The 144,179-nt window shown below is 37.9% G+C and overlaps 2 protein-coding genes across 4 annotated transcripts in view; both read right to left on the bottom strand.

The window, feature by feature from the left end:
• The window catches only part of LOC128866005 (D-aspartate oxidase), a 10,170-nt gene extending 3,476 nt beyond the window's left edge, over positions 1-6,694 (bottom strand). Inside the window, exons 1-3 of the mRNA XM_054106457.1 lie at positions 6,369-6,694; positions 5,902-6,111; positions 3,456-3,752 (exon numbers count right to left, since the gene is read on the bottom strand). Coding sequence (XP_053962432.1) covers positions 3,456-3,752; positions 5,902-6,111; positions 6,369-6,565 — 704 coding nt within the window. The 5' untranslated portion in view covers positions 6,566-6,694. The remainder of the gene's footprint in view (positions 1-3,455; positions 3,753-5,901; positions 6,112-6,368) is intronic.
• A 26,397-nt stretch (positions 6,695-33,091) lies between these two features.
• Positions 33,092-90,094, bottom strand: LOC128868502 (protein jim lovell). Of its 3 annotated transcripts, none has more exons than XM_054110664.1 (4): positions 89,595-90,094; positions 74,044-76,727; positions 51,830-51,967; positions 33,092-33,939 (listed from the first exon to the last, which is right to left on the bottom strand). In XM_054110664.1, the coding sequence occupies exons 2-4, from the start codon at positions 76,421-76,423 to the stop codon at positions 33,092-33,094; spliced, it is 3,366 nt and encodes a 1,121-aa protein (XP_053966639.1). In that variant the 5' UTR covers positions 76,424-76,727; positions 89,595-90,094. The 3 variants fall into 3 exon arrangements, with proteins under 3 accessions (XP_053966639.1, XP_053966641.1, XP_053966640.1); XM_054110666.1 differs by having other exon boundaries at positions 74,080-76,727; positions 89,595-90,088; XM_054110665.1 differs by lacking the exon at positions 89,595-90,094 and adding an exon at positions 85,548-86,158.
• Between the last annotated feature and the right edge of the window lie 54,085 nt (positions 90,095-144,179).

Below are 144,179 nucleotides of genomic sequence, written 5' to 3'. Positions count from 1 at the left end.
ACGTAGTATTTCCAACATGAATCTGAAACTACGCGACAAAGTGCCGAATGGATGGTCCCAGACGAGCCACCACCCAAAAAAAACCGCGTTTGGAGAAGTCAACACTCAAGTCGATGCTCATTTGTTTTTACGATTCCAAGGGAATTAATTGTCTACAAGGAGTTCGGGTCAACGGGCCAAACCGTCAATGCAATTTTCTATCTTGGCGTTTTGAAGCGTTTGTTGCATCGCATTCGTCGAATTCGCCCTGAATACCGCGAAGGAGGAAGCTGGCGCTTCCACTCTTGAGACTAACCTTTTTGGGTAGAAATCGCATTTTATCCATCAATCACTAACCGTATTCACCTGATATGGCTTCCTGTGACTTCTACCTATTCGGAAAATTGCACTCGGTTATGAAAGGAAAACGTTTTGCGTCCGAGGCTTGCATCGACATCTTGAAGGACATTCTGGTCAATGACCTGAAACACTATTTCGAAAAGCTTTTAGATCGTGCAAAACAGTGTATCGAGGCCATAAAGGACTATTTTGAATAAATAAACTCGAAGTTATCAGAACAAAGCACCTGCTGTTTCTATTTTAGCTCAGTCTTGTTTATTTTGGACTTTACCTTGTAGTTGTACCTCCAATATTAATCGAGCTACACAAAAGAATGGCCGCCATAATTGTTGTTGTTGCAGCAGTTTACTAATCCCTATAAGTGTAATGTAGTTACTGGTCGTCTTCGTCTAGCTCATCTATCGGTAGGCCCAAGAAACGTGCCGTCTCGATAGGTTGGGTCCAGAGTGAAAGGGGTGTTAGGTTTGATCAGGCATGTGCATTCATATGCTGGACATATGTTTGGTATGTCCGGGTCAATTCTGGAAAGGTAGGAGTTTAGCCTGCTACAATATCCAGAACGTAATTGTGCCCAGGTTATGCGGGTCTCTCGGAGTAGCTGGAGCTCTTCATCTGCCGTGAGTGGTGGTTGGACTCCGATTACGGCATACGGGGGCTGGTAGTTTAGGAAGGGGGTAAATATCTCCCGATTAATGTCGTTAAGTGTATGTCTAAACACTGTTCGTTCCCGTAGTTGTCGGTAAGTTTTGTCCTGGATCTCGTCGGAGTAGGTGAAGAGGTGCCGCCTGACGTACCTGGCAGGCGGCTCTGGTTCAAGCAGGTGTCTACAGGAATGAAACCTAGGGTAACACACGAGTGAGTAGTTTGTTGAGCTCTTTGACAGGGAGCGGCCGCCGCAGCCGAATGGGTTGGTTCGTGATTATCATTCGGTAGTGCCCCGGGTTCAAAACCTCGGTCACGAAACACCAATTGATGGAAAAAATTGTTTTCTAATAGCGGTCGCAACTCGGCAGTCAATGTGAAACTCTTGAGTGTATTTCTGCAATGAAAAATCTCCTCATAAAAACCATATGCCGTTCGGAGGCGGAGGTCGTGTTTAGTTAGTACCACCTCTTCGAAGAACACACAGCAAGCTTCAGCCAGATCGGATTCTTTCTTTGTATTTGGCATTCGTTTGAATCGAGGAAGTCGAGTGATTAAAAAAAAATGGTTCTTTTCCATTACGACAACGCACCAGCGCATGCTTCAGATTTGGCTCCCTCGGGCTATTATTTGTTCCCCAATTTGAAGAAATGGCTGGCGGGAAATGATTTCAGTCAACCAAGGAGGCGATTGCAGAAACGAATGGCTATTTTTCAGACTTGAACAAATCCTAGTATTCGACAGCGATCAACAAATTAGAACAGCGATGTATGAAGTGTATGACCAACACAAAGGAAGACTATGTCGAAAAATAAAAAAGGCTTTACCCTAAACAAATAAGTAGTTTTTGTTTTGCACGGACTTTTCAAATGTCCATCGTATACTATATACAAAAAAAGATCTTTGCGGCGTTTCTCCCTATTAGCTAAGCATTTTCCGGACTCAATTTCCAGTCAAATTATTAGGAGAATCCTCACAGGTGGCTTGGTGAAAATTTTAAGATTATATGAGTGGTCGCCATTTGAATTCTTTATCTTTATTTATTCCAAGAGCCGACATATCATTTAAACCTCTGGGAATGACCAGAACCAATTATTTCAACTGACAACAGTTGGCATTAGTTATCCTCTAGCTAGTAATCAAATAACCACAAGGAGTGAGTTCATTAGCTCAGATGAGGCCCCACCGACGTGCTTTACAACGTCTGCCAAGTAGTGGGTGCAGCTACAGGAGGTCTCCTGTCTCAAGTCTTCTCCAACGCATTCTTCGACAAGGCATTAGATAAGAATCCCATTTATGATGATTAGCCTCCGCAATGAAATCCACGTTAACGGATTGATGGAATTTCGTTGGAATTTGAAACACAATAGGCTGTTCCACTAAATTTTGGGATTAAAGTGCTCACCAAATTTTGATGTTGTATTTGAATCGAAAAACCTAAAGGCAACATTCGTCCACACCAGTGCAGCAAGGAAAATACAACTAACAAGGCAAAGAAAGCTCTCACGTGTCCACGACAGTCAGCACTGCGTTTCCGGAACGGATTTATATCCGGCCAAGAACTGTCACTTCAGCAATATTCCACGTACCTGCATGGAGAATATTTATGCTGCTACAACATCAACTACAAGGAAAGCTCGAATGCCAAAAGGCAGATCCAATTGTGTCACTCTCGACTTCTGCTTGCCCGAAGAAATGTATTCACATATCCTCCCGTCTATAGAGCGCCGACGAAGAAGTGATTGGATCTCAGCGCACTCGAAGGTATGCAATCTCATTGGGTACACCAAACTAAACAAGGTTAGATCGCTGAGGTGACAGCTCTTGGACGAAGAAAAAGCTAGTCATTCCCATATGTAGACCGACTGCCATGGGAATGGGAAAGAACCTCGAATGACACAAACCATATCTTTAAATATCCACTTAAACCCACTCATCTAACATTTCGCTCGCTCTGGTATCGACCGGTCGAGACTGCTTGTTTGCTGGGCCTACGGTGAGATCACCTCGTAGGGTTTCATAAGCATCTGCTTATGGTCAATGGAAGCGTCTGCTTATGAATTGAAGAATGAGTAAGATGAAAGGCTGCCTTCACACGGTTTATGCTGTAGCTGCCGCGTTGAAGACGCAAGTGGAAAGTGTTGAACAATACCTCCCTGCCAGGCCATACTCATTTCTTTGTAATTAGAAGTGCCGAAGAAGGTTTGCCGCTCCATTAAACATGCTCAGTAGCTCGACCTCACAGGAAGTTAAATAAAGAGCGAAGTTAGACATCAAAGTTGGTCACCTTAACCTAATCTGAGATTCAATTTTTTTTTATTTTACTGGAACTTAAGTGTTACTAGAGCTTCCTAAACACCGATTTCATCTTTCTCTTAAGCTGCGCTCTCCTAACTTGAATCTTAAGTTCTAACAGATATTTATGTATGTAAAACAGCACTCTATGCCTCGAGTGACATCCAATTTCTACTCACTTGGGTATAATATAATTGCCATGATCACTCTCATCCAAAAACGCATAGTATAACCAATTTGCCTTGACACGTGACACCTGCCCGCGCACTGGAAACATACCACCATCTTTCACACATTCACGTGAACCCAAGCCAGTGCAATTGATAATTACGTCGTAGTTGGAATTCGATATGAACTCCTCCAGATTAGCGATTTTTTGCTGCACAATTTTGCCACCATTCGCTTGGAATCGCTTCATCAGATACGGCAGCAGCTTGACTGGCTCGGAGGTGTAAGTGATGAAGTGCATGCCAGCACTGGAAGAGAAATGCAGAAACAGGAGTGGCAATGAGAAAAAAATGTAAAGCTTGAAAAACAAAAAATTAATTACAAAATTTGAATTACAGTTTATCAGTTTTGTTATCTCTACTGGTAGTGGTCCTCAAAGAACATAATTTACGTCTTTAAAATCATTGCAGAGCTTGTTTTGTAACTCATTTTTGCGACCTGGTCCAACATTCTACGTTCTTCTGTACCTTTATGAACGTCAAAGTGTTGGGTACCTGAAAGTTAGTAACTCTTTGAGAAAAATTATTTAACCCTTTGACGATTCTGGAATAACTATATCCCCCTAACTAAAATAATCATAATTTATATTAATGAAATCAGGGTGTAATATTTTCTAATTTGATTTATATTTTTGTAAGAGGATGTAGAAACTATGAAAAATTATATAAATTGCCAATTTTTATATATTGTAATTTTTGGTATGGGAATAAGTCTCCACCCTCGTAAAGGAGGTGTCGCTGCTGATACTATTTTTGTGTACGCTCTGGTAATATTCTGGTGATTTGAAGGTGTATATGTGAGGCCTAGATCGCAGTAGCTGACATTCGTTTCAGCGTAAAGTTCATTTTTTATCTCACGTCAAAAATGTCTACGTTCGTCCCGCGGCATTTGCGGAAGTCCTGCTTCATTATTACCTTTTAAAGAAAAGTGGAGCTGAAGCGTGTCGTATATTGACCAATATTTGCGGTAATCACGCTCCACTAAATACAACTTGTAAAGAGTGGTTTCGACGCTTCCAAAGTGGCAATTTTGGCATCAGTGATAAAGATCGCGAAGAGTAGGACGTTGACAGATCAACTGTCGGCAAACGTTTACACGCGATGGGAATGGTCCAGAAAACAGCTAACTGCAACTGGGTGCCACATCAATTGAAGGAGAGGGATATCGAGAGATATGTCGTGACGTGTGGAATGTTTCTTCAACAGCGGAAAATAAAAGGCTTTCTGCATCGCATCGTCACTGGCGATGAAAAATTGCTTTATGGTATTAAGAAAACCCTGAGCATCGAAAATGTTGGAGCCTGCCAGGGGAACCAGATCCACCTACAGCGAAAAATAAATGTTCATGCTTCAAAGGTTATGTTGTGCATCTGGTGGGATCAGAAGGGTGTCATCTATTATGAACTCCTTAAACCATCTGAAACCGTCACTGGCGATCGTTACCGACTGCAGCTAATGAGTTTGAATCGAGCTCTCAAAGAAACTCAGTCGGAATGGGACGGTAGACATGACAAACTAATTTTTCTGCATGCCAACACCTGTCCATACGTTGCTAAATCGGTCCAGAATTATTTAGAAGGACTGAAGTGGGAAATCTAGCCCCACTCGCCGTATTCGCCAGATATTGCACCTTCGGATTATCACCTCTTCTGATCAATGCAGTCAGCCCTTATTGGAGAGCGGTTCACATCTTACGAGAGCATCGCAAACTGGCCCAACGAATGGATCAAGTCAAAAGAACTCGAATTTTTCATCAGAAGAATCCGTATCCTGCTTGAAAGATGGAGTGAAGTTGTAGCTTCCAATGGCACATACTTCACATAATATCCTGTATTATTTAATTGTTTAAATAATTCGTAACTTTGGCTACGAAAGGACGGAAACTTATAATTGCGTAATGGAGGTGGCGTCTTCCTAAAACAGTTACCTTATTTTTAGCGATTTTGACCAATCTGACGTTAGATTTAACTAATCAAACTAATGCAAACGAAGTAATGCCTCCGAATGCAGTGTTTTTGCATTTTTATGCGGAAGACGCCGTAGCAAGAAAATGTGTGTGTGTATGTATATAATTTCTCTTCCTCTTCACAAACAAATAGGTTAAATAGCTGCCCTTGCTTGGCGCCCACTTGGACAAATATTCAAAAATTCGCAAGTAATTTCCCTCCATTTTGTTTGTTTATTCATGGACTCTGACGACACAGCGAATTCGGAAGGCGCGACCTGGTATTCTATCACTCTTTGTTGGTGATGGCTAATTTTGTTATACAACTATAATCTAAATTGTTCCCATTCACTGCATTACCGGCCCTATCCAGTGGCTTAGAATTTTCTCTATTTAGTTAAAAGATTTCGCTAACTCGCACGTCTCTTCAAATTTGATTTTTCTTTTACTTACGTATACTTCTTTGTTCTTCCTACGTTCAACTCATCCAATTGCTTCTGTGTTAGCTGCCGACAACCATAAACAATATCCTTCCAGAATACATCATTGTCCATTGTGGTCGTTGTCAATCTTATGCAGGGTAAAAGGCAAACGCCTGCCTCACAAGCATCCTCAGTCAACCAGATTTGCTGGAGAAAGTCATGCATCTGCTTTGACCAGCCACTGAAATTAGGAATATATAAAACAAAAAAATATAAAGTACAAAATGCTTTATAATAAGGCTACACCTGTAAAACCTTATCAAGTCTACACAGCGTATACCAGCTGCTCTTATTTCACAACGAAAGAGCTTGTAAGAAATTGGAAAAAAACCCAAATTACACGTGCCCCCTTAGTATCTTATCAATTTCATGTGCATATGTACTTGTGTGTGTATTTATATGTGTTGTATGTGTAGTTATAAATAATTCAGCACTCACTGCACTCTTGCGGTGGGAGTGCCACCCAACAGATAAGGACCCCACAGACCAGCTGAGCCATCGCCTGTGGTGTTTGGTGAGAAGGCTTCAGAGATCACTGTTACTTCCACTGGTGAACCGGCAGACTTCAAATGCTCCAGAATCTGTATAGCACTAGAAATGCCACTAACGCCACCACCAATAACAGCAACACGCATTTCTACTCTGTTTGGGTGTTTTTCAAGCGTTTTAAACTGTTTACTGCTCTTCGGATTTCAAGCTACTAAATTGATGAAATTTTTGTGGCAAACTTTTTGCGCTCAATTGCTGGCTGTTTATAATCTTAATTCGATTAATATACAAAAATGTATGCATTTGTAGAAATACTAATTTCGTATTTACTCACATCTATACTTTCGATTCCTTATCAGTTGTTTGATAAAAAGTCACTGGTGCGAGAGTTGATTTCTTATGATGCAATTTTTGAGTGTACCTTTACATGATCAGTGAGAGAGTAGGCAGAATGTTAAAGAAATTCCTAAATTGAATACCAGATTGCGCCTTCTCAGTTCGCTGTGACGACAGGCTATGAGAAATTACAAACAAAAGGAAGGGGAATTCCTTGTATATGAAGAGGAAGAGCTGACGAAAGCAATAGAAACTACTAAAAACGCAAGACGTTCCCACGACAGTCAGTTTACGTTACCGGAACGATCCGGACTTACGAAGTGTGTTCAAAAAGTATCGCGAATCTTGAATTTTCGCAGGTTAAGTATATTCGAATTTCGATTTTTTGGTGGTCATATGTTGGTACTCATGCCGACGGATTCGCCCATTTTGAATGTTCAGTTAATTGTTGACAGCTGCTTTGCTTGCACGCGTTTCGGCTCGTCTTCGATGTTTACCTATTCAAAAAGATGGATCAAAGAACCTGTATCAAAGTTTGTGTGAAAAACGAAATTAAGTGCGCGGATGCATTTCGAATGTTGACTGTGTCATACGGAGAAGCTACTTTGGACCAAAGCAACGTTTATCGGTGGTAAAAAATGTTCTCAGAAGGTCGAGAAGATGTGAACGACGAAAAGCGTGCCGGACGCCCGAACACTTCAGCAACAGACGAAAAAATTGATGAAGTGAAGAAAATGGTATTGGCCAATCGTCGAATCACCGTTAGAGAAGTTGCTGAGACCCTAGGCATATCGATTGGCACGTGCCATTCGATTTTTTTAATGATTTGGGCATGAGATGGGTCGCCGCAAAATTCGTACCAAAACTGCTCAATTTCGACCAAAAGCCTCATCGCATGAGCATTGTTAAAGAGATGTTGGACTCTGTCCGCAACAACCCAAATTTACTCCCGAGGGTCATAACTGGTGACGAATCGTGGGTTTATGGTTATGACGTGGAAACCAAAGCTCAATCATCGCAATGGAAGCTGCCGCACGAACCAATACCGAAAAAAGCGCGCCAAGTTGGGTCGAATGTAAACGTTTTGCTTATCGTTTTCTTCGATTGCAGAGACGTTGTGCATCAAGAGTTCTTGCCACAGGGTAAAACGGTCAATAAGTATTACTACCTGCAAGTTATGCGCAATTTGCGCGAAGTAAACCGCCAGAAACGCCCGGATTTGTGGAAGAACAAAAATTGGCCCTTGCATCAAGGTAACGCCCCTGCTCACACACCGTTGCTCGTGCGCGACTTTTTGGTCAAAAACAACACACTTATGATACCACAGCCACCGAATTCCCCAGATCTGGTCCCCTGTGACTTTTTCTTGTTCCCAAAACTGAAGAGGCCCATGAAAGGACGACGCTGCGCTACGGTTGACGAGATAAAGACGGCATCGAAAGAGGAGCTGAACAAGATAAAAAAAATGAGTTTTTGAAGTGCTTCGAAGATTGGAAAAAACGTTCGCATAATATCTCATGGGGATTGCTTTGAAGGGGACAAAATAGATATTAATGAATAAATAATTTTTGAAAAAAACACAAAATTCGCGATACTTTTTGAACACACCTCGTATATCTGACCAAGGAGAGTCACTTTAACGGCATTTCCCGTATATATATGGGGAATGTTTTGGTGACAACAGCAACAACAACCTAACTCTAGGAATAATAAACACTTTCTTGCCACGGCGCCATACGCATAAAAATGCAAAACATGCTTTCACAATTTAACGCGCGGCACTTCATTTTCATTATTTTGGTTAATTTAAATCTTCAAATCGCAATATTAACAAGCCATTCACTGAATATTTTCAAAGAAATCATTTCTCTTCTTCTGGTTTCTTTATTTGTTTTGTTGTTTTAGGATTTTGCGTAATCAAAATCTTTATTTGCATATTGGAGTCGTCTAAGTCACAAGTGTAAAATATGATTGATTTGCGACAAGAAATTACAAAACAAAAAATTAAATTACAAGAGTCTAACATTCTCCCACTTTTCAACGGAATACCCCAAGGGTCTCTTCTTTCTGTAATCTTGTTCATAATAGCGTTCAAAGAAGTCAGCTCTATCATATCCTTAAAAGCAAATATTAAACACTTTGCTTATGCAGATGAAGTGCTGATTTTCTCTAAAACTACCGATTTAACAACTGTCAAAAACTCATTCACTGACCTCCTCTCTAAACTCGAACTTTGGTCGAAATCATCAGGAGCAAATATGTCTATTAACAAAAGCTCCACTTTTCACATTTGTCGTAAACATAAGTGTACATTCCCCTCAATTTCCTTTTCTAACGTCACTCTTCCCCACACTAACACCCTAAAAGTACTCGGAATTATATTTGATAAAAAATTAACTTATCAGCATCATTGTGAACATATTAGAATAAGCTTATTATCAAGACTAAATGTAATTAAGTACTTGTCTTCAAAGCACTGTCTAGTCCATACACAAACGCTGGTGAATATAACTAGAGCTTTGATGTTATCTAAGATAGACTTCGGATTAGCCATTTACGGACATTGCGCATACACCCATCTGAAACGCCTAGAAGCGCCTTATCACGCAGCAGCTAGAAGGAGCATTAAAGCCTTTCCTACCTCTCCCATTTATGCCATCTTAACGGAAGCTGGTCTACCTAACCTTTTGGAAAGGGTATCAAATAACACGCTGATGTGTATCCCTAGAGTTTTATATTGCAGAAACAAGATTTTGTTTGAATGCGTTTCTTCATGTCAACACAAGATAAGTAAAAATGGCCGAAAATCAACGATTTCAGAAATTTTAAATCAAGCCAAAGAACTAAACATACTAATATCATCTATTCTCGCAGAAAAACCGTCTCATCCAGAATGGGTCGTACCAAGCTATTTAGCCATAAATAATTTACTGCATCATCAAAAAAATACTACTGTCCTCGATGAATTCATGCAATTATATCTTGAAACTGTTTCGCCTTTGAAATCAGACTGGTAACTGTTATTTACTGACGGATCTAAAACCGATACCTGTACTTCATTTGCCGTAACAAACGAAATAGGTACCGCTATAACCGTTGGAGTTTTACCAAGTTAATGCTCAATTTTCACAGCCGAAGCTGCTGCGTTACTTAAGGCGGTACACTTTGTGTCCCAAAAAAACCATCAATATATAATATGCCGTGACAGCAAATCAAGGCTATTCTGAACCCATCTAATAACTCTCCAGTAATCACAGAAATGCGCAACATGCTCGCACAAAAAAAAACTTATGTGGGTCCCTGGTCACAGTGGCATCAAAGGTAACGAACAGGCCGATAGTAGAGCTAAGGAGGCAACCAAAGAGCCATTGTACATGTTCCAATACAGTCTTCCAGAAGATATAAAAAAAAACTGGTAAGGCGTACCAATTATGAAAGTTCCCTGAACAAATGGAACCAGTACCTACATCACTACAAATCCTTCAATCTCTCGAGATCGAAAAACCAGTACCCGTCAAAATCATCATGTCGAAATATTAAGACCGTTGTTTGTCTGAGAATTGGCCATACAATTTCAACCCACTCGTATTTGCTAAATGGTTTGCCAAAACCCCCGTGCCCGTTTTGTGCATTCAGCGAGTTCACCGTATCTCACTTCATGGATATATATTCAGGAATCCAAAGTATTAGATCATCGGTGTTTAAAAATATCAAACCCTCTGAACTTCTGAAGGAGACAACGGACTATAATACGAGTATTAGTATCATAAACCAATTTGTTTCTTGCTGTAAATTAAAAATTTAGTTTCATAGGCTTCTAGTTATCTGGTATATATGTATAATAGTGGTTACTTCCACTTCCTATATTATAATCTTGCAGCTAGCATCTAGTAAACTTAGTATAATATTTCCTTTTTTTTCTTCTTTATCTATATTATTAACCATTTAAAACAATAGCCGAAGGCCTTAGCAGCCAGTGCTTGTTTCTTTTTTTTTCTTACCATTTAAGTGGAATAATTATTTATAATTATTACTCTTTTCAATAAATAAATAAAAAATTACAAGAAAAAATATAAAAAAAATTTCAAATCTTCCAATAGATTGATTAATTCAGCGCCACTTTTTTTGAAAACTATACTCTTATGATTGATCGAACGCACTTTGGGCCTTTATTTTTAAATCGCCACTAGTGTAGGAATTATCTCATTTCAAATGAACACCAAATGACTCGGATATTTTTAGCACGAAATTTTTCCGATAGAGGACGCCGAAATCCACCGAATTTTAAGGTATCTTCGCATACTTCCTTTAGCACAGCTACACACCCGAGCAGGGTGACTCAAAAGAACAAGAATTGGACAAACATTAGCCAGCGTGATAAAATTTATTTTAATAAATTTTGAAGTTTCTGAAATGAAACCATTTGCGTTCGGAATGGGCATAAAACTTTAGGTCTCTCCATTTGCAGAACAACATCAAGACGCATTTCATAGATTGGAGGAGAAGCTGCGCAAAACAATTAATAAAGGAAGTACGCGCCAATTACGGGCTTATATTAACCTTCCCGATTTAGTGAAGTACATAAAAAGTTAAGAATGTTTTCCTCTAGATGCCTTCAGCGATGTGAATATATTGTATACGGTGATTCAAAGGTGACACTAACTTTCAAAGAATGCTCTTTGATTGTTTCATGTTTGGTGAACCGAGTTGTGCATTACAGCGTTCCAATGTACAGATAAAAATGGTAAAATTCCATACACCAGTACTACTATGACTAATATAACCTTTTTACCGCTGCTTATTTGTGGGTTTGCTGCCGCTTGTGTGTGTTCAAGCGCAAACATCCGCCAAAACACTTTTCAAATCCCATACAAATATCACAACCCAGACCCATTCCAAACTCATCTTTCACAGCGTTTTTGCGTTGAGTTTGCATGCATTTTAATATTGAACGGTGGCAATAGGGTGCATTTACATGAATTTTTCTCTTGTTTTTGCATGCTTATGGAAACATTGCAGCTTGTCAATATCGAGACAATTCGATTTACTAGCGACCGCCAAAATTTGGATACACATTTGTACATACAGATACACAGACATACATATATGTAAGTACGTAAACAATGAAATTACTTCTTTCGAACACGCAGTGGAAACTTTCAAATCCGGGTTAGGCTTTGTTGGAAACGTATTATAAATAGAAAAGTCGGAGCAGGCCGCCCAAAACAATGATTGTTGCTTATAGATCCAATACAGCATCGATTGCAATATTAAAGCGGAAGTTGAATTGATGCCATTCTGGAAATATAGACTTCGAAGCTGAAACATACTTTAGTAGGCCAAATGTCGGAAATGTCGACAACATCATGAAAATCGTGAAAACGGAGTGGCATGTGAGCACTTATTCGGTTAAGGCTGGTACTAACTTCACAGCCGTGAAATTTCGCGACATGCATTTGGCTTGCCGCGAAATGCTGCTCACAACGTCAAATTTATGAGCATCGCCCCAGAACCAATTGGCCACTTTTGTTAAGAAAAGTGTTTTTACTCATAATAATAAAACTAATTGTCTCTTTGCTATTCTGATGACACGAGGCCACATGCCACTCGAGGTCAGCATGCAACTAGAGGACACATCCATAGTAACTCAAAAATCGGTGAAATACCTGGGCATTCAACTAGATTGCAGGCTTACGTTTTGGATCCAGATACGGCACGCGGCTGCTAAAACAGCGAATATCACGGGAATGCTGAGCAGGCTAATGCCGAGCATCGGTGGACCAATGCAGAGTAAAAGAAGGTTAATCGTGGCCACCACAAACGCAATACTCCTCTACGGTAGCGAAATATGGGGAGATTCGTTAAACTGTAAAATCAAGCTCAAAGCAGTGGAGAGTGTACTACGGCACTCAGAGTTGCTTCAGCCTACCGTACTGCCTCAGGCGCAGCAGTTTTCGAGACCAGCGGGGAGATACCTTTTAACCTCATGGTCCGGAAACGAGAGGATGCGTGGAAGTCTAAGAAAAAAAACACGCCACCACTAACGCCGCGGAAAGACGAAGCCAAATCATGCAGCGGCGGCAAAGCCGATGGGACACTGAATCAAGTGGCAGATGGACGGTGAAGCTGATTCTTACAATAGGTAAATGGTAAACGGGTTCGAAGGGACTTCGAGGAAGCGGTCTATTTAATGACTCAGTTCCTCTCGGGCCACGGACAGTTAAGAGACCCAAGGTGCACATACCGCGAAGCACAGAACGATGACGCCGAAACCACGTTCTTTAATTGCGATAGGTGGCTTGTGGAAAGAGATGCTCTGAGGGAGCAGAATGGCGACATCGCCCCGATCAATGCGGTTAAAAGATATGTTGAAGACGTATTACCGAGACAAGAAGATAGACCTCGACGCAGTACAACAAAGCGAAATCTCAGACAGAGACATAAGAACACGAGTTCATAGCATGAAGCTGACTACAACCATGGTGGACCCAGCCGTCGGCGAATAGAAATGGTCTGTTTCATGGTTCTCATCCTGGGCCCTCCCGAAGAAATTTAGAAAGTGGTTCCGGGAAGGGAGTCCCCTCAGAAGAGGGAGAGGGTTTGTTTTAGTAGCCACACCGCCCGACCAGTTGGATGCCAGTTGGTAATCTCGAATGAAGCCAGGTCCTGCAGCACTTGATCTTTCCAACGGAGATGTGGTCTTCCTCTTCCACGCTTTCCTTTTTGGGGTACCGCGTCGTAAATTGTGTGACATGGCCAAGCCAGCGTAGCCGCTGTACAGGGTGCGCCATCTTTTATGTCGGTATGTAAACGCTGAATACTTTTGTTATTTACCACACAGTTGACTGCAACATACATGTTTTCGATGCGTCAATTCAGTACAATTTCAACAATGGGTCGCTTTACACCGAAACAACCGAAATCGACACTTTAAAACCCGAAATGCTTGACAAGATGATGACAGACGCAAAAAAAAAGATCGCAGCTTGTGATTGCTAATAAAGGTGTCCACTTGATTGATATTTTATTCAAAAAATACTTTTAATAAATTGTAAATAACCAAACCAAATAAAAATAGCTCACTTGTACAAATCAGTTTTTTTTTCAGAGTTATTCAATGTTTTCATACCGACATAAAAGATGGCGCACCCTGTATTTTTACACGCTAAACTATGTTCATGCCCCTATATAGCTCATACAACTCGCTGTTCCACCGTACGCGGTACTCCTCACTAACGCGGAGGAGGCCAAAGATCTTACATAGAATTTTTCTCTCGAAGGCTCCCAAAACTTTTCCACCCGCTGTTCATATCGTCCATGCTTCTGCGCCATATATTGGGGTTGCATGAGCGTTTGTAGAGTGTCAGTTAAGTCCATCGAGAGAGAGCTCTACTTCTCAGTTGCCTACTGAGCCCGAAGTAACAGCTGTTGGCAAGAGTTATTCTCCGTTTGATCTCCAGGCTGACGTCATTTCTGTTTTTAAACACTGATCCCAAGGTAGACAAAGTCCTTTGCAACTTCGAATAGTTGGTTGTCAACACTGACATATTGTCCAAGACGCGAAGACTCCCTGTGCGTTGACAGCAGATACTTTGGTTTGCCCTCATTTATAGCAAGACCAACATTGCTCGCCTCTCTCTTTAAGATAGCGTATGCCAAGCATAGAGAGTCCAGGGCCCAACCAGTTTGTTGACGTTGAGCTTCAGCGCATGTATTTCTTTGTTTTTAAAATAAAATCAAGCAAAATAAAATAAAAGAACAGATTAAAACTATATTTCATTAATACTTCTTTGGCACTTTTCAACCTCCTCGTAGGCCATTTGTGGGAATTGCGCCCCCAACATATTCGTCGGGCTTTGCGACAACTGCTCCAGAAATAGCTCCAAGTGCCGTGAAAGCGGCGTAAACTGGGAATTCTAAGCCAGCCCTGCTTGTCATAAGTCCGCAATACTAAATATTTTCTCTGCTAAAGTTATTCGAGCGCTTTGCCGGTACCAGGCGTCGACGTCTTGCCATAGAACAGGAAAAACGTTCATAAAGTTGTCGAAGGTTATACCAAGTCTTACATAATTACAGCCAGGGTGATCAAAACTTTTGTGACTGCTTCTAGACTGTCTATACTCGTACATGAAAATGTTATGGTGTGCAACTAAGTTTTAAAGGACTTAAAACATATACTAATACTAGTGTCAAATTGTACTGAGTATTTGTGGAACGAGTTTCATGTGAAAGCGTCATCATTAAGTGTCGTTTCTTAGTTTGCGTCATTTCGTCGAAGTGTAAACAAAAAAAATTTTTATACAAAGACTATGCCAGCTTTTGTGCCTACAAAACTTCATTCGCGGGAAGCATTGCTATTTTGCTTCCATCTGAAGAAAAGTGCAGCGGAAAGTTATCGGATGCTGTGTGAGGCTTACGGTGAGAATGCTCCATCAATTTCAATCTGCGAGTACTGGTTCCGACGATTCAAAAGTGGTGACTTTGACACAGCCACAGTGGTGACTTTGGCAGCAAGGTAATGCTCTGCGTTTGGTGGGACCAGAAGGGAATCGTTTACCACGAACTACTGAAAAGTGGTCAGACGATAAACGGAGCACTCTACAGACAACAACTTATGCGATTGAAGCGAGCAATTGCGGAAAAACGTCCGGAATGGGAAACCAGACATGAGACATTGATCTTTCATCATGACAATGCTCGGCCGCATGTCGCACAAGTGGTCAAAACCTATCTCGATGGTAGCGGATGGGAAGTTCTACCCCCCCCCGCCTTATAGCCCAGATCTTGCACCATCAGATTACCATTTGTTCCGGTCGATGCAGAATGCCCTTACGGGAGTGCGTTTCACTTCGGTTGAAGGTATCCAAAATTAGCTTGATGAGTTCTTCGCCTCCAAAAGCGAGCAGTTTTATTGGGACGGAATCCATGCATTACCAGAGAAGTGGGAAAAAGTTATAGCTAGTGATGGACAGTATTTTGGATAAAATAGGTTGTACCAATTTTTAACAATACATTTTTGAAATCGAAAAAAAAACCTTTAAAACTTAGTTTGCACACCATATATATAATATTCAAATTAAAAATGTATATGCAAATTTGTACACACACTAAAAATATTAACACTAAACCTACCGGTATTTTATGTATTCCTATTCTTACCAATGTGGGTCAAATGACCCGTCTTTAAAATATTATATTATATATATTATTAAGATCACATATATTTCTCGGTAAAACAATTAGCAAGAGAAGAATAAATCTTGAAAAATACATTCGCTTAATAAAAGTCGTGAAGGCAAATGACGATTTAATAATGCTATTTCTAAGAACTTCTGACAAAAAGTTTAAAATGGGTCATTTGACCCGTCCATGGTAGATTTAGTGTTAAGAAGATTTACATATGTACACTCTTAAAAATGCTAAGTCTTCGGAACTCACGCACTTCACTCCCAAACGTACTGGTAGTTTTTGCTCAATTTTGAGTGCTATGTACATTTTAAACAGATTTGAAAAAATGTTGCTGGCATGTTGCGCGGTGTTTTTACGGCGTGAACTGAATACTACTTTGCCATATGAGATTTTACGCATATTTCATGGCAATGCAGTTTCTATATATTTCGACAACCATTTCATGTGTGACGCGAGCTTTATGCAAGAACTGAAGAAAAGTTAAACCAACAAAATTCATCTAATTCCGATAAAACTGACTAGATGTATATCATCCTCGGAATATAGCATATAAACATAGAGAACTTTTTACAACAATTAATATAAAAGGTGGCGCAAAATTAGTCATCCTATCGGAAAACTTGTGAACGTATGTCCAATCATATTTGACAATTGCCAACTGACAGTTGTAACATACAAACAGACAAGCAATGGAGATTAAATGAAGATTTTCATCACTCAAAATCTTTTTTCTTAACCAATAAGGTTGGGGAATAAGTTCATAGCGTTTTGATATTTTCTTTTATTCTACAACGATTCGTTTGCAGTTGGGCAAAGCGTAAAAATTCATTCGATAGAATTCTTTCTGCTCTACAAAACTATGTTAATTGTAGTTTTGAGTTATTTAATTTTTTATTAGCTTTGAGGTTTAGAAATGGAATACCCAGGAGACAAAAATCAACATTTTCGAAACTTGCTTTTCTTTGCTTTCCATAGAGGTCGAAAAGCTGCCGCAGCAGCCCGGGACACTTGCGACATGTATGGAAAAGGTGTCATAGGCGAGTCTACAGCATGAAAATTGTTTGAAAAGTTCACAAATTACGACTTTGACGTCGATGACATGTCCCGTAGCGGAAGGTCTTTTTAATACGATGAAAGACGTCTCAAATCACTTTTGAATGAGAACAGTCGCCGAACGAGTCGCGAATTGGCGGAAAAAATGAACTGGGATCATAAAACAATTCTCAATCGTCTTCATTCAATGGGATTTACCGAAAAATGGCGAGCCTGAGTGCCGCACGAGCTCAACGAAAAAAAATCATCAAATTGCTTCTCAACAACATGCGGTCATAAACAGCGCTTTTTGTACCGAATCGCCACAGAAGATGAGAAATGGTGCCTATACCTTCTGCTCAAATATGAACGAGACGTTATCAATAAAACGGTCCGCGGATGGCATATGGCAAAAATAAATTTTTTGTTTTTTGGTAGGACTGTTATAAGCTTACATGGCAAATTTCAGCGTGATATGTCACATAGTTTGTTTTCTGTGCTACTGTTAACAAGTCAAGCTCGAGTGTGTTCTTCGAATTTAACGATGGAAATTCAAGTTGAACAAAGAATTTGTTTGAAATTTTGTTATACCAACAAAATTTCGGCTTCAGACGCCTTAAAAATGTTGCAGACTACCTATGGGGACTCTGCTCTATCGCGTGCACGTGTTTTCCAGTGGTACAAATCGTTCATATTTGAGCAGAAGGTATATCAATATGAAGCAAAGAAAGGTGTGAGTGCCTCCAGGAGATACGCCAAAGCCAAGAGTCCAGCCGGATCTTCATTCGAAGAAGATCAGGATATGTGCTTGGTGGGACATTCTCCTAGTGGTACACCGACCGATTACCATCTCTTCCGCTCCCTGTCAAACAACACGAGGGGCGTTACCTTCGATTACAAAGAGGTACTTAAAAACTGGCTCAAGCAACTTCTTTGACACCAAACCAGACGATTTTTGGAGGAACGGCATCAATGAATTGGTCGAGAGGTGGGAAGATGTTGTAAACAGCAACGGCGAATATATTTGGTTGGCAACCAAGTAATTGCGGGCGTTTTTAGAAAATCAAAGACAATTTTTTCATGGAACTAAATAACTTTATTCTGTAATGTATTGTCCATTCATTTTGATCAATGACCTTTTGCCATCTTTTAGGCAGCATAATAACCCCACGTTTATAAAACTTCCGCTTTTTATTAGCAGAAAACTGAATCAGGTACGATTAGACATCATCATCATCATTATTGAAATTTTTACCATTCAAGGAGTATTATTATGTAACAAAAAGTAATCAGATGGTGCAAGGTCAGGGATATATGGGGAGTGTGGCAAAACATCCCAACCAAGCTCCAATAATTTTTGCCGAGCGGCCAAAGATGTGTGTGAACTTGCATTGTCATGATGGAGTACAATACCTTTTCGATTTGTCAATTTTCTTCAACTGCATTGTTTAATTTCGTTAGTTGTTCAGCGTAGACATCAGAATTGATCGTTCGGTTGGATGGTAAGAGTTCAAAGTAGGCAATTCCTTTGTAGTCCCACCAAACTGATAACAAAACCTTCCTTTAATGAATTTCAGCTTTTGATGTTGTTTGAGTTGGTTCACCTGGCCTGCTCCACGATCTTTTCCGCTTGATATTATTGTAAACAACCCATTTTTTATCGCCAGTTATCAGTCGTTTTAAAAATGTATTATTTTCATTACGTTTCTTTAGCAAATCGCAGCTGTTAAGGCGTTGCGTTAAATGCGTTTCTTTCAGTTCGTGAGGAACCCATGTATCGAGTTTTTGAAAATAGCCAAGTTGTTTTAAGTGACTTTCAATGCATGCATGTGGTACATGAAGCTTCTCTGTAATCTCACTCGTTGTACTGTGACGATCTGAATCGATTATTGCTTTGATTAGGGCGTCATCAACTTCAACTGGACGACCAGAGCGTTTTTCATATTTGAGTGAAAAATCTCTAGAACGAAATTTGGTAAACCAATTTTGACTCTGCCGTTCTTTTAAGGCTTCGTCACCATAAATTGCACATTACTTTTTATGAGCTTGCGATGCGGTTTTCCCTTTGCGTAAATAAAAAAGCAAAATTTGACAAAAATGTTCCCTTTGATTTTCCATTTATCAACGAACGCCAAACGAAAACTACGCAACCGATCGAAAAACTTTTTTCACTGATTGACAGCTAAATTGCCAATAATCAAATAACAAAATGTGTGTGTACATTTGTACTACGTCTGCAAACCTAAAAATTCAACTGAAGCCATCTATGAGTGAAATCCTAATATTAGAAGTTATTCAAAAACAAAATGGATTCATTTTGTGCCCCTTTATATAAATTTCTTCTATAAAATCTGCCAAAAGTGGTGTCATAAAGTGTGACAGCTGGCACTTTGCTAAAAATGCAGATCGCACTCGGAAATGTATACAGATTTTTTTTAACCGGATTTTCTTTTGTTAGGAATAGTAAAAGTTTTACCTGTATTCGCATTATCTTTTGTTGCCTGCTATTGCCGTCCTTATTAACGCTCGCATAACTGTGTGTGTGTCTAGGCAACTGAAACATTTGTAGGCCTATAACAATTAAGTCAAAATTTCAGTTAAACTATTGGTTTTTTGTTGTTGTTTATTTAATTAAATTTATTTAAATCACTTATGCAATTGTTCGTTTCATCCCACTACATGTACATGGATACATATTTATGCACTACAAGTTTCTCTTTATAAATACGCGTGCATGCACTTTTGTAACTACATAAGTATGCGTGCGTTTGTATATGTCAGCACACTGGTAGATGCACTTACATAATAACTAATACTACAAACATACATTCTATATATTCTATATATTTGTTTTCAATTTATGTTATTTTACAATTCGAGTAGTTGTAATTTTATTCATCTAATTAACAGTAGTTATAATTATTATACATATATGTACATACAATTGCCTGTGTGTGTTTCTCCATATAAGTTTCCAAAATAATTCGTGTTTTAATTTTATGGAAAGTAATGGGTTCTGCAACTAGTTGCACTGGATGAGTATTTTTAGAGCATTTAAAATTAGTAAAAACTCATTTGATAAAAAATTTCAAATTTTACATATTGAACTTTTATTTGGCTACGCTTACTACTTGATTTCTTTGACTTTCATATTTATAATGCATTATTCTTATTCTTGTTATTGGTAAAAAATTTGTATAATAAACATTGTATTGTATTTGTTTTTTATTTTAATTTTTATTTTTTTGTTTGTTATTATTTTGTTGTTGTTTACCCTGTTTGAATTACTAATCGTTATTTTGTAACATCTGCATTTCAGCTGTTTTTTAATATTTTTTCTGCTTGTATCTGACTGTAGAATCCATTTCAAAGCTACTAATTCTTAATGGTTTACGGTGTCTATGTAATTTTTTTTTACATTTTTTCTACTCTAATGAACCTGTTTCAAATTTTTTTTCATAAATTCTGTTCTTCTTTGTATTTTTTGTTGTTGTCGACTTTTTCCCAGTTCGTTTTCAATATCTTAAAATCATTAATTTTGTTTTTGTACATTTGGGATTTTATTTTGAGCGTATACAAAAATTTTACTTAAACGATTTTATTTGTTTTATATTTTTAGCATCCAGTAAAATGTAAAAAAAATAAAAATTTGTGAATATGTGGAATTTGTGATGTGAAAAAAATTAGAAAATAATATTGAAAAAAAATTGTACATGCAAAAAATAAATATTTTAACTACATAAAGTTTGCGTTAATATTTTTAGTATCCAGCAAAATTAAGAAAAAAAAAAATAAAAAAATTATCAACATACAGAATTTGTGATTTAAAAAAAAATATGGAATAAATAATACAAAAAAAATTGATTTGCAAACAAATTAATTTTTTATCTACAAAAAGTTTGCGTTATTATTTTTAACATCCAGCAAAATTAAAAAAAAAAATTGTGATTTAAAAAAAAGTTTAATAAATAATACAAAAAAAAATTACTTGCAAGCAAATTTGTTTTTTAACTACATAAAGTTTGCGTAAATATTTTTAACATCCAAAAAAATTAAAAAAATAAATTTAAAAAATTTGTGATTTAAAAAAAAATTCAATAAATAATACCAAAAAAAATGTACTTGCAAACAAATTTATTTTTTTACTACATAAATGTTTGCGTAAATATTTTTAACATCCAGAAAAATTAAAAAAAGTCAAAAAAATTGTCAACATACAGAATTTGTGGATTGATTAAAATTAAAAATTATAAAAAAAAAAAATAAAAAAATTATAAAAAAATGTACATGCAAAAAAATTCACAATTTATAAAAAAAATGTATTTGCAAAAAAAATGATTTTTTTAATTTCACAAATGTTTGCATTAAGCCAAACAGGGGAAAAAAAGTTATGTTTTTATTATTTGAAAATAATAATGCGCGTTTTTGTGCGAGTATTAAGTTCCTAGTTCCTACATTCATTTGCAATCAGCAACAAATACTGAAACAGTGCAAGTATATATACTAAATATTAACTATTGTGAATATGCAAGAAAATTATGTTTGCCAGAAAAATAATATTGGATAATATAATAATAATTGGAAGAGTAAAGTCTATAAACATTTTCATTAAAAATCTGCAGTTAGAAAAATAAAAGTAAAAATTTAAAAAGCTTAACGACGAACTTATTTAATAGTTAGTGAGTGGCGCCCAAGAATCGTAGAATACAAAATTACGCAGATTGACAGTGGAAAAATACATATCCTTGCCGTGGCGTGAATGTAGACGGGGTGTGAGAGAGAACTAAATAATAGGACTATGAATAAGTTCGTGCGGTTTTACAACAGATGGCGTAACTTGATTATTATTCCATCGATCCACATTTCCAAACATTCATTGGAGAGCTACTGTCGTAAGGCACAAACGTCAGTATAAGTTTTTTATTTGAAGCGTAAACAACAATATTTTTACCACACTTGAAAATGTCGAATTTCGTGCCAAATAATGTGTTTTTGCGGGGAATTCTTCTTCATTATTTTAATATGAAGAAAAAAGCAGCCGAAAGTCATCGTATCTTGGTGGAAGTTTATGGTGAGCATGCTCTATCTGAGCGAACGTGCCAGAAGTGGTTTGCACGCTTTAAAAGTGGTGATTTTGGCTTGGAAGACGAAGAACGCGAGGGTGCGCCGCCAAAGTTCATGGATACCGAATTGGAGGAATTGCTCGATCAAGATCCGGCTCAAACGCAAGAAGAGGTTGCAAAAACTTTGGGAGTTGATCAATCAACCATTTCCAAACGTTTAAAAGCCATGGGAATGATCCGAAAGGTAGGCCATTGGGTGCCGTATGAATTGAAGCCAAGAGACGTTGAACGCCGTTTTATGGCATGCGAACAACTGCTTCAACGGCACAAAAGAAAGGGTTTTTTGCATCGAATTGTGACTGGCGATGAAAAGTGGGTCCATTACGACAATCCAAAACGTCGGGCAACGTATGGATACCCTGGCCATGCTTCAACATCGACGTCGGCGCAGAATATTCATGGCCTGAAGGTTATGCTGTGTATCTGGTGGGACCAGCTGGGTGTTGTGTATTATGAGCTACTGAAACCGAATGAAACGATTACGGGGGATGTCTACCGACGACAATTGATGCGTTTGAGCCGAGCACTGCGAGAAAAACGGCCGCAATACGCCGATAGACACGACAAAGTTATTTTGCAACATGACAATGCTCGGCCACATGTTGCACAAGTGGTCAAAACATACTTAGAAACGCTCAAATGGGATGTCCTACCCCACCCGCCGTATAGTCCAGACCTTGCGCCATCCGATTACTATCTCTTCCGATCGATGCAACATGGCCTGGCTGACCAGCACTTCCGTAATTACGATGAAGTCAAAAAATGGATCGATTCGTGGATTGCGGCAAAACCGACCGAATTTTTCACAAAGGGAATCCGTGAATTGCCAGAAAGATGGGAAAAAGTAGTAGTAAGCGATGGACAATATTTTGAATATTAAATTTGTAACCATTTTACGTCAATAAAGTTTCAAATTTCGAAAAAAAACCGCACGAACTTATTCATAGTCCATTAGTAAAATAAAATTGTCAAAAAATAAAAATAAAGAATAGTCAAAATAGCGAAGATTTTTAAACAAAAATGAAAAGTTAGTTTAAGTTAATGTAAACAAAGAAATTAAAAGAAGATAATAATAAATGAATAAAAGATAAAAAATAAAAATGTAAACAAAAGATACAAACAAAAAAATATAGAAATGAAAGGAAAAAGTTGTTGACGAACTAAAATTGTATGGAAACTAAAAAAGTGAACAAAAATCTAAAACTAAGTTAGCTGAAAAGCTGCTTCTATCAAATTCGCTGAGAGCTAAGTAGGGGTGCAAGGAATCTGTAACCTTCTCTTTACTCTAAATTGTGGGTTGCATCTTGATTTTTGGCGCGTCTTCTACTATTAAAAATCGTTATGCACCTAATTCTCGTTTTACACTCCTAAACACATTTAATTTAACAAAAAAAAAAAAAAAATTAAGAAGAAAAAAAAAAGAAATAGTTTAATTTAAACACGATTTTCAATATTTAATGAGTGAGTGAGTTTTTGCGACGATGTATGAAGCGTTCAAATAAGTCACAGGAAAAGTCTCTAAGACTCGGTAGATTTTGCACTTTATTTGGACTTTTAAGTGATTTATGTTCGCATGTAGCGATGATTCAACTTCTGCAGTCAGGGATCGCATAAACGCCGCCAACAAAGCGTATTACGTCCACCTTACCTTGTCCAAGTCCCGACTTTTGTCTAAAGCTACAAAGTTAACTATGTACTAGACCCTTATTCGACCAATCTTAACGTATGGTTGTGAAGGATGTACTCTTAAGGTTGATTACTCCAGGCAGATTGCTAGCATGGGAAGAAAAATTTTAAGAAAGATCTTTGGCCCAATAAGAATGGATGATGGCCCATCATTGATGGGATCTACAGAACTCTGAACTGAACGATCTCACTCAGAACAAGACAGCTGTACGTTTTATTAAAGCACAGGGCATAAGATGGCAAGGTCATGTGATCCGTATGCCTGCTGACTGTACCGTGAAAAAGCCTTGACAGGAAAGCTTATGGGGGTGAAAGCCAAAGGCAGACCGAGGAACCCGTTGGATAGACACAGTAGAACACTTAAGAAGTTGGGAATAGGTAACTACGAAGCAACATCTCACGATAGATCACTTTGGAGGAACATTTTGAAGGAAGCTTTGACGCATCCCGCGTTGTAACGCCATGAAAGAAGAAGTGATTTAAAAATTGTCTCTATCGTTGACTTTATTTATCTCCTGTCTCAAATCTCGTTTTGTACGAATGCATTTTTACATGAATTTTTGAGGAACGCATCTATCGTGTAAAAAGAGAATTAGGTGTATAAATTAGGAAGTTAATTGAGTGAGAGAAAATTATTTGCTAATTTTAATAATTCGGTAACCACAGCAGTTGGGTTCAAAATCCCGTCCATGGAACACCAAATAACAGAAATAACTTTTTCTAATAGCGGTCGTCCCTCGACGGATAATGGTAAACTTCCGTTTGTACTACTTCTGCCATGAATAAGGTCTTTAAAAACAACAGAGGCGCCATAAAGTTGTAGGTCTCTCCATTTATGGACAAACTTGAAGACGCACGCGACAAATAGGAGGAGGAGCTCGGCCGAACAATCAACGAAAGAATGTAAGTGCCAATTTTAATTTATCTCATTTTTTTTTTTTAATAAAAAGTAAAGCAGAAAAACTGACAGGCTTTGGGAAAAGCAATTGCAGTATTTGTTATTTGCTAAGAGTTTGACTGTTTCTACCAAAAATTAACTCTTCACTAACAGATAACGGGCCGCAGCATAAAAAACTCAATTAAATTTTTTTAGGCATTTTTGTGTGCATGGAGATCGCCTATAGCTCTTATTCATGCTGCGTAGTTGATTTAAAATGTGGAGCATGAACTCACATAGAGAGCGAGTTAAGCAATTTTTATGCTTACAAAACGCACTTTTTACTCAAAAAATTGCGGCTGAGATGAAGCAAACTTCTCTACAAAAGTGTTAATTGGCTTAAAATAGGCCCATCCCCGTTTCAGCTAAAGGTCTGCTTCGTCGCAATCTGTAACGAACTCCAAAACTCGCACCCTCCTTGGTTTTTCACATGCGCGAATTTATATTTACTAAATAAATTAATACCGAAGTTATTAATTTTCCTTGTTTAATAATTTTTTCTGAATATAAGAAAACGAGATTTCGGGTTTGTACAACATATTTTTCGGGATTATGGCTATATACAAAAGATGCAAGTACCAAAATTATTAATTTTCGCTGTTTAATAAGTTTTTTCTGAATATAAGAAAACGGGATTTCGGGATTGTACGACATACCTTTCGGGAATTTGGCTATGTACAAGAGATGCAAGTACCGAAGTTATTAATTTTCCCTGTTTAATGATTTTGTTTTTTGAATATAAGAAAACGGGATTTCGGGATTTTGTGACATATTTTCCGTCAGGATTAGAAAGCAGATCGAAGATATTGTTAAAAGTATTGCAGAAAGTTGATAGATATTTAAACTGGTACAAATAATGGTATAAAAACCGACTCAAAGTACAGTGAATAATTAAAAATCAAAAACAAATTTATAATTTTTCTTGAAAATTGTGTGTGTTGTTCTCAAAGCTTTCAAGAGACCGGTGAATAAATAAAGTTTTTAATTCATTAAATTTGTATTTTTAGTCTCCATTATAAATCGCGACAAGTCAATCAGTGTGAGAGGGAGAGAATTAGGGAGGGAAATTAGTAGAGATGACAGTGTGTCAGCGGGAGTAAAAATTATTATCTAAATAAGCAAGATATACCAAGCTTGTCTACATTTCATAACAAATTCAACAAAAACATTTCGCTACGCAAGAGTAAACGAAAAGTTAAATTCGCAAGCACAAATACAGTGAAACTTCGCTTGGGCGGACTGACTCAATGTCAGTCAGCTTTTGTCCGTCTAAGAGAGGTGTCCGAAGATGTCGAAAGGGAGTAAGTTTTTCCCATCGATAAGATTTGATATCGAAAAAACTGTCCGCTCAAGGGAGGCGTCCGGCCAATCGAGGTGACCGTTAGGAGAGGTTACATTGTTTTTGTCATGTTCATATTTTAGTTCTTCAATATTCCAGTTGCAATTATGTGGCTTAGCGAATTACGGTCGCAACTGTCGCAGAAGCATATTTTTGGGATAATTTAGCCCTGATGCATGGAGAGAAGATTTTTTGAGAGGTGTACTACCTAGCAGACCGTTAATCGGTTCTGAGTGAATTTGACAGATATGCCGACTAAATTTTGTGAAACACAAAACGAATGACGTAGAATCTAAAGTTCCCCTAATTTTTTTTCACCATACCTAACGAGCAAACCTGGTATCTATCATCCTTGATCCTGATGTAACAGCTGTGTTGGAGAACTAAGAAGAGAGTGGCAAAATAGTGAAGACTTGTAAACTGAAATGAAAATTAAGATTAATGTAAAAATGGGAAATATTAGCAAAGCGAATTAAAAGAAAAGTGTTGATTTTAGAACAAAAAATTTAAACAAAGTTCTACAATTACGTCACCTCAACACCGAACTCTGTCATATGCGCTGAAAGCCTAGCAGAGCAGCGTTATCACGATATGTCCAAATTTTCAAGTTTGCGACATTCGTGAGAGTATCTGCGGATGTGATGTAGCGACTGGGGAAACAAGAAAGAGAAATACGATAAATCGCTTGTTAATAGCAATTAGAAACTTATTACGCGAGCAAATTCACTGAGAGTGGAATAGCGGTTGGGGGTTGACGCTTCTGCATTCTCTCTACCGTGACAAATTTCTGTATTCTTTCTTCCATGAATGCATACTAGGCTCGGCAAAGATAGTTAAGGATGATAGAATTCAAGGATTGCTTGATAGCAAGGGTAAAAAAAAATTTGAGAGGAACTTTCACTGCCACATCACTTGAGATATGTTTAACAAACTTTAGTTTGTGTTAGTGATATATGAAAAAATCCAATACAGCCCTCGCTCACATTGCTTCGTTGCTATCTGCTGATTGGTCGAGTGCATGAATACATGTGAAATGATCGTGCAGAGTTCGGCTGGTGAATCACTCCCGTGACGTGGCAGCCGAAGTTCCCTTCACAATTTTGTTTTCACTATAGTTATTGGCCAAACTTAGTAATCTATCATTCTTGGCTCTGCTACATAGACCACCTCTAAAAATCTTTTCACCATGAAAAGTAGTCGAGTATGTGAAGATAATCTCTACTTACAGTGACCGTATGCCAACAAAACTGAGTACAGACACAGCATGGTGAAACGATTTTTAGAGGTGCACTACCTAGCAGACCGTTACTCGGCTCTGAGCGATAGATATGCCGACGTCATTCGTTTTGTGTTTCACTAAACTAAATTTTGTGAAACACAACGCGTATCGAGGTTATGTTTAGTTGGTAGCAACTCTTGGAAAAACACATACCAAGTTTCAGCCAGATCGGTATATTTCTTTGTCCTCGACATTCATATAAACCGAGAAAGTAGAATGATTTTCAAAAAAGTCCTTTTTCACAACGATAATGCACCAGCTCACGCCTTAGCAGTTGTGGTCGCAAAATTAATGGAAATAGGGTTCCAACTCGTTCACATCGCCCCCATTCTCCAGACTTGGCTTCCTCGAATCATTTGGACTACTATTTGTTCCTTAATCTGTAGAAATAGCTGGCGGGAAAAATATTATGTATATTCAAACGAGAAGGAGATTGCTGAAACGAAAGGTTATTTTTCAGATTCTTACAAATCCTATTATTCGGAAGGGATCAACAAAGCCTTGAATGAAGTGTATTAGCTTAAAAGTAGACTATGTCGAAAAACAAAAAAAGTTTACCTCAAACAATTAAGTACTTTTACTTTTGCACTAACTTTTCAAACGACTCTCGTATACTGCAGCTGTCTAGCTCACGAGGGTCAAATATGAATGGCATATGACAACATTTGCAGGAATTATAAATTTTCTATTGGATGATTAATTTTGCGCCACCTTGCATGTGTACCAAGTTTCATTGAAATATCTCAATATTTAAGACAAGCTAAGGTGTGCCCTCTGCTCATCAAAGCACCTCATCCCGACCCAGTTTTCTTATTAAACTTAAGATAGAGCTGGGTTGGTCTGAACGTATTTGCTTTTCTTCTGGCTGCAGTTGACCAAGATGTCTCAGGCTTCTCCGTGCTATCGCGCTACATTGCTGGACAAGATGCATTGGAGTATCCTGGGACTAGTCGTAAAAATAACAGAAGAAGGTGCATTGGAGTTTGCCAGGATTAGTCGCAAAGGCGACAGAAGAAGGTGCAATGGAATCTCCTAGGATTGGTCGCAAAAACGACAGAAGAAAGTGTCTTGGAGTCTCCGGGGATTGGTCGCAAAAATGACACGAGTCAGTAGACCAAAAAATTCCGATCATGTGCAGATGACTACGCAGTCCGTCCTTGAGAAGGGTTATGCGTTTTTTAAACCTCTTACCTCAATTTTTGCTCGAGTTATCGTGTGCACGGATAGACGGACGGACGGACAGACATGGCTAGATTGATTTCTCGCATTATTCCGCGCATTTTTCACGCATTTTTTTTATTTTTTTTATATATTTTTTTAATGCATTTTCCACTGTTTTTCTCTATTTTCCATTCAGTCATTGAATAGTTCATAATTTCCATGCGTTTTTGTGGTTATTTCAAATTGCATATTCCGTTAAAAACAACTTCTGCATTATTGCAGCAGATAGGAGTAAGAAATCAGTTTGTTCATTTTTTTATGGCTCAAACACACCCCTACTCTTTGCCTATTTTGCTGGCATAACTTCAGTAATCCTTTATCCACTGCTTTTGTCTTTACAAAAAACTTATAAGAAATTGTGTGCGTTTTTAATTTTTATTAGAGTTTATTTACTCAAATTATGATAATGTTTCATTAGCTTACTCAATAATATATTTTAGTTTTTGTTTTTGTTTAAAAATTTTGGTACAATCATAATACTATAGCTTTTACAATAATCTCCATCGGCCACTTACACAAAATTTTTTATAACTTTTGCTGACAATCAACTGTCAAATACAATTTTTTATACATTCTTTTACATTTTTTGTTTATTGTTTGAATTTTAAATATTATTTTTCCATTTATTTTTGTGTTAATACTAATGTTGGTATATAAATATTACTTAGTATTTACAAATATTGCCATAAAAAATTATTAAATTATTTTGATTATTTGTGATGAAGCAGTTGAAAACAATGAATTGTAAGTTTATAATTAATAACTAATTATTTGATTTAATGAAAAATTAACTTATTAGGAATATTTATAACTCACAAAGAACGAAAACTTCTTTTTGTAAAAAATTGTGTAACATAGAATTTTTGCTTTAGAAGCTTTTCAAAATTTGATTGTTTAAATTTATTTAATAGTTTACAGTGTATAAAACATAAAAACATACTAAATACTAGCATACGCAAATTTTTGGGAATGTTTTTACATCGCCTCAACAAAAAATAGGAACTAAAAGCACCAAAAACTAAAATTGTTCATACTTATAAGGTTACAGTGGAGCGAAATAGCACGCAAAGTGAAAGTGGTTTACGGTACAATTAATTAGTGGGCTTCACACAAATGAGTAGGTTGAGAAATACTTATTAATATTGGTTTGAAATAAAAGTGTGCACTTCTTGGTAGTAAATTTGGCTTTAGACAAATGTTTGGAGAGTTTTTTAAAAATAAAATTTTATTTCCATTCACAATTTAGCAAATAAAATTTAATTTCAAAGTTGAAGTTATATAGCGATAACTGTACTTACTACTGTTTTTCATTTTTGAATGAAATGTGAGTCTTTAATTTTTTTTTATTTGCTGCCGAGCAGTCCAAAATTAAGCGCAAGCAATTTGGCAACATAGCATTGGCAAATTACCATGACAGCACAGCAACAAAATGCCTAGAGTATGCGAAAAACGGTGGACCCTCAACATTTTGAGCAGATTTGAGGTATGAGGTATGATTTGGTAGTATGGTATTTTTTTTTTTTTTTAATTTTTTTTTTTTTTTTTAAATTATTCTATAACATCTTAAGATTATTGTGTGAAAGTTTGAAGTGCATTAGAGTAAAATTGACAAAGACACAAAGGATTAAGTATCTACCTCTCCAACCGGATTTCACGCTTCTTTCTTCACAAATCTTTAAACGCGTTTTTCTCACATTTGCCTTTTTTACGGTCGGTGTCCACTGTAGATTCATATCTACTGCACCGATTCTTTTCAAATTTGGTTTTTTTGTTTCTTTACTTTATTCACGAGGTAATGACGTCGAGTTTTTTTTTTTTTTAAATTTTGTCATATTTTAAAACAACAAAGTTTTCAAGTTTTTTTTATGAAAAATCGGTGTTTTGACTTCAAAGCGCTTTAAAAAATTAAAAAAAAAAAAAAAAAAAAAAATTCGACGTTGTTACCTGCGAAACTTTATTAGCTGATGAAATCAATTTGGTTTTTTGATTTTAGTTGATCCAGTAATGAGTTCTGAGGGACACCGCAATAAAACTTTTTTATGAGACGTCCGCGAAGATTCGCTGCCACCAACTCATTTCTTCATAAAAATCAATGAAAATTTCACACAATATTCTTTAAATATGACTTTATAATGAAGTAATTTTAAAATTTTGAATAAATCAACTGTGTCGACAAAAAAAATTTCGAAAAATATGCTTGTTTTACACCGAATTAACCATACTACCCCCTTAATAGAAGTATAAGTATATAATTGGCGGGCGCCGTAGGCGAATGGGTTGGTGCGTGACTACCATTCGGAATTCAGAGAGAGAACGGAGGTTCGAATCTCGGTGAAAGACCAAAATGAAGAAAGTTTTCTCTAATAGCGGTCGCCCATCAGCAGGCAATGGCAAACCTCCGAGTGTATTTCTGTCATGAAAAAGCTCCTCATAAAAAATATCTGCCGATCGGAGTCGGTTTGAAATTGTAGGTCCCTGCATTTGTGGAACGACATCAAGACGCACGCGGCAAATAGGAGGAGGAGCTCGGCCAATCGCCCAAAAAGGGTGTAAGCGCCATACAAGTACAAGTTATAGCCCATTATCTAACAAAAACCACATAAACCCAAATTGCAAACTTTCTGCAAAAATTATAAAAATTTAAAAAACTTTATAATTTAATTTTTTTTTATAAAAATATGGCTTATTGCCTAACAAAAACCACATAAACCCAAATTTCAAACTTAACGCAAAAACAAAAAAAAAAAAGTTAAAAAAATTGAAAAATTTAGTTTTAAGCTTTTTATTTAGAATTAAAAAAAAAAGTTGGCCCTGCAGTTTTATAGCTAAATTTAAATACTACATAGACTGAAAAAGTGCAAGTTTGAAGTTGCTAAAAATATCATCGTTTTTTTATAACTTTCTTCCATGACGGTGTAGCGCATTTTCCCCATATAACAAATGCACGACATTTTGTGGGGAGAAAAAATTATCAAAAATCGGCCAAATTTCTGAGCGACTTCAAACTTGCACTTTATTGTATTGAAGTTTAATGGGCTATAAAATTGCCTACTTGAATTTTGTTTTTAAGTAACTTTTTTTATGACACATTAAAAAATGATTTTGAAAGCTGAAAATCTTTATTTTGGCCTTTACGCGTTTCATTACTTGACTATCTGTACGAGGGTCGTTTGAAAAGTCCATGTAAAGTCAGAGAGATGGTAGTACTGGCGATGTGCTGAATAAAAAGCTTGAATTAGTACGAAAAATTTCGTGTATTTTTATAATTTTTGTATAAAATTGGAAATTTATAAAGTTTTATATAGTTTCATATATATATTAGCATAGACCTTTATTTATACTATAGATTTATGTTGTTTTTGTAAGCCAATGCGCTATATTTTTATAAAACCAAAAATTATGAAAATTAAAAAAAAGGAAACAGGTCCAAATATTGTGGTGCTATCGCTTTTTCGCGCGATCTAGACACTTTGTTGTTGTCTTGTTGTGGCAATTTGCCAATGCTGTGTTGCCAAATTGCTTGCGCTTAATGGTGAATTGCCATTAGAAAACTTTTGTTAATTTTTTTGGAAACATAATGCTTTAGATGTGCACTATTTGCAACCACTGTACAAATTTATACATTCACTTTTATTTTGTATAAAAATCAGCTAAACAAATTTTAAGTAAAATGGAAGAATACATGTTTTGTACATAATTAATAAATACAAAATAGAGAAAATATCGTTGTTTTCGTTTTGTTGGTGTGTAAAGCAAAAATACTATACCTCAAACCAAAAACCAAAAAAAATTGTATTTTTTTTTAATTTCCATACAAAGTCTGTATTTTTAAAATATATGTAGGTAAATAAAACCGAAACAAAATATTGCATACTCATTACATATTCACATCGATTCACAGTTATACAAGTAATAATTTAATTATGCAACATTTCTAGCTCAACTTCCTTGCCTTCCTCCCCCAAATTTTCACTAATTATTTTAGTTAATTTATGTATAATTTATTTTCTAGATCGCCTGCGCTCTTTGCGCCTCTTCATCTCTTCACTTACACTTTACAGTAATTGAACATAATTTAGATTACAACATTACAATAAAATTAAACTAAGTGCGTATAACCGCTGGCGGCAAGGGCAACGTCAACGCCGACGGCGGCGGTCCCATTTGCAGCGCCATAAAGCCACTACCACCGCCACCGCCACCGCTCGTCGCACCATTGACGTTCTCCGCTGCACGGCTATTCAACGTGAAACGTCGCTGGCGCAGCCGTTTCAGTTTACGTCTGGTCATGTAAAGATTTTGATTGAATTCACGAAATTGATGTGCCGCACGTGCGACATTAGCCATGGCGCCTCCACCACCACTGCTGCCACAGTTGGCGTTGCGCTCTGTAGACGTCACATCGTTATGTTGCTGCTGGTGCTGGTGATGGCCACCGAAACCAATGCCGCCATTCATAGCCTCTTCCACATCGTATGTGTCATTTGGCGGGAAAAACATGGGGTTGGCGGCCCAATCCCGCCAGAAATTTCAATCTTGCATACCGCCATTCGGCTGCGCACCGCCACCGACGGCAGCGCTCATTGGAGGTGGTGGCGGTGGCGGCGCACCTATCGAACCTGCACTCGCTAGCATTTCACCACCACCACCAACAGAGCGGCGTTCGTTATCGTTGCGGTTGAGCGCGAGCGGTTGTACGCCAGCAGCTAAAGCGGCACCGGCTGCGAAATCATCATCTCCTAGCGAAGACGATTGCTTCGAACGATCCGATTTGCAATCCTCATCCATGCCTAGATGGTGCAAAGGCGTCAGACCGGCGCCGGGCGGTTGGTGTCGATCCGTTGGTGGTAGCAGATTGAGCATACTCAGTGGCAGACCGGCGAAACCGCCTGGGAAGTCGGGATAGAAAGAGCCGGAGAAGGGACCGAATAGCGAGTTGGGACAGCCAATTAAGTCCGGTTCTGAGCTGGCGCTGCGTAGACCGCTTGGCCCGTTGCTGCCGGTCACCATGCCGGGCAGTGGTATGCCCAAGTCTAATTCGGCATTATTTTTCGCAGCGTTCTCTGCATTTCTATTAGCTGATTTGTCTTTACGTGATTCATCTTTGTTTTTGCCACCGCCGAGACCGATTTGTAGCATTTCAACTGGTGGACCGCTGATGCAGTCTTTGCGTAGTTGTTCCAGCTTCAGGCTTTTGCCATACTTACCACGCACATACATCAGCAATGAGTTGTAGGGAATGCCGAAGACGCGTGATGCCTGCGAGGTGGTCATCTTCTTGTTCCATACATGCTGCAGTGCATCGGTGAGCTCATTGTTGGTCCAAGAGCGTGGTGGACCGCCACGTGGCGCCGAGTGTTGGCCCTTAGGACGTGGTACTACAAATGGAAAGACAGAGAGAGAGAGAGAGAGAGAAAATATTAGTTTTAAGTTAAGTTTAGTTTTTTTTAGTTTTTTTTTGTTTTTTTTGAATGAATATTTAAGAAATGTGAAATGGTGATATTTCTAAATTGCCGACTGCCAAAAACAAAAAAAAAAATACCAAAATTCTTTATGAATACTTCAAAGGCTTGCAACACTGACATCGAGCTCCACCTGCCTCCCAGTGTGCCGCACACAAAGAGGTTATCACCTGCCAACGATCTGATAATGTTTTAATTTTGTCCTATCCTACATACACACACACATTTTCACAAGCACTTAATCTTGGCGCAATAATTTATGTGTGTATGTGTTGATGTGTGTCACTCCAAGCGCCAATGGCATTGTATTGTCATTGCCTTTCACATATCCCCAACACTCATCCACACCCTGCTGCGCTTATTGTGAGGTGTGCGCATTGTTTCTGCTCCTCTGTGGCGCAGCTTTGCTTCCTGCATATGCAAATTACAACATTTGCATTGAGTATATTTTCATAAAATGTACTATGCGCGCGCCACATGCGCCTCAAAGGCTCCTGCGTATCAGTTGCAACAATCTCTGGCACAGGTATGCACTTACACATGTACCTATGTATGTGTGTATGTGTGGATGAAAGGAGATTTCGAGATGTGAGCCATTGTGATCTGGCGAAAATTTGTAGGGAGAAAAAATTCAGATTGATTTTAAGCACCTCTTGTAGGTTTAAAGATATAAGCACACATACATGTCTGTGTGTAGGTATGTATGTAATATGATTATATGGATATGTCTGAATAAGTATGTATAAATAGTGTTTACTTAGCAATAAGCCAAGTCAAGGTGCGACCGCTCTTAGAAAACACTTATTTTTATCATTTGATTTTTAATGTAGAATTCGGCGGGTATAGAATTCGGGACCACCGAATTATAGTCAAGCACCAATCGACTTGCTTATGACGGCCACCTGTCACATACATATGTCAGCTGTCACAATAAACAAGGAATGTCGCACTTAATGTTGGGAAGAAGGAAGCTTTAAAGGAAGACTGTGAAACAGATTTCATCAGCCAACAGACGAAGACTAGCGGAAGACCTCGTGAGTTTTTCAGGAAAACGATGAACCACAAGCGGCCGCTCAGTTCGCCGTAGACAAGACGGATATAAAATTAGTTTAAAAAAAAAGTATATCAAAAGAAAATTATAGCTCAGCAGTAATAGGTCTCCATAGACACCTCCAAACTTCAAAGGACTTAGGCTGAAGTGCAAGTGCAAAATGGCAGTTCTGGAAATTCTGGAAATTCATACCCTATCGATCGACATAAAGCAATTGGAAAGAATTCAGAGAAAAGAGTCCAGATAGCTATGCGATTCATCCTGATACATTTGACTCTCTTCGCCTTAGTCACAGCAATACCGCGTAAGTTGGCCTATGGCCTAAGTTGTTGAATGAATTGTTCCACCATATACATAAATAAAAAAAATACAGCTATCACATATACACACATTTACTCAAGTATATATGTATTAACATACATATATCCACTCATTTGTATATTCAATAGAGAAGTGTATCACGCACGTGTAAGTAGATTTTCGTACCTTTTAAGCTGAACATATCAATTAGTGGTAAAAGCCATCAGGGCACGAGCATAGGTGTACTCGTATAAGCACTTAAAGGCATTGAAGGAGAAAGCTTGACAGCTACAAACAGGGATTACATGGAAATATGATACTAAGCTGAAGAAAAATGCGCTGTAGCGCCAAGCTAATTTGTACTTACACTCAGCCATCAGCGAGAAGATCAGGCGCTAGTGATAATGGAAAAGTTTTTTGTTGATTATAAGACTGGACTGATTAGTAAAATTGGGAAGTGGGTAGAAAAAAGATGCATTAATTCTTAATAAAGAGTCATTATGAGCATAAATACGTGATTGGAAAGAAAAGATACCTTACATATTCTGTCAAAAAAATGCCAGAAATTGAAAGCATTGTAGAACAAATTCAAGGCTGTTGGTTAGTTTTTACCAATAAAATTTTTGAAATTAGCGCAAGTTCAAATAGGAAAAATGCTGTGATCATTGCAACTTTGTAACACATGGGATGAAAAATATCGTGCCTAACACATAGATGACATTAGTTTTATTATCTTATAATCTTGAAAAGACAGCTGTAAAAATTTCACGATATTCCATTCATTAGTTCGTGAGTTGTTGTGCTAAGAAATACGATACTTTTGTTATTTTCAAAACAATGGATTAACAAGAATTTCGTGTTTTAATTTTATACCATTCAAGTGAAGCAGTGATTTGAAAAGTGTTATGGGGACTCCATTCCATCAGAAACAACAATAAAATGATGGTTTTCTAACTTTAAATGAGGTCGTAGAGACACCGATAATGCACAACGCAGTGGACGTCCAAATGAGGCGGTAACACCAGAGAACATCAAAGAAATCCACAAAATCGTTTTGAATGCTCGAAAAGTGAAGTTGCGTGAGTTCGCTGACATCATAAAGATATCAAAAGAACGGGTTGGCTTTATATTGCATCACCATTTGACTATGAGAAAGCTCTGTTCAAAGTGGGTGCGGCGTTTGCTCCCTTCATTTTCACTTCACCTTCACTTCCATCAAGACACCGCACCGTGCTTCAAATCAATCAAAACAAAGGCAAAGAACCCCAAAGGCATGAATTGCACCTCGAATTGCTCCTACATCCTGCGTCACTCGCCAGAAATGGCTTCTAGCAACTACTGCCTGTTCGCAGACCTTAAAAAAGCTCGCCGGTAAGAAATTTCGTCCGAATGAAACAGAGACCTATTTTGAGGCAAAATATAAATCGTTCTACAAAAGTGTATATCTATACAACTCCAAATGAAACCTTTTACCTTTGGTTATCACCGGCCAAATTTCCTGCTTAAAATTTTTGCATAACATTTTAACCCTCTAACTGCCTTTTTAATAACCTTTTGAGAAACTTTTTTTTTAAGAGGGTCGACAAGACTCAGTCAGATGAGAGTTGAGGGGCTAAAACATTTTCCACCAGAAAATGTCTCATTTAATTTTTTTAATATCGTGTTTTTTATATGTTTCTAAAGACAGGAATTATGTTTGAAGTCAATTTATACAGAGTTTAATTGTTTTCATGCCTGAACATACTTGAGATTATAAAACAATTTCAAAGGTTTTAGAAATAAAATATAAGTGACAACGCTATACCCGAAATATTTTTAATTGATTCAAGGTGGCGCAAAATTAATCACCCTATCAGAAGATTTCTAATTTTTGCAAATGGCATCGTACGCCAAGCATATTTGGCACTTGTGGACTAGGCAACTGCAGTATACAAATAGACATGCAATGGAGCGTGTGTTTCCCACACTCAAACGCACTAATTACTAAAAAATGTTTCAAAAACAAAATTGGATGATCGAATTTGCGGCACCTTAAATGTTTCCAATTATAATTTACTAGCGTACCCTCGCCCACTTCGCTAGGCGATAAATTCAATGATTTGCTGAAAGAGAATAAAATTAATACGAAACAAAACAAAATCTTTGATACAATTTCATTCGAACTTTATTGTAACACTTTTTGGTAAACAACGTTTTTGGGTTTTCCATCTTTCGCGTAAATGAATAATGACGATGGTTTGCCTACTCGTGAGCAAGCTGCATACAATTGTCCATGAGAAAAAATTGGGTTACCTAAATTAATGCCGCACATTTGTAGAGACTGCCCTTGCGCCTATTAATTGTCATAGCGAAGGCAAGGTGAATAGGGAACTGCAAACGTTTGAAATCGAATGGTAAATCCGTTGGAATCAGTGGAATTCTGGGTATCAAAACGTCTTCTCCTTCTTTGTACTTCCCTTTCAAAGTCTGGTACCGTTGCAAAGTCGTGGCACATTAATGTTGCGCAGCATAATAATCGGTGCTCCAATTTTTAATCGTAAATTATGAGGTGGTAGGCCTGGCAAATCGAGTGAGTTTAAGAATTCAGTTGCATAATTTACGACATCATCTTGATCAGTAAATAATGGCCATTGACTTACTTATATGCAACTATGTCACCAGGTATTTGATCCAAAATAGCTACATTTATATCATTTACGTCCTTATTTTTCCCAGCTAAAATTGCTCTTTCGCTGAGCCAAGCATTGTTTTTGTAGTGTTGAACTATGTTTGGAAATACACTCTGTATCAATGCCTCTTTAGACTGTGCAAAAGTGCAGAAATTGTTAGGCAATGAAATCATTCCTGTTGGATCGACAGACATTTGGCCATTTCCGATTTTCAGTAATTGGTGTGAAAATTCAGCTGCCGACGGATCGTTCTGTAGTTGAACACGTACGTTTGTAGCAAGTGTAAGCGTGTTTACATGTCTCCATAAATACGATGATTTTAAACATGCATTGATTTCATCTGCGGCCGTAGATTTTGGGATCACAGGTAACGTTTGCCTGAAATCATGGCCATACGATGAGCTTACATACTTTAAGAACTTTTGCCATTCCAGAAGTTTTCGAAATATTGCATGTTGGTGTTTCATTTACCTGCATATTCAAAGGCAACTTTAATGCAGAATGTGTTGTGCGACCGCCTTCCAGTAATGTAGCCGCAATTCCGGAAGAAGCGAGTGCCAATGCAACGTTATTATTTGATCGAATTGTTGCTAATAGCAATGAAATCAAAAAGGTCTTTCCTGTTCCCCCAGGAGCATCCAAGAAAAACAATCCACCAGTTCCATGGCTAACATTATTCATGATTGTATCATAAACATGTTGCTGTTGTTGTGTTTAGTTCATTACAATCATAATGGTATTCACGCTCCAGTTCTCAATTTTCATTTCATTTCATTTATTGCCCAAAATCATTTTAACATAGGAGTTTACAAAGTTATGATAAAATTAGATTATTTAGCATTATCCTATCATACATTTGTATTTATCTAGGAGTTTAAAACTTATTTTTCTTTTGATATATGTATACAATAGGTTATGATTATTATTTTGTATGTCTTTGGCATAATTTTAAAACTTATTTATATTCTCCCAAAAAGGGCTTAAAAAGGAGATAACGTATAATAAACTTCTATAATTTATTTGGCTATAAATTGATCAATGTTATAAACTAAATTTTCATCGTTGAAATTGTTCATCACGAAACGAAAACACAATCCGAAGTTCTCAATCGAGTTGTTGTAATGAATTAAACACATTTGTAATATCAAATTTAACGAAAATGACCCATGTTGCTGTTGGTGATACAATTATGAATAATGTTAGCCATGGAACTGGTGGATTGTTTTTCTTCGATCCTCCTGGGGGAACAGAAAAGACCTTTTTGATTTCATTGATATTAGCAACATTGCATTGGCACTCGCTATTTCCGGAATTGCGGCTACATTACTTGAAGGCGGTCGCACAGCACATTCTGCATTAAAGTTGCCTTTGAATATGCAGGTAAATGAAACACCAACATGTAATATTTCGAAAACATCTGGAATGGCAAAAGTTCTTAAAGTATGTAAGCTCATCGTATGGGACGAGTGTACTATGGCACACAAGAAACTATTGGAAGCACTTGATAGAACTTTGAAAGATCTACGAGGAAGCCAAACAGTCTTTGGAGGTGCCATGATTTTATTGGCTGGAGATTTCAGGCAAACCTTACCTGTGATCCCAAAATCTACGGCTGCAGATGAAATCAATGCATGTTTAAAATCATCGTATTTATGGAGACATGTAAACACGCTTACACTTGCTACAAACGTACGTGTTCAACTACAGAACGATCCGTCGGCAGCTGAATTTTCACACCAATTACTGAAAATCGGAAATGGCCAAATGTCTGTCGATCCAACAGGAATGATTTCATTGCCTAACAATTTCTGCACTTTTGCACAGTCTAAAGAGGCATTGATACAGAGTGTATTTCCAAACATAGTTCAACACTACAAAAACAATGCTTGGCTCAGCGAAAGAGCAATTTTAGCTGGGAAAAATAAGGACGTAAATGATATAAATGTAGCTATTTTGGATCAAATACCTGGTGACATAGTTGCATATAAGTAAGTCAATGGCCACTATTTACTGATCAAGATGATGTCGTAAATTATGCAACTGAATTCTTAAACTGGCCTGAATTCTTAAACTGGCCGATTTGTCAGGCCTACTACCTCATAATTTATGATTAAAAATTGGAGCACCGATTATTATGCTGCGCAACATTAATGTGCCACGTCTTTCCAACGGTACCAGACTCGCTGTGAAGAAGCTAATGGGTAACGTTATCGAAGCAACAATTTTGAAATGGAAGTACAAAGGAGAAGACGTTTTGATACCCAGAATTCCACTGATTCCAACGGATTTACCATTCGATTTCAAACGTTTGCAGTTCCCATTCGCCTTGCCTTCGCTATTTTTCGTCCTTATTTTTCCCAGCTAAAATTGCTCTTTCGCTGAGTCAATCATGGTTTTTGTAATGTTGAACTATGTTTGGAAATACACTCTGTATCAATGCCTCTTTAGACTGTGCAAAAGTGCAGAAATTGTTAGGCAATGTTATCATTCCTGTTGTTTTTGAAAAAAGGTTTATTTTTTTTGGTTAAAAAGTGTTTTTTGAAGTTTTGAAAAACACTTCGCTCTAACAAATTTCATCTCAGTTAATTGCTGAAAATTAAATATTTTGAAAAAACAATTTTTTTTTAATTTAACGTTTTTGAGAAAATTTTGTTCTTGAAAAAATTTCATACTTTTGTAAAAGTTTAAATTGATTTGTTAAAAAAGATTTTTGTCCGCTTTGAAAAACACCCCCTCGAAAAAATGTATTCTCTATTAATAGTGGAATATGAAATGCTTTGAAAACACCATTTTTTTTTTTAAATTTTGTTTGGTTTTCAGAAAATTTTGTTTTGACAAAATTTCATACCCTTGAAAAAGTTTTATTTTATTTTATTTGTTTAAAATTTTTGAAATTTTTTTTTTTGTAATTTTAGAAAAACACCTCTTCGAAGAAATTTCTCTTATCTTTTTGAGGAAAATTTGGTTTTGAAAAAATTTCATGCTTTCGAAATTTTTTTATTTTACTTTATTTCTTCAAAATTTTTTAAAACAATTTTTTTTATAATTTTCGAAAAACACCCCTTTGAAAAAATGTTTTCTATGTGTCATAGTGGTATTCCATTAACTTTTAGGATTATAGTCAAATACTTACAAATATCTACGCTTTCACAAATAGCAACAATAAACAAATTTCCTCAAAACCAAAAAATTTACTTTTTTTCTAAAAAAATTCTAAACAAACAACGTAATAAATTTAGAATTTTGTGTTCACGAAAAAACAGTATTGTTTTTATTGTATTAACTGAAAACCAAAATGTTGCAAAAAATCAAAACAAAACTAAATTATTTTTTTGTGTTCATTTGGTCCATATGTTCCATAAAAAGTTGATATGGTAAATAATATGCAGGGTCTGATACACGCAAATTTCCATTGACCATTATAGTGACAAAATTATCGATCACCAATTCCAACAGGATTTCAAAATCAGAGTTGGAATGAGTTGTTGTGTGGTGTACTTCTGAAAAAAATGAGAAATAAACAAAATAAATCTAAAAATTCGAATTCTAACTTTATCTTGTGTATGTTCTTATTACCTTTGAATTTTTCCAATGAAGCACCATTCATTTTAAATTTTCCAAGAATTTTTTTTATCATTTCGCGTTTCTTTCCTTTTTCATTCGATTCCAACATTTGTTCATAGCCGAAAACATCGTTTGCAAACACATTCATTTCCATATAGAATTGGTCAAAGAAAGCATTGCTCAATTGAATTGAAACATTATTTTCATAAATACTTAGGACCTTAACTAATGCACCTTGGTACATACCTAACGCAGATATTCATCGCGACCTTGACATCGATACTATTGATGAAACAATACAAAGCGCTAGCAGAAGACACATAAATAGACTATTAACGCATACAAATCCTATGATGAGAAGACTACCAAATAAAGAAAAATCTACCCAAAGTCGGCTTAACCGTCAAACACCAACAGATCTTGCAAAATCCTTGTAATCAATTGTCAACTAATCGTATATATCATTGTTTGTTAACCACTTGTTTTTAAATAATATGTATATATTTCTTCTAAATGAGCTTGGGGGCATTGGCCCTTCAATATCACTCTCATTCCATCTTTTTGTAAATCAAATTACTTATTGTCTAACGACAGGTGTAATATTTTATGGAAGAAATAAAAAAAAAAAAAAATTTTTTCATTCGAATCATTTGAAATTTCTGTATACAATACATTTCTGTATCACAATACAAATACAAAAAATTCAAAAAAAGTTGTACACATAAAATGAATGTCGATTCGAAACTTACTTTAATCTAACAATCGAGCAAGTTTTGTTTTGGACAATATTTTGATTTTTTCTTTTTTTTATATGAAGAAAAATATTTAAAAGAAATTTTTTTGCTAAAAACCTTCCCATAGTGGATCCCTATAATATGAAAAAAGAACGAATAAAATTGGCCTCGTATCGGCCCAAAAAAATGCGGACAAACGAACATCATTTCATTTTTATATATATAGATATATATAGATGTGCTATAAACAGCCTTGTATTTACTTCATTTGTTTTATTATTTATTATTTGTGCCTTAAGAGTTAAGTGGCAACGCCAAAAACAAATAATTTTAATTTTAAGATTTGTGCATACTTTTGAACGTATTTCGTTTGATAGCAATGCACGTACCTCAAATGAAATGTTGTTATTAATCTTTTTTTAAATAAGGTGGCAACCTTTTTAAAACTATTATTATATTAAAAATGTTATATAGTATTTTTATATGTGTATATAACCTTTTACAATTACAATATTTTTGTAATTAAATTGTTAATTTCCAAAAGAAAACTAGGTGGCAACACCGGGTAAAGATATTTTTTATTAAAGCTTGCTTATACAAATTTCATTAAAAACTCTATTTAAATATTGAACGGAAATGTGTTACGCAAATGCTATTTATGCAAAACAAAGCCAAGTGGCAACGTAAGCAGACAAAAATTGAATATATTTTGCTTAAAAGTATTTGCTTTGATATCGGTGCTATAATACTTATGTATTTTTTAATAATTTTTTTTAAATTTAAATATAAAAAGGTGGCAACACTCAACTAAAATGGGTGTTATACTCGTACACATCTACGAAAAATAGGCTAGCCGACGGTGGAAAAAATGTTAAAATCGAGGCAGTAGTTTTTGAGCGACGCTTTTGAGAAGAACTTCCCACGTTTTTACGAGGCTACCTAGAAAGTCGGCGTAGATACTTCAGGTAATTTCTGTTTAATTTGGTTATGTCACATGATGAAATTTGACAATTTTCGAGATATTTCATTTTAAAGATTATTAAATTCTCTTTTTAATTTTTGTTGAGGGTCTGAAAGGGTTAAGGAATGCCGTAACATCGCTGAGACTAAAGACAGTGTGGTTAAAAAACATTTGTCTCCATTCTTCGCTTCTGCACTTGCTCGATATCTCCAGCACACACATTTCACACCTCCCCACCCACCTGGCCAACATTGAGTTTGAGATTCGTTGACTTTGCAAATGCGCATGTCATCGCGTCACATTTAATTTCTTCATTTTCGTTCGCATATAACAACTATAACAACAATAATAACTTTTAGAAACACAAATAAATAACTGTTGAAGAAAAATCGTGATCCGAACTCAACGATTGTTGAGGTTTTTGTTGCGATTTTGGTTTTTGTTTTTTGCAAAAAAAATATGTCTTGTAAAAATTGAGTATCCTCAGAATTCAAAACAAAAGCCATCATCAAGTTTATTTTTCTAAAAAAAATCGTTTTTTTTTTGTCTATTTTTCTGCACATTTGCAACAATTGCTTTGAAGCTTATCGGATATGCAAGATCTATGGTTTCATTTTCGTAAGCTTGCCGGCGGTATTACAACAATACATACATACATACACGGCGCAAGATCTCCAAATAAGAAAATATAATATAGTATTGAAATGTACGAAAAAACTGAAAATAAATAAATAAAAGTAAACAATTCGCAAGAGTAAAGCCAAAGGCACTGCGCCGCCATATGGCCACGATATTTGCAAAATGATAAGAATCTCTGACGATTTCGACGAGTCGAGTAACCGCCGCCAATGCCATCGCTACCATCATCGCTATCGTCATCGTCATTATCAGCAACATTTGGCTCATGATGTCGATGTATGCACAAGTATGATACAAGTACCAACTGGCAAATGCTGGAAGAAGTAGTTACTCATAGGAGCTGTTCCTAGGAGAACAAGAAAGTAGCAAAATTTTGGTAGTTTGCTGTAGTTCAATACTAAGTAGTTTGCCCTAAATTGATTTCTCTAAATGCGCATATGATTTTATGTAGGGTACATATGCATGTATGTATGTATATGTGTGTGTATGTGTGTATGTATGTGCATTATTGTGCGCCAGTGTGATTAACTGATTTGTTCACATTTTAAACGTGATTTGCGATTTACAATGTAGTCACAGTAAACAGTGTTTTTTTTTCTTTTGAAATCAGAAAAATCCTGCAATCGATTTCGGGCAAATGCAATTCGTTGTGGTCGAGTGACCAGCAAAAAGCAAAAGAGCAATAAGGCTTGCAAATAATGGCAACAATATGTAGCCATGCATTTTACTACAACAATACTACGAGTATACTGCTTTATTGCCCTTTGTTTATGTCATAAAAATTAAAAAAATAAAAATATTTCTAATAATTTACTTATACCCCTACATATTTGGCAAAACACGACGTCTACAAGTCTACCAGCTATGCAGTTAGCAAAGTTGGTGTATGAGTACGAGTATATTGGGTTTTCTCTTTATTGTTGTTATTTCCAGTGTAGGTATGCTTTTTGCTTTTGTTATTGCTTTTACTTGCTATCTGCCATCAGTGGCCTATTCCTGTTGAATGCTATCTTCTTTTATTGAGCTCAATATAGTCAATGTGTTGAGTTTCTATTTTGTGTTTCTATTTTGGCCAGTTTTATCGGTCCCCAACGGCGTTGACCTTAATACAAAAATGTTGCTTCAATTGTCTAAGACAAGTCAATATTTGCGAGTGCATAACCATAATAGACTAATTTCACATAAGTGGGATATTTACTCAACCAAAACACGGGCGAGATGACACTTAGCAGATGGGGGACTATAAGAAGGCGCCTTCATTAAAGGTGGTGGTGGCACTAGTCCAGCAACAACGCTTTGTACATTAGAATATTCCGACAGAAGAAGAAGAGTGAAAAGAAATAGAAAAGGACGAACTGCGTTGAACAGCCGACATGCGTTTGAAGCTCGAAGCATACGACGATGGTGCGAATGGAACGGCGCTTCGTCATTTCATTTTGTGCTGGCATCCGAATGTACACGGCGAAGGGAAAAAATCAGCTGCTCCACTGATATTACCTTTAATATAAGAAGTTGGTTTTTGGAGTACTAGGACGTTTGGTTATAGTGTTATCTTAAACAGCCAAAGGCTTACAAGCATCCCATCACATTTTACTTCCACTACTCTAGACTTCAGAATAGAGTTTAAGGTAAAGTTCCTCACGCGAAAGGAATGGGATTTGAATTCAGTAGTCAAAGAGAACACAAGTGCACTGTACACTAACGCATCCAAGATGGATTGCGGTGTCGACGCTGGTGTATATTCGAAAGATCTCGAAACCTCCAAGCCCTTTCGGCTGGAGAATTGCAATAGTATTTTTCAAGCAGAAGTTCTTGGGATACGAGAAGTTTGCAGTATAATTAAAAACCATCCGCAACAACTATCGGAAGCATGCATTTTTGCAGATAGTCAAGCGGCTATCTTAGCTTTAAAGTCAGCTACCACCAATTCAAAAATCGTCAGACAATGCAAAGAAGAACTTAATACTTTGGCGTATGCGACAGACATCGCACTCATCTAGGTACCTGTCCATAGCAAATGAGAAAAATGTGATGAGTTGGCAAGGCAGGGGCCATCCTCTAGAGTATCCGAAGTGGTAGAAGTGGGCTGCCGCCGAAGCGTCTACAAAAGGGAGATATTTTTGCAATTCGAAGAGCAGGCTGTGGATAGTTGAGCCAACACCGATAACTGCAAAATAGCGAAGGAAACGTGGCCAGAGTACAATAAGTTGAGAACTGACGAGCTACTACGGGAGCCAGGAACATACATCTTTAGAATTGCGTCAGCAATAACCGGCCGTTGGCCTATCGGAGGCCATGCTAGGAAGATGCGGCGGCCGTACTATAATAGACGTAGAAGCTGTAATAAAGAGGATTCTAGGGAGACAGCCTTCCACTATCTGTGTAAGTGCCCAAGTCTGAGTGCTCTACGACATAGAATGCTTGGGGAATTCTCGATGGTCAACTTGAATGAAATTGCTGACGGCATAGGCAGATTCTTAGTCAAATCAAGATGGTGCTACTAAAAAAAGTAATGATTCTACAAGTAGTGTATCAAAGTGGCATCTTTTGTGGTGATTCGGTCTGGGCGGTGTTACTCAGACCACTTCTCGACCACCACCTCCACCATCACCTTTAATAGCTTCGTCTTGGACTATAATCAAAGTAGTGAAAACAATTGAAGAGAGCTCTGATGGCTATACCAAAAATAGAGTTCCAGAAATGTTTCGAGAGCCGGATCAAACGATAGTATCACTTTTGAGGATTAAATTTGTATTTTGCATTTTCTGAATGTATTCTGGGAATTTTTCGATCAAGCTGGTATTATTATTGTTTATGTGGGAATTGCTCAGAAATTTTTAGTTGACCTAGTATTAATTCCATATAACATTCAATTTCACATCAAGCAGCGAAGTCCTGTCAACTAGCATTAGACATCTTTTGGTCAAATAGGGAAGTATTTTTACTAAATTCATTGCCTGCTCATCTTGCTACTCGCCTGCGTGATTGTCATGTCAGTTGTCATATTATCGCCGCTAAGTGTGAAGCTGATTTGTCGATACTGGAATGAGCTTGTCAAAAATCGCTGATGTGACTTATCAACATCGGGTCCATTTGCATCACTAATCCTAACAAGTTTGCCACGCATTTATTATAGACAAAGTGTCTGTATGTAAATGAGAAAAAGTAATGCAAAGCGCCGTGTAAAAAGCATAATTGCTTGTGAAGCGTGTAAGTGTCTAATTCATAAAAAAAGAAACGATGCGATGTTTTTCACGGCTATTCAGTGCTGTCAATCATATGACTAAGCAATTTTTTCTCAAATTTTAATGAATATTTGTTGCTGTTTATTGTTTGTTTTTAACTACCCGCTTGTTGTTGGCTGATACGTTTTGTGTGTATCAATTGTTGTAATTGGTTTTCATGCATAGTGCAAACGTTTATAACACATACATACATACATACACTTGTAAATGAATGTAAGCCTGACTGTGCTACAGTTTCCATTTTTCTATTGTTCATGCGGCTAGTTGTACTGACTTTTATTGTTTTTTTGTTTTTTTTTTTTTTGCTGCTTGTTGTTATTGATCTTGTTTATGGATAAATGTTAAAGGTGCATAACCAAACAATGAGACTTACATATAAATATTATCTGAAATAAGAAACAAAAACAACAAAAAAAGGCACAATAAAAAATTGAGTTGTAATGCGGTTGATATGCAGAAAAAAACTCATTAACTATTTGAGGTTTTTTCGTTTGCTGCCCATAGACGTATTTCTCATCATAGCTCACAATATGATATATTGCCATCTCACTCGCACATGCGGTGATTGATTGTGCAATGAATGCAAAACGTCAATCTCAATAATTGAAAAATTGCACACTTTTTATGGCAAATGATGCGTTCACTTGACTGCGAAAAATCCATGCACACATACATTCATACATACATGAGCACATGAATTGCAAGTGCACACACATTACACTTTTTACTGCACCATCTGACATGCCTAGGCGCACATGCGCACTCAGCTGAGCGATGCAGGAAAACCACAAAATTGAATTTACCGCCTCATGTGATATCGAACGGCGTCAACGACAATGACGCTAATAATGGCAAGTCCATTGAACGATTGAGTGCATGACATGCATTCAAAATCATGCCTAGGTAGGAAGACGATAAAAGTGTCAGTACATGGTTTTGTTGCTGCCAATAAATTTGTTAGAAGTTGGCAAGACAGCAAGGAATAGGGGCGGGAAAAGCTGAAAGCTTTGAACTGATTCGAAAAATATTGAAGTGAAAGCTCAAATATGGTGTTGTCGGAGTGAAAGCTTTTGTTAGTTTTGGTTTTTTATACCTTTTTTGTAAAATATTTTGCTAATTTTTTTAATAATAAATTTAATTTTTTCAATTTTTTTATTTTAAAAATTTTATTTTCAATTTTTTTAACTTTTTTTAATTTAATTTTTTATAAGCTTTGAACGGATGCGAAAAATATTGAAGTGAAAGTTCAAATAAAGTCGGCGTGGAAGCTTTTCTTGGTTTCGGTTTTTCTGTATTCTATATTTTTTATAATTTTGTTAATTTTTTTATTCAAAAGTTGTTTTTTTAATTAAAATGCTTTTTTCAATTTAAAAATTTGATTTTCTTTTTTTAGTTTGATTATATTTAAAAATTTTTCAAATTTAATTTAATTTAAATTTTAGTTCCTGTTTTAATTAAAGTCGTACAGCCGTTTCGCTTAGAAAGCCAAAATCGCGTAAGTGGTTATCGCGCCTATCAAGGAGAATAAGAAACCTTTAAAGTGCACACTAAGCTGAGTCAAAGTTGTCCTTATTTCCCGTTTTCTTAAGGTAAACAACTACTTTTCATTTTTTGAAAAGAATTTTTGAATTGTCTTAGAAGAAATTCGGAAAACATTGAAGTGAAAGCTCCAATAAAATATAGTCTGAGTAAAAGCGTTTCTTTGTTTGAGTATCATTATGTTAAATAACATTTGATAGTTGCTTTTTTTCATTAAAATAATAAATTCTGTTTGAAGTGAGTCAAAGCTCTCCTTATTTTCTGTTTTATTAAGTCGAGCAACTTTTTTTCCTTTTTTACCAGATTTGTGAATTGATTGTCAACAAGTTTGAAAAAAAATTGAAGTGAAAGCTCAAATAAAGTGAGGTCGTAGTGAAAGCTTTTATATGGTTGGGTTATTTAAATATTAATTTCTTGTACCTCGTTTTGGATAAAATAGTGAATTCTGTCTCAAGTGAAAACTTTAAAGGGCACGCTTAATTGAGTCAAAGCCTAGTTGAGTCAAAGCTCTCCTTATGTCTATTTTATTATTCCAACGAACTATTTTTGTATTATAATTGAGAACTGTTCTCGAGTTAGTTGAAAAAACATTGAAGTGAAGCGTAATTAAAGTACAGTCTGAGTGAAAGCTTTTCAAAGGTGGGTTTCAGTAAGTTAATTATATTACAATAATAATTTCTAGTTCTTTCTCTTGAATAAACTAGTGAATTCTGTCTGAAGTGAATGCATTTTAATAAATAATGGTCCAGGAACTTCTGTTTTAAGTGAAAGCTCTTTTTATTCAATTTAAAAAAAAATTGAAAAATATGTAGGCTGACTATTTGGAATCTGCATAAATCAATGTACCCTTTTTTAGATGAGAATGTGAAAAATGAAAGCTTTTGCGAGAAAGATTAATGAGTTCAAAAATTAAAAAAAAAAAACCTTTAAACAAAAGCGCAAAGAGCTTTCATTGAATGAAAATACATGTGGAAAGACAAAATATGGCATACAACTGTCTAAAGTCGCGCAGCTATTAATAATTAATAGAAATAGTTATTTTGATTATTTTACAGGTGACAATAATTAAAAATGAAGTAAATTTATTTCTGTTAATAATTTTTGATTTTGAGATTTTTCACCTTAGGGGTGAGAGTGCAGTACATATTTTGGGTTAAGTAAATTTTGTGTCTGAGTAAGTATGTTTTAGTTGAGAAAGGCAACTGAGCATTCGTTTTTTTTTGTTGTGTGAATAAAGAATTTACTAAGGTTTCAGGTCTTTGAATGATTTCTTAGTCAATGTGAAAGCTCAAATTTACAAATTTATTTATTATTGAACCATGAAGGGGGAAGCAGTTTTATAGAGCCTCTTTAGGGCAAAAATCGTTGAGAAAGGCAACTGGTGGCATTCTTTGTTCTGTTTTTCGTGAAATAAATAATTTACAAAATTTTCAGGGCTTTGAATTTTCGTTTCGTAGTCAATGTGCCTGAAAGCTGTAATTGTGAAAGCTCAAAAATATAGACAATAAATTCAGAAAACTTTATTAGAGCCTTTTTAGGGCAAGAATCGTTGAGAAAGCTAACTGGTGGAATTCCTTGTTGTTGTTGTTTTTTTTTTTTTTTTTTTTTTTTTTTGAGAGTAAAAAAATTCCAAAATTTCCAGGGTTTTGAATAGTTTCATAGTCTATTAGTTCAAAGATTGTTAATGGAAACAATTTCTAAAAGTTTGTGTTGTATGTAAGAAGTGCAGATCTTTGAGGACGTTTCTAGTAGGAAAAGGTCTCGCATAAAATCCATCTGCCATCAGCCTGCCAAAGTCGCTACAAAATTGTTGAGCTTTCCATTTGAAAGTATAAATGTTGGACTAAAATTGGGGGAAGAGTTCGATTTTAGCACTAACATAGAAGGTGGCGCAAAATTAATCATCCTATTGGAAGATTTATAATTTGGCAAATGGCATCGTACGCCAATCATATTTGACACTTACGGACTAGGCAGGTGCAGTATACAAACAGACAAGAAGCGGGAGCGTGTAAAGGACAAAAGACAAATTTCCATCAGGCAAAATCACTTTTTCTTTATTTAGTAAAAAAATTATTCAAAAATAAAATTGGATGATTAATTTTGCGTTTTAGATAATTAGTTCAAAAAAATTTTTTTTAAATGCAAAAGCGTACTTCGACTTACAATAAAATGAAATAATTCACCTTAAAGTTTGTCTAATAGTTTTGTGTTGGGACTATTAAAAACTATAATTGATTTGATTTAAAATTTAATCAAAATTGTTTAAACCAAACTCATTAAAAATTGAAAACCTTGTACTTAGTTTCATGATTAGTGAAAGCTTCTCCTTGGCCTTACTTATCAAAAAGCTTTCACTTATATTGCCCCTAATGCTTTTTTAATCGGCTAAAATTAATTTACTCCGGCTCTATTTAAGTGCAGTCAACAGCGCAAATACTACTCTAACTACTTTTAAATCGATCATCAAATAACGAGTGCAATCGATCGCAGATTGCATTGCAAAAAGCATGGCAATCCAAAGAGACCTCAACAGTAAAGCAATTGAAATCATTAAAGTGGAAACACTTGAAGAGAGAATGGCAATGCGCCTGTCCCTACGCCGGCGTTCACTAATCGCCGGTAGCTCAACGAGCGCGTACGTGAGCAAAAGTACCAGACGAGTGCAGTCAAGTGGGTGCGCATGCGCAAAGTGTGTAAACATGCAGTGGCAAGAGGGCAGTTACATTGTAACAACAACTGTGCACAATAGTAGGCGCTACTCAGGTGTGAAAATTTGTTTTTTACTGAATTTTTTTGCCCTGTGCCGTTGACGAGTGTTGGCGCATTGACCCACACGTCTTTTGTGGATAAATATTTTATTTTTTGCCTTTTCAATTTTATTGATTTCTCATTTTTTGTTTTTGTTTTTTGCAAAATCTACTCTTTTACGTTCAAGTAAACTGTTTTGTTTTTCTTTTTCTGATTTTGAAAAATACTTGAAGCGTGTTGTGCGTTGCGTTTCAGGTTCAATTGCGAGGTTAATTAGTTGCTTTTACTTGGAGACTGTTTTAATTTAAATTGCAAGGTACTGTTAGTTGTCGTTGTTAAAGAAATTCACTTACTTTTTTTGCCTTTCAGAAAGGGCGGTGGATGGTCGCCAGGCATGACACGCGGATCGGACATTTCCATTAGCGGATTGTAGAGTTTGCCAGGGTCAATGCCGGGCGGAAAGAGACCGAGCGGTGAATCCAAGCTAAACACTGTAAAGAGTAGAAAGAAATTAAAAGGAGTTATTTTTTAATTGACGAAAGTGAATAGAAATGGTTTTTAATATTAATTACAATAATATTTATTAATAAAATTGACTTTTCTAACGAAGCCAAGCGAAGTCAAGCCAAGTCAGCCAGCGTTGTCACGTATGATGATGAACTTCTGCAGGCTAAATACGCTACAGACCTAAATACAGGGGGGGCCATATAGCGTTTGCTTTTTGAACCATCTATTTTTTTGAGAATGGTAACACAAATGACATGTCAAATATGTTCATAATTTACTTGAAGGTTTAGCATTTACGAAATGGGATGCTATACGCTTGAACAAAATTGGGAAATATTGAAAACCTATTTCCAAAGTGGTGAGTCCTTTTCTTCTGGCTACGTCAATAAACAAAATTGTCGGATTTGGGGCTCAGAAAATCCACAAGTTACTGTAGAGAAGCAAATGCATCCACAACGAGTCACTGTTTTGTGCGGTTCTTTGTCTGGCGGCATCATCGAGCCATTTTTTTCGAAAATGAGCGCTCCCCCCGCTTATAGTAAATGACGAGCGTTACCGTGACATGCTCAACGAGTTGTTTCCAAAAATTGAAGAGGATGACATGGACGACATTTGTTTTCTACAGGACGGTGCAACTTGTCACACTGCCAAAGTTACACTCGAACTTTTGGCTACCGTTTTTGAAAACCGAATAATCAGCCAAAATTCCGATATCAATTGGCCGCCTCGGAGCTGTGATTTAAGCACGTTGAACTATTTTTTGTGGGAAGCCGTGAAGGACAAATGCTGTGCGAACCATCCAGAGACGATTGATGCTTTAAAATACGAAATCGAAGTTGCCATTCATGAAATTGGAGCCCAAAGAATCAAAAATGTCCTTAAAAATTGGGTTGACCGAATGGCCTACTGTAAAGCCAGTCGTGGCAGTCGTTTGAACGATATTATTTTTCATCCATAAATGACAATGTTCAATCTTCAAAATAAAATAAAAAGTTTGAAAAAATATTGATTCGCTTTTTTATAGCCGATTCAAAAAGCAAACTTTACATGGCCCACCCTATACATATGAACGTAATTCAAAACACTGGAATATGAGACCAGTTATATTCGGTAGTACCTCCGTGGGGTAGTATTCTTGAAAATTCGGGGTTTCCTGCCTGCCTCGATGACTGTCATAATGGGAATTTTACAAAAAAAAAAAAAAAATGCACGATGAACTTCTGCTGCCTAAATACCTACGCTCTAGCTCCATGTAGCTCACAATCTCAGAACGTGAGAACGTGAGACCAGTCATATTCGGCGACACCTCCGTTTGATAAGTATGTGCTATAAAAATTTCAAAGTGCCTTAATGATAGCGAGCAGTCAAAAAATTCCACCAAAATCTATGCGAAAAGTCGTAAATTTCTTTACCATGTCAGCCGGGCGTAAGTAGCCAGAGCAACGGCGGCAGTTTCGGGAGCGGCGCATTTGTCATGAATCTTGGATGCCTCTGCAATAATTTTAAGAGCCATCAGGCCGATCAAGATGAAATTGTTTCATATCACCAAAAACGATGGACTGCCATTAATCATTCCAGCGCTTATGATTATCAGCGAATGCGAGTTTAGCAGTTTTGTGGCGTCGTGTAAGCTTCGGTTTTGCTAGTATATTTTGTTATTTTAAATTCGAAACCTTCACTAAAAGTTTTCCACATTCTTCTTTCCGCATCGTTGAGAGAAAGTTTACATCTAATTTATGATAGTTGGGGCTAATGTTTTATTGACAGCCAACCGTCTTATCTCTCTCTTAAGCCTGCCGTCAATCTTAGGCTTTGGACCAGTTCTGTTAATTCTTCCATATCCATCAAGATTTTCTAAACAGTTGTGGGTGTTATTTTTATTTCAATTAACTTTTAGCTATATTTTGCGAACCGATTCACCATGAATTAGAATACTTGCGCGCTCCTCGGTAAACAGCTGCGTTCCTTTTGGCATAGTGCCCTAGAAAGTTATTATCCCCGCACGAAAATCATTTATTTACTGATGGAAACTACTGTTGCTAACTGTAGGAAAATTCTCCTACATGCATGGATTTTTGTCTAAAAAATGTTTATAGGGGAAAAAGGACAGATTTTTTTTTAATTTACTAAATGTAGGGAATTTTTAAGAGATACAGAACAAATCAAAGACAGAGCGGAGAAAGTATGAACAATTTCCCGAAAATAAAAATCTGCATTAAAATTTGCTGCCAAATCTTTTTCATTGTTATGGCAGCATTCTTTTAAAATAATATATCATACATTGAATTGGATTGGTAATATTGCCGAGGTGGTGAGAATTCGCTTGCTCTCAAGTTGTGCGCGCTTTTTTCTTTTTGCTTGCAGAAATTTTTGAGTAAGTTTTAAACGATTTTGCTTTTAGCTTTTGTTTTAACTTTTTTTTATATATTACAGAAATGAGTTTACCATCTGACTACCCCGAGGAAAGCAAGAGCAAGCGATTAAAATCGCAAAGCGGAAGTTCAACGACCACTTTAAGGGCTGGCTTGAGGCTGTAGCAGAAGATCCATATAAATTTACGCTGGTTGCAATAAAATTTTAGTATGCCTCAAATCCGATCTCATCAAAAAATCGGAGCCAAAAGCAGACAAAACAAAAATAAAGATTGTAAAAACAACACCGAAGGTAAAGAATTAAAAAAAATCTCACCGACAGTTCCAAAAAATTTTGATTTAAGACTCAGTATTTTGTTTTGCGGAACACAATGTGGGCGCTGTGGACCATTTAATACTACTTTTAAAAGAAATTGCGTCCGATTCTAAATTATTACAGAAGTCTGAGCTCCGCAGACAAAAATGTATCAGAATAATAAAAAAATGTATTGGCCAAAGTGAGGAAAACAATGTAGTAAATTTTGTGTTGTACTAACAATAATACTGGAATTGTGAGAAAAGCAAACGTAAGAATTGTTATGGGGAACAGTTTTTGTGGGCGTAGGGGAAAAAATTGAAAAATACGTACTTTTTTTTGGGCGCTGTAGGCATTTCTCAAAAAATTAGTTCACAACACTGATGAAAACTACGCTACTTGCCTCAAGGAATCTTTTGAATTGTGAAATGTGTATGAAAATGTTACAAGAAATGAGATCTTAACGAAAGCACTTGTCCCTTCTAACTACTTTATATCCTTGAAGAAACGCAAATTTCAAGCAACGCACGAACGTAACGAGACTTGAAGCAAAAATAATTTATTAATTTGACAAAATAATTTAAAATAATCGCTTGTTCGTGCACGCATTTAAATACATTGAGAGGTAACTCAAGAAAATATTATCCAGCTATTTTGGGAGAAAAATTATGAAGCTGGTGTGTCCCATACGGCTATTTCGCTTAGTGCATTAAGAGTAAGCGCAGTTACATGGGCATCTTCGAAAAAATTAGAACCCATATACTGGCGGGCCGAAATCGATCTGTTATTAGTTTTTTTTGTTTGTTTTTTGGAGCGTAGAGGCGTCTGATGAATAGATCCTGGTTATTTTGCTTGCCAAATCCTGTTATTTTGCTTGCCTGTAAAGTCACTTAACCAGAAATGAGATGATTCTCTTTAATAAGTCAGCGCGCCGAGCGCTTGGCGAGCGCAGCAGTGCTTTTGTAGGAAAATTTCAAAAATTTCAAAGCATTGTTCAACATTGTTACATTCAGTGGTTAATTGTGAAGCTGTCCTTTTAACTTCGCCCGCTAAACACTTTCAAATTTCAAGCGTAACTATTGAAAAATCCTTTACGTACAATATTAAGTATTGCAGGATAAATTTCGAAAACTTAAAGAAAGGAATGCATTCAGTTTTTGCCAAAGCAATGCCATTCTTTAATGACCCAATTTGTTATCATTCACTTAATATGCAGGATTCAAAGGCACTTATGCATTCTGACCTTTTTCTCATCAAATATATAACCCTATTGAGGCGTTTTAGATCCCTTTCCCCTTTAAACATTTACTTCTTCAGTTCGTTTCTCCCCCTAGTGCATTTAAATACCTGTTCTCCTATATATTGTATTTTTTTGTTTTTTTTTTGTTTTCCTCGAATCCCTTTAACTATGCTCCCGTTTCCTGTTCAAATCGTCTGCTTTGCGAAAAAGAGTCATTAGGCTAAAAGTTTTTACCGACAGACTGTCATACATTCACTAACGACAGTTGACAGCACATTTGCAGGTAATTTGACAAACTAACTGTTTTTCATAGCACTACTTTAGCATAACCACTGACTTCCACTTCTCGCCCCTCTCTGTTTCGCTCACCAGCCATTCTAGCCATTCTCATTGCATGCTTTCGGGCTCAATCCACACACTGCATATGAATTAAGTTTTTAAAAACTCATAGTCGGAAAAATAAATTCAATTGTGGTTTCATTTATTTATTTATTTATATACGCGTTGGCGAAGGTGCAAACAGCTCTGCTGGCGCTCCAATGCAGGCCGTCAGCCTTGGGTGCTGATTATGGGCTACACAGCCAAACAATACTTATGTACATATCGATACCGCACCCGAGCCATCAACAGCACCAAACAAATACAACAAAAATTCACTGTTTTGGCATTCAACTTTCATGTGAGCCGCTTTTGGCTTTCATACATTCGTGTGCTTGTGAATATGAGTGTGTTTGTACGACAGCTTTCTAGCAATTCGCGAAGGTGGAATAGTTTTGTCTGCAGCAACACAATTTATGATGTCTTTGCTGTGGCGTTTGGGAAAGTCAGAGTTGAAGTTGGAAGTCGTTACGGCGGAAAAGGCAAATTTGCATGTGTGCTTTGCCAGTGCATGAGGCTGATGGGGTGAGCGGTGGTGTGATTGGAAAGAGAGTGGAGTGTGTTGAAAAATATGAATTGTGGTAAAATTAAACTTTATACATACACACACACACACACATATCATTCGTATGCTAAAGAGTGGCATAAATCGAAGAAGTTCACAAGTGGTGCTGCGAATAAAATGGTAATGTGATTTGTGTGTGATTGAAGACCACATTTATACGATTAAATTTGCAAATACGAGTATGCACACATACATATGCATGTTTGTGCATGGTAAATACAGTAGGAGCAAAAGCGGTTTAATCGGAGATAAAGAAACATTTTTTTCTGCCGTCCGAACCTGGAAAATCTTTAGTCCTGAAACGGAGTCAAATAATTACGGTATGCAAAAAAATTTGTAATATAAGATGCGTTTTGAAGTAAACATCATTTTTTTAGTTCATCGGTGATATCATCTGTTGACAAATATAAGCGCTGATGAATGTGATGGTGTGCTTGACTCTTTAAATCTATCAATGGCGTCAAGTATCAGTGGAAATCTTAAGTGTGTGACTTAACCGTTTAACGACTCCGAAAATCCTAGAAATGCTGAAACTAAATATATATAATATTTGTTAAGGCTTGTATGCTGAATTCAAATCTGTCGATATAGCTGACAAATTTTAAATGGTGTTTTCATTAGGCCGATAATTTTTTAAAAATTCGTTACTTCCCAAATATTCACAACTTAGGGATTTCGAAGCTGTTTATTACGAATCTACATATAATTCAGATTTAAAAAATCTAAAATGGCGGGACATTTTTTTCAAAAGTAATCGCGCTTGCTTCGAATTTCTTACAGAGATGGCGTCGGGGTCAGTTTCAACGAATTTGAAGCCACATAAGGGACTTAAAATGCTGCATCTAAAATGCGAATCATTATCTATTCTTCCGTGATATTGGTCAAAAAATTCCCAATATTTCATGTTTACAATTATTTCTAAATTGTTTTAGAAATAATAAATAATAGCCAAAGCAGAAAGGCATACACTTTGTTTTGAGCAAGTCGTGATTATTTTGTAGGTGGAACATAAAGAGGGAAAATTAAAGATTTGCATCTCAAACAATCATTTTTTCCTTATCTACTAAAAAAAATTGTTCAAAAATAAGATCGGATAATTACTTTTGCGCCATCTTGTATATATGTATGTATTTCTCAGATCAGTTTAGGTTAATCTTAACTTTTTAAAATGGGAAAACCTTCAAAAAAAGGGGGCGTGTTTCAGAGCTCTACCATCTGACTAACTTTTGTCTCATTAGTACGGCATCAGCTCCGATATCGACTTTTTGTCTGGCAATGAGACACGTAGAAATATCTGGTACTTGTACGTAGAAATATCTTCGAGAGAAAAAGAAACGTTGCATGCAACATTTAAAGTAATTGCTCGTCCGGTTCTGGGTTATGCTGCGCCCATTTGGCTGTTTGGCGCTAGTGATTCTCAGTGGACAAAGCTCCAGACCTGTCAAAATACTGCTATCAGGACAGACAGGGGATGCCTTCTGATGACCCCCTTGCAATACTTTCACAACAAGGCTTCCATGAAGAAGTACAGCATAATGCTCCGCATGTAATTTCTGTTGTGTGCATGTGTGATACCGTAAGAATCACCATTGCAGACATTTGCTGGAAGCAGAGCCATCTCCCAGGCGAGTCAGGAGACTAGAACTACTCTAGAACTACAGCGACGAGATCCAGGATGAACGTAACTGCAACTACTGGACTGGACAGTAAATAGACAGATACTAAACAACAATCATTGGGAGACTCTCACCACCTTCCCAAGTCTCCGACCCCCGAATGCCGTTATTGGAGTCCAAACACAACCCATTGCAGACGAAGAGCTTCAGCTGTCTCGTGAGACCCGCCTATCTTTGGCCCATTTACTATATAGATTTTGTAGTTGGTTAAACTCCTATTTACCTAGAATCGACACCGACATACTCAGTGTACGTCCGACATGCGAAGGCACACAACACGATACTAATCACCTATTCACATGCCCTCTCAAATCCACTCAAACTCCCTCTTAATCCAACCATGGAAACAGCACGTTTATCGGGCTTACCGTTAGATGCATTAGACTGTGACGATCGGTGACCACATCGCACTAGCAGGGCCTAATGTACTGCTATAACACTAACCATAACACCAACAACAAAATAATAATAAGATTAGCAACAAAAAGGACAACAAAAACAAGAACAACAACATATCCCTTACACCATTATTCAAGACCATAACGCTTTGATCTAAAGGTAAAAATTTAGATCTCCGAACAAGGGCGTCTTACGTAGTATGATCTTGGCAGGTATATGGATTTGATTAAATATTGCAGAATATGCCCCACCAACCCCCACCACCAGCTTCGGCCATCCATAAACTTGTTGGCCCTACCTCTGTCTTCAAATGTTGGACGAATTTTAATCTTTTCTCCAAGTGAGCCCCTGGCGTGGGCAGCCATTTACCCTAACCTAACCTAAGATGTAGCTGTGATTTGAACTTTTTTGTGGATTCCCGTTGAAGATTGATGCCACGTCGACTATGCAGCAAAGTCCCAGCCACTTCAGTTTAGAACTGGTCATGTAATTAGTTGTTGCAATAAAGTTATAACGCACAATTATTTCAAAGATTTACCTTTTCTAATAAACTAAAAATCACTAAAAAATATTGAATGGATCGGCACAATCTGTATCTTTGTGTCTAAGCATCCACAAACGTTTAAAGCAGATTTCATGTCAGAGTAGGTACAAATAAAAAAATAAAATAATTGGCGCGTACGCTTCTGTTGGTTGTTTCGTCGAGTTCCTTCTCCTATTTGTGGTGCGCGTCTTGGTGTTGTTCCACAAATGGAGAGGCCTACAATTTTAAGCCGGCTCCGAACGGCAAATGATTTTTTATGTGGAGCTTTTTCATGGCAGCAATACACTCGGAGGTTTGCCATTGCCTGCCGAAGTGCGACCGCTCTTTTGAAAAATTGACATTAATAGTTGTGCACATTTTATTTGCGCTCACTGTATTTTAAAGGAAATTTGTTATTCGCAACTAGGCAGCATTTTTTAAAACTTTCGCAAAACTTTCCTCGTGTGACACAGCATATGAGTGGCAGAAAACGCGAACAAGCGGCCTGTACTACTGGTATGGATATACGCACACCTACAAATATGAGTGTACAACTACATATATATGTATGTGTGAATATATGTAGGTATACATGTAATTCCACAGACTTCCACAAATATTGCACTTTCGCAACGGATGGCAAAATAGACATTTTTTGGGTAAAAAGAAACAAACACAAATAATCACAAAAATCGCGTAAGTGCAATAAAAGCAAATAATTTTGAAATCAACAACAAGTACAACAATAGTAAATATGCACTTTGTATGTAATATACGCCCCAATAAACTTTTGAGGTCTTATAAATTGTCCTCACTTTTCGCAAACATTTAGATTTGTTGGTTTTGTTGTTCTCGACTGCGCGATTCATATTAATAATATCCGTTTGGGGAGCTTAAAAAATAAGTATGTGGCAATGCAATTTGACATGCATGGTATGCATGCGATTGATAGTGTGAGTGTGTGTGTATGTGTGCATGTGTTTCGCACTCGTATAGCAGCAAGTCGTCGCAGAAGGATGTAAGTACAGCAAAATAAATAGCGGCAAATGTGGGAAAATAAGCGCTGAAATATGAAAAACTTGGGATTTTTAAGGAAGCACAACTGCTGGAGGAGTATGAGAGGGAGTGGCGACGGGATAGGCGTGCAAGGATGTCTTAGCGAATACGTTATGATGTATGAAAAATCACTAACTACCGCATAAACAACTCAAGGCATGTGGAAGCGTGAAGCGCCAGCACCAGGTGACAAGGATGCGACTTCAAGTGTGGCGGCAAGGAAATAAATAGACAAGCACACAAACAAACGACCGTAACCAAATTTGCTTGCATGCGTTTATATGTTTTTTTGTTTTGTTTTTTTTTTGTTTTTTGTATGTTTGGTAGGAGTTATGGGAAGTAAAGCGCCTACTTTTTACTGCCTGTTAATACAAATACATTCGTTTTTTCACCGACCTCCTGCACTGAAAAATCATTGAACTAATACGAATTGAAGGATAAGGACTTTAGATGTACGCTAAGCGTTTACTGTGGCAGCAGAAGGAAAATAAGAAAATTTCGCTTCCCTATACCAGTTGATCTACTAATATTTTTGCCAGTACACTTTTTCCGTTCTACATATTCGCAAACCCTCAGCAAAATCACACACATATCCTTCTGCCTGGCTGATTGCGTTTGTGACGCATTAAGGGCTTTATAGGAAAATCAAATCGCTTTGCCTGCGCAAAAATAAATATGCGTTTAAATATTTGAGTGTATCTCAGGGTGTGCCATTTATAAGTATGTTTGATAGTTGTTGCCCGATTTGCTTCTTCTATGGCGCTGTAGGAACTTCTATTCAGCACAATTTTAATTAAGTTTTATTTTTAAAATTACTTCAAGTATCTTCTAGCCGTGACGCAATAAATTTTAGAAAAAAAAAATGAACAAAATTGAGGTTTGCACTTTGACCCTAAACTCTTTTGCGTCCTCTACTCTTCTCAATACCTCATCTGGTCTGAGATTCCGTCAATAAACCTGGAATGCAGTTGGGCTGGACTCATGGTGAAAATAATTCAGCAGGTGTGGTCAAGATCAGACCATTAACAGGCTTTCAGCAAATTTGAAAGAATCAGCTGATTGGCTGGCGTCATCCGGAGCATGACAGCGGTTTGTTTATAAAAAAACTGAGATTGTGTTTGTGATATAGGTATGGAAGAAATCTATGTAGCCTCGGCTCATATTACTTTGTTGCCATCTGAACAACGACTGATGGGACAAGTGTGAGTGAGAATTCGGCTGCCTAGTATTCGGTGACGTGGTATCCGAAGTTGTTCGCAATATTTTCTTTCTCACCAAAGCAGATTAGCCAAACTAGGTAATCTATTATTCTCGGGTTGGACTGATTGTAGGTGCCTTTCTTCTGGGCATGGCAGGTCGAAATGCTTACTTCTACTTCCCGCTTTGGTATCGCATGCGAAAAGTAAGTGTAGTTGTGATTCTGGAGGTCGCATTATCGGCAGGAATCATCGGACCTTATCTCGAGCCTGTGCTGATGGCTGCACAGTCTGCAGTGACTAGTGAGAATGCCCGTAAGCAGTTAAAGTTTATTTTTAGCGAGTTTATGAGGTGTTTCAACTTCTTTTGTCTATACCCTCACAGTAAAGATTGAGCGCCACAGTTTGGTGCCTGCTTGCCGACAGATGGCATACATTTTCGGCTGGGAGATATTCGGAAATCCACCCATGGACACCGACAGTCAGCGAGAGACTCTTACTTCTTAAACTCCCGACCCCCGAATGCCGTATTCGGAGTCCAACCAGCACCCATGGCAGAGGAAGAGCTTCAGCTGCCTCGTGAGATCAGCGTAACTTTGTCCGAATTACTCCTACTTATCCAGAATAGACCCCGACATACTCAATATATGTCCGGCATGTGAAGGCACATCACCCGATGGTGGTTAGTTCACCTATTCACATACCCTCTCAAACCCACTCACCTTATACCCTTCTCCCTCTGGACCCAAGCCGTCGAAACAGCACGTTTCCTGGGTCTACCGTTAGATGTTAGACGATGACGATCGATGAAAGTGTAAACTGCTACAAAAACCACAAGAACAAAAGTTTTGTTTTGAGACTAAATATTCCAACGTTCTTCTTTCGAGTGATTTATGTTCCCTCGTAAGTGTTTTGTACACTCATGAAGTGTTTTTCCAGAAGAAGGTGCATTCCAGTCTTCTTCTGTTCAATCCTGAACTATGGTATTATCATTTTTGGTGAGTCGGCCATATTCTTAGATGACATCACATTTCCTTTGCCAAGTTTTCCTAACCACGTTCAACAGGGTACGCTTTAGTGACCGCTGCGTTAAATAAGAAATTTTATATCGGTTTCGGGGCTGTGAATGTCCACACATCGTGCATGGAGACACCACTTAAGTCATTGTTTGGTAAGTTGGGCACGCTATATACAGCACAGGGCTATCCTTCTTCGAGGATATCAAAGCCAGTGCTGCAACCCTCAATATTATCTGATGTTGATCCATGATCACCAAATTTTTACGACCATTTATTGAGGAAATCAATAGAAGGATTATCGGCTGGAGCAGAAAAGCGCAATAGACGAATAATTTTGTCATTCTGAGCGACAATCAGACGACTCTGGTTCTTGAGTGTATAGAGATACTGAATCTGAACGCACAATCGCATCCGGCTAATTTGGGTTCCAGAACAATAACTGGGAACGAAAACAAGAGAAGCAAACGCATTAACAAGAGAGGCTGCGACCTCTTCATTAATAGAATTCGAGCTTTTTCTTGCCATGGGACAACACACCTTCAAAGAGAAGCTTAGAAGTGAAGAGCTGAGGCTAAGAGAAGTTAGTTAGCACCAAACTATCGAGCTGCACCAGGAAAAATCCTTACTGGGAGGTACAAAAAAGAGGTTTAAAAACTCATAGCTTTCCCCAAAGATAATCTGAGAATGCTGACGGGCATTCCCACTGGCTCTTGTCATTTCTGCGATCAATCCCAGCAGACTGCAATGCACCTTCTTTTTAAAGGCAGCGCTATAGCGCCGAGCAGGCTGGACATCTCGGCCATTTGCAGCCAGAACAAAGACAAACGCTCAGTCCAACCCACCCCCATCTTTAGCTTAATAAGGGAGCTGGGTCGTAATGAGGTACTGTGATTAATAAAGGACGCAAAAGACCATGAAGCTAAAGTACAAACCTCTAATAGATATAAATCTAAAGCGAATACAAACAGACAAGCTATGGAGCGCTTAGAGATCAAAAGAACGATTTCCATCACTCCAAATCATTTGATTTTTATCTAGGGGGGAAAAACTATTGCAAAAAATTCATGATTAATTTTGCGCAACCTTGTACAAGCAGCGCGTCCATCTTTCTTTAGGTTTTTGGTGGAGCCTCGCCTCCAGTTTTTGATGTGCGTGGGGATATAATTTAACAAATGCAGAGACTCGCAGTTTTAAGCCGCCTTCGTATAGAAAATACCTTTTCTAGCACTTTTACTGCTTCAGGTCTACTCTGGGTTTCGAATCCGAAGCAGCCAAACTCACAAGTCATACACAACTCCCGCGGCTACAGCGGCCAAGAAAATCACACAAATGCTCCCTTATTTTCTAAGAAATGCAGAAGAAAGAGAAAACTAAATAAATAAATACATAAATAAATAAATGCTGACTATCCTCTCGATCTTCTCATTGACCCCATAAATTGCATTGATTCAAACAAAATTTTGGTCGGAGGAAAGCGAAATTGACGCGTTTTCACTAAGTTATTCAAAGGCCCCATTGAAGCTCTATGCTCCAGTGGGAGAACCGATGATGAAGATGTTTCATAGCTCTCAAGTGCCAATTATACTTGATATATAGAACACCCTGTATATATTATATGCTCGCCTTTATGACACGTACTTTGCATCTCATTGCTTCCGCTACCACTTCCTCTACCTTTAACTACATTTTATCGCGGCTGCTAGAAGTCTACTTAAAAGTCCTTAAAAAATTATTGCCTTTATTGCATGAGCTTATCCCTGTCGCATAAGCGCTCATCACGCGATTTCCTATGAAATTCTTGCATTGTTGTAACAAAAGTCTTCAGTTTTTAATCCACCCTGCCCCGCTTGCTACATTGTACCCATTCTCCAGCTGCCATTCAGCTGCCTTCAAGCAGCGCCAATGCGTCGATTCGTTGGCTTATGAATGATTCTCATTATTTCATATATCCTTACATATCTCTTGAAACGCATACACGCTTAAACACATACATGCAAATACACATCTGCAAACGCATACATTTATTCATATGCTTCAGCTTCAATGCACCACTCCAGCTGAAAGCGTATGAAATGCTTTGTACCTCACCTCCGTCGCCACTGTCACGCCTATTTGTACGCCACTTTCATAAGCTTTTGTTTTGCATTTGAATAGTAGCCGTGTCTTCAACTTAGTCTTTGACAACCCCAACCCCTCGCTTGCGTAGGGTTTGAAGAAGTGTTTCTTCTCACATACACACACATACTTACACGCCTTACATATGTGGGTGTATTTGTACAAGTCAGTCTTATGAAATCATTCACTGGAATGTCAATATTACGCATTGCCATCCGCTTGCTTTGCCGCGGACGCGGATTCCACTAGCTCGCGACGATTGCCAACAATATTGCACGGATTGATTCAGCAGTGCATCCTGCGCCAAACACTCGATGGCGTTTTTTTCTTCTTTTTCTCTTCATTTTCATCTTTTTTTTTCGTTTTCAGTTCCGTCATCATCAGTGCTTCACTTGTTTCTGGAGCATGTGTAGAAGGATACTTCAAGCGTAAAATCTTAATAGAATTATAATTTCCATTGTTTACAAGTCGGCTCCGGCTCCGGATGGTTAAGGAAACGTTTTCTGGTTGTGCTGTGACGGCAAAAGCTTAGCTCGCAGGTAGTTGCGCTGCCTACGGATGTGTTTATTGTTTGCCAAAGCTTTGTTCTTAGAAGGCTTACGTACGAGTTCATACTCGTATATTCAATGGGGTTTCCAGTCTTTGTTTTGCGGAGCATGTGTGCGTGTGGCAGTTGTTGCATGCAAACAACTTTTATTTGAAGTTATAACAATAAATTAATATTATCTGTAATCGATTATTTGTGGTGATAAGCGTAATGCCAAGGACGTTGTGTAGGTCAAGGAACAGAATAGTTGATTATTACAGTAGAACCTAGATTAGCAAGGAAACTCTACAAGTGGTAAAAACCTCAAGGTCCAGTTTGTTTCCACCACAGGAAATATATATAAATGTACATAGAATGGGCACTAAGGTTAGATTTTTGTGGCACTCGGCTTAGAGCAGCACTTAGACGATGTAGGTCCGCTGTGTGACACGAGAACCTCAGTGTTTATTCATAAAGAAACCATTTAGACGCTATTATGAGGAGAAGGATGTATTTTAACCCAACACCGGTTAGTTCCGTAAGAGAGCCAGCAAAAGAAAATTTTCCTAACACCCTGGCTCTACTCCTACTTAAGGCAGGACAATTACAGAAGAAGTTTTCTACTGTTCTTCCTCTCCTGTTCTTCCTACACCTAGCCTAGAAGAGTGCATACCTAACAGCCAATGGTCGGTGACACAAGCCACGACCTTCGATATGTTCTCTCTTTAGAGTTTGAGCAATTCTCCTGACCTTTTCTGATCTATTTGTGGCCAAATTTGCCTGGTTGTAAAACACGTATTTTCCTCTCTCCATTATTCATTGGTCTCCTGGAGAATAATATTTTTATCCTTAATTTGCAAGATGCCATAGGAGTCCCAATACGGCCTCTGTTTTTAAGCAGTGGACGATTAGTACCCTTTCTGGTAGCTCATCGGCTTTGCAATTTCCTTCAATATATCTATGCCTCAGAGCCCATATAAGATATACCTTGAAGACGATGCTAGTATCATTTAGAGCTGCCGCACATTCCTGAACAACCTTTGATCTTAGTATTACTGAATCCATTGATTTGATTACCGCCTGGTTATTCGAGAAGACATCTATCGTAGTTTTTGTTAAGGTAGACAGCTACCTCCGTTTTGGCTAAGGCTTGGACCTAGTAGACGCTACAATAGACGCTAATTCCAATACTAATTCTTTAGAAAAAACTCCATAGTCTCTTTTATTGTAAACCTGGATCCATCCGTTCAAAAATTGGCGGTTACACCCTTTCGCTGGGTGTTTGGTCGCGGCCCTCCTCTGATTCGCGGTGCTCATCTTGATGTTTTTCCACGAATGGAAGCACCTTCAGCTTAATGCCAGCTCTGAACGTCAGATGGTTTTTATGAGCAGCTTTTTCGTGCCAGAAATACACTCAAAGATTTGGCTTCGCTTGATGAAGGGCAGCCGCTATTAAAAAAAAAACCTTTGATGATTCATCCTAATGCTATCCACGCGCAAACTCATTCCACTACCGCGCCATAGCAAATAGGAAACTTTAATAAGCTAGTAACAGATGCCAAGAGAACATTTCGTGAACTGTGTATTACCTATGCGGTCACCCAGTATTGCTAGTTTTTCAAAGCTATACGGCCATACATAAAATAACAAAGGGTATAACACAGGGTGAGGTACTATGCTCACAACTTTTTTACTTATAAATATCGAAGTTAGCCCAGCTCATCAGGAGTTTCATTGGCCTCATACGCTGACGATTGTTCAATATTGGCATACAGGAAAACCATTGAAGGCTTGAGCTCAAAAGCAATTGATTAATTATCCGATGTTGTTGTTGTTATTTTAACATTATGAACCTTATAAGCGTAGCTCTTGTAACTGTCTCAGATCGTTCTCGCTGCTTCATTGCCAGAAACATCACGCTTTCCCTATCAAATCCACGGCAAGCTTTTCTGTATGTCGGCGAACGAATTCAAACTTGAGTTTAATATTCAAGTCGATGAGGCACAAGAGTAGAGAACTGCGAAAAAGTTTTCAAATCGCTAGAGGCTAGGACTTGAAGCAAGGAAAACGAAGCATTGCTGGGGAGGTAATTACAAGGTTATCCGCCGCCCGATTCTACATATGCGATACTTGCTTGGTCAGATTTAGCGCGCTAGGTAGGGCTAGTTTACTGGGATGGCAGCTCTTGGTCGGGAAAAATTTGAGTCCAACCGGTATTTAGGAACGGCTGCTATGGGAATGTACCCGTTTGGTCGTCGAGAACTGTTGTAGAGGCAGTGGATGAAGCTGTAGACTTGGCAAATCACAGCGCTGAGAACTGTAACTGCATATCTTCTGATATCCCCAGTATATAATTTAAGCAGTGAGAGAAGCAACCAGATAATGAAAGCGAATACCCTGCTGAAAGACTACCGTAGGGACTACACTAGACAGATATTTGCCAAAAGCCAATTCGCATTCCAGAGATATCAGGAGCCTTTCTTACTTACTTGATATCATAATGTGGACCACTACCTGCGAAAAAAAAATTTAGGGAAGAGAAAACCGTCTACAGCCATCCAGTGCTGTTGTGGTAGTGGAGTAGAGAAAAGGGATCTGGGATGGAGAAGCCATCCCCAAAGGGCACGCAAAGGAATCCCAAGCATCTACTCTCTCTTTCTCTGCAGGATCCCCACAGCTTCTCCGCATAAGTACCGATCTCCCTGTGACCAGTGAAACCGCAATGAGTTTAGAAATTGAATGGCGGTTGATTCCAATCGCATTAAGAGTTCTGTTTATATTGCATTGAGGCCATAGTGTTTTCGAAATAGCACACGATGAGTCAGACCTTCATCTGTCTTGCGATTTTTTTAGAAAGAAATTGTGTAGTTTCCCTTGAACAACGCTCAAGGGGACGTCAATGTCTGAGAAGGGGGCAACTGAAACCGGTTCTGTCGACTCCTCCTTGGCAAGCTCGTCGTCAATTTCATTTCCCTCTATATTTCTGTGCCCAGGAATCCAGATAAGGGAAATGTGTCCTGCACGTTCGAGACGTTTGAGGCATAGCACAACCCTCAAAACCCAGTTTGCAGATGGAGAGATCAGTGCGAAGTACAGAGAAGGAAGGGGAGGTATCGTTCAAGATGCTACTATGTCCTACAGGAAGTTGCCTCCAGAGGCCAATCTCCGTCAACCTAACAGCGCTCTGAGCAGCAATAGATTTACCTTGCAGATCCATAGGAAGTAAGTGCAGAATGACGTTGAAGGCAGCAGTGGGACATGTTCTACAAGCACCAGTGATGCCCATACATGCAGTTCTCTGCACTCTCTTTAGTTTAGTGGTGATGTAGTCCTTCGGAAGAGCTACCTACCAAACTAGGCAACCATATGTCAAAATTGGCAGAACCGCTAAGTTGCACATCCAAAGTACGACACGTGGCTTGAGACCCCATTTTTTGTCGAACATAGACTTACAGGCGTAGAAGACTATACTAGCCTAAGTGACGTATTCGAAGACAAATTATCATCTCTCGCAGCCAAATAACCTCAGGTACCTCATGCGCACAATGTTCTTCTTCTTTTTCTTGATTGGCGCAATAACCTCCTAAGCGACTATGGCCGAGTTTAGCAAAGCGTGGAAGCCGTTTCTTTCTCTTGCTAACCGACGCTAGTTGGAATAATCAAGCCCTTTTCCATTTGATCTTTCCAACGCAGAACAGGTTTGCCTCTTTTTCTGCTACTAACAGCTGGTACTGCACCGAATACAGAATACTGCCCCGGAGCTTTTGTATCCATTCGGACGACATGACCCAGCTAGCGTAGCTACTTGGCAGTCGCTGTAAATTATTCGCTGCGCTATGTCTATGTCGTCGTAAAGCTCATACAGCTCTTCGTTCCATCGCCTGCTATATTCGCCGTTACAAACATGCAAAGGTCCAAAAATCGTACGCAGAATCTTTCTCTCAAACACTCCAAGGGACGCCTCATCGGATGCTCTACGTTACGTTAACAAAATTACGGCTGATTTCTACCTGTATGGAATTGACGCGGCCATACTCAATATATAAGTATATTGAAGGAACCTCCCATGGCACTAAGCATTTCTTCATTTGACTCCTCACACTAACTCGCGCCTCTGGTACGATCCCGACGAACCAGCTGGATTTCTCGAGCCTGGTAAACAAACAGTGTTACGCATGGTTTAGAGTCCAATCAGGAGCCATCTTTTTTGGCCGCCTTGGGGGACTCACGTTATTCTGGCACAATCACGAGCTGGAAATTATAGCTGGGTATACTACTATGACACTAACCACATCTTCACATGCCCTCCTAAACCCACTCATCTAGCGCTCCTTTCCCTCCAGTACCACCTTGGCGAAACGGGGCTACCAAGATGAAATAGATGAAAAGAGATAGACTACGACTTCCCCTCGCAGGGAAGGGTTTTGTAAAGCGCTATAACAACAACAACCAAGTGCAATTATTGTACACGAATCCGTTATAAAACAGGATTAAAAATTACCATCACTTTTGAGAAAAAATCCATAGCAGTGAGGCCTTTTACACCCTTCAAAAAACAAAAAACACCACGTTTTCCAATTTACCTTTGGCTTTGCTGCAGTGCCTACTCGCACTTCACTTAATTCGTGAGAAAATGAGTCTCTAAAGCCGAGTTACATAAACAAAGAACTTCATATGCAACAAGTCATATAAATGTTGATCCTTGAAGAAGTGCAATAAGAAGGAATAGTTTAAGAAAAAATACACATCAGCTGTGTGAAAACAAGCGGAAATCCTTAATAATCAAATTCGCCGATGTGCGCTCGATGCATCCACACACCACTGGCGTTGACATCCTGCTTCCTTTCGGTTGAGCGCATTCCAACTGGTTGCGGTGCCTGCCACATTTTCTCCTCCAATACATAACTTATGCATAACCTGCATTGAAACACTCACTTATCCTCTTCTTTAGCCACTTGCTGTGCTACTGCAGCGAAAATGTGAGCACGAAAAAATTTCCATCATCCTGTTGCATGGACAACACGGCACCCTCTGTGACTGCCACCTACGGTGCTTCCATGCTAACTACTCCCCTCGCGCTAGGAGTCAATCACAGCGCAAATAGGCACTGTAGCAAATCTTCTTCAACTGCGTTGTTGTTTGTTTTTTGTTTTTGTTTAAGGCGCTTGCTGCAACATATTTGCTTTGACGGTACGTTTGACATTTACGTTTGCATTTGAGTGCTTTACACACTTTCTGTCAACTTTGTCGCTATGTAAGGTTGCATGTATGTATGTGTGTATGTATGTGTCCTGTGTGCGGTGATGTGAATGCATGCATGCATACAGGAAGACAGGACGATATGTAGGGGTGTGAGTGGACGCTGGAGTCGTAACACTGAAGTGACTTTTAATAGCTGCTTTCCAGCTGAAGCGGGTTTTATGTTTTTGCTCTTTGACATAATTTTCTTTGATGATTGCCACATGTTGCATGCATTATATTGCCATAGCGCCTTACGGCATAAAAGGACCTCAATTTTATTTTCTTTTTAGCTCCTTCCATTGTGGCAATAAGCTTATGAAAGTGCAATATTTATAATGAGCTTTGTGGCATGCATTCATGAGCGTGTATTTGTGTGTGTGCGTGTGGAAGTTGAAAGAGCTCAAATCGAATTATTGGCAATTATGAACACTTCAATGTTGGCAAAGTGTTGGAAATGTAGGAGAAATTATAATTTCATCAAACAGAAAGAAAAAGTTTCTCTATGTGATTTGTACAAGGTGGCGCAAAATGAATCAATCTATCGGAATATTTGTAGTTTTTGGAAATGGCGTCGTACAACAATCACTGTTGATACTTGTGGACTAGACAGCTGCGGTATACAGTGTAGTGTTAGCAAGATAGAAGTCGGGCTGGAAGCTGACGAGTGCACAATTGGCGTGTTCGTGGACATTGAGTTGCTTTTTGATAATGCCACTTTGGACTCAGTATGTTCCGCTGCCAAACGACACGGAATTAATCAAATCATTGTAAAGTGGATACATTCCTTGCTCTATGAGAGGCTGCTAACCTGTGGGGAGAACAGTGACGAACTAATTACCGGTAGGGCCAAGCAAGGATGCTCCTAAGGTGGAGTCCTTTCTCCACTGTTGTGGTGCATCGTCGTAGACTCACTACGAATGGAGACGCAGAAATTCAGATTCCATGTTCAAGCATATGTGGACGATGTCTATGCGCTAACATGGATAAATCCCACTTTGCATGAAAGTGCAGAGAGTTCTGGATAAAATCGACGACTGGTGTACGAGACGGAGTTTCTCCGTCAATCCGTACAAAACTGCCTTAGTTTTGTTGATGAGAAAACGGAAATTGGATTTACTTAGTCCTTCAGCACTGAAATTGAAACTGAGTTGATAAGAAACTAAGTTGGGGACACGTGTTTCGCTGAAGGTGGATCGCGCAGAATTTTTCAACAATGCCGTAGAGCCTTTAGCAAAACTTGGGGCCATAAACACACTGTGGTCTGGTGGATACACACAGCACTTATCAGATCAATTATCACTTATGCCTTTGGGGTTTGGTGGCGACGGACTACGGTTAAGACCACACTTCGGGAGCTATACAGACTGTAAAGAAGCGCCTTAGGGCATAAAAGGGTGCCGCGAGTACAACCTCCAGCGATGCCCAAAATGCTCTGCTTGATTTGCTCCCCTCGGATCTTAAGATACTACAAGAAGTAATAAGAACGGACTCCATAAATATGGTTTCTGGTACGAAGATGGAACTTCGGGACACAGCGAAACCTTTGAAATGCTGACGCTGTACCCACTGTTTTTGGGACCTATGGACGACCTTAGACCCATAGTTTCATTTAGAAGGAACTTTTCTGTCAAATTTCCATAGCGTGTGCTTACTCCAGAGTGAATTCAAAGAGGTTTGACGAATATTTTCTTTACCCAATGAAATAGGTTCTGAAGCCGGATGGAACTTAAACGATAGTAATAAGTATCATTATGCTATGGGAGGAATGGCAACTATTTTCCTAACGGAAATTTTTGCCGTTCTGAGAATAGCAGAATGGATAATTCAGATGTGATATAGTCTATAGTAACAGTCAGCTTTGGACTAAGCAGGCAATTGAGTAGTAAAGTTCTCTTTCGACGAACGAAACTAACACTCTACAAGACTCACACCCGTCCTAACGTATGGCGCAGAAGCTTGGACGACGCTTGGAGTGTTTAAGAGAAAGGTTCTGCACAAGATTTTTGGACCTTTGCACGTTGGCAACGGCGAATATCGCAGGCGATAGAATGATGAGCTGTATGAGCTTTACGACGACATAGACATAGCGCAGCGAGTTAAGATCCAGCGGCTACGCTGGCTCGGCCATGTCGTCCGAATGGATACAAATGCTCCGACTCTGAAAGTATTTGATGCGGTACCAGCTGGTGGTAGCAGGGAAAGAGGAAGACCTCCTCTGCGTTGGAATGATCAGGTGGAGGAGGACTTGGCTTCGCTTGGTGTTTCCAACTGGCGCCGGTTAGTACGAGAAAGAGACCACGGGCGCGCTTTGTTAAACTCGGCCAAAGTCGCTAAGCGATTATCGCGCCAATTAAGAAGAAGAAGAAGACAGTCAGGCTGCATTAAAGGCTCTGGAGAACGCAAAGCAAACCTCAAAGACTGTTCAAGAATGTAAGAAGATGCTTAGTTCCGTTCCAAGGCAGAACAACCTTGTACTTATATGAGCCCCAGGACTTTGCGATGTTCAAGGCAATGAAACTGCCGAAGAATTGACTAACTGCCAATCAGCGGTTACCCCACAGGGACCAGAGCCCATAAACGGAATCAGTTCTGCAAGAATCATAAAGTAGATCAGCGATTATGCATGCAATTTACATAAAGTGCGATGGTCCGCTCTGGAACGTTGCAGAACTGCAAAGTGTTTTGTGACAAGCCCGAACAGAAAACTGTCGAACTTTCTTCTAAAACTTAGAAGAAAAGACGTTCGGTTGATGGTCGGTATTATTACAGGGCACAATCCATGCGGTCAACATTTGACCGCCATTGGTATAATTGAGGAGCCGATTTGGAAGAGGCTCGAAAAAATTTTATTGGTCTATATATTATACCAATGCTGCTATTAAAATTCCTGCGGATATTTGCTAAAAGCGAGCTATGACCTGGTGGACTTAATCATTAGCCAAAATATTGTCAATTTAGTTCGCCAAGACCTCAATTCGAACGTGATTTCTATGCTTAGTTTGAACTTCACTGGTTCTGAGGGAATGAATGGAAGCTTTGATCTGATGGATCTGATCTAGATGAATATTTATCAGCTTACAGTAGGATCGATGAAAAAATATTTCCTGGCAAGGGTGTGATATTTTTTGTAATGAACACCGAAATGATCTTTTTGTTGACTAGTAAACAATATTAAATAAATTTTTTAAATATGCATAGCGATGGAATTGGTATGGGCTAAGAAACCTTATGAGATATCGCAACAGTTGGTACGATCCCAATTTGAATCCAGCCATTTACTCTAACTTTACAGTTTTCCTCAAACAAATGAAGCTGAAAGCGAGCTCGCTCAAAATGGTCCTCGACATAGAAGTTCATGATAGATAAAGACAAACTTGACCCGACTTCAATTTCATATGTACGTACTTATATATGTAACTCAATTGATATTATTTTCTAAAACTACAAGTAAGCACTCACTGTGTGGTGGCGTGAGCGCCAGTGCTGAGGACATACCCGGAAATGGTAGCGGTGATCGTGGATGCGGTTGTCCATCAGGTGGATTGAAATGGGTGGGTAGACTCATCGGTGAGGTTGGCGTAAACTCTTTACTCAATCGATTCATACTTTCTTCCAGACGTTCGTGCGGTATGGGCCCACCTGGCGGTCCGAAAGGCGGTATACCCGGCATACCCATTTGCCCAAGTATACTATTCGCATAGGCGTTATGTTGCTCTTGAAATTCCCGTTGTTCTCGTTGCATTGCCTGATCACGTTCGCGTGACTGTTGATGTGAGACAGCGGCGGCTGCTGCGGCGGCCGCTATTGATAGATCCATCTGATGTTCCATGTGTTGAAAGGGATTCTCGCCATTTGCTGCAGCTGCCGCTGCGGCTGCCGCGGCTGCATGCATTTGCGCCTCTAGTGCATCCATTTTGCACTGATTCTCTGCTGCTGCGCTTACGGCACGATCGATCCGTAGATCGCGCAGGCTGGCCGTCGCAAAAGGGTGCATGTTATTCGATGAGTTGGGTGTGGATGAAGAGGATGGCTTATTCAGTTGTCGTATGTCTTTCAGCGACAATACAATGCGATTGTTATTATTGACTTTGTTGCTGTTATTGTTATTATTCGCAGAACTGCCATCAGTGTCGTTATTCGAGTGGCTGCCACTTATAGAATTTTGATCTTTTTTCGTTGTGCAGAGATCCTCCGGTCCCTCCGAGAGGTTGGACATCGATTTGCGGCGTAACTCATTGGTGGCGTTAATAAGCTCTTCAATATCTTCGGCTTCGGGTATTGGTTCATTCTCATTCTCATCTTCGTGTTCATTTTCGTTTTCAATTTCGTCTTCTGGCTCCTCATCTTCTATGTCCATTGAGTGTTGCGCGTTGAGTGCTTCTGGTGAAAGTGTTCCATCCATGCGTGAACTGTTGTGCTGTTCTTCACTCGATTGGTATGCATTTCCATTTTTTTCATGTGATTCATTGTTCTCGTGGTTGTCATTACCGTTGCCGCTATCGTCGCGACGAGTACCCTCATCCTCGTCCATCGACTCGGCTATTTCACTTTTGATCACAGTCTTCAAAGCTTCTAAGCGCTCCGCATGCGTTTTCTCTAATTGCTCATCTAGCGTCAAAGGCAGGGGTTGTGTTTGTGGTGGCTCTTCTATGGGCGCAGGCGTGGCTGGTTTGCTCGCCATATCAAGTGGTAGATCGCCTGAGCGACGACGAGGGCGCGCTTGCTTCCGTCTGGGCATGGGTGAAGTACAGATATCTGAATTGAAGGTCGTATCAAGCGGCAAATCCTGATCGCTTTCTATTTCCCGTTCAAAATCATGCTCGAATGTACGCTCGCGCTTACGTTTGCGTTCACGTTCGCGGCGCGCTGACGAGCCAAAGAGCCTCGATGGCAGTATCACCTTAGAGCCAGCGGTGACCATTGAAGGAGTTTCCTCATCGAAACTTGAACAACGCCCCAGCTCAGGTGACATTAGCGACGTATCGATCATGCCAAAGTCATCAGGTGACGCGGCTGGCGTCGGTGTATGCTCTGGCACCGAGCTCTCAACCAAACCGCGCACCTGCAATGACTCTCCCGCCTGTATGAGCGTCTGCAGACGTTCTTGTGGCACGCTGATCTCACCACGATACATAAAATCTACGATCGCCTGCACCACCCAGCCCTGAAAGTCCTTCAACACGATAACGGGATGCTTGCACGGCGTCTCCGCAAAAACGCGCTGAAAGAACGGCGAACACGCAGATAGCACCATTTTGTGTGCATGCAAACTAGTTTCGGCGCACACCAGCGTCACGTCCACCAATGTTTTGGTCTGTAGCAGTGCGTCAAAGGCGCGCAATATATGATTCTGATGATTATTCCAACGAAGGCTATAGTGATCTGGTACGATGTTATTGGTGACGGCGATGGCGGGCGTTGCGGAACTGGTGCCTGTAGCTGCAACAGCAGCCACTGCAGCGGCGGCCGCGGCAGCAACAGCTGCTGCTGCTGTTGTAGCGCTACTCGATGAAGGTGTGTGCTGAGCGGTACTCAACAATGAGCTGGCCATTGTGGTAGTCGTGAGCGTGGGCGCTGAGCTGGCGGCCATCAGCGTACAAGTCGTGTTTTCCATAGTACGTCCGTTGCTGCTACTGCTGTTGCTGCTGGTGTTGTTGTGGTGACTGCGCGCGGTGGTCATCATCATATTGAGCGGTGGTGTGGGCGGTGTATTCGGCGGTGTTGTAGTGGCAACTGTGACGCTGTCCATAGAAGTTGTCGTTGTGATCGACGCTGTGCTATGCGACTGTGACAACGACTGTTTGCGTCTCTTAACAACGTGCACCGGTTCCATTAGCATTCAGGTAGAAAATCAATGCTTTTTGACACGTGAAATTCGCTAATGTTGACGACTGGCGAATGGGGCGAAGTAGTGGTTATGGGTATGTCACGTGGCACACCCACACGTAACTGCCACACAACTCGAACAAAATCTAATGAGCCTCTTAGCTGTGATTGCCAGTACTGGTACTGGTGTTGATGTTGTTTGTGTTTTATTTGCGCTGTCTCTGTTTACTCTGCAGCTGACTTTCTATTGCTATTTCTGCTGTCTTGTCTACTAAGCGCCGCGTCGACTAAATTTGAATTTGAATCAGTCGCTGTGTCTGCAATGAGATAAAGACAAAAGATAAACATGAGCTGGATTTTTTTTTTCTTTTTTTGTCTTTTTTTTTTTTTTTAATAAAGCACGCGAAATGTAGCGTGCATGTATGTTTGTTTTTTATTTAAGAATTTTTTGGGTACACCTTCCCACGCTCCACACAACAATCCATAATACAATGCGGCAAATGCCTAAGGATACGCGCCGTGAAAAACACATATGTATGTACGTATTAGTATGTGTGTGTATGCGTGAGCGCCTTCTACACGTCTTAAAGTATTCATGACATATGCTATGTGTGATAATATGTTAATGAGTTTCAGCATATATCATTTTAATGTCTTCGTTTTGCTGTCACTGCCGAAAATTCGCAGCATTCCTTATTTAAGAATACCACCAAAACCGGCAGGTGAGCAAATTTTGTGCGGCATTATCGACTGTGAAATTCACCTACGTTGCTGGCAAACACTCTTTTGAAAATTTTCTTTGAAATATTCTACGACTTCTTGGCCTAACTACTGCAGAACAGAGTCCACAGTTGATGTAAATGGAGCAGTGATAGACTGGCCACCAGAAGATTTACAGCAGTCATAGAGTTTGCCTATGGGCCACGACTGTCAATTCTGTACGATTTCTGCTCTAGTTGAAGGTAGGAGATTTATAAACCCTTTCGCCGAGCGGCTCCTTCTATTTGTGCTGGGCGTCTTGATGTTTTTCCACAAACAGAGCAACCCACAGTTTTAAAAAGACTCCGAATGGCAAATGTTTTTTATGAGGAGCATTTTTGATGGCAGGAATTCAGTAGGAAGTTTGCCATGGACGCCGAGGGGCGACTGCCATTAGAAAACTATTTTCTATCATTTTGGTATTTCATGCACGGAGATTTCCAGCTTTGTATCCGAGGAATTATAGGGCCGCCGTAGTCGAATGGGTTGGTGCGTGAGTATTATTCGGCAGTGCCAGGATTCGACGAAGCATTGGACAAGAAACATCAAATGATAGAAAAAGTTGTTTCTAATAGCGGACACTCCCCGGCAGACAATAGCAAATTTTCAAGTGTATTTTATTATAAAAAACTATCTGTCGTTCGGAGTCCGCTTAAAACTGAACTGTAGGTCCTTGCATTTGTGGAAAACCATCAACACATCAAAAGACACAACATAAGTTGGAGAAGGAGCCCGCCGTTGCACCCAATAAAGAGCACCAATTATACATATATGTATACCTCCATCAGTCTTTCCAGTTTTTTTGAAGTTTTTCAGACACTGGCCCAAATGACCGTCGAGAGCTAAGCCAAACAATTTTTGCTTGAGTATTACCATAGGAATCACCTCTGCAAACATTTGCTAGAGTCTGAGTCACTTCCCAGGCGAGTCGGGAGTCTCTCTTCGACTCCACTGACGAGATCCACAACCAAACAACCTACTGGACGGACAGTTTGTAGAAGGACACTCTCTCCATCATGCTGAACTCTCGACCCCCGAATGCCGTTACTGTAGTACATCCACTACCCGTTGCAGGCGAAGAGCTTCAGTTGTCTCGTGCGGCCCGCATAACTTTGGCTAATTACGGTCTGAATATTGTAGTAGGATAAACTCATACCTATTCAGAACCGACCCCGACATAATCAATATATATCCGGCATATGAAGGCACACCGCACAACAGTAACCACCTGTACTGAAGGCTGTGCAACGAACAGCGGCACTCAGTTTGGCTCAGGCTATCGCACTGTCTCTGGCGCTGTAGTCTTTGTGATCAGTGGGGAGCTACCCGTCGACCTCATGACCGAGGAACAAATGGATGCGTGGGACTCCAAGAAGAAACACATCATCCCTAGCGTTTCAGAACGGAGATGCAAAACAATGCCTCGGTGGCAAAGCCGATGCAGCACTGAAGCGATTGGCAAATGTACGGCAAAACTTATTCCATCAAAAGGCAAATGGGTCCAAAGGAACTTCGGGGATACTTCCAGAGATACTTATACGGCATGGGCTAGCGATGCCAAAGTACCGAAAGTACTGGGAATGTTTAAATAAAACAAAACAAAGTTAAATTTGAGGCAAATTTTTATCTTCTTCAAAATATGACCCGTCTGAAGCAACAAACATGTGTCAACGTTTAGCACAGTTCTCCATGCACCCATGGTAGGCTGACAACGGATGGCCTTCAGCTCCTTCGTCGCAATCTCTTTGATCTCCTCTATCGACTGATATCTCTTTCCACGAAGTGGTAACTTCAACTTGGGAAACAAAAATAAGTCGCACGGTGGCATATCAGGTGAATACGGTGCTTACATGATGGTATTTACATGGTGTTTGGTCAAATAATCCAACACAATTTGGGCTCGGTGCGATCGCGCGTTATCATCATGCGAAATCCAAGAATTTTTTGCCCACATTTCCGGCCGTTTGCGACGTACAGCACCTTCCAAACGCTTCAAAACGGATAAATAATATTCTTCATTGACCCGATGGAAGATGCTCATGGTGCACTACGCCTTGTCAATCGAAGGAAATAGTCAACATCACCTTCCCGGTATTTTTGATCATAGGGTATGTTCTGATGAGGTGCAAAAACTGAATTTAAACGGCCGGATGTAAGCCAACAATGCTTAAATGTATGCTTAAAATCGCCAACCTGGAAAATGGAAAAACAAGTTTGCTATATACAAAGTGGCGGGTGGCACAAAATTTTTTGTCCACATTTCTGGCCGTTAGCGACTAACAACATCTCTCAAACGCTTCAAAGCAGATAAATAATATTCTTATGTCTCTTAAGTCCTACCAACATAAGAAAAAAAATATGGGCCGGTTCCTACGAGCCCGGTTCATTTAAATTAAACATTCCCGGTACTTTTTGATCAAAGGGTATACTGCGAAGCGCCGAGCTATAACGCTGAGCACACTTTTTTAGCTCTGACGGATGGCTCGCGGAAAGAGATGCTTTGAGGAATCAGATTTGGAACATCCCGCCGAAAAATATAATCAGCGAAATGCGTGAACGGCAGGAAAGTTGGAACGCTGTAAAGAGATACATCGAGAACGCACTACAGAAAAAAAGACAGATCTCGACACAGTGCAACAAAGCGAAGTCATACATATAGAGATGGACCCACCCGAAGTAATGCAAAAAGTCGTCCCGGGAGGGGTGTCTTCCGAGAAGAAGAGAAGCGATTGTTTTGGTGTCCCCACCATACGACGGACGCTGTAAGGGCGAAGGCATTTTGATGCCTTCTTAAACCCATTCACACGCATCTCTATCTGGACCCAACCTTTCGAAAAAGCATGCTTCCTGGGCCTACAGTTAGATGAGTTAAGATGACGATAGGTGATTACGCCGCACTAGCAGGGCCAAGCGAACTGCTACAACAACTTCAACAACCGTTGAAGGTCTACCTCTACTGCGCAGATACTTGAGTGATGAACTAGATCATCGCTATAGCTGAACATGAGACATCTAAGCGTCTGGGTAAGTAGTGAAAAATCTATAAACTCTTAAAACCCCTTCCCGAAGAGCAAGATAAAGCACACTTCTAATGGGTTAAGTCTTTCTTATTGAATATATACTTCTTTTTTTTGTCGTGAGAACTAGCAAGTACAACACCTAGGAAACATTAAGTCCGTTGTACTGCACTCGGGTTCCCTTTTTAACTTTCTTTAAATCTACCCAACCTCCGAAGAAATCTGAATAAATCTAGCCAAGGACTTAAGAGGGTCGCTACTTAACACATAAGTGCCAAATACCTTAAGCCTTATTCGAAAGCAGGCCGAGTAGACGCACAGAAAGTGGTCCGCCCTCTCATCCTCCTCTCCACATGCTGGGCAGAGTGCATTGTAAGAGATGTCTACCTTTTCCAAATGCTTCGCCCATAAAAAGTAGCCCGGCATCAGTCCAACCAATTGCCTACAATAGTCCCTTCTGCTTAGTGACAGAAGAATCTGCGACAACCGGTCGGACATGACAGGTAACATCAGTTTTGTCCATCTGCAGTCTCTCTCAGCCTGCCAAGCTCGCTTGTGGGTTGAAGTAATCCGTTTGCTACCCGTACTTTGATGGCTGCAAAAGGGAATGGGAGATCGAGCTCCCGCCTAAAGAAATTGGTCTCAGAGCCAACGCTAGCTAAAGAGTCGGAGGTCTTGTTACCCGCGATATCCGCGATACCCACGATACCCTGGAACCCATGTTAGCATCACGGTATTATGTCTACTGACATGGTTCAGCCTGGATTTACAGGCTCTTTCTTACTCGAGTAGCATTTTTGAAATTATTATTAACATAATAAGCGGCTGTTTCCATTGTAGTGCTCAGTGAAAAATAAGAATAACATCATGCGAGTACGAGTATACAAAAGTTGCAATCTCAGCTACGTGCCGCTGTGCATATCCTTCAGGATATTTGGCTAAGCACACTGTGTCTCATCGAGTTGCGGAGTTTTTTCGTTTGCCGCATTTTCAAATGAGTGGGGATGTACGTATGTAGGAAAAAAACACACACGCGCACACATACACATATATGTAGTAGCGAACAAACATGCACACACATTTAATGTGTGATAATAGCTGATGTATGCGCTTTATTTGGCTTTCTTGACTTTTTTCTCATACACGACACGACTGATGCGGAGTTTTTCTTAAGTTTCAGGTTTGAGATTTTACTCTGTTAAAAAATACATTTGCTGCTACTTGTATGCATAGCTGAGAGTATTTTTTTGTTTTGCCTCTTCTCCCTCTTGTTTTATGTAACTATTACGTATGTATGAATTAATTAGAATCAACGTGTCTATGCATGCGTGTATGACTTATTTCAAGCCAATGTTGGGTCTGTCTCCACACTCCCCCATTAGCAAAGGAGACAGTACGTAGCTGCGTGCTTCGTCACCGTCGTGATATGGATCCCTGTACGCGTTGTTGTTGTTGTTGCGCGTCGCTACCTTCGGTGCGTTCACCGTCGAGCAGCAGGATATGCAGGGATATGATTGAAATTAAAAAAGTTTCATACAGTTGATGAGCAAACTGAATGTTGCTTTAAATTCAAATTCTCATTTACTCACATCTTCTTACGCAGTCGAAGAATGGGTGGGAAAATATGGTGGCAAAAAATGGTGAAAAAATAAGAAAAAAAATTTAAGAAAACGTAAAATAAAATGTAAAAAGTGGTTTGCTTGGTACAAAGTAATGTTTTTGCCAAGTCGCGGTAAACATTTTTATTTGCCCACTTGAAAAAGCGGCAGTGGGAAAGAAAGTAAAAAATAAACTACGTGCAAAATTCTTCCTTGCTGGCTTCGGTGCAGTGAGAGAGTCGCGTCTAAGTCAGCTGTGACCCAGCCGCAAAGCCAGTGAAATGAGGAAAGTGTAAAAAAGTAGTTAAAAGAGGTAAATTGGTAGTCAAAACAAACAAGGAAATGCAAGTTAATAGGTATGTAGGAGGAACTTTTCAAAAAAACACAAAAAAAAGCTGCTAAGAGAAAGAATGCGTTTTAAGTAGTGCAGATTCTGCACCTTTGGAGTCCTTGCGCGACACGCATGTGAGGTTGCATGTGTGTGCAGTCATTTATTTTGCAACCATTATTTTTATTTAATTTTTCTTTTCAGTTTTTTCTTTTTGGAAAACCGCATTGAAGTAGTTCTACCACATCCTTACGCTTGGCTGCAACAATGTGCAATTAGGGAGCCCTTTAAGTTAAATGGATGCAAATATGGTAGTATTTCTTCCTTCTGCTATTACTGACTTAGTTCGCTATTCTGCTCTATCTACACATACATACGTATATGATATATGTACAAGGTGGCGCAAAATTAATCAACCGTCGTACGTCAATCATATTTGGCACTTGTCAACTAGGCATCTGCAGTATACAAAAGGAGCCCGTAAAGGTCAAAATAAAGATGCCCATCATTTAAAATAATTTTTTTATTTATTAATAGGACTATGAATAAGTTCGTGCGGTTTTTTTCGAAATTTGAAACTTTATTGACGTAAAATGGTTACAAATTTAATATTCAAAATATTGTCCATCGCTTACTACTACTTTTTCCCATCTTTCTGGCAATTCACGGATTCCCTTTGTGAAAAATTCGGTCGGTTTTGCCGCAATCCACGAATCGATCCATTTTTTGACTTCATCGTAATTACGGAAGTGCTGGTCAGCCAGGCCATGTTGCATCGATCGGAAGAGATAGTAATCGGATGGCGCAAGGTCTGGACTATACGGCGGGTGGGGTAGGACATCCCATTTGAGCGTTTCTAAGTATGTTTTGACCACTTGTGCAACATGTGGCCGAGCATTGTCATGTTGCAAAATAACTTTGTCGTGTCTATCGGCGTATTGCGGCCGTTTTTCTCGCAGTGCTCGGCTCAAACGCATCAATTGTCGTCGGTAGACATCCCCCGTAATCCTTTCATTCGGTTTCAGTAGCTCATAATACACAACACCCAGCTGGTCCCACCAGATACACAGCATAACCTTCAGGCCATGAATATTCTGCGCCGACGTCGATGTTGAAGCATGGCCAGGGTATCCATACGTTGCCCGACGTTTTGGATTGTCGTAATGGACCCACTTTTCATCGCCAGTCACAATTCGATGCAAAAAACCCTTTCTTTTGTGCCGTTGAAGCAGTTGTTCGCATGCCATAAAACGGCGTTCAACGTCTCTTGGCTTCAATTCATACGGCACCCAATGGCCTACCTTTCGGATCATTCCCATGGCTTTTAAACGTTTGGAAATGGTTGATTGATCAACTCCCAAAGTTTTTGCAACCTCTTCTTGCGTTTGAGCCGGATCTTGATCGAGCAATTCCTCCAATTCGGTATCCATGAACTTTGGCGCACCCTCGCGTTCTTCGTCTTCCAAGCCAAAATCACCACTTTTAAAGCGTGCAAACCACTTCTGGCACGTTCGCTCAGATAGAGCATGCTCACCATAAACTTTCACCAAGATACGATGACTTTCGGCTGCTTTTTTCTTCATATTAAAATAATGAAGAAGAATTCCCCGCAAAAACACATTATTTGGCACGAAATTCGACATTTTCAAGTGTGGTAAAAATATTGTTGTTTACGCTTCAAATAAAAAACTTATACTGACGTTTGTGCCTTACGACAGTAGCTCTCCAATGAATGTTTGGAAATGTGGATCGATGGAATAATAATCAAGTTACGCCATCTGTTGTAAAACCGCACGAACTTATAAATAGACCTATTAAAAAATTATTCCAAAACAAAATTGGATGATTGATTTTGCACCATATCGCAGTTTTTATATACATGTACTAAGCTAAATGGAGTCACAATCTTGGAGTAATCCTCGATAAAAAGCTCCTCTGGAAATCACACGTTGAAACAAATGCATTCAAAGCACTGACAACTTTCTGGCAGTGCAAAGGTGTCTTTAGGAAAACGTGCTGTCTTTCTCCTAGCAAGGTCCTATGGATCTACACGGCTATGATAAGACCCATTATCACCCATGCATTAGTGATCTGGATCAGTAGACTCTCTCTCGTGGGAGTCAGAGGGACCTTATCGAGACTACAACGCATTGTGGCCATCTATTGCACCGGAGCTTTTCCGACTACTTCGGGCCCGGTATTAGATACTCTGTCCGGCATTGGAAAACAGAGAGGGCATGGACTTCGATCCCTCGTCTCTGATCTTTTACAATAATGTTTCAAATAGCATCACCACGGTTGTTTTTGTTGTAGCGTCACCACAGTCAAACGCATTGGTTATGAACTGCCTCATGCCTTCATTTGCAGCTCAAGCAGTTCGCCTTTCATACTTTACAATGCTAGCAACTGGTATTTTTAACGAGACGGTGCCCTAGAGAATGTCAATTGCCATAATCTACAGCAGCATTATACCATTCCAGGAATTACTATAGAGGCTGATGCAGCATTATAACAGTTAACCCAGTTAATCCCCTGATGCACCTACATCGTTGTTATACCCGTTGACAAACTACCTCACAATGGACAGCTATACCATCGAGATGCTTTTCGAGTGTTTCGTGATGACTGACTTTTATATTGTATTATTTTTATATTATATTATTTAAACATATAAATACTAAGCGATATAATGATTACGTATACCGGCCAAGCAAAATTTACTGAAAATATCGTTTTTTTCAATTTTCTATGTCCTCTTTATAGGGGGAAAATAAAAAAAATATTCTGTAGAAGCCCATATATCTAATGATTACTGTAATTGCTTTAATTTTTTTTTTCGGTTTTGGTTTTTGAAAAGACCATTTATTTTAATTTTGTATAGGGGAAAATAATAAAAGGATCAATAGAATCCCATATATCCAATAATTGCTGTAATTGTTTCAATTTATTTTTGAAATTACAGTTTTTTTTTAATTTTTATGTGCTCTTTATAGTGAGGAAAATAATTTTTCTGAATTGTAATGTGTAATCATTACAACTGATTCCATTTTTTCTTTATAAAAATGTCTGCATGTACATGGGCCGCAAGCTAGTCTGAGATATTAAGGCCGAGAGACCAGCGACTGTGAGAGAGAACCATCGATATGTTTAAATAATCGCTGGTCAGACCCGGCGAATCCGAGATCTTTTGGTCGATTGTTTCTAATGTTACTGTAACTTAAGTACCACCTTGCATGACTGGCAATTTATTTAAGGGAGAAAACATCGATAACTATCGAGATGCTAGAACAATGGAGATAATCAACTAAGTGATCTCGCACTCGCCCATCTTCACTGACAATTTAAATAAGTTTAGTAATAAGCTGCTACATATATACTACAAAAACAAAAATACTAGCGATGATGTACTATATATTTATAAAAGAGTTCGCTCACCAAATGACCAGCCTCAGACTGCACTTCAGTTTTAGGATGGGCATCTCCCTTCAAATTTAAATGGAATCAATTCACAAGAAGAACTTAAAGCCATTGACAGCAACAATTCATCACTGAGAAGTAAAATTTGCACCTTTCTTCTCGGTATAATACACCTCAAGAGCAAGCAGTTATGATTTCCTCAGTTGTGGTTTCAACGGAAAGTGCGCTCTGCGATTGAATTTCTCTTAAATACTTGTTAGTGTTTTCACTTCAATATTTATCACATACATATGCAAATGCTTATCCTAAAAACAACAGGTACTACATTCACACATACAATATATAGTCAAAGCGCATTCAACAGGGAGAGAACTGATTTCGGCGATTCTCTCTTTTGAACTGTGACTGAAATGCAAAGTTTTAAGTCTTTATAAATTGTAAGTTTAAATTTTTCCATTTCCATTTTAAATTATGTGCTGCGCGATTTAAAACAATCAAAATGAAAAGGGCACTAAACTTGCGTGTTATTTTGAACCTCCTCATTGTCAAGGAACAGCAGACGCCGTAGCCGAATGGGTTGGTGCGTGAGTAGGATCAAGAGCAAACATCAAGGCGAACACCACAAAAATGAGGAGGAGCGCGGCAAACACCAAGCACAGGGTGTAAGCGCCAATTATAAATAAAATAAAATAATAACAAATAAAAGAATAATATTAATAAAAAAATAAAATAACGATAAATAAAATAAAATAATAATAAATAAAAGAAAGTAATAATAAATAAAAAAAAAATAATAATAAATAAAAGAAAATAATAATAAGTAAAATAAAATAATAATAAATAAAAGAATAGAATCCACAAGGCTCCAGAAGAAGAGGACGACCACGAACAACTTGGATGCGATCAACACATGCGGAATACCAATCAAGATGTTCCTGGCATGAAATTCGAAAAATTGCACAAGATCGCTCACGTTGGTCTGAGTTTGTCTCCGCCCTATGCTCTGAATAAGAGCGGTATTTCTTCATATAACTATATAAATAATTTCATGTACAAACTATTTATTGTTAATTTGGCAAGAAATATCAAGGAATAAAAAAAAAAAAAATAAATAAAATAAAATAATAATAAATAAAAGATAATAATAATAAATAGAAGAAAATAATGATAAATAAAAGGAAATAATAATAAATGAAAATAAATAATAAAAAAAATCGTTTATACAAATATAATACTAAAAAAAATATATACGGTAGACGCTCACAAATTAGAACTCTTAGTAATTAGAATTTCCAGAAATTAGAATCAACTTTTTGAATACATTACATTTTTTTGTTGCAAAATAGATATAAAAAGGGGAATCCCCAATTTATTCATGTTACGCTCGGTAGTCATTGGATTTTCGTCGCTATCTGTACAGTTTTTGTTAGTTTTTGTTTGAAATTCGATTCGCGTGCACGTGTTTCGGCATTGTTTGCTTAAAAGTAAAAGTCGTTCGTTGAAATGCCAAATAAACGTAAGAAAAATACTTTGTCTTTGGAAACCAAAGTGCAGATCTTGGAAAAGCTTGACCAAGGTATTCAATGGAAGCGGTTAGCCCTAGAATTTGATGTGGCGCCATCTGCAATCACCTATATAAAATCTATGAAATCATCAATTTTAAGCGCTGTTTCTAATACCTATCATAAGGCTAACAAAAAATCATTGCATATCGCTGAATATCCAAAAATGGAAGCAAGTCTTTATGAGTGGTTTTTAAATCAACGCGAAAAAAAGTGTACATTAACTGGGCCAATACTAAAGGAGAAAGCCAAACAAATATTCAAAGTGGAATATCCCGATAAAGATGAAAGTACATTTAGCGCAAGTTATGGATGGTTTAGCAAATTTAAAAAACGACACGGAATACGTTTTTTAAAAATTTGTGGCGAGATTCTCTCTAGTGATGTTGCTTCAGTCACCCCGTTTATTCACAGATTTCCTGCAAAAGTCGATGAGATGGGGCTAATGGAGTCACAAATATATAATGTAGATGAAACCGGATTATTTTACCGTTGTTTACCTGACAAAACATACGTCTCTCTTTTCGAGAAAACCGCCCCCGGGTATAAAATCCAGAAGGAACGAATTTCAGTGTTACTTGGTGTAAATGCTGATGGATCACATAAATTAATGCCATTAGTAATTGGAAAAGCAAAAAAACCAAGAAGTTTCCAAGGATTCAATAATCCACTCCATTACAACTTTTCAAGAAATGATTGGATGACATCTCGGATTTTTCATGATTGGTTTCACAAGATATTTATTCATGAGGTAAGAAAAAACATTGTTTTTAGGTTCAGTACTTCCAAAATATTTTCAATTCACAGGAGATTCGTTTCTCTCAGGAAAATAATTTGCCTCCGAAGGCAATTCTGCTAATTGACAACTGCTCTGCTCATGCACCAATTGAGAAACTTCAAAGCGACGATGGAAATATAATTGCATTTTTCTTTCCACCAAATGTAACAGCATCTTTACAACCAATGGATCAGAATCCTATTAAGTTAACCAAGCTAAACTACAGAAGTATGCTTCTTTCTCAATTAATAACATTAGCATACCAGAAATTGAAATATGGAACAATGATGTGCTTGATGACGACCCTGCACATGATCTCAATAGCGATGATGAGTCTTCAGGTAGCAGCGAATTTGATGACCGGGAGGTCTTACCAGTTGTCTCTACTTCTACAGCCATTGAAAGCGTCAATAATTTAATAAAATGGTGTACTTATAGTGAATCGTTTTCCGCAAAGCACACAAGCAATCTGCTAGCTCTTCGCAATGAGATTGTTATTGCAGAAACAAATAAAAGGAAGAAGCAAACAGCAATCAGACTACATGCCTGCAAATTAGTTACGAAGTTTTTGATTAATTTTTGGCTGTTTTAATGTATATTTATCGATCTCTTATGTATTTTTGATAAAAAAAAAATATATTTACTGTAATTGGAGTTTTTGTTTTTTGGACCTTTTTTTGACTTAGCGCATAAATACATATATGTATATTGGATTGTTACCTTATGTTTTCTCGTTTTTATGAATACAATTTAGTAAGACAAAATTTCATTGTAGTTTTTCAATGCAAATTGACTTAAATTTTAAGATTTTATTGAAATAAAAAAACGTCCAGGAATTAGAATTTTTCAGAAATTAGAATCACCCTAAAAACAAAGTGGTTCTAATTTGTGAGCGTCTACTGTAATCATAATAAAAAATAAATATGTAAATAATTGCAAAGGCAATCTCTATTCTATCCTATATTTTTCCTTCTGTTACTTCTCTCCTTTTCTCCTTGACTATCCACCCTTCCACTTTTCAGAGCTTTAAAGACAATGGGTTTTTTTAGGTTTTAGGAGCTACCGAATTTCCTGGTGGTTCTTGGCTCGACTTTCCATATTTCAATATACGTTTCAGAGGTTTTATTGCAAAACTAACCGTTCAATACAGCAGCGAACTTTTTGTTGTTACGTGCGAAAGCAGTAGAGAAAACTGGCATGCGTGCCTATGAAATGACCAACTATTTTTCAAAGTAACGGTATAATACTTGTGTGCAAACTCTCTCGATAAACAGAATTTCGAATTTTCTTCAATATAAAGCGCATGCAGTCTTTTACATAGAATGAAATGCTCAACACCTCAGCGAAAAAAAGATCTTAAAAATCAACGAAAGTTTTTAGCCTTTTATTATTTTAATATTGAATGGGCTACGAAACCGCATACCCAGAATTGAAAAGTGGGAGCTTTTCTTGTTTTTTATTTATTTTTTTTAAATTGGTTTTTGTTTTTATTTGTTAAATTTTTGTGAATTTCGCAAAAAGTGTGAAGCCTTGAGTTATATATATTAGTTTTTGCTGTAGAAAAACAAAAATTATAGCCAAAAATAGTTAATACTATCTTATTATTTATTAATAATCGCGCTCCTGTTAATATTTTAAACACTCAAACAAATTTTAGAAATTTTTGTCATAATAAATTTTTTTATAATAATACATGCGACTTAAATTTTTATCAACAACACTCACACTTTTCGGCATCCAATGAAATTAATTTTCCGAAATGCAGTTACACTGTTACAATTCCTGTTGATTTCAAAAAATGTTGTGCTGCGTGCTATAGATGTCCTCTTAATAGCACTTTTTGATTGTTCACATCAAACCCATTCGCACTTCACAAACTTTATATTTATATTTTCATATTTTTATTGCACCATTTATTGTAAATGTATTCCTTCGATATCACATTTTATTATTATTATTTTTTGTTTGTTCTTAAACAAATTCCATTACATTCTTTCAATTCATTTGGCACTGAGAAATAAACAAATCATCTACTCATATATTTTTAAATAAGCATCCACGGAAATATTTACACACATGGAGCACATGTGTATGCGCAAACGCGATGTTAGTTTGGCACTAAGCGAACATATCGTAAAGCGTACTGCGCTCTCGGTAGCACTGGCGACTGACTAATTATGACAAGTGGTGGCCGCAAACAAACACAAACAATTATTTCAATGGAACAGCGCATGTAGCATCCTTAAGGCTTGAGCAGTCATAATAAATATGATGAATGGCAACAATCACATATGTATGTGTCTATATATAAACACATATGATGCACACGAGCGAACGGATATACCGAAGAAGCAGCAAAGAGCGGAAAAAATGCGAGTGCGAAGGGGAAATGAGTCAGAAGTGGGGAATTTCGGCTACCTGCCTGTCATTGATTACACAGGTCAAATAATCAGTGTGTGCGTGCGTGAGTATGCATGTGAGTTCGCAAGTGCATTGTAGGCGGTGCTATGCATATATTTTGAGTATTTATATTGTTTGAATATTTCATGCATTTGATTGTGTTATTTGTTATTGTTTCCCCTTGTCTCGCTGTTGCTCCGTTGTAGGTACAAAAAGGTACTAGTAATTTTAGCTCTCGCAGCAGTAGTCGATATGCACACATAGCGTGTGACAGGTCATGTGAACGTCTCTTTTCAACAGCTCGAGCATTTTTTAAGTGCATCTTTGTAACCGATGCCCATGTGTGGCTTTGTGTTTGCGCTGCTAACCAACTTTAAGTCGAAGCGGTAAATGCTAGTCCTATTTTAATTGTAGGTAGAAAAGTAATTAAGCGCTGTCCTTCACGCATGCACTTATACGCATATTAGGGATGACAATAGTGGGAAGCCGTAGAGTCGGGAGTTCGATATTTTTAAGTACCGAAATTTCGGGATTGTCGGGATTTCTAATTTCTTTCGGTATTTTTAAGTACCGAAATTTCGGGCTTTATAATTTGTTTCGGTATTTTTAAGTACCGAGATTTCGGGACTGCGGGGATTTGTAATTTCTTACGCAGCATATGGTGAAAAGCTAAATTAACTTCAACTTTTCATCAAATATGGCGATGTTTGAATGTTTTTTATGGTTGGTACAGACATACATTCTGTCAAAAAAATATCGGGAATATCGCGTTACACATATGCCAAAATTTTTTTGCTGGAATATTGGTACAAGTGTCCTCTATAGTGTCGCAAAGTTTGCGTGATCTGTCAATTAGTTTGTTTTTGGCATTTAATTATAGCAAAAACAACAAAGAACTTGTTTTAAATTTTGTTGTTTGAACGGGATTTCGTGTGCCGAATCGTTGAAAGTGTTGCAGAAAGCCTATGGCGAGTGTGCTTTATAAAAAAACTCGGGTCTACGAGTGGTATAAGGCTTTTGCAGAGGGCCGAGAAGTCGTAGAAGATTTGCCCCGATCTGGTCGCCCATCAACGTCTTCAACGGATGAAAACGTCGACAAAGTCAAGGAAATGGTGCTGGAAAACCATCATTTAAGTTTGAGGAAGGTGGCTCGTGACCTTAGCTTGTCTCACGAATCAATTCGCAACATTTTGCATCACCAATTGGGCATGAGATGAGACGCGTGGCTAATCGACTCGTTCCAAGAGAGTTGAATTTCGTTCAAAAAATGCATGGGAAGAAGGTGGCTGAAGACATACATATTTAAGCAAGTGAATTCGGACCCAACGTTTATACAGCGCATCATCGCATCATAATAGGCGATAAGACGTGGGTATATGAGTATGTAAACCAGTCAACAGGCGGCTGAATGGCGCTATCCACATGAGCCGAAACCCAAAAAACCACGTGAAAGTCATGCTACTCTTTTTCTTTGATTCTCATGGTGTTGAGCACTCCGAACTCATTCCAAATGGTTCTATGGTAAATAAAAAATATTATGTGGAAGTTATGCCGCGTTTGAGGGAACGGCCCAATTTTTGGAAAGAAAATTCATGGAACTTGCACCATGATAACGCACCGTCTCACAAACCTCATATTGTGAGCACTTTTTTGACAAAAACCTCGACATATAATCGAACAACCCCCGCATTTATCGGATTTAGTGCCGTGTGTCTTTTTCTTTTTCCCAAAACTTAAATTGTCACTCCGCGGACGCCACTGTGAGTCGATAGAGGCCATTAAGGAGAATTCGCTGAAGGAGCTGCATAAGATCTCTTCAAACGCGTTTAAAATGTGGTTTGATGACTGAACTAATCGTTGGCATATGTGTATTGCTTCGAATGGAGCCTATTTTGAAGGTGACAAAATAAATGTTGATGATTAAACAATTATTTTACGTTTTATTGAACAATTCCCGGTACTTTTGTGACAGAATGTGCAAGCGTTTGTTTACACTGTCAGTACCTCTTGAGTGATCTTTTTTTCGACTTTATCGGGTATTATTAAATATGTATTTAACCATTTGAGTATAGTTTTTTTTTGTTGCAAATGGAATAAAAAAATCAAATTTAAAACCCATTTATTTTTCGGTAGAAGGCTTCTCAAGCAGTATTTCTGCACTTTTTCGAATTAAGTTGTTGCAAAATAATGAATATCTAAACTCCAGGACTAGTCCCGAAATGTGGGTATCAAGAAAAATGATCCCGAAAATTCCGGCCTCGTAAAAATTGTTATGCCTAAGGTATGCGTTGTGTGTTTATGCTTCGCGGAAGTCTGCTTATAATATTTTAAATAAACCATACCGAGGATAATGCACTCACAACACACATTCATACATACATACATACATGCATATGCACATATCTTTCGCAGAATTGTGGTGCCATATTTTAAAGTAATTTTAAGGCCTTTGCTTGTTTTCAGGTGATTTGGTGTGACACCAGTCCTTGACATGCACATACGTGTCACATACCTATACATATATATATAAGTACAAGGATATATAAGTTCAAGTATATGTATGTCTATTAGTACAAGTGCATGCGTGTATGCATATTTATTTACTTGCGTATGGGCATCAATAGGCCGCCTGGTGCATTGATGGCTCGAAGTAAGACACCTTGAACTCTTTGGAAACAAATTTAAATATTTTTCATGCTTGCAAATATAGTAGGGCGGAAACTGTCTTCAAAAATTGAATTATCCATTTTAGGCAGAAGAGATATTCGAAGTTTTAACACTTTGTTGTTAGAAATATTCTTCTTTGACCTTAACCACGGATTTTTTTTTTCAATCGGACTGCTTAAGATGATTTCGTAAAGCATAAAGAACACAAAATTTTCCAATGATTTTAAAGCAGTTTTACTTGGAATGACTAAAAGATGATTGAAGACTCACAAAATGGCTGAAGATGAAGTAATAACTTAAGTATTTTTTAATTTTAGCAAATATTTTATTGTAGTAGCCACCGCCATAGCTGAATGGGTTGTTGCGCGCCTCAGGCCAACTTTTTGTGTACATAACCGTCCTACAGATGAGGCCCATTTTTGGTTTAAATGGCTACGTCAATAAGCAAAACTGCCATATTTGGGCTGAAGGTCAACTCGAAGCCATTCAAGAACAGCCATTAATTACAACCAATGGAAAACAACCGTTTGGTGCGGTCTAAGAGCATGAGGAACCATCGGTACATATTTCTTCAAAGGCGAGGCGTTAATGTAATGAATGCTGGAAATTGAAGCCCGTGATCTCCACAACATTTAATTCCAACAAGACTGCGCTGCTTGCCATGCAGCCCATGAAACAATGGATTTACTGAATCTCTCGTCTCGGACCAGTGGATTGGCCACCAAGATCGTGTGATATCACACATTTAGACTTTTGTTTGTGGGGGTATGTAAAGTCTTAATACTCTGCAGATTAACCAGCTTCAATTGAGGCATTGGCAGCCAACATTACTACAGTTATTCGCGATATACCTACCGAAGTCCTCCAGCGAGTTTTTGAAATTGTTAATTTGGGGCATATGGATGGCCGAATTACGGCGCAGTTGCGGCCAATATTTGAAATGAATTATCTTTAAAAAACAAATGCCATGAATGGTTCTATACAAAAATTGTCCGGATTGTCCAATCAATTTGAATTTTCGTTGTTTTTTTTTGTAAGTTTAATTCCGTTACCTCTAAATTGATCACCCTTTATTTAAGATCAACCTGACCGCTATACCTTGGCGATTTAGTTCGTTAAGGTTTTGTAATATAAATAATTTGAACCCTTCCACTTTAGCAGTTAACTCCTTCTGGCCATGTGTGGACCGGAGGCGCTCGGGCGAGCCTCTGAGGCTGACAAAATATCAGCTCTCTAATCTCGTGGGCTCTCACAGGTCACAATGCGGGAGGAACGCATGCTGTGAGACTTGGAATCGCCTCGAGTCCTTTCTGCGCCGGATGTATGGAGGATAAGGTGGAATTATCTCAGCACCTTCTCCTTAGCTGCCCTGCTCCGGCGGGGCTAAGATCTAGGCATCTTGGCTCCTACTTTTTTGCCACGCCTGCTGATAAAGTATGCGTTGACATTAAAAATCTGATGAATTTCATCAGCAGCATTAAGCGGTCGACGCAAATATAGTCATCGTTCGTAATCCACACGCTCCTAACCATCCCAGCACCATCTCTCCCCGCCCTCTCCCCGCCCTCTCCCTGTATCCCATCGGTCTTTCTCTCCCGCTTCACCCCTCCGTAATGGCATCACAAAGGACGAATCAATCTTCGTCCAAGTGTGCCCATTCCCTGGGCAACCATATCAACCTAACATAACCTAACTTTAGCAATTGATATGTGAACATAAAGTTACTTGTGGACTATTGGCCATAAAATGCAAAACACTGTCGCCAGGAATTTTATCTTTCCGTGACGAGACTTGAGCATATCGACCATAGCCGTGCATAAACTTCGTAAAATTATTGATCACTTCTTCGCGAATTCATGTTTTCCAATAGAGTGGAAAAAGGCAATCATTATAACTCTAGCCAAAAAGAGCAATGCTACTATCCACCTATAAATATTTTTCCAGTTTTTTCAAAGTAATTTGAAAATAATTTATTGTTCCCATTGGCGTCTGGGGTTTGAACTAATCTTAGCTATTGTGATAACTGTTCTACGGCTTTGTTAAAAATACTTGATGACATAAGAACACAGTTTGACAACGATGATTTTTCTCTTCCTTGATTTCTGCATTTCTCTAAGACATTTGATTCAGTAAATCATGACTTTCGTTACAAAAATCTTAAGCACTTTTAGCAGGGCGTAACGGAAAGAATACATAAAAGAGTGTTCCTTCAACTGAAGAAGGAACTGCTGGCTTTGGACAACAGCATAAAGCCAATCATTCATAACGACGCGGCGAACATAAATGGAAAGTCGACGCGGTACGATAACCACACATATTGTATAAATACTATGTAATCTGAGGAGACGAGCCTGCTGGCAAAATGCTTATGGAGTGGTATGGTGATTCTCTTGAAATGGGGAAAATAGAATTTTCAAAGCTTTTAGTCAAGTCAAGTGTTAAAGGAAAACGAACAAAATCAAGTAGTAGTAATACTTTTTTAAGGGATTAGGGGTAGTTAGAATTTTCAAAAAATAGATTTTTTTTTGCATTTTCTTACAGAATAATATAGCATCTTAAAAATATTGTGTGAAAATTTGACATTTTGAATTCGACAAATGCTTTTCGAGTTATTCAACAATTAAGAAAGGCCGCTCGGGCGCTCCGGAGCGTTTTTTTTTTAATTTTTAAAAATTTTTAATTTTTTTCTCAAAACTATGTTTTTTAAATTGGTGATCACTTTAACTTAAAAATCACTTGGTAGATTTCAATAAAATTTATTCTCCTTTTAAAACATAAAAAACTCGTGCCTGATCGAGGGATTTTTTGTTTTAATTTCGATTTTGTTTTTAAACAATTAATTGTCGGTTTTTTTTCTCAAAAATCTGGAAAACATTTCCTGAGGAGGCCATATTGTTAATTAGAAAAAAAGCTTCGATCGGGCACAAGATTGTCTATTAATAAAACTAATTTTTTTTTTCCGATTGATTTTAAATGAGTCTCTAAATACTTGTGATGATCACCGCAAGGGACTTCTGGCGAAACGAGCTCCACACAAACAGCGATAACGTTTAGAACTATTATTGGGAGGTTGAATTAGTTTTAAAGGTGACACACAGATGGCGCTATTTATCACTTTATCGCGTTGGCAATACTGAATATATATTCATGACAAAGCCTCATCCCTAGGCTTTGTTTATCAGTAGATATCTGTCATTTCGCTGAAGTATAAACAACGCAGTGTTTTCGTGCTCCGAGTATGTCAACTTTCGTGCCGTCGAAACGCAATTTGCGGGAAGCTTTGCTTTTCTGCTTCAATTTGAAAACAAATACAGCCCAATCCCGTGAATTGCTGCAGGAGGCCTACCCAGACCATACTCCGTCGATTTCAACATATGAGTACTGGTTTCAACGATTCAAAAGTTGTGATTTTCACACCGAAGACAAGGAGCGTCTTGGCCAGCCCAAAAAGTTCGAGGACGCGGAATTGGGGGAATTGGTAAACGAGGACTCGTGCCAAACCCAAGAAGAGCTTGCTGAATCATTGGGCGTTGATAAATCAACCGTTTGCAAGCGTCTAAAAGCGATGGGAATGATCCAAAAGCAAGGACATTGGGTCCCGTACGAGTTGAAGCTGCGCGACGTCGAACGGCGATTTTTTACGTGCGAATTGCTGATCGAGCGACAAAATCGGAAGGGTTTTTTGCATCGGGTGGTGACTGGCGACGAAAAATGGATCCACTACGATAACCCAAAACGCAAAAAATCATGGGGTTTGCCCGGCCACGCATCAACGTCGACGGCCAAGCAGAATATTCACGGCAAGAAAATCATGCTCTGCATTTGGTGGGATCAGGTCGGCGTCGTATATTTTGAGCTGCTCCAACCGGGCGAAACAATCACGGGGGATCGTTACCGACTGCAATTGATGCGTTTAAGCCAAGCATTGAAAGATAAACAGCCGGAAACGGTAAAAAGGCACGACAAGGTTATTTTGCAACATGACAACGCTCGGCCGCATGTTGCTCAACCTGTCAAAAAATACCTTGGAACGCTTGGCTGGGAAGTGTTACCCCACCCGCCGTATAGTCCAGACATAGCTCCCTCCGATTATCATTTGTTCCGGCATATGAGTCTCGATTTGGCGGACCAGCGGTTCTCCTTGTACGAGGCTACCAAAATATGGGTTGAGTCATGGATAGCCAAGCAGCGGCCAGAATTTTGGAGAAATGGCATCCGGAAATTGCCCGAAAGATGGGCGAAAGTTGTAGCTAGCGATGGCCAATACTTCAAATAAAAAATTTTGTACCGTTTTTTCACAATAAAGCCCCAAATCTTCGAAAAAAACCTTTAAAACTAATTCAACCTCCCAATATGTTATTTTTTTGAAATTGTACTAAAGTCAAGTAGAAACATGATGCATTAACGCTATGTTTTTATTTTTGAAAAATAAAGCAGTTGACTAGCAAAAAAAAAAAAAATATTGAAAATCATAATTTTTCCCGGCCTCTGACTACGCCTAAGCCCTTAAATGTTCTTTCGTATAATGTTACAAATCTAAGTAGTAAACTTAAGTTCAATGAATTTTTTAACTGTGTTAAGTCTTCTGATTTGTTTTTTTCCTTTTGAGACTCATATCATCGCTGAAGACTGACTGGCAAACATTATTACACCTTTTTATTTCAACTGCACTGGATTGGTGCTTCTAAAAGGAAAAAGGAAAAAAAGCTGTTCGGGCCTTTTTGTTTATATATATTAAAAATGTTTAAAACCTTGTTATAACCCAAAGCTTAGCGTGGTTAATACGGATATTATTTTTTCAATCAATTTTTTTACCGCTACTGGAAATATGGGAATGTCCCAATATAAATAGTTAATGAATACAAATACTTAGGAATTACACTTAACTAAAACCTCACGTTTTCTAAACATCTACATAAGAAGCTAACAGATGCCACAACTGCCATAAACGCCACATGGTTAAAATATAATAATAATCCAAGGATAAATAGATACCTTAAAGAAACTGAAAGTCTTTGAACCAACGCAACCTTGGCGTGCGCTTCACTTTGGTGAAAAATTTTTGATATAGTGAAAGGGATAATTCTCTTAGGGGGTCGCAACTATTATGCGTTATTCAAATATAAGTATATCTGATGGTGCTAAATACAGGGACTTTATTGTAAAAGGATTTTCTTAAATTGGCTACCACATTTTTGTTATTTGTATGGCCCACAATCTACTAAGGTATTGCCATAATTGCTTTTATTTATCACTGTATTCTAAATACTACAAAATAAATAAAATGATACACGGCCATCAGCTGTCTGTTAGTTGGCTAATCGACAGTCCAGAATATTGTTTACAAGCACGAGAAAGCAGTTTGCCGAGAGCAAACGCAAAACAAGAAAATCAGTAATGGATTTCAAACGTAATAGTGTGATTGCATTATATTTGGCTGGAAAATCACAACGAGTGATTGTTCGTAATCTCGAGCACCTTAAAGTAAGTAAGGCGAAATCAAATGGCGAAAGAACCGAAGATATCTGACTGTAGCATCCGCAGCATACTGAAAAATGATCTCAAAGTCAAGCCTTACAAGATCCAAAAGGCGCATAAACTCACACCAAAGCAGCATTAAATCAGACTTCGCTTGGCCTAAAGCGGTTAATTTCCGAACATTGAGTTTTCTGCTCATATGAGAATTTGAGTCATCGATTGGCCACCAGGAGGCAGCACCCGCCATAGGTAATGGTTTGGGCCGCTGTAGCCGCATATGGACGTTCTCCAATCATTTTCAGCGCGCCTAGCGTCAATGCGAAATATCATCGGGAAAGTATTCTGGAAGTTGCTTTGAAGCCATGGGCAGACACCCATTTCGGTGGTAGACATAGACGTTTCAACAGAACTCCGCACCGTCTCACAAAGCTCGAGTGAACCAAGAATGGCTAAAAAATAACGCTCCGAACTTCATAGCGACCACATAATGGCTCTAAATTTCACCAGACGCGAATCCGATGGATTATTCTCTTCGAGCCATTTTGGAGAGCGAGGTCCGAACTAAAAGATTCACCAGTCTCGAGGTGCTGAAAAAAGTCATTACCCGCGAGTGGGCCAAAATACCTGCACGTCACATTCGGGCAGCTTGCGATTCGTTTCTCGAGGTCATGGTCAAGGCAAAAGGTGGTCATATCGAGCAAAAGTAAATTGATTCTTAATTTTGTATTATTTTCACACATTTTTTACTTTAAATTGAATAAAAGTAATTTTCCAAACTAAATTGATGGACTTTTTAATTGGTTCTACTTCGAGTGCCGTACCCTGTAGACCCTTTAGGACCCACATTTCTTTGTGGAAGCATAAAATTATAAGTGCAGACATTTTGATTGTTTGGCGGCTAGAAATCGCATATCTATATGTCGGGTGTTTTGTTAGCTGTATGAGAACTATCAGTATCGTTAACTATCGTTTGACAGCTGAGAATGGCAAACCGTGTTGAAATTTCTGTACTGTAAGGCTTGACGAGCCATCATGCATCGCTTAATGCCAGAACAACACTTCCAAATTGCGGGAATTTACTTTGAAGAAAAAAAGTAAACTGTTCGCGAAGTCCATAGAGCACTGTCTTTATTTATTTTAACATGACCCTCCTCATCCTTCCAGCTACTGTTACTTTGAATGGTGAATGCTATCGAGCCATGCTGTCTGAATTTTTGTTTCCAAAAATTAATTAGCTAAACATCGACGACATTTGGTTCCAAGAGGACAGCGCTTAACAATCGATTTATTGCAATATTCGAGCCACCATTGACGCCATACGGGCAGATTTATTCGAAAAAGTACTCGAGGACTGAGCGAATGTACTATGTAACTCGTAGCTGGCTACTACTTTTCCTCAGCTTTCTGGTAGATCTTGTATACCGTCGCGGTAAAACTGTTCATCTTTTGAATCTATCAACGGATCAAGCCAGTTTTTTGATGTCTTCCTATGAATGGAACTGCTGGTCAGCTAGACGATGTGCCATCGATCGGAACAGGTGATAATCGGACTGCGCAATATTTGGAGGCGGCTGGGGTGGGATTCCCCATTTCAGTGTTTCCATGTAGGTTTTAACGGGTTTGGCAACAACGGGCCGAGCGTTGTCATGCTGTTGAATCACATTTTCATGCCTCTCCGCGTATTGCGGCCGCTTCTCGCACAGTGCACGGCTCAATCGCATCAATTAAAGTCGATACCGATCCCCAGTGATGCTTTCGCGTGGTTTCGCTTTAAGAGTTCATAATAAATAACACCAACTTGGTCCCACCAAATACATAGCATAACCTCTGCAGCGCGAATATTCGGCCGAGGCGACGACGTAGAAGCATGACCGGGCAGTCCCTATGATTTTCTTTTCTTTGGATTGCTGTAATGAATCCATTTTTCATCACCCATCACGATGCGATGAAGAAAACCCTTTCTTTTTTGTCGCTGGAGCAGTTGTTCACAGGCGAAAAAACGGCGTCGGATCCTCATCGAGCAATGCCTCCAATTCAGCGTCTTCGAAGGTTTTTGGTCTTTCTTGACGCGAACGGTCGTCAACATTAAAATCACCGCCTTTTAAGCGACGGAACGAGTCTCGGTACATTGTTTCACTTAAAGCAGCATCTCCATACACTTTTTGTAGCTCTCGATGCGCTTCAGCCGCCGTTTTTTTCGAATGAAAGAAGAAAATCAACACTTCCCGCAAATGACGATTATTCGGCAAAAAATCAGACTTTTTCACAAAACCATGACGTTATGACGTTTAGGTTATGTTAGAATCGACAGCGGGAACCTAATATTTTTGTTGATTATCTGTTTTTTTTAATAGAGTTTTAATTATTCTATGATTTTTTAATCATCTGAATTAAAGCTGAAAACTCTCAAAATACAACCGAAATAAACATTCGAAATGACATATTTCAAGGTGAATCGTTGAGTCCACTCTGGTTTGTACTTAGTATGAACCCCTTAAGTCACATCCTGAAAGAGACGGGACATGGGTTTGTATTAGAGCACGGACACTCTGGAAGATTCCGGCTGAGCCACCTTTTTAACGTAGATGATTTGAAACTCTACGCCAGCAATTCCAAACATCTAGATAAGCTTTGGAAAGTGTTGAAACCTTCTCCAATGACATTAAAGTGCCCAAATATCACAATAGTTAAAGGGAAAGTGGTTTCTCGACATGTAACTGCGGAAAGTAGCTGACTCAACATAACAGAAATGGAACCGGGAGAGCTATACAAGTACCTTGGAGTTATGCAAAGCAGCAGCATAAATACGATGCAAATGCGGAAAAATCTGATAGCAGAATTTAAAAGGCGCCTTCACGTTGTCTGTAAAACTCAACTTAATGGCAAAAACCAAATCCACGCTATTAATTCATTTGTCGTCCCGGTGGTATCGTATAGCTTCGGAGTTGTAAAATGGTCATCTACTAGAAAAGCGGGCGGCAGGGAACAGATTGATGTTGGAGCACTGCATGACAAACTTATCTTAAAAATAAGAGCGTACTTTCAACATGAGTGCCTCGAATCCGATCTGCACAAGGCTGCAATTGCTGCGGATGATAATTACACCCCGGTGCGGATGAATAAATCCTACGAAATCAGGAACGCAACCTCAACAGATGAAAAGATTCAAAGATGGTCTGAAATGGCTGCTCATGGCGTGTATCGAAAAGACTTGCTGAGCCCACATGTCTACCAAAAATTGTCGTACTTATGGCTTACCAACAGGTCGATATTCGCCGAAACGGAGGGTATGCAAATAAAATCTGTCGTCAAGCACAGCATGGGAATCCACATATACATATAAGGTGTTCGCAAGGTTGGCCATTCAAAAATATCTTGGAGGAGTGGTAATCCGTGCAGAAGGAAGTTGAAACATTAGGAAAAAAAGGAGCGACATCAAGCTTCTTGCAAAAAACAGCACAAAATGGAAACCTCTCCATCTGAAACTGAGGCCGTATGCTCCAGTGGGAGAAACAGGAACCGATTATGATGTATAAATACTTAATAGATTTTTTCTTATGTTTCTTGCTGATTTTTCTTATTTTTGAAATATTCTGTTTATTTTGATTGGCTATTTAATCAAGATTTATTTAATTTTATTTATTTTTATAAATGTTTTTATTTATTTTTATAAATTTTTACGAATTTCTTACTAAATTTATTTTTATACATTTTTTTATTTGTTTTTATAAGTTTTTAGGAATTTTTTATTTTATTTATTTTTATAAATTTTTTTTATTTGTTTTTATAAATTTTTACGAATTTTTTATTTTACTTATTTTTTTATTTATTTTTATAAATTTTTTTATTTCCTTTTATACATTTTTTAATTTATTTTTATAAATTTTTACGAATTTTTTATTTTATTTATTTTTATCAGATTCTACATTCATATATTTATTATAATTAGTTGTTTATTATTTTTTGTTTATTTGTTTTATTTGTTATTGCTTTTTACCTATTCTTGCTAATTACAAGGTGAAGTCCAAAATAAACAAAACTGAGCTAAGTATTTATTTGTAATCGAATAAGTGTTTTTTTCCTTCGTTGAAAGCTTCTGCTTCCTCGGCTGCATCATCCAGATAGGTGAGCAGATGAAGATGTCAACTGCAGGCTCAACAAAGCAAGGGCGGCGTTCGGGCGAATGCATACAGTATGAGGGAGTTGGCGAAACTCCAGGCGCACTAAACTACGAATATTCGGCTCATGTGGAAAGGCAGTATTGTTGTACGGAAGCGAAACATGGCTGGTCTCTAACACCATCACACAGAGGCTACAATCCTTCATCAACAAATGCCTTCGCATCATCTGCAGAATATTCTCGCCAAACACCATCAATAACGACGTGCTGTGGAGATTAACGAACGAGGAACTCATTCTTAGGCAAATCAAGCGCAGAAAGTGGCGATGTATAGATCACACACTGAGAAAACCACCAGATAGCATCACGAGCATGGCACTTGATTGGAAACCCCAAGGGAGCAAAGGTCGCGGTCGACCAAAAAACACTTGGAGAAGGTCGATGCTGCGTGAACTAGCAGATGCGGGACGGTGCAGAAACAACAGCACAGAACCGTGTAAGATGGAAGAGTCTTGCCGAGGCCCAATGCTCCCGAGAGGAGTGAACAAGGAAAAAAACAAGTTTTGTTTCTACTTATGTGTATTTACTATTTATCTTTAATCGCCTTTTAGCAATAATTTCTGGTTATTTATTTTCGTTTAAAATTTTTTCTTTATTTTCAATCATTATTATTTGCTATTTAAATGATTTTTAATAAATTTCAGATTGCTTATTTTATTCTATTTCATTCTTTATTCTTTTTTTATGATTTTTTTTATAATAATTTTTTTATTTTGTTTTGTTTAATTTTTGATCGATTTCTATTCATATTTACGTATTCTTTATTTGTAATCGACTTTTATTTTTTAATTTTATTTAGGATTTATTGTTTTATCAATTTTTATTTTTATTTCTTATTCATTTTTAATCGACTTTCAACAACAATTTTTGGTTATTTATTTTCTTTTATAAGTTGTTCCTTATTTTTAGTGATCTAACTGACTTCTTATGTGTGAACTTTACGACGACATAGACATAGCACAGCGAATAAAGATCCAGCGGCTACGCTGGCTGGGTGATGTCGTCCGAATGAATACAAACGCTCCGGCTCTGAAAGTATTTAATGCGGTACCAGCTGGTGGTAGCAAATGGAAGAGGAATACCTCCTCTGCGTTGGAAAGATCAGGTGGAGAAGAATTTGGCTTCACTGAGTGTGTCCAACTGGCGCCGGTTAGCACGAGAAAGAAACGACTGGCGCGCTTTGTTAAACCCGGCCTAAATCGAGTAAGCGGTTATAGCGCCAATTAAGAAGAAGAAGAATATACTTCTTATTATATTTTCAGATTACTTTTTTATTCTATTTCATTTTATTTTCTTTTATTTTTTTTTATTTTATTTTATATTATTTTATTTTATTTTATTTTATTTTATTTTATTTATTTTATTTTCTTGTATTTTATTTTATTTGAGCTTAATCCATCTCGGCTATTGCCGGAGATTACACATCCCGTATAAAATTTTCAAGGGATTGTGCTCTGGTGGAGCGTAGTCCAAGTTCTACGCCCATGTGATTGCTATTGCTTAAAAATTTAAAAATCTACGAACTATTGCACAAGTGTCCAGTATGGTCGACTTCTGCATGTCTTCTAAGACGTGTTGGCAGTCATACTTCTTCAAGTTTTTTATTAAATGCTTAGGCACTAATCCAGTGGAAGATATAATTATTGGTACTATATTAACTTCCCTCGCTTTGCACATCCGTTTAAGTTCTATGGCCAAAGCTGCATACTTCGATACTTTGGTGGAGTATGTGCTTTGGATGTTGCGATTAAGGGGCACCGCTATATCGATTACTTCGATCGTTTAATTTGTCTTGTCGAACAAGATGATGTCAGGTTTGTTGGAAGCTGCGGTTTGATCTGTGGAAATAAATCTGTCCCATTACAGTTTAAAATTTGCGTTTTCCAATATTGCGTTTGGTTCATATTTAAAACGTAAGACTTCTTCTTGTAAGATACCGTGTTTTATTGCAAGCTGTTGGTGGAGGATCTTTGCTATATTGTTATGTCTCATGACATATTCACGGGGGGCAAGTACGCTACATCCAGCAATTATATGGTCGATTGTTTCGCCGTAAATGCCGCACCTTCGACACCTATTTTCTATTGCCTCGCCATGTATCGACCTTCGGAAATTCCTTGTTGGAATAACTCGGTCTTGGATAGCGATTGCGAAACCTTCTGTTTCAGAAAATAGTTTTCCTTTTTTCAACCATAAATTGGATGATTGTGCGTCTATCCATTCACCGTGTATTGTTTTTGCCTTCCATGCTGCGACCATTTCTGCTGGGGATTTCACCCCCTCAGGTACTGGGAAATTCTGCTTCATTAAACTGAACGGGGTGAAGCCATTATCTGCCAAAGCGATAGCGTTAAATAGATGGGACTCGCTGCTAAGAAAATATGTGCGTAGCTTCAAAGTTTGCGAAAAGTGTAGACGCGCTATATTAATGATTCCTCTCCCACCAACGTTTCGAGGAAGCGATATTCTTTCCACAGCGCTTTGAGGTAATGGCTTTGGAACTTTTGGAACTAAAAGTGGTGCATATCAGCGTTTCAATCCGAAGGATATCTGCCTGAGACCATTTTATTACTCCAAACGAGTACGTCAAAAAGAGGTATGGCACAGGTACTAATTACTTTGCATTTATTTCCACTGTTCAGACTAGTTTTTAATACAGTAGAGCCTCAAATTTGTTAATGAGTTATTTGTTAATGTTATTTATTTTAGTGTTATTTTATTTTATTTTATTTTTTTCGAATCTTAATTTCGAGTTTTATTTTTTATATCGATTTTTATTTATTTTTACTGATTATTTATTTTTAAACGACTTATATTTTTTAATTTTTTTTTATTTTTTACTCTTATTTCGTATTAATTTTTAGTCGATTTTCAACAATAATTTTTTGATATTTATTTTAATTTACACATTTTTGCTTATTTTTGGTGATTTAATTGACTTCTTATTATATATTCAGGTTGCTATTTTTCTATTTTATTTTATTTTATTTTATTTTGCTTTATTTTATTTATTTATTCTATTTGATTTTATTTATTTAAAATTTTTTGTTTTTCATTGCGATTTTTATTTTTTATATCGATTTTTATTTATCTTTCCTGATTATTTATTTTTAATCGAGTTATATTTTTTTATTTTAAGGATTTATTGCCTAATAATTTTTCACTTTTGCCTTTTTACTATTTTATACTATTTATTATTTATCTTTAACCGACTTCTCTCCACGATTTCTGGTTATTTATTTTCATTTAAATCTTTTTACTTATTTTTAATGATTTAATTTTTAATTAATTTTGCTTATGTGATCGATTATTGATTAATTTTTAAGATTTATTGTTTTACTGTATTTATTTCATTATTATTATTTTATTATTTTTTATCGATTTTAATTTGTATTTACTTACTATTTATTTTTAATCGATCTCTAATTTTTTATTTTAAGGATTTTTATAGAATCTGTGTGTAAAATTCTATAAAAATTCCACAGATCTGTTTGCTACTTATGCTTTTTTATACAATCGATGTTTAATAAATTTTGTAAACTGGTTATTTTAGTGACCGATTTTGATGACTTTATGAGTGTTAACTTTTTATCGATTTACTTATTTTTTAATCGTTTTGTAATTTTTTATTTTGGCTTCGGATTTAAGGGCTTATACATTTTTACATTCGCATTATTTATTTTCACTTTGTACTAATTTACTGTTTGCCTGTAATCGATTTTTATTAATTATTTTTGGTTATTTAGTTTCGTTTAAAATTGTTTGTTTATGTTATTTAATCAATTTTTAATAAATTTTTCAGATTACTTACTTTAGCGTTTCTTTTTTTTTTTGTTTTTTGTTATTATTAGTCTTATATTTTATTTTATTTCATATTTTATTTTATTTTATTTTATTTTATTTTATTTTATTTTATTTTATTTTATTTCATATTTTATCGGTTTTTATTTCTACAATAATAACTTAGTATTTATTTTTAATCAATTTTTAATTTTATATTTTCAAGATTTATTCCCTTACAAATTTTTACTTATATTTACTAGTTACTTATTTATCTTTAAACGGCTTTTACCAATTATTTTTGCTTTTTTTACGTTTATACATTTTTGCTTATATTTACTGAGAATTTATTTTATTTGTAATCGATTTTATGCATTTTTTGATGATTAGTTATTTGGTTTATCGAATTTTACTTCTTTACGTCTACTTCTTATTTTTTCACAGATTTTTATTTCTTTTAGCTGCTCATGCTTTTTTCTACAATCGATTTTCAATAGCTTTTTCAAATTACTTTTTTTATAGTGACCGATTTTGATGATTTTTTGAGTGTTAACCTTGTATCGATTTTTATTTATTTTACTGATTAATTATTTAGCTTTTATAGACTTTAATATATTTTTGCTGATTATTTACCTTTAATCGATTCCTGCTTATTTACCCTCCATATTTAGATATTTTGATGTTTACTGTTTCTTGCAAATTACGTTTTTATTATTGGATATTTTTATGCTTTCATTCAACAGCAGCATCTATGACTTTGAAAAAAAAAAAAAGTTTGCTGTTGTGAGTCAATAAAATTTTTGTTGTTTTTATAAGTAGGTTTACGCAAAACGTTTTCCATTTCTTTCACCATTTGGGCACAGTTTGCTATTTAATAATATTTTTCACCGCATTCATTTCTTTTGGCAATAAATTTTATTTTTTGCCTATAAAAATATTTAAAACGTGAAATTTATGCATCATTTACTAAAAAACATTTTTTGCTCAAAAGCTCTGCTAATAAACTTTTAAAATGTTTCAGTTCTCTTCTTATTCTCAATACGAAAATTTAATATCGGCATATCTTTTAACGCTTTTTTCTCGCATTTTCGGTACCAGATTGACAATCTCAAGCACGTCCGTTTTAGTGTTTTCTCTTCAGCAGATCTAAGAAAATATTTGTTTATTTACGGTTTTGACTTTAAGTCACTTTGATACATTTTATGAACTCATCTTATATCAGATAATACTTTCAACACAATTTATTGGCTTACACATATTTTTTAAAATGCTGTTTTTCACTTATTTAGGTTTTCCGAATTTTTTTGATTGTTTAAAAACCAATATTTTTTTCACTGGTATTTTCCGCTGAAAATATTTTTTGACTTTTGTCCGCACCGACTTGCACCGCCCGCAATAAATGTTTCGCACTTCAAATCGGACTCGAATTGTCAACTGTCAACTGACAATTGTTGTCTTCCTGATGGTCGGAAAAACTGCCAAACTAACAGAATGCCAAAAAGCGAATGTGGCAAAAGCCGCGTCGATAGCCTAGCCGCCCAATATGCGAATGCTTTTTTTAAGCGAGTGTGAGTGGGTGTATGCGTGCGTGCGTATATGTGTGGGTGTCCAGTAGCAATATACATACATACATATGTATGTGGATGCTACCATATAACGACGTACAGCATTTGCTAAAGGCGAAATGTAGCAAAGTGAAAGAGTTATTTGCGTGGACGTGTGTTTAACCGTTCAACTGTTTCGAAACGACTAATTCGAGTGATTTACCAAAAAATATGCACAAATGTTACACACGACAACAGCAAAGCACCAGCAGCACGACCCGCAGCAGCGCTGACGACGCCAACAGTAGCAATAACAGAAGTGCCAGCAAACGAGGCGGTGAGGGAGTTAGCAGCGTCACAGGATAACTCCAGGCAGAGCGAAAGCAACACCAACGCTAACGCCCAAGCTAACGGCAGCGGCTGCGACAACACACATGACACACGTTCTCATATGCGCGGGGCAGGCGCAAGCATACGTGCGTACATACATATCTACCATGAAGGGGGTGGCAGCAGGCACAACGATCATAACATACGAGTTCGCAGTTACTCCTTCAATGCTTTGGCTTTGTTGTTGTGCATGTGTGATAGCATGTGTTGTTGTACGGATATGAGCGAACGAACGCGCATGTGTTGTTTACATACGTACACACACAGTGCATATGTTGCTGCACGCGATTATTATTTTTTGTTTTTGGTTTTTTGTTTTTTTGTTATCTGCTCAACCCATAAACAAAGAAGTTGAGAGACATTTGGAAGAAAGGATATTCACAATAATAACAATAAAGCTTAAATAAAAAACACACCACAACGCCGTTAATACACCACACAGAGCGACACGTATGATAACACAACCCGATACGACGAATATGTCAACGAAGACAACAACATGGCAGCAGCGTACGCCGAAGGTAGGCGCTAACTGCCGAACTCACTGCTTTACTAGCTAACTTGGCTAGAGCGAGCACACTTACATCATATGTATGTGTAGGTATGTGTGCACGAGTACGCTATTCGCATGCGAGTGCCCTCGCATGTCTAATGAGAACATACGACCATACGATATACAAATGGCTGCTAACAATAACAAAAACAAAAGCAGCGCTCACCTATCGAATGCAGAGTATTCCAATAGCGTTGGCAGCGCTGCCGTGTTGACGCCGACGTGATGCGCGCTCCTCGTGATGTTTACTCGTACATATGTACATATATGCATACATATGTCCTGTGAGTGAGCAAGCGAGCGCGAGACGAATACAAATGCGCTCGCATGATAACGTACATACACACACACACGCGCAATCAATTTAATCAAGCGCTATCGGACATACAGAATACGTATACGACGTGTGCATGCCGAGGAAAGGATGGACGAAAAGCGCAGCAGCAGCATTAACAACCTTTTCTGTCTAAAAGTTGTAGGAAGAACTCAAAAATGCCATATACGATTCTCTGTTAGCAAACAAACAAAAATTTGATCAAACACCATCATATGTACATATGTTCATATGTACACTCGCATATGGAAAATATTCCAGCAAACAGATGAACAGTTAATGCGAATATGTGCAACTGAATAACAACAAAAATTGCTGGAAAAATACAAATATGCATATATTTATAAGCACACACTCTACCTATTCATATGTATGTACGTATGTATGTAAGTCAGCTTTTTTTGCTTGGTTGTAAAGGATAGACAACATAGTTAAAAAACCAACCCCAAATGCCTGTAGCAGCAGCGAAAAAGCAAAACGTTGATAAGCAAAGTCAGCTGCGCTGTCAACCTCAACGCTGGCTTCGACGTCATCGACATCCCTTCTACTCCTCGCCAGGCAATGTGTACTATACTATACATGTGTGTAGGTATGTATGTGTGCATATTAACGTGGTGGTTGTTGGTCTTGCACACGTTTGTCACACGCTTTATCCTACACCTTCAACTCATATTGCTCATTTAAATAAGTAAACTTCTGAGCTCGTATATTTTACTGAGTTTGTTATTTTTTGTTGTTGAGAGATTTTTTGTTTTTCTGAATCGTTCAGTGGTACAGATGTACTATCTATGCGCGTCGGTATGTAGGTAACAAGTTTCCCCTTTGATTATGCTCTCAATAATGGGCACACATTTTTTGTTAGGATGCGTGATTTTTTATGGTGATATACATACATTTAGATCGTGTGGCGAGATTTGCGTTTCTGCCTGGGAACTCAAAAACTTCCTATGTGATTTGAAAAAAAAAAAACAAAAAAAAATACTTCCGACGGATGTAAATGAAAGCATAACTTGATATTTTTCTATTGAAATATTTTCATTTAAATTGATAAACACATTTCCTTTATTTTAAGAGAATTTAGCTGTGTCCTCTAAAAGCAACTCTAACAGAGAGTGCCTCCTTTTATAAAGTACGGACTTTTATTTTACCAGCTGATCTTTATATAATCGAGTAAAATGCCAAAAAAGCGCATGGAATTTATGGGGCTTTTTTTGTCGACTGCAAAGCCGTAATTGAGACTCTAAGCTATGCAGTACAACAATTCCTTCGCAGTTTCTATTTTCTTCTACATGTTTTTTAAGCAGAGAGAGGTATTTTAGTACCCGTAGAAGAATGTTCCCATATATTTAATCTTCTCAGTCAAGGAAAATCAAATACTAGCTTATAAGTAGCAGGAACACCTATAACCAGACTGAATAGCTGAACAGCCTCTCCCCCTCACTATGGCTAATAGTTTTTTCGAAACAAGAGAAGCTAATATAACCTCGGCAAGAACTGTAGAGCAAAGCAGGGGACTATAAGGAGGGACTAACTTAGTACACTAAATCGTATTCGATTGGTTACTGCTCCTCTATTCAGATTTAAGCAAGCTTCATTAGCCCGCGTTCACATGGAGCAAGTTTTCTTCTTTCAACTTTTCCCATACTCTTTGGCGTTGCGCGTCGTGTTCGCACACGGCAGCTTCATTGCTTGCAATTAGGTTTTAGTCTAAAGTCAAAAGTAGCATTGAAAAGGATCCGAATACAAAGTGTGTTGACAAAGCACTGGCATCACAAGTAACGAGTTGCAGCAACAAATGTTACACTGTACGAACGCGGCCTTACTAATGCTCCCTAAGTTCTTTCGAACAAATGTAATTTTTGGTAATTTCGTACGATTGACATGCTGGAGCACGATGGCTCCTTTCTTCTGGAAATTTTTGCTAACAGTTTGACTAATTTTTGAGTAAGTAGACGACTGGAATTATATCAGATTTGTGCACTTAATTTCTAGGCACATTTTTGTTTCAAGAAAAACCAAAAAATGCTGAGGACGAGTTTTAATTCTGGTCAGAATATCGACGCTTAAATAAAAGGAATAAATTAAAAAATTAATTAGCAAATTGATTTATTACTCGACTGGCTTTGAGCTTACAGAATAAAAATACGAAAATTAAATATTTGGGCGACATTGGCATAGTTTAAATCACAAAAAGGTGGAAATTAAAAAAAAAAAGTAGGAATTAAAAAATTAAAAATATTTTTTCTTGTCCTCCATTTTTAGTATAAAACGGAAATTAATTAGAAGTCCTAATGGCTTGTTTGTCTAAAAATATTTTTAACCAGCGTTGGTATTTAATTAAAAAATGTTAATTTTATATTTAAAATTTTGTTTGCACTGAAACTTAAGTGTAAAAAACTTTCACGAAAAATTTCTCACCGCCGCATATAGAAAACAGATGGTCATTTTCATGTTCACCTTCTTTTAGACAGTTTCAAGCTTCTTTTAAATTAAAAAATTAAATTATTGTATAAATTTAATTTAATTATATTATAAAATGCAGTTTATTTCATCTCTATGGATCTAAGATTGTCAACATTTTCAAAGAAATAACTTGGCGCGGCCGCACTGCTGCTGCACGAATCATTCTCGAGAGCACTCAATCTAGACACTGGCTACTACAATCACCCCCCTAGATGGTTAGGGTAGAACCAGGGTATCTTAAATAGGTTTAAATTTTAATTTTTTTCCATTTATATGATCTCCAAATTGTTAAATTTTTGTTTAAATGAAACTGTCAATCTTTGTTTACAGATTTTGACTTTCTAGAGGGCAAAGCTAAAACAAAATACATGGAGAACCAGTGGAGAGAGTTGTTTTTGCTCTACTGCTACTACCTGCTCAATGTGTCTTGGATAGAACTGATTTGTGCAATAATTCTTGACTTGCTTTCATGCTTGCCGTGCCATGGTAAGTTTTTTAACTGACTGGATTTGCAAGTGCTCTTTATATATTTTTTCTTTATTTTTCGGTTGTATTGTATGTTTTTATATATTATAAATGTACATTATCAGTCATTTAATTAGATCTGTTTGAGAAATTTTAACTAAGTACTTCTCTCCTAATAATGTCTCCTATTTCGCAACTTTCAAAAAACAACCGAATTTCTCAAAAATGATCTGCACACGTGTACCTCCCATAAAGTTTATGTTAATGTGACCACAACGCAACAAACCCAACACCACCCACAAGCCATTCAACAACTCTCCCTAATCAAACACAGAACCCATCTGCATGATATGTACATACTCGTATATCAGTGAGAGCGCTACTTTGTCAACCATCTCACCACCCCACCTACAACCCAACAGAAAAAGAGGCATTTATGAGTGAATGAATGGTGTAAACAACGACAACGATGCTGTCGACAGCGACAGAGCTGTTAGCTGCGACCTAAACGCAGCAGTTAACTTACGTACATCCTCGCCTCTGTCAACGTGCGCATCGCACGAATGTTACTTTGCACTCGTATATTATCGTATAACATGTACTCGTATGTAATTCTCTACCCGCTGCTCGCATGTGTTGAGGATGGCTACTAGCTGGATGGCTGGCTGGCTGGCTGGCTAGCTGGGTGACTGGGCCAAGGGACGCACATTTGACTTGACTCGATTTGAGCAGCGAACGAACCAGCGAGTAAGTGCCAGCAATAGGGACACATAAGTGAATGCGGGTGCTATCTCTTTTCTGCATGCGCTGTATTGGAGTGCCGTAGTAACGGTAATGCACGATTGCGAATGCGAATGCCAATATATGTACTTATCAACATGTGTACGAATATACGAACTCGCTCGTATGCGAGCATAGAGGACCTGTGTATGGGATAAATACTTATAATTACATATGTATGTATGTATGTTCATATGTATGCAGAGTCGGTTGGGTGACTGGTGGGTTGAAGCGACAAGTCTGCGTGAATGTATATGTGTATGCATGTATGCTTGTATGTATGTATGCATATGAGAGTGCGGATGTAGCGAGTTATTATCTATTTCGTTCATACGTCGTACTGCGAGGATGTTATCGTATTTCGTTTGTGTTGTTCGTGTTGTTGCTATTTTTGTAATTGTATATAACCTGCGCTGAAAAATACACAACATATCGCATACGCGCATTCACATATGCGAAAGAGTGCGAATGAAAGAGAGAGCGCGACCACAGAAAATTGTTAAAATTGAGTGAATGAGCGAGTAAGCAGAAGACACAGGCTGTTGGCTGTCGGGGGAAGAAAAAAATGTGGAGAAAAAAAAAACGGAAAATGTGAAAAATTGTGTGTGCGGAAAATGCGTATGCGAAAACAACCCCCATCGTGCACATACGCACACACGGGCAAGACATGTAGGACATGCAGGATTCGCAGGATAATTTATACACAGATGTTGTAGGGATATATGGTACTAATGCAGGTATGCATGTGTGTGTGTGCAATTATTTGGCATTTGGCAAATTTGCCATTGGAAAATGGAAAACCCATACGCATACATATACAATTACAATCGCATTAATAAATTTCTATGTTCAAATTGACTAATGTGAACACCCCTCATTTCACACCATCGCTGCTTATGGGTTATCCTTCTGTAGTCTGCATGGCGATAACATTTGGATGCATACAGTTGGCATTATTTCGCGCGGAGCGAATGTTACACACCCTACAATCTGCATATTTATGTATGAATGTGTGCTAGAGTATATACATATGCACCCCTATACATATGTAGATACATATGTATGTATACATATCCCCTCGTATTTGCGTATAAATATTTCCATGTACTCGCATGTTTATCATATCCACACCCATATGGCACATCATTCCAGGTGCCATGCGCCACCCACACAGCCAGCCCCTCAACTGCTAAAGCCAAACTGTGGGGAAACATATGCGCACCAGTAGCATTCAACCATTTACACATACACCGCCACATACATTTGCACACTTTTGCCATATTGGCCAACGCCAGTTGAATGCAGTACATTAACCCTCGACGGAAAGTCGATTGCATGCAGCAAAGACATTCAGTTGAATGTATATGCATATGTGTGTATGTATGTATATTTGCTCATTCACATATTGTATATTTAGAGCGCTGCACATGCACATACATATATACATATAGAAGTACATATATTAGTATGCATGCAGAAATTATTTATTTCGTCTCTGCAGCGCCAGTCGTAGGACCTTGTATCCATATGTACACATGTATATGCGCACATACATTCTCCATTCAAAAAGCTTTACTCTCATTTGTAGCTCATGCTCATATTTCGCACTCATAATGGGTATGTTCGTAACTGTTCATACATACATACATGCACATACATACACACATATTTGCTAACAAAGTTGCATTCGCATCGTTTCCACATTGCAATGCTCCCTACAAGCCTTGCCTTCAAATCCCTTCCAATTACAACTACACACGCATAAATGAGCAGATGTAGGAACTACTGTACTCGTATGCGAACTCCCATTCCGCTTTGGTATTCCTTCCATTTTACATACTTTCTGATCATTTTGTTCCTTTAATTATTTCTCATAATTCACCGCTGTGTTTACGAGTACTTGTGTTTGCATAGCTTTCTCTTGTTTTTCTTCATTTTAATTATTTACGCTTTCGCTTGCTTCTTTACGTGGCCAGTTTTAGACTGAGAGGATGCAGCGATAGCCCAGTTGGAAATATTCTACTTCCCGCATCGTATTTGGTTACCTTTAAGTATTCTCAGTTTGCCGAAAGCTTCTGCTACCTCGGCTGCACTATCACGACAGATGGCGGAGCAGGTGAAGATGTCAACTGAAGGCTGGCTAAACAAAGCAAGAGCGCGTTCGGGCGAATGCATACAGCTTGGACGAGTTCGCAAATCTCCAGGCGCTCTAATTTCCGAATATTCAGCTCATGTGCAAAGACAGTGTTGTTGTACGGGAGTGAAACATGGCTGGTCTTCAACACCATCACACAGAGGCTACAATCTTTCGTCAACAAATACCTCCGCAATAGTAGTAGAATATTCTGGCCATCAGCAACGACGTGCTGTAGAGATCAACGAATGAGGAGCCCATCTTATGGCAAATCAAACGCAGAAATTGGCAATGGATAGTTCACGCGCATAGAAAACCACCAGATAGCATCACGAGAATGGTACTGAACTGAAACCCGTAAGAGAGCAGAGGTCGCGGTCGGCCACAGTTTGCTTGAAGAAAGATTACTTGATTATGATAAAAGCTAACCACAGCATTTCACTTAAGCCCCTGTTACCCGTACCGTCGATGATGTGGCTGCTTTGGCCGACCGAGAGTGTCACGCAGTATATTACATTAGATTTCGATGGCCACTACTCTCCACGGGATGCTATGAGTACACTTATGTCAAACGATCCATTGTGGTGAGTTGTGATCTCAACTCTGTTCCTTAAATTTCTCATTATTTTATTAAACTCCGAAATATTTATTTTCTGCAATTCTATTGTACTAAACGTTAAGGGAAATATTTGCTTAGATGGAGATTTTGTGTTTTTTGTCTGAGTGAAGCTGTAACAGAAATAGTAATCAAGGCTCACCACCTCATCTCCATCTCTACAGTTGCAACCGAAATCATTTGAAGAGAAGTTCATTCGTTTGCAGTGTTCAGAGATAATACCTACCAGGGAAAAATAAAAAAATAGTTGCTCCATTCGACGAAAAATTGCCTTCCAAATCAAACTATGGGTTTAAGGTCGTCCTTAGCTGCCAAAAACAGTGCATACTGCTCAGATAGCATCTTAAAGATTTCTCTGTGCCACGGAAGTCCATCTTCGTAGTTTTTATTGCTTCCTGTTATATCTTAAGATCCAAGCGGAGCAAATCAAGCATATTATTTCGGGCATCGCCGGAGGTTGTACTCATGGCAACCGTAATGCATAAACATACACTTCTTTGCAGCCTGTATAGTTCCCGAAGTGTGGACTTAACCATAGTCCGTTGACCCGAAATCCCAGAGGCATTAGTGATCATTGAACTGATAAGTGCTGTGTATATTCACCAGACCAAGGCAGGTTTTAGATTCCCGGTTTTGCCATAGGCTTTACGGCATTGTTGAAACAACCCTTAATAAAGAAATCCTCCCAAGTGAGTTTCTTATCGAAGATTACTGCTAGATATTTAACTTTCTCAGAGAGCTGGCCATTGGCGTAGAGTCATTCAACGTAACTGGAGGTGTCGCAAAAGGGTCAGAGCTGGGTCCGACACTATGGAACCCAATGTATGATGGCATACTTAAGCTTGATCTTCTAGAAGGATCAACGCTCTAAGGATACACAGATGATACGGCACTGGTGACAGTGGCAAAACACTTAGATAAGCTGCACGCATTGCGTAACGATTCTATCGTAAGAGTGCAACGATGTCTGAGAAAGCGAAGCTCGGGATGGCGGTAAATAAAACCGAATTGGTCCTCTTGATGCTTCCCCACTTCTACAAAAAAAACATGACTGAGTGCACACCTTTTAGTGCTGAAAGACTAAGCCCATCCAATTTCCGTTTTCTCGTGAATAAAACTAAGGTAGTTTTCTGCGGGTTGCCTCGTGTACCAGTCGTCTATTCTATCCAGAATTCTCTGCACTTTCATGTAAAGCTTTCTTAGGGATAGTAGAGAACTTAGTTTACTTCGGAATCACCGTTAAAAATACAGCCTCTAACTAGGAAGTTGGGAAATAAGGTCATATTTTGACGGACAAAAAATACACTTACGGAAGTTGGAAGGTAAAAATTCGATGAGGGGCTCTTAAAGTATTCCAGAGCGTTGACGAATGCAGAGGAAGAAACGACAAACTGTACGAATTTTGCAAGGCCACAGGTATATACGTACATAATTGGCACGTAGATCTTTTGTTCGATATTTGGCCGAGCTCCTCTTTCTTTTTTATGGTGGTCGTCTTGTAGGGACTAACAGTGTTATGTTGTCTTCGAACTGCAGATGGTTTTTATGAGGTTTTTATGGAGCTTTACGATTTCCTGCTGAGAAGCAACTGTTACTACTGTAGAAAAAACCTTTTCTGCTGGAGGTGGCCAGAGAAGAGAAAAGGAAAGAGGCTTGGCTTTAGTTGGTGTTTTCAACTAGCGTGAGCTAGCACGAGAAATGCACGATTGACACATTTTGTTGAACTAGGTGAAGATCGCTTAGGGAGTTATTGCGTAAATCAAGAATAATAAGAGGAACAAGACAAAGGCACAAAAGGCTAGTGAGAGAGACGTCGGCGAAAATCATACCACAATCTAGGCCACGGAATAAATTATCTCTCAGGAAAAAACGATCTCAGATATTTAAGAGGTTGTAGTAAATATCATATCATATTCTCAGTCGCTTTTCAAACGCTATTTTGTACTATTTTTAGCTCTCAAATTATTACAAAAATTTCCTCATTACTCCCTGGAAATTTCCCACACTCTATTTCATATACCTATGAAAAATCCTTTCTCTATATAACCAGCTTTCAAGTACCCTCACCTTTTACGAATTCACTACGTTTTCGATTTTACTTCCCGTATCCCCTTCGCCATTGCAAGCGCATTTGACGCGTCGTGTAGGTGTTGCATTTGCATTTTATGATTTGTTTATTCGTTGAACGCGTACAATCGTCGGTTCGTTCATTGTTCTTTGTTGTTGTGCAGTTTTTCCATCTCCTCCTGTTTTGTTGTTTTTTTTGCTTTAATTTTTATTTGCTGTTTTCGCTCACAGCTAAGCAAATCCCCTACTCCCATTTGTATAATTGTTATTCTCTTTTCTTATGTTTTCTTTTTCTCCTTGTCATTTGGTTTATAGTTTTTCTAATGTTTATATACCACACCTTTTTGCAGTAAAAATAACAATAACAACAGCACGAGTACAACACATCATCCACTCAGCATGGGCGTTTCTACATATGCAAATAACTATCGTTTTTGTATTCGAGTACTTGCTTCAGTAAGGCGGCAGGTAGGGAATGCCAAGAGCTGGAGTAGGTGAATTGTACGAGAGCATTAAGTTCGTAAGTGAGTACCTACCAATGTGTGTATGTATGTGCATTTGCATGTACGTACTTGCACATATATTTGTTAAAGGCTAGTATTGGCACTTGCATTCGTAATGGGTGGCTTTGCTGCTGCAGTCATAAATATCGGAGGGAATGGAAGTAATGCAAATGGGCAGGTTATAAAACAACAATTCTCTTACCTCGTTGAGCAAGCTAAAAAGCAGGCAAGTAGTTATTGCTTTTAGAAAATAATCGAAAGGAAATGTACTGCTGTGTAAATTTTTTGACGGAACTGTGCTTAGAAGGCCGTGTAAGATCTTAAATACAACTACAAGATTTCTGAAACTCTCGAATATTAAAGGGCTTCTATTCATCAGGTTTCTGAAGTTAATCTCCAACATATTAAATTGAAAAAGATTGAAGACTAAGGTGCCTGAAGTTTATGACATGCTCGTGTTAACTTTTCGCTTGATCTATTTCTGTCAATCAGATTCGAATTTCTTTAGATAAATTCAGCTGCTGCACATCGGCTCATCATTAATTTTTGCAGGATCCCCTCTTTCAAGTTTTATTTTAAGTTTTTTTCTACTTAAATTTCCAATTTAGGTATCAGAGAATATGTGGCAAAACTTCTCGTATTTCAGAGTTTACTGCCGCTTTATTTAATTTAATTTAAATTTATACACTCCAGCGATTCCATGTCAAGTGGTCCTAAAGTTTCTGAACTCTGGTTTATTCGAAAGGTCGGGCACAATTTTGAGATTTATTCAATGTTGAAAATACTGAGCTTTTAATGGCATTGTAATATATTTTTTGGTTAAATTTTTAGGATTTTGTTTTTTTACTTAAGTTATATTTTGATTACAATTTCTCTTATAATTTGTTTCATCCGTTGTGAGATTTTTCGCAAAAATTTTGAATAAAGAATAAAAAAATTTCTAATTGTAATATTAAAAAAACATATGAAAAAAGGTTCTCAAAACACTTATTTTAAAAATTGTGTTGTACCTCAAAACGACAAAAAAAATGTTTTTCACAAAAAACTTGAACTTGAACAAAAACTAAAAAGAAACTCACAAACATTTTGAACAAAAAGTAAATAAAATTTTCCCGAAAATTTTGAACAAAAAAATGAATAAAGAAAATTCTAAAATTTTGAACCTAAAATAAAAAAAATTTAAAAATTTTGAAGAAAGAATAAAAAAATTTCCTAATATTAAAAAAACACTGTTTTCAAGAATTATGTTTTACCTAAAACGACAAAAAAAAATGTTTTTCTCAAAAAACTTGAACAAAAACTAAAAAGAAACTACCAAAAATTTTGATCAAAAAGTAAATAAAATTTTCCCGAAATTTTTGAACAAAAAATAAAAGAAGAATTTCTAAAATTTTGAACCAAAAATAAAAAAAAATCCAAAAATTTTGAACCAAAAGTAATAAAAAATCCAAAAATTTTGAACCAAAATTTTAATAAAAAAATAAAAAAAAACAACAACAATTTTTAATAACAATAAAAAAAAGTTTCTCAAAACTCATTGCTTAATCAACGAAAAACGACAATCAAATAAGAATTACACAAAAATATTTCCAAAATTTATGAGCAAAAAGGAAAAACATTTTCCCAAACATTTTTAATAAAAGGTACGAAAAAAAACCAAAAAAATTTCTTCGAAAACTATCTTTTAGTCCAAAAAAATAAATAAAAAGTTTTACTCCAAAATTTTGAACAAACAATAAAAAATAAGAATTACCAAACAATTCTTTACAAAATGATGTTGTATCCAAAATAAGAAACAAAAAAGAAAAATGACAAAAAAATATTTTCCAAAAGTTCTGAGCAAAAAATAAAAAAAAAATTGACAAAAAGTCTACACAAAAAATAAAAAAAGTTGTCTCAAAAATTTGTAATAAAATTAAAAATGATATTATCAACATTTTTTTTTTCAAAAGTTATATTTTATCCAAAAAAAGAAGAAAGGACCAATAATAAAAATGGCAAAAAAAATTTCCATAGAATTTTCCAAAACATTTTTGGAATAAAAAAATTCTGAAAAATGGTTTTTAAAAAATTATATTTTATGTCCCAAAAAACGAAGAAATAAATAAAAATGACAAAAAAAAATTTCCCAATAACTTTTAACAAAAAATAAAAAAACATTTCCAAAAATTTAAAAAAAAAAATATAATTTTCTAATTACAAGAAATTTTTTTAATTATGTTTTATCCAAAAAAAAAAACAAAACAAAAAGAAAATATACACGAAATTACACAAAAAAAAATACAAAATGTTTCCAACAACTTTTTTACAAAACAAAAAAAATCTAATTTTCTAATTACAAAACAAATTTTTTAATTATGTTTTATCCAAAATATACAAAAAAATAGCAAAAAAAAAAATCGTAAACATGTTAAATATCATAGAAAAGACGTAAAATTTTCCCTCAAATTTTGAGCAAGAAATTGAAAAAAATTGTGCAAAAGTTTTATTTTTAGTTTTATATTGATAATTAAAATTTTTATAAACACAAGGAATTTTTGTTTTGGAAACTTCTCAACTTTTTTTTGAAAATTATCTTTTATCCAAAAAACAAAAAAAAAAAAATAAATAAAATGGCTAAAACAAATGCTCCCAAAAGTTTTGAGCAAAAACAAAAGATCAAAAATGTTTAACAAAAAAGTAAAAAAAATGTTTTTCTAGTTAAATCAAAATTTTCTTAAAAATATTTTAAATTTTATTTTATCCTTAAAAAGACAAAAAGAAAATACAAGAAAAACTAGAATTAAAAAAAAATTCCCAAAATTTTGAAAAAATTCTACGAAATCACTTTTTCAAAAATTATGTTTTATACTAAAAAGTGACAGAAAAAATGTAAATGATAAAAATATTAAGAAGAACCGTAAATATTTCGCTTTAAATAACACAGTCCTGCGAGGTACAGTTTCTAAAACGGCTATGGGTGTTTCTTGAAGGGGTTTTTGTGCTGAAAATGAATATGACCTTGAAAATGTTCCAGCACGTCATATAGTCAAAAAATGCAGATTTTGGCCATTTTTTTAATTTTTTTTTGAGCAAGGTAAAGTTTTTTTTTTAATTTTCCACAACGGCATCGCAAAGTACTACTCTTCAGCTTTAAAATCCATTTTTAAAAATAGTTTTGCGATTAATATAAAAAAAGTTATACTATTTTGAATTGGAGACTTTTAGATATGAAAATTCAACCTTTCTAACTCTCTAACGCCCTTGTAAAGGGCGAATTCAAAAAAAAAAATTAAAAAATGACCAAAATCTGCATTTTTTGACTATTTAACCTCAAATTGCCAAAAATCCTGACGTGCTGAAGCATTTTCAAGGTCATATTCCTTTTCAGCATAAAAAACCTTTAGAAAACACCCATAGTGGTTTTAGAAACTGTAAAAAAGCGAGATTTCGCAGGGCTGTGTAATTTTATATTAAAATTTTAAATTTTGAATAAACCTCAAAATTATTAAATTTTTTCAATTTTGAATAAACATCAAAACTATAAAATTAAAAAAAAAATTTCACTCTATTGCTTATTATACCCAAGCTTACAAATAAACTAATTTCCAGAAAAATTCACGACATTGTCTAAAATACTTGGAATGCTTGACATGGCACCGCTTACTTCTAAAGAAACACCCTTTACTTGATACATATAATGCGTGAAAATATCCCAAAAAGGTGGCTGGACTTCGTAGTTTTCTTCTTTTTGCAAAAAATTTTCAAAAAAGTTACATTTCTGCCTCATAAAGCAAAACCCTTCGACTTTGAGAGTTATTCTTTATGGCCCAGCCATCTGTCCGGGTGAACCGGTGTGTAAAAAACGGTTTTGAAGAGAGTGAGTTGTGCATTCTCACCAGCGCTAAGCAACTTTTTAACCATATGTCACTCATACATACATACATACATACGAGTTTATACTTTACATTTGTAGCAAAAATATCCCAACTAATACTTTCAGCAAATCAACTGCATAAGCGCATAAATTAACGCCAAAAGCAATCTGAAGCATTCACTATTTGAATGAAGCACACACACACACACGCAAGCGAAATCAATGCAAAAATATACACAAAAAACACTTCCGATTTCGAATAGAAAGGTGTATCCTGATTATGCAAATGAGGCGGATGGGGTCGCAAATGCATTTCATATGCAAATCCAAGCGAAAGCAAACAGCGCGAGACAAAAACGCCGAACAGAATGCAAATAAAGGATGCGCTTACATATTTTACACCTTTCTTTGAAACAACAATAAGGCAGCAGCAATATTTGTACAGCAGCAATAGTGCAAAAGGATATGTGGCATGAATGTGTCATAAAATATGTTAAAAAAAAACTTAGGTGCGATGTGTGATCGGCGAGCAGTGCGTACAGTTGGGAACTGCGAGCAACCATTGCATGCCACATTGAAGAAATAATAATGCGTGAATTTATGCAAAATAGAAAATAGAAAAAAAATCTCCTAAAAAAATCTGTATGGTGCTGAGGACAAAGTCAGGGTTGCGGCAACTTGGCAAAACCAAATATTCACTCTGTGACTGTTGATCGAAAGTGCGACGGTAGTGCGCGCATCCTGTGTGGCAATTGGAAAAATATGCAAATTAGTTTGAAAAACTAAATGTAGTTTATGTGTGTGTGTATGTATGCATGCATGTATGTAGTGGTAATTATTTATTCGCGCGCAGCGCAGAGGGGTGTGCGCACAGTTGAAAAAACGCATTCAATGAAAAGTTTCATTTGCATCATTTGCAACGTGTGTCACATGCACTAAGGCAGCACATATACACACACACACACTCACAGCGTTTTCATATACGCATACACAGTCTGCGAGGAAATCGGTTCGGGGCAAAAACAAAGCAAAAAAAAGTAGAATAAGTTGGCGGATGTGCGAGGAAGTGGCAAGGAAGTGTATCCCTTTCGCTGTTGCTGATTGCATTTCACTTTGAACTAACTGCAGAGGTCATATTGATGCAAGCAAGAAACGCGCAGAGTACAATAACAAAAACCCAGCGCTTCGAACTACTATTGGACGCACCAAAGGATGCGTCCGTCAAGAATACATTCACAGCGATGTGTCTTTAGCACCTACGCGACGGCTGCCCGCATAATTATTTTCGTTTTTCAGCGTGTGCTCTTCTGTGGTAACTGGAAATGAAAATACGCTGGAAATTCAATTTTCTCCAACACTCATTGTAGCTTTTTTTCCTGCATTCTGCTGCGCATGTCCTGCGAGAAGACGTTCTTCTCTTTTAATTATGCATTTTTTTTGTTTCAATATTTCGCTTCCGTTGGTGTTGTTGGTGGGAGTAATATGCACTCACTGTTGGTGTTGTCAAGCAAGGAATGCCATGAAAAGAGGCTTCTCACGCGTGCTTGTCACACTAAATCCTAGGAGTTACTTTTTGGGAGGCAACAATAAAAATTATATGAAGTACTGAGGGGATACTCGAAGTTATTTAGGTCTGATCTTTGAGATTGCAAATTGATTCCATTTCGTTTAAACTGCTTACTCACCTTCACTTCCGATAATTTTTATCAAATAGAGGTCAGCATCATCATTGTTGACGTGACGGTCCGTGTTGAACCTTGGCTTTCCTCAATAACTTCGATCAAGAATCTCGATTCTTTGCAGACTTCTTTCAGTTTTCCAGCCCAGAGATCTTGACGTCGTCATTAACTGTGCCAATCCAGGTTTTCCTTGGGCGCCCTCTTTTATAAGGCACATACAGCTTGGTTGACTGGTTGGTTTAAGTGGTATTCATGGCAGATCCCCTTCTTGCCAGTTCATCTGCTTTTTCATTACCTTCAATGCTCTGATGTCCCGGGACCCAGATTAAGGTAACTTTATGGCTTATGCTCAAGGTGGTAAGGCTAATCCTGCTTTGTTCCACCAGGTTAGAGGTTGTTGTCGCCGAATCCAGTGCCTGGATTGTAGCTTGGCTATCCGAAAGAATAGTGAGTGATATTGCCCTTAAAAGAGGGATTTGCGATTAGTAGCCTACAAGCTTCCCCAATTGTCAGTACTTCAGCCTGGAAGATACTGCTGGTATTAGGGAGACGCACAGATTTTTCAATTCCAAGTCTATGAGAATATATACGAGCTGCAACACCATCTGCCATCTGTATAGACTGTAGTGTCGTTTAGTGAGAATCCCTTATTCCATTCTTTCGTGGATGGAAAGAGAGTGGCAAAATTCCTACTGAATGTTACCGTCGGGACGATGTAGTCAGTCCTCTTCGAGGTATACTGGGTTTATCGCAGTAATAGACTGGCATGGCCATGAGTTTTTTCCTTTCAGCGACCCGCTTCATTTAGCCTAAATGCATTCATTGTTGTCATTTTCTTGATATGTGGATCTACTGGAATAACGTGTGTCAGGGCGTTCAGGGCCTCCCTAGGACATGGTCTGATTGCACCGACTGTTATTGCACAGGCTGATCTTTGTATTCTGCAAAGTAATTTGATGTTGTATTCTCTCTCGTATAACCGCCTTATACAGCCATAACGTATACTTGGGTTGAGAAAACCCCATCTTCTTCCTAGCATACGTTTACTGCGATTATAAAGCGATTTCTGCCTTCCTTACCCATTCTTCAATGTTTAATACCCAGCTAAGTATGGAGCCCAGAATTACCCCTTAGTACTTTGCACTGGTTGAAAGTAAAGGGTTTGTCCGTTAATGCTTGAGAGAGTAAAAACTGGTGCCATATATTTGGTCGAAAATAGCATGAGTTCACGTTTAAACTTAGGCCACAGCCTGTAGTCCAAGAGTTAAGATCGCCTAGCGTCCTTTGAATGATCCCCCTAATCGTATTGGGACACCACATCACCAGCGTACGCGACCACTTTTACCCCACCTCCATTAAGTTTTATTAAGTTTTTACTAATAACACATAACCAGAGAAGTGGAGAGAATACTCCCCCTGTGAAGTGCCCCTGTGGACTCTCATACAATTGCACATACAGCTTACTATTTTAGACGTTTCTTGTAATTTCGTTGGGGCCCATCCTCAGAACATGTCCAGCCCACTTAAAACGTTAAAGCTTGATGTAGTCGGCGATTTGCAAGTCGTTTAGCTCAGATAGGCATTCATCGTTGTACCGTAGGCGATAGTTGACGTGATCTATTCGCACTGGTCCAATCAGGCGGCGTAGGATTTTCAAATCAGTTAAGTTTTTCTTTATCAGCCTTACGCATCTCCCAGGTTTCAGAAGCAGAAGTAACGCAGGGGCTAATTAGTGTTTTATAGAGTTTCAGCTTCATTCGCTTAAAAAGAAACGAAGAACCTAGAACCTTGTGTAGCGAAACTAACACTACGTTTCTCGCCTGGAGCTCCACATTAACGTTTTTTTGGCCGTTGCGTACGCAGAGATGAGAGGAGGTACCAAAGAGACTAAAAGTTAATCCCACTGAAAGGTTAGTTGTGAAGTTGTCTTGTTAACTTATCACTTTAGGCCTTTTTTAAAGCCATGTAAAACAAATAGCGACTTTAGTGAACTATTTTGATCCATATGTCAAGATTTTAACTCTCATGCCGATACTTTGCTTACGCATTTCACAGTAAAAAAAATCAAACTATTCTCTTGCAACAAATGATTATCAATAGTAAATCGCGCGGTGAAGAAGATGGTGACAGTTGTCGAGCTCCCACTGAATTTGACAGAATCAGCTGATTTGCTCTTAGCGATTTAGAAGAAATCAGCTGACTTGTTAACGTAATCAGTGCTATGACAGCGGTTTGTTTACGAAAAAACTGAGATTGTTTTAGTGATATACAAAAAAATCTACGTAACTCTCGCTCATTTGACTTCGTTGCCATCTGAACAACGACTGATTGGAGGGGAATGTGTATAAGTGTGAAGAGAACGAGCAATATTCTGCTGTCGGGTTGCCTGTGACGTGGAAGCCGAGGTTCCCCTCACAATTTTCTTTTTCAACATAGTTATTGGTCAAGCCTTGGAAACCCGTCATTCTTGGATATTAACAAGCCTATTTCACTTACACCATCGTTCTCTTCGTTCTCTCTATATAACAAGAAACACTTTCACGTATGTCTCAATATAGTATTCTACCATTCTTGTACCTCTAAACTCTTATTCAGCTGACTAAATATTTCTGTGGTTAAGCAGTTTTAGATACTGACGCTTAAGAAATTTCTATCCCTTTTCCCCATTGCCTAACTAAAAATGATTCGTAAGTCATGGGGACTGTGCCACTGCGTTTGTTGAGTGAAAAGAGGGCAACCATTGAGTTTTTTATTAGTGAGTCTAAGATTTTTTATGATGGTTAAACTCTTAAGCTCTTCTCTCACTAGATTAGACGAGTATTACCCGAGGCCAGATGAACAGATGGTAGCAGTAAAACAGCTGATTTGATTTCCTTCTATTCTTTTGGTATTCTAATTGTAAATTTTTTTTTAAATCTCTCTAAACTGTCAATCTTTATTTATAGATTTGTATATTCCAGGGACCAAAAGCAAACACAAAGTACATTGGTTTTTTTGCTCTACTGACACTACCTGTTCAATGTGACTCCATTTCTAATAAGCTTTCGAGTATTTTAAGCAAATAGTTGATTACGCTCCCTCGGTCGTTTTTGACATAGAATATCTTAGCTTAAGTTAGTTAATGCTTCGAAACCGCACTTGGCAGGAGACAAATGGTTTCAAATATTTCCTTTAGAATTTCTAAGACTTGCCGTGCTATTTCTTTTACTATTTCCTTCCCCCAGCGCAACTACTGCAATGCTCAGTAGGCTTATGAAATAATTTTAAGCATGGCGTTTGTTTGGAGGCCATAACGAGGCTCTTTCGAACAGAACAAGTAGGCTAAAGAGCTCGCCATTGAACTCTAATAAAGTAAGTAATAAAAGAGCTCACCCGGAAGCTTGAATTAACCCCCACCCTCATCAATAGCAACTGACACCCTTCTTCTAACACTGAACAAAATGTTTATGATGAATCCTAAATCGGTGAAGGTTGATTTTCGAGTTAGAAATTCTTCGGAATCTTGGTGATAATTCGAAGGTAGTTAGCTTAACTCTTATTGGCTAAATTATCATTTTATGTGGTACTGCACAATTTTGGGCAAACTGAAAATTTTCTGAGTTTATAGTAGGTTGAATTGGCTGATCGGAAAACCCTCTAGTTAAGTTTTAGTGAATTTGAATCACGACTGTCCTCTTCCACTAAAATTCGTGATGAATTTTTCAGAGTAATTTTTCAGGTAGGGCCATTTTTCTCCTTGTCTCAACACTATTTGGATAGTATTTAACTAGCACAGAATCCGAGAATTTAGATTTGAAAAAATCCCCTCAAAAGTGAGCAGAGTTTTTTAAAAAAAGGTAGGTAAAGTGGTTGCCAATAGACACACCTAGGATTGCTGTAGGCCCCTTATGATACCACCAAGGCTGTACCCCCTCTTCACTCCCCAATGTACTCATTGAACCAACCCGTGGATTGAATGTATCTAACAATCTTTGCTGGTTTTAAATTGGCTACTTTTGCTTTTTCCTAGAATATTGAACCCTCTTCCACCCAGAGCCATGCACCCGCATAGAAAGTGTTCCACAGTCTCTTCTTATTCATTGTCATTACAGCTTCTGTGGCAGTCGTTATGGGGTGCTCCCAGTCTGCTGGTATGCCTGCATATAAGACAATGCCCTGTTAGAACCCCAAAAAGGAGTTCTCACGGCGTACCTGTTAAGTTTCAGCAGTCGGTTTGTGCGACCCATTTTTCATTCTGGTCACGTCATCCTACTTGTTGCTCAGGTGAGGGGCTGAGTCCATAGCACGTTGGCAGAATTGATGGTGTACCTCTCTATTAGTATCTTAAAAGTTGCTAGAAGGATAGGTATATTCGCTTTATCTGGTCGAACCGGTAATGTGGTACGCAATCTCGCAAGTACATCTGTTTTGCAGCCACCTTCTATGTCTCAGTGACCCTGTACCTACTCAGATCAGATTTCTTGTAAATAACAGCTATAAGTTTTCTTGGAAAAACAAATGCCTGAAATCGGCTTGCACAGACTAAAACGATGTCGGACGATTCTGCAGGAGGTTTCACTACGCCATCTATCATTCGCTGCTCTTACAATATCCAAAAAAATAAATACCTTACAAGTCAGTAAGGATATGTCTATGCCATTGTATGCGTATTCATCCGCCAACTTGGTGCCGAGTCTCGCTAGTTCATCGGCCCTCAATGCCACAATGGCCAGAAATCCATGTTACCTTTACCATCTCGTTAAGAGATGTTGACGGCCAAACGTTTTGCCGTAAACGTAAAAAGTCGCTCCAGAACAGACTACAATGGAAATTACTCGACAAAAATTGAACACAAGAAAGAAAATCTGCTGCCAGTTTAAAATAATTTTCCCTGCTCTAGATCTTCGCAAAACAAGAAAATGGATTATTTTGCGTTAAAGAATTAATGCAGGGTTACCTAAACGCATTTGTAAATGTCGCACACTGTGGTAAATCCTCTCAAGATGGAGCTCGTCCTATTCACGAGGAGGTATAAGCTATCCGGAGCTAAACCACCCTCATTAGCAGGCGCTCTGTTGTTGTTTTCTGGCAAGGTGAAATACCCAGGCCATTTTCTTCGTAATTGGCGCGATAATCGGCGAGTTTAATATATTGCGCCAGTTGGACACACCAAGTGAAGCCAAATCCTTCTCCACTTGAGCTTTCCAAAGCAAAGGAAGTCGTCCTCTTCCTCTGCTACCAACAGCTGATACCGCTTCGATGCTAGGACGGAGCCACAGGATTTTTATTCGCTGCACTATGTCTGTGTCGTCTTAAAGCTCATACAACTCATTTTTTCATCACCAAGCAAAAGTTCAAGAAAACACTTCATCCGAAGTTGTCATCGTCCACGCTTCTGCACCATACAATAGGACAGCACGAGAGACTCATAAAGTGTTATTTTATTTCTTCGAGAGAGCACTTTACTACTCAGTGTCCTACTTAGTCCAAAGTGACCCTTGTTGGCTAGAGAGATTCTGCGTTGGATTTCCAGGCTGGCATTGCGATCGGCGTTAATGCTGGTTCCTAAATAAACGAAGGTCTATATACTCCTTGAAAAAAGTCTTAGTATGGAAGAGAGGATAAAAAAAGGCTACAGTTGCCTTGTGTGGCTGAGTGATGGAGTGCTAACACAGTGTTAAATTTGGCAGTTGTGGACATAGTGAACAAAATTGTCGTTGCACGTGCCGCGATCAGACTGAGCAGCTCCGACTACATACCTAAATTCACTTAAAGACATTCAATTACTTTTAGATACTGTGAGTTCATCCCCTTGGAGATTGAGTAAAGGTGCTTGGTCCGAGCGCGACATTCTCTACTCACATTCCATCAAGGGAAGTGTAAGCGCGGTGCAACATTTGGAGGTAGGGTTCGGTGCACTCGTTCATGGATAACTCGAAACTGTATTCCGCTTAAAGCTTCTCTAGGGTCTCCAGCGTCTGAACCTTAGCAGCTGCAGCTACAAATGGTTCGCTATATAAACTTATGCTTAAATGAAAAGGCCTAGGATCTGAGAGTACGCTGGCCTTGTGGCCTTCCACGACATAAAGGGTTTTCCAATATGAGAAGTTATTTTGATATTAAAAAAAAAATGCTATTTTTTAATATAATCGATCGGATGTTTATTTCATTATAAAGAGGAGGGTATGCCGTTAATAGTGGAGATTAACATCAGGCAAATGACCACCACGACCACGCTTACAGGACAATATCCTGTTCATGAAATTTTCCATAACCGAATTGCAAAGTGGCTGCCCTTTGTCCTCGATAGCCTCACGAATTCCATCTTTGAGGTCTTGAATCGACCTTGGGCTGTTGGCGTAGACCTTCTCTTTCACGTGGCCCCAAAGAAAAAAGCCACAAGGTGTTAGATCACAAGGTTTCGGTGGCCAATTGTGATCACGTCTTGGAGAGATAACACGGTCCGGAAACTTTTCCCGTAAAAGATCTATGGTTTCGTTGCTTGTGTGGCACGTAGCGCCGTCTTGTTGAAAATAAACATTGGCCAGATCAATACCATCCAATTCCGGCCAAAAAAAATCGTTAATCATCTCCCGATGACGGTAGATAACACCTGTTATTGGAAAACCCTTTATAACAACTTGCAATGAAAAGTAGCAGGAAAGCTGGTATGGAAAATTTAAATTTCAAACGAATAAATTCACGTGTTAAGTAATCGATGCAAGTTTCTAGGCCAGGCAAAGTCTAACTCAACTGGTCCTTAAAGTATAGCAGAATTAATCGTGGCAGCGAATTACCTGAAATGCGTTACTAAATTAAAGGCGCGAAATAATAAATGAAATATAATAATAAAGCAATGGCTAATACTCCTGCAGGCCAGCAAAAGACGCACAAAACAATAGCAATGCGAGGGGAGGATACGGAAAAAAACGTTTGCAGCTGCTGAAGCCTTAGTTGCCATCACGAAGTAACAAGTGGCCAAAGGACTTTAGTGGTGATGTTGTGCCGGTACTCGGACTTTACTAGTCAACGAACCAACCGAACGTTTTGCCATAATGGAACAGATTGTCGGCAAAAAACTGGACAGCTAGGCAGTCGATAAGAAAGAAATCAACAAGAAAAACAACAGAAGCAAAAATTGCAGTCAAAGAAGCGCTAATAAATGGTAAAATGGTAATAGTGATGGTGGTGGTGGTGGTGGTGGCACAGTGGTGTTGCCGGAGTCGATAACAAAGCGCCTTAGCGAGGCGCTGAAGCAGCAAGTCAACTTGGTGGTGGACGCGCAACACAGCATTCCGTTATAGTGCGCGGGCAATACTAAAAACGAAAAAAAAACAACACAAAAAGCAAGAAACAGGACACTAGCCAAATTAAATGGGCAGCAGTGAAACTAAGCAGGCGGGCAGTGAATGGCCAAATCAGTTGGTGGACGACGGTCAGTAGGTGACGCGCCATGAGTCGCTGGGCGCTGAGCTATGAAAAGTGAAAATTCAAAAAATTAACAATGGCGGCGGTCAACTCCACGCCAGTAGAAGTTTTGACGCTTTTAATATTGGCGGTGCGTTTTCGTGGCTGGTGGCAGTTGCATCAAAGAAATTCAGTTGATATTTGGCTTGGTTAAGGTGCACGTGAAGAATTTCTGGTAATTGTTTTTATAAAAAAAATGTTATTGCAAGTAAAAAAAAAAACACATTAAATAGCATGCGAGCTTACCGACAATTTTTGTGTGTAATTGAAAGCGCGTGCAAAATGTTTTTGTTGTGTTGTGTTGTGACATTTATATGTAGCTCTAAGATACTGGTCGACTGGTGTGAGCAAACCTTTAGCGGCATAGTTATGTGTCAAAAAATCTCCAAAAAAACAATTTAGTGCTTAAAACTCACACATACCTACCTGATTAAGTGCATACGCATGTGTTCACCAGCAACTATAAATGCTTTCTCCTCAACCACATCAAAAACACTAAGCGCCTCTCTTCGCCTAATGTACTCACCACTACTCAACTTATCATACCCACACGCAACCATACACACACATTCAGGAGGGATGTGCATATCTACACATACATGCATGCATATTTGTGTGTTTATGCAGTTAGTCTCCTAAAACTCGTGTATATCACACACGTGCAATCTCCTAGAAATGCTAGCCACATATTTAACCCTCCTTCCAATGTGCTCTTTTAACTCTCTTCCAAAGTGATTTTCTAATTTTGTTTTTTAGGTCTTTTTAGTGTTTTTTTTTTTTTATTTCCTGATGCTGTTTAACGTGTGGAAAGTGTTTAGCTTAGTGTGTACGAGTTAGTTTAGCAAATGCCAATGACGCGCTCCGCATATGACGTGCAGAATATTTATGTGCCACTAGTTTGTGTACCCTAAAGTGGGTGGAGTAATGTGTGCAGTGAAAATTTTGTATCCTCCTACGCTTTTCGTACGTATATGTACATGTAAATGTATTGGTGAATGCACTCGTATGCGAAAAATGCTCATAAATACGCAGGCTAATAATTAAATATTTTTCTTCTCGTTTGAAATTTGCCGTCGCAAGTAAGAAGAAAATTTGCCGACGGCTTGTGAAGAAATGCAAAAATGACGGCGGCTGTAGTGGTTTGTGTTTGCTGATTATGGACTATTAATAAAAAAGGGAAAATTCTTTTGGATAAAACTTGAAAAGTTTCGGAAAAAAAGAAAAAAAAGTATTCATGAGTCTAGATTTGGGCGAAAGCAAAATGTGAATACCCGGCGCAAGTTTGAAGTCCGTCGCCTTATTGGAAATGGTGATTTTTGGGTGTCGTTTTAAATCGTGTAAAATGGAAACAAAAACAGATTTTTTAGTATTGTTATAAGTATAAGGCTATAAAAAAAGCTAATCAATATATTTTCAAACTTTTTTTTATTTTGAAGATTGAACATTGTCATTTATGAATGAAAAATTAATATATATCGTTCAAATGACTGCCACAACTGGCTTTACAGTAGGCCATTCGAGCAACCCAATTTTTAAGCACATTTTCGATTGTTTGGGCTCCAATTTCATGAATGGCAACTTCGATTTCGTGTTTTAAAGCATCAATCATCTCTGGATGGTTCACATAGCATTTGTCCTTAACGGCTCTCCACAAAAAATAGTCCAACGGCCTTAAATCACAGTTCCGAGGCGGCCAATTGGTATCGGAATTTCGGCTGATTATTCGGTTTTCAAAAACGGTAGCCAAAAGTTCGAGTGTAACTTTGGCAGTGTGACAAGTTGCACCGTACTGTTGAAACCAAATGTCGTCCATGTCATCCTCTTCAATTTTTGGAGACAAAAACTTCTTGAGCATGTCACGGTAATGCTCGCCATTTACTGTAACCGCGGCTCCTCGCTCATTTTCGAAAAAAAATGGCCCGATGATGCCGCCAGACCAAAAACCGCACCAAAAAGTGACTCGTTGCGGATGCATTTGCTTCTCTACAGTAACGTGTGGATATTCTGAGCCCCAAATCCGACAATTTTGCTTATTGACGTAGCCACCGATGTGAAAATGAGCTTCATCAGAAAAGAAGAAGAAGACTCACCACTTTGGAAATAGGTTTTCAATATTTCCCAATTTTGTTCAATCGTATAGTGTCCCCTTTCCTTCCAAATGTCAAACCTTTAAGTAAATTATGAACACATTTGACATGTCATTTGTGTTACCATTCTCAAAAAAATAGGTGGTTCAAAAAGCAAACACTATATGGGCCACCCTGTATTTGTTTTTTTGATATATTGTTAAAAAATAAAAATGTTTTTTTTGGCCATACTAGGTTAGATCAAAAAGTTGTCAGCCTTCAAAAAATGGTCTTCCAAAAAAAAGGTATGTCGCTGACGACACGGATACCGGGACTAACAGGTGTCTGTAATCAAAAAGACAAAAAGATTTTTGCTCAGTATGAGTGTCGATCTTAAAAAAAAGAACAAAATTTACTAAAAAGTGGACGTGCAAAGAGTAAAATCCGTTTTTTGACCCTTGTTTTTAATTGCAAGGGTCTGAAAAAAATACTCAAATTTTTTTTCCACACGATAACAACATGAAATCTTCGTTATTTAATTTTTAATTTTTTTTTTATTTTATATTTTTGTATTTTTTTATTTAAAAGTAAAATTATTATAAATAACAGTTGTGATAATATTATATAATTTTATTTCGTCAAAATCGGTTCAGTAGAACCGGCTATATCTATGTCCACTGTCCATGTGAAGACCATTTTTTGAAGGCTGACAGCTTTTTGAACGAACCTCGTATGACCGAAAATAAATTCTTATTTTTTAACAATGGATTAAAAAAATACTGAAAAAAGTTCTTTATTCGTTACCGTTTTACATGCTTTTAAAAAGACATCCAAAAAACACCATTCCATATGAGGCGAGGGTCTGATTAAAGCCAATTTGCCGTGCTTGAAAGCAGGGCACATAGAGCAGTAGAACAGTAGTAGTAGCAAGTAGGAGCAAAACCAACGAGAGCAATGCACTTTGTGTTTACTTTTGGTCCCTACAGAATCTATAGTGTTGTCTCCTTTTTCGGCGTTTGGCCAAGCTGCTCCTCCTATTTGTGGTGCGCGTCTTGATATGCTCCACAAATGGAGAGACTTACAGTTCTAGGCCGACTACGAACGGCAGACAGTCCTTTATGAGCAGCTTTTTTATGGCAGAAAGCGAAGGGCGAGCGCTGCTAGAAAACACTTTTCCTATCTGTTGGTGTTCCATGATCGGAGTTTTAAGCTCAGGCTTTTCCGGATGGTAGCCACTCACCAAACCTTTCGACTAAAGCGGCTTTTTATCTATTATTTACACAGATAAAAAAATACTTTTTATTATTGACTAGCAATATGAATTTCTTATACCTTTCAGAGGTTAATTGTACCGTTAAAAGTGCCGATTATTTATTTGTTTTATCTCTGTATTTAAGTCAATGCGAACCACTTTAGTGACCAGATTTACAGGATTACTTAACAAAAACTTGAGCCCTAAAATTAAAAAGATAGTTAATTTCATAAATAATAAGACTCTATAAGTAGCCCTTGGCATCGCAAAATCAGGGGCAAGACTTCTCGGAAGCCGATTCAACTCTTCAAGTTCTCTTGTAAGAGGGGCGAAATTGAGGCATTTTGATCTGAGAACTTCAACATAAAATGAATTATAAGAGCGAAGTACTCTTTAGGAATTTTGAAACTTACTTGACCGAGTAGACTTGAACAGTTAATGGTCCCGGATATTACATTGTATATAAACACTAAGCTTTGAACGAGTCGTCGGATCTCAAGTTATAAATCATAAAACCTATCACTGTAGGTACTATCAAAGTGAGGTGGTTGAAGACCAAAGCTTACAAACTTGAGTTCAACTCTTTTACTTCTAGGAGAACGTGAGGAACACATCGAAATATAAATGACAGCAACATACACCAACTTCAAATGGACTAAGGCATTATATAAGACTTTTGTAGTGTGTGGGTCTTTGAAATCACTAGAGTCCAAGAAATTACTAATTACTGCTACTACCTCTTGAATAAGTCGCGCCCCGATAATTTTTCATTGTTTATAATAACATTCCTTTCTGTAGTTTTATTACTAACATTACATTTTATCACATTTTCTTTGTTGGTTAGGGAAATATGGCTTTTCTGGCAAATTTCAAAAATTAAAATTTAAAAATTCAGAACTCGAAAGTCAAATTACTGTAAGCCCTCGTTTTATGTGGTGGATACGTACTACAGAAAAGCGCATGTAAAGAAATCGTATTAAAAATGACTTTGCTTGTCTTGATAAAGTAGGAACGCGTTCCATAATTTTCCAAAATCGCATAAAACCACAACAATAATTTAAAACTAACTTAAAGCCGCATAAAAAAGTTTGCAGAAATTAAAAGAAATAGGCTGCTAATAAATTACTTCGAATATTTGAAGGAAATTCATATAAAAGCTTAAAATAAACTTATATTCAAATTTAGTTCATTTTATTTTATTGAAAAGTAATATAGTTCTACAGTTTGTAAGCATTATTACTATCTGATAATGGTTTGTTATCGATAATGGTTGATATCGAGGAGCGTTGTATCTCCTTAAGAGACGAGCAACTGGTTTTCGGTGAGGGCGAACACACTTTGGATTATAGCAGAACAATCAGTTGAGTGACGCTCCCCGCTCTACATGCTGTTCGTGGACTTTAAGAAGGCGTTCGATACTATCAAACGAGACGCAATATGGCTGGCACTGAGTAGAAAGGGAGTTCCCGTCAAGATAATCCGTCTCATCAAAGCTCTCTACGAGAACTCTGAACTGGCAGTGCTTCACAAGGGCGATATCAGTGATCTATTCACTACGAACGCAGGCGTAACTGTGGCCCCTTCTCTTCGCCATCGTCCTAGATAACGTCATGAGCCAACTGACCCTGCACAAAAAAGGCATCGTATCGAGGTTCACCAGACATCTTGATGACCTGGACTTCGCCGATGACATCTATCTCCTATTATCTATCTCTATCTCCCATTTTCGGACTGGAGGCCAACATCGCCAAGACGAGGGCTATGAGAGTCAATCAAGGGCGGCGTTCGGGCATACGGTATGGGGGAGTTCGCAAAACTCTAGGCGCACTAAACTACGAATATGCGGCTCATGTGTAAAGCCATCACACAGAGCCTCAATCCTTCATCAACAAAAACCTCCGCATCATCTACAGAATATTCTGGCCAAACACCATCAGTAACGATGCACTGTGGAGATTAACGAAAGAGGAACTCATTCATAGGCAAATCAAACGCAGAAAGTGGCGATGGATAGGTCACACACTGAGAAAACCACCAGATAGCATCACCAGGATGGCACTTGACTGGAACCTGCAAGGGAGTAGAAGTCGCGGTCGGCCAAAAAACACCTGGAGGAGGTTGATGCTGCGTGAACTAGCAGATGCTGACATCTCATGGGAGGGTGAAAAAACAGCAGCACTGAGCTGTGTACGATGGAAGAGTCCTGCCGAGGCCCTTTGATCCCGAGAGGAGTGAACAAGAAAAAAAAAGAAAAAATGGTTTGCACCGTTTAGTGGTTTCAAATCTCCACCACCATCAGAACAGACTGTCTCCGCAATATATATTTGTGGGAAAAGCGATGTATCAATGGATGAATGAAAGAAATATGGTGTGAGCTTTCAGCGCCAGATTATACGCAGGCTTCCTAAACAAGCGTATATGTATGTTTGTTTACAAATTTTTCGCTTCAAAATCGTTTAGAAATAAAAAAAAATAAATAATTGGCGCGTACACTTCTGTTAGGTGTTTGGCCGAGCTCCTCCTCCTATTTGTGGTGTGCGTCTTGATGTTGTTCCACAAATGGAGGGACCTACAGTTTCAAGCCGACTCCGAACGGTAGATATTTTTATGAGGAGCTTTTTCATGGCAGAAATACACTCGGACGTTTGCCATTGCCTGCCGAGGGGCGACCGCTATTAGAAAAATGTTTTTTTTTTTTTATTAATTCCGAGATTCGAACCAACGACCTCTCTGTGAATTCCGAATGGTAATCACGCACCAACCCATTCGGCCACGGCGGCCGCCAACTCCGCTTAGAAATACTCCGCGTAAAACGAGACCTTGTGAAAAGGGTTTCTTCGCGCGTTCTGCGTTCAGGACAACTTATGGTGTTCAGCGATGAGGTCCATTTCTGGCCTCCAATAAGCAAAATTGCCGTATTTGGGCTGAAGAGCAACCCGAAGCCATTTAAGAGCAGCCATTACATCTATTGAAAACAACCGTTTGCTGCGACCTATGAGCTGGAGGAATCGTGGGGCCATATTTCTTCAAAGACGAGACTGGCGCGAATGGAACAGTGAGTGGCGAACAATATCACTCTATGATAAACGACTTTTTGATGCCGAAAATTGAAGCTCGTGATCTCCATAATAGTTAGTTCCAACAAGACGGCGCTACTTGCCATACAGCCCGTGAAACAATGGATTTACTGTGTCGTCGTTTCGGTGAAAAATTTATCTCTTGTCTCGGATCAGTGGATTAACCACCAAGATCGTGTCATATCACACATTTGGACTTTTATTTGTGGTGATATGTAAAGTCTAAAGTCGGCCGCCGTAGCCGAATGGGTTGGTGCGTGACTACCATTCGGAATTCAGGGAGAACGTAGGTTCGAAATCTCGGTGAAACATCAAAATGAAGAAAATATGTTTTCTAATAGCGGTCGCTCCTCGGCAGACAATAGGTTCGATTGAGGCCAAATGCCTCACAGCTAACCTTGCTACAGTTATTCACGAGATACCGACCGAAGTCTTCCAGCGAATCATTTAAAATTGGTGCTTGCGGATGCTCGAATTACGGCGCAGTGGGTGCCAACATTTGAAAGGGATTATCTTTAAAACATAAATGTGAGGGATGGTTCTAAACAAAAGTAATAAGGATTGTCCACTCAATTTGAATTATTGTTGTTTTATTTCAATTTAAAATCCGATACCTCCAAATAGATCACTCTTTATATTCCGTCAGAATGATCGCATTTCAGGATGTGATGCCGGGAGTTATACTGTTCTAATGAGCTGGGACGACGGAGGTTCGCTGTTGGGGGGTACGAGCCTTTCTGTAATGTTGTTGTAATGCAAAATATTGTTGGAATGATTTTTTTATTTTTTTTTATATGATATCTGGCATGTGCCCCGCGGCTGCAAGTTACATTGTCCGTGCGATCAGTCCAATTTTCAACTACTTTTTCCAATAAATCTTAATAATAAATCCAAATGAGGCCAATCAGCAAAAATGCGACGGAAGCGATGGTCAATTGGCTTTAATTCTTGCACGAGCTGCGTTTTATAGGCACATAAGGGGTGAGGGATAGTCAGAGGCTCGAAAAAATGATGATTTTGAATAATTTTTTTTTGCTAGTCAGTAGCTTTATTTTACAATAAAAACATACACACATATTTCGACTTGACTTTACCAAATTTAAAAAAAAAAAAAAGAAATTAATAATTGTTAAAGTTATCGCTGTTTGTGTGGAGCGCGTTTCTACAGAAGTCCCTTCAGGAAATACTTTTCAGATTTTCGAGAAAGATACCGACAATAAATTGTTTGAAAAAAATCCGAATTTTAAAAAAAAAAAATCCTTCGATCAGACACAAGTTTTTTATGTTTTTCAAAAGCAGTATAAATCTTATTGAAATCTACCAAGCGGTTTTTAAGTTGCAGTGATAATCAGTTCAAAAAACAATGCATTTAAAGTTTGGCCGTCGATATCCGGAGCGCCCGAGCGCCCTTCGTTAATTGCTGAATAATTCAAAAAGTATTTTTTCAGCGGCGGCCGCCGTTTCCGAATGGGTTGGAGCGTGACTAACATTCGGAATTCGAAGAGAACGTAGGTTCGAATCTCGGTGAAACACCAAAATTAAGAAAAACATTTTTCTAATAGCGGTCGCCCCTTGGCAGAAAATGCAAAAGAAAAGTCCAATTGTTTGAAAATTCTGACTACCTTTAACCCTATAAGTCAATTTCATTGCGTAAAATTCCTCACGTATTCGAAGGACAATTACCCGCAAGTTTAGAACGGCGACTAGTCATTATTTCGGCATTTTTTTCAACACTTCGCTGTATGAACTTCGTGAACGGATATATTTTCTCCACAATTTGGATGCGGTGTTCTGGCATTAGACGATTCATGATGAGTTGCCAAACCTTACCGAAATGTCAACACTGTTTGCCATACTCAGCTGTTAAATCATAGTTATCAACCCATTAAATGACTGTTGCACAGAGACTTATTGACAAGCTTTCACTAATTTTTATTCTTCTGCTTAATTGGCGCTATAACCGCTTACGCGATTTTGGCCGAGTTTAACAAAGCGCGCCAGTCGTTTCTTTCTCGTGCTAACCGGCACCAGTTGGAAACATCGAGTGAATCCAACTCCTTCTCCACCAGATATTTCCAACGTGCAGGAGGCCTTCTGCTTCTTCTGCTACCACCAGCTGGTACCGCATCGAATACTTTCAAAGCCGGAGCGTTTGTATCCATTCGGACGACATGACCCAGCCAACGTAGCCACTGAATCTTTATTCGCTGCGCTATGTCTATGTCGTCGTAAAGCTCATACAGCTCATCATTCCATCGTCTGCGATATTCGCCGTTGCCAACGTGCAAAGGTCCAAACATCTTACGCAGAATCTTTCTCTCGAACACTCCAAGCGTCGCTTCATCGAATGTTGTCATCGTCCAAGCTTCTGCGCCATACGTTAGGACGGGCATGATGAGAGTCTTGTCGAGTGTTAGTTTTGTTCGTCGAGAGAGGACTTTACTGCTCAGTTGCCTACTTAGTCCAAAGTAGCACTTGTTGGCAAAAGAGATTCTACGTTGGATTTCAAGGCTGACATTGTTATCGGTGTTAATAAAAATAAATAAATAATTGGCGCGTACACTTCTGTTAGGTGTTTGGCCGAGCTCCTCCTCCTATTTGTGGTGTGCGTCTTGATGTTGTTCCACAAATGGAGGGACCTACAGTTTCAAGCCGACTCCGAACGGCAGATATTTTTATGAGGAGCTTTTTCATGGCAGAAATACACTCGGAGGTTTGCCATTGCCTGCCGAGGGGCGACCGCTATTAGAAAAATGTTTTTATTAATTTTGCCTTCACCGAGATTCGAACTAACGACCTCTCGGTGAATTCCGAATGGTAATCACGCACCAACCCATTCGGCTACGGCGGCCGCCATGCTGGTTCCTAAATAAACGAAGTCTTTTACAACCTCGAAATTATAACTGTCAACAGTGACGTGGGTGCCGATACGCGAGTGCGCCGACTGTTTGTTTGAAGACAGGAGGTACTTCGTTTTGTCCTCGTTCACCACCAAACCCATTCGCTTTGCCTCTTTATCCAGTTTGGAGAAGGCAGAACTAACAGCGCGGTTGTTAAGGCCGATGATATCGATATCATCGGCATACGCCAACAATTGTACGCTCTTATAAAATATTGTGCCTGAGCGATTAAGTTCATCAGGTTAAAGAAGTCACACGACAGCGAGTCACCCTGTCTGAAACCTCGTTTGGTATCAAACGGCTCGGAGAGGTCCTTTCCAATTCTGACGGCGCTACTAGTTTATTAATTTTTTATTTAATTTATTGGTTCTTTCATTTTAATAATTTTTATTTATCAAAATATAGTTCGTTCTTCCATAGAAACCATATAAATATGAATTTCACACTTTGTGCAAATTTAAAAAATTTCACCAAATTATCATCAAATTATCGCTTTTTACTGCGATTTGCTTTCACCGAAATTTCGATTACGCAGTTTTTTAGCTCATAGAATTTCGGTATAAAAAATACAAGCTTTTTGTGGCACAAAAAATGGGTAGATTTTTGAAATTTGCTTTTTTCCTATCGGTGTTGGGTGTTTTCTTCCATATAAAAAAATGTCTGGCATCCATTATATGGTGAAGTTTACAAGGTTGCCACTAGTTCAAAGTAGGATGGCATTGGAATGAAGTGGCACCTTCCCACTTCTGTCTACAATTTATATACGGAAAAATATCAGAGAAATTATCCGCCTACTATTCATGAAGATAAAATGGGTATAGTTAAAAGCGAATAAGTATTTCTCCAATCCCCACCAACTTTTACTATTCTGAGCAGGCAACGCTGTTGCAGATATACACACATATGAACATCGCCTCCAAATGTTTAACATGCTTTATTTAATGTCAAAAGTAATTATTATGTTTTTCCTTGTTTTTTAATTTAGAAAGTAATCTTGAAAGATAACGAAGTCGCAGACTGTCTAAAAAATAGCAATAAACTTAAAATATGAAACACAAATGTTAATTGCTACCCTTCACACAAAACTTACTAAGCAAACAACAAAAGACTGTCACTCAAATGAATACTAAAACGAGAAGATACACCAAATCTGGCTTCATTAGATGTACGGCTACAAATTTGAATTGTCCCTTTTCATTGTCCTTTTACACATGAAAAAAATGTAATTGCAGGAGTCTGTTTTTTATCTTTGAAAAGTTAGAAAAAATGTCACAATAAACACAATTTTTTCGACAGTAAGCTAAACATTAGCAAAGAAGAAAAGTGTAAGTGTGCATGTGTGTTTGTATGTGTATGCAAATGCGAAACAGGGCAAGAGTGGGAAAACTGTCTGAGACCATATTTAAAAATATTTGCAAAGACGATCGGAAGGAAGCGACGCAACGCTGTCTTGTCTTAGCAAATTAATTGAAATTTCACATAAATGCAAAAAGAAAGGAACTGAAGAAAGAAAAAAAGCGAAACAACAAAGCAAAGGATGTCCGACGAAAGCTAACTTTGTGTGTTTTCGGCTGCGCAAATGAGTGGAGTCTCAGCCAAATAAAAAAAGAAGAGAACTGCATTTGTTTTCATCGTATTTATTTTTTTATTATATTTTTTTATTGTCTTTTCAGCTCAAATTTCATCTTAAGACAAACGGGCATACACACACGCGCACACCACTGCAACTGCAATGGCCAATACAACGCATATGTGTTGGTGTGGAATGAGTAGCTGGCCGGGCCGTGCGGGCAACTGGCAGTCATGGTTACTCGGCGCGTTAGGCCAGTGGCAGATGATGGCGCTGCCGGCAAAAGGAAGTCCGTCTAAATTATTGTAGAAATGCTGACGTATGGAATGCTGGCTGGGAGGTGAAATACGAGTCGCAGAATTCCGGTAAAGTATCGCGTGGAGGAAATGAGCACGTTGATGGTGAGAAGCGAGCGAATGAGGGGTATGGCGTGGAGGGGTCGCGCGATTGCTGGAGAAAATTAACGAAAAATACTTTGGCAACAATATAAATGAATATAGCCACGAGCGGCAACAACTACAACAACACCTCAGATAAGGCAAGACAGCAACATCAGCGCTTACATCGCAAAAACAACAACTCGACGCCCATAAACCTAATGAATGGAAGACAAAGAATAATTGCAATCGCCATGAACTTCACGCTACCCGGGAAAGAAGTCATCACAAGCTGTGCTCCAAGATGCCTCATATCCTTTGCGAATGTCGGAGTGTGCATATATTTGAGTACACTACATGCTCATACATACATACTTATATGTATATGTGCATGTGTATGTGTGCTTGCAAATATCCTTAACTGGATGAGCTGCGTATTCGCTATTGGATTGTAAGTCCATTTCAACTTTTCAATTCGTTCGCATCCTTCGCGTACTGATGTTTTGCTAAGTTTACTTTTCATTTGGCTTTTAAGAGATTTTTCTTCTTCTTATTTGCTTGCCTTAAATTGCTTTATGAACATATCTGTTCCTGTTTTGTATTTTCTGCACTAGATGGGATGTGTCTATGTATGTATGTATAGGTTTTTGAAGCGAGTCGGGACTCCTAATGAGTTTGCTTCGAACTTTTACTTAGAAATGGCTTTAGTTAAATAAATTTGCAAACATACATATTTATGTATATAGTATATGTGTATATGTATTTATATGTATGTGTGTATGTATGTATGAAAGTGCGAAGACTTTGACTCCTTTGGTATGTGGTAGTTGGGGTATTTCCGCGAACGAAATTGGCGACGAAAAAAGTTCAAATGTGAGGTGGGTGCTTTGTTTGTATCGAAAATTCCTTAGTATGAATTATTAAGTAGAGGTTTCTCTATTTAGCTCTGGAAAAGTTATAGGGATAAGCAGTCTTTCTTTAACCCAAACAAATCGTAAAACTATGGATAAGTGGCGCATGAATTACAAGAGAAACGAGCATAGCAACTTTTTCTTCTCATCTTCTTCTAAATTATAATAACAAGTAATATATAATATTAGTTTGGGGGGAAAAATCGAATATTTTCTTGAAAAGTGGCTGTAGTGATCGATATTTCGGAAAGTATCGATCAAACAATTTAAAATTTATGCTCGTTGTCGTGGTGACATTTCCCCCTAAAAAATGTTTTTACTGTCTTTTGTTTGTTTTATTCAGTTGTGAGTGACAGGGTGTTCACAATGGAAGTTAACAAAGAGAAAATTCGAAACATTTTACAGTTTGTCTATGATAAAAGCAAAAATGCAAGCAAGAAATGCTTAAGGTGCCTATACTGTAACAGCTAATTACGTGCAAACTTGATTTCGCGAACCCGTTTACAATTTTTTGGTGATAAAAAATAGTCGAAAATGTCAGATATATCGATAAAATCACAGAAATAATCGAATTTGACCGGCTTTTATATTTATTATGAGTTTATTTAAAATTTTTGATAATTTTTTTTATAGGTTCTAGGTTTTACTGTAAGGCGGTACGAGAAAGCTTAAATAAATATTTTTCGTTTAAAACCAATTTTGTAATTTGTAAATAGTATTTATTTATTTATTAAGTCTAAGCGGGAAAAATCTTACAGTGAAACGAATAATTTAAAAAAGATCAATAACATAAAAAAATGGCAACCCTACCCAAATATCCAT

Source organism: Anastrepha ludens, chromosome 6 (assembly GCF_028408465.1).
Source record: "Anastrepha ludens isolate Willacy chromosome 6, idAnaLude1.1, whole genome shotgun sequence".
NCBI lineage: Eukaryota > Metazoa > Arthropoda > Insecta > Diptera > Tephritidae > Anastrepha > Anastrepha ludens.
The sequence above is the reverse complement of the archived record's forward strand: the minus strand, read 5'-3'. Positions and strand labels throughout refer to the sequence as shown.

Coding starts and splice junctions, on each gene's coding strand:
- LOC128868502 (XM_054110664.1), bottom strand. CDS start 76,423: ATGCTAATGGAACCGGTGCACGTTGTTAAGAGACGCAAACAGTCGTTG. Junction 51,968..74,043: donor GGCGCTCACGCCACCACACA/GTGAGTGCTTAC, acceptor TACTCTTTACAG/TGTTTAGCTTGGATTCACCG. Junction 33,940..51,829: donor CTTTCTGAAAGGCAAAAAAA/GTAAGTGAATTT, acceptor TTCCATTTGTAG/TACCACGTCCTAAGGGCCAA.